The following is a 144179-nucleotide window of genomic DNA, read 5'->3' as shown; positions in this document are numbered from 1 at the left end:
TTCCAGTCTCTTTATCCATGGGTCAGACCCACACCAGGAGTACCGTGCACAGTTCCAGTCTCCGTGTCCCTGGGTCAGACCACACCCGGAGCACCGTGCACTTTTCCAGTCTCTGTATACCTGTGTCAGTCCCACACCGGAACACCGTGCACAGTTCCAGTCTACTTTTCTCTGGGTCAGACCACACTGGGAGCACCGTGCACATTTCCAGTCTCTGTATACCTGTGTCAGTCCCACACCGGGAGCACCGTGCACAGTTCCAGTCTCCGTGTCGCTGGGTCAGACCACACAGGGAGCACCGTGCACAGTTCCAGTCTCCGTGTCCCTGGGTCAGACCACACAGGGAGCACCGTGCACATTTCCAGTCTCTTTATCCATGGGTCAGACCCACACCAGGAGTACCGTGCACAGTTCCAGTCTCTGTCTCTCTGGGTCAGACCGACACCAGGAGTACCGTGCACAGTTCCAGTCTCTGTATACCTGGGTCAGACCCACACCGGGAGCACCGTGCACAGTTCCGGTCACTGTATCCCTGGGTCAGACCTACACTGGGAGCACCGTGCACAGTTCCAGTCTCCATATTCCTGGGTCAGACCGACACCAGGAGCACCGTGCACAGTTCCGGTCACCGTGTCCCTGGGTCATAGTCACACCGGGAGCACCGTGCACAGTTCCAGTCTCCGTGTCCCTGGGTCAGACCACACCCGGAGCACCGTGCACATTTCCAGTCTCCTTATCCATGGGTCAGACCCACACCAGGAGCACCGTGCACAGTTCCGGTCACCGTATCCCTGGGTCAGACCTACACTGGGAGCACCGTGCACAGTTCCAGTCTCCATATCCCTGGGTCAGACCACACCGGAAGCACCGTGCACAGTTCCAGTCTCCATATTCCTGGGTCAGACCACACCGGGAGCACCGTACACAGTTACAGTCTCTGTCTCCCTGGGTCAGACCCACACCAGGAGTACCGTGCACAGTTCCAGTCTCATTATCCCTGTGTCAGACCCACACCAGGAGCACCGTGCACAGTTCCAGTCTCCTTATCCCTGGGTCAGACCCACACCGGGAGCACCGTGCACAGTTCCAGTCTCCGTGTCCCTGGGTCAGACCCACACCGGGAGCACCGTGCACAGTTCCAGTCTCCGTATCCCTGGGTCAGACCCACAGCGGGAGCACCGTGCACAGTTCCAGTCTCTGTCTCCCTGGGTCAGACCCACACCAGGATCACTGTGCACAGTTCCAGTCTCCGTGTCCCTGGGTCAGACCCACACCAGGAGTACCATGCACAGTTCCGGTCACCGTATCCCTGGGTCAGACCCACACCGGGAGCACCGTGCACAGTTCCAGTCTCCGTGTCCCTGGGTCAGACCCACACTGGGAGCACCGTGCACAGTTCCAGTCTACTTTTCTCTGGGTCAGACCACACTGGGAGCACCGTGCACATTTCCAGTCTCTGTATACCTGTGTCAGTCCCACACCGGGAGCACCGTGCACAGTTCCAGTCTCCGTGTCCCTGGGTCAGACCACACAGGGAGCACCGTGCACAGTTCCAGTCTCCGTGTCCCTGGGTCAGACCACACAGGGAGCACCGTGCACAGTTCCGGTCACCGTATCCCTGGGTCAGTCCCACAACGGGAGCACCGTACACAGTTCCAGTCTCTGTCTCCCTGGGTCAGACCCACACCGGGAGCACCGTGCACAGTTCCAGTCTCCGTATCCCTGGGTCAGACCCACAGCGGGAGCACCGTGCACAGTTCCAGTCTCTGTCTCCCTGGGTCAGACCCACACCGGGAGCACCGTGCACAGTTCCAGTCTCCGTATCCCTGGGTCAGACCCACACCAGGAGTACCATGCACAGTTCCGGTCACCGTATCCCTGGGTCAGACCCACACCGGAAGCACCGTGCACAGTTCCGGTCACCGTATCCCTGGGTCAGACCTACACTGGGAGCACCGTGCACAGTTCCAGTCTCCATATCCCTGGGTCAGACCACACCGGGAGCACCGTGCACAGTTCCAGTCTCCATATTCCTGGGTCAGACCACACCGGGAGCACCGTGCACATTTCCAGTCTCCTTATCCATGGGTCAGACCCACACCAGGAGCACCGTGCACAGTTCCGGTCACCGTATCCCTGGGTGAGACCCACACCGGGAGCACCGTACACAGTTCCAGTCTCCTTATCCCTGTGTCAGACCCACACCAGGAGCACCGTGCACAGTTCCAGTCTCCTTATCCCTGGGTCAGACCCACACCAGGAGCACCGTGCACAGTTCCAGTCTCCTTATCCCTGGGTCAGACCCACACCAGGATCACTGTGCACTGTTCCAGTCCCCTTATCCCTGGGTCAGACCCACTCCGGGAGCACCGTGCACAGTTCCAGTCTCCGTGTCCCTGGGTCATAGACACACCGGGAGCACCGTGCACTTTTCCAGTCTCTGTATACCTGTGTCAGACCCACACCGGGAGCTCCGTGCACAGTTCCAGTCTCCGTGTCCCTGGGTCAGACCACACCAGGAGCACCGTGCACATTTCCAGTCTCCTTATCCATGGGTCAGACCCACACCAGGAGTACCGTACACAGTTCCAGTCTCTGTCTCTCTGGGTCAGACCCACACCAGGAGTACCGTGCACAGTTCCAGTCTCCTTATCCCTGGGTCAGACCCACACCGGGAGCACCGTGCACTGTTCCGGTCACCGTATCCCTGGGTCAGACCTACACTGGGAGCACCGTGCACAGTTCCAGTCTCCATATTCCTGGGTCAGACCGACACCAGGAGCACCGTGCACAGTTCCAGTCTCCATATCCCTGGGTCAGACCCACACCGGGAGCACCGTGCACAGTTCCAGTCTCCGTGTCCCTGGGTCATAGTCACACCGGGAGCACCGTGCACAGTTCCAGTCTACTTTTCCCTGGGTCAGACCACACTGGGAGCACCGTGCACATTTCCAGTCTCCGTGTCCCTGGGTCAGACCCACACCGGGAGCACCGTGCACAGTTCCAGTCTCCGTGTCCCTGGGTCAGACCCACACCGGGAGCACCGTGCACATTTCCAGTCTCCTTATCCATGGGTCAGACCCACACCAGGAGCACCGTGCACAGTTCCGGTCACCGTATCCCTGGGTCAGACCCACACCGGGAGCACCGTGCACAGTTCCAGTCTCCATATTCCTGGGTCAGACCACACCGGGAGCACCGTACACAGTTACAGTCTCTGTCTCCCTGGGTCAGACCCACACCAGGAGTACCGTGCACAGTTCCAGTCTCATTATCCCTGTGTCAGACCCACACCAGGAGCACCGTGCACAGTTCCAGTCTCCTTATCCCTGGGTCAGACCCACACCGGGAGCACCGTGCACAGTTCCAGTCTCCGTGTCCCTGGGTCAGACCCACACCGGGAGCACCGTGCACAGTTCCAGTCTCCGTATCCCTGGGTCAGACCCACAGCGGGAGCACCGTGCACAGTTCCAGTCTCTGTCTCCCTGGGTCAGACCCACACCAGGATCACTGTGCACAGTTCCAGTCTCCGTGTCCCTGGGTCAGACCCACACCAGGAGTACCATGCACAGTTCCGGTCACCGTATCCCTGGGTCAGACCCACACCGGGAGCACCGTGCACAGTTCCAGTCTCCGTGTCCCTGGGTCAGACCCACACTGGGAGCACCGTGCACAGTTCCAGTCTACTTTTCTCTGGGTCAGACCACACTGGGAGCACCGTGCACATTTCCAGTCTCTGTATACCTGTGTCAGTCCCACACCGGGAGCACCGTGCACAGTTCCAGTCTCCGTGTCCCTGGGTCAGACCACACAGGGAGCACCGTGCACAGTTCCAGTCTCCGTGTCCCTGGGTCAGACCACACAGGGAGCACCGTGCACAGTTCCGGTCACCGTATCCCTGGGTCAGTCCCACAACGGGAGCACCGTACACAGTTCCAGTCTCTGTCTCCCTGGGTCAGACCCACACCGGGAGCACCGTGCACAGTTCCAGTCTCCGTATCCCTGGGTCAGACCCACAGCGGGAGCACCGTGCACAGTTCCAGTCTCTGTCTCCCTGGGTCAGACCCACACCAGGATCACTGTGCACAGTTCCAGTCTCCGTGTCCCTGGGTCAGACCCACACCAGGAGTACCATGCACAGTTCCGGTCACCGTATCCCTGGGTCAGACCCACACCGGAAGCACCGTGCACAGTTCCGGTCACCGTATCCCTGGGTCAGACCTACACTGGGAGCACCGTGCACAGTTCCAGTCTCCATATCCCTGGGTCAGACCACACCGGGAGCACCGTGCACAGTTCCAGTCTCCATATTCCTGGGTCAGACCACACCGGGAGCACCGTGCACATTTCCAGTCTCCTTATCCATGGGTCAGACCCACACCAGGAGCACCGTGCACAGTTCCGGTCACCGTATCCCTGGGTGAGACCCACACCGGGAGCACCGTACACAGTTCCAGTCTCCTTATCCCTGGGTCAGACCCACACCAGGATCACTGTGCACTGTTCCAGTCCCCTTATCCCTGGGTCAGACCCACTCCGGGAGCACCGTGCACAGTTCCAGTCTCCGTGTCCCTGGGTCATAGACACACCGGGAGCACCGTGCACTTTTCCAGTCTCTGTATACCTGTGTCAGACCCACACCGGGAGCTCCGTGCACAGTTCCAGTCTCCGTGTCCCTGGGTCAGACCACACCAGGAGCACCGTGCACATTTCCAGTCTCCTTATCCATGGGTCAGACCCACACCAGGAGTACCGTACACAGTTCCAGTCTCTGTCTCTCTGGGTCAGACCCACACCAGGAGTACCGTGCACAGTTCCAGTCTCCTTATCCCTGGGTCAGACCCACACCGGGAGCACCGTGCACAGTTCCGGTCACCGTATCCCTGGGTCAGACCTACACTGGGAGCACCGTGCACAGTTGCAATCTCCGTGTCCCTGGGTCAGACCCACACTGGGAGCACCGTGCACAGTTCCAGTCTCCATATCCCTGGGTCAGACCCACACCGGGAGCACCGTGCACAGTTCCAGTCTCCGTGTCCCTTGGTCATAGTCACACCGGGAGCACCGTGCACAGTTCCAGTCTACTTTTCCCTGGGTCAGACCACACTGGGAGCACCGTGCACATTTCCAGTCTCCGTGTCCCTGGGTCAGACCCACACCGGGAGCACCGTGCACAGTTCCAGTCTCCGTGTCCCTGGGTCAGACCCACACCGGGAGCACCGTGCACATTTCCAGTCTCCATTTTCCTGGGTCAGACCACACCGGGAGCACCGTACACAGTTACAGTCTCTGTCTCCCTGGGTCAGACCCACACCAGGAGTACCGTGCACAGTTCCAGTCTCATTATCCCTGTGTCAGACCCACACCAGGAGCACCGTGCACAGTTCCAGTCTCCTTATCCCTGGGTCAGACCCACACCGGGAGCACCGTGCACAGTTCCAGTCTCCGTGTCCCTGGGTCAGACCCACACCGGGAGCACCGTGCACAGTTCCAGTCTCCGTATCCCTGGGTCAGACCCACAGCGGGAGCACCGTGCACAGTTCCAGTCTCTGTCTCCCTGGGTCAGACCCACACCAGGATCACTGTGCACAGTTCCAGTCTCCGTGTCCCTGGGTCAGACCCACACCAGGAGTACCATGCACAGTTCCGGTCACCGTATCCCTGGATCAGACCCACACCGGGAGCACCGTGCACAGTTCCAGTCTCCGTGTCCCTGGGTCAGACCCACACTGGGAGCACCGTGCACAGTTCCAGTCTACTTTTCTCTGGGTCAGACCACACTGGGAGCACCGTGCACATTTCCAGTCTCTGTATACCTGTGTCAGTCCCACACCGGGAGCACCGTGCACAGTTCCAGTCTCCGTGTCCCTGGGTCAGACCACACAGGGAGCACCGTGCAGAGTTCCAGTCTCCGTGTCCCTGGGTCAGACCACACAGGGAGCACCGTGCACAATTCCGGTCACCGTATCCCTGGGTCAGTCCCACAACGGGAGCACCGTACACAGTTCCAGTCTCTGTCTCCCTGGGTCAGACCCACACCGGGAGCACCGTGCACAGTTCCAGTCTCCGTATCCCTGGGTCAGACCCACAGCGGGAGCACCGTGCACAGTTCCAGTCTCTGTCTCCCTGGGTCAGACCCACACCAGGATCACTGTGCACAGTTCCAGTCTCCGTGTCCCTGGGTCAGACCCACACCAGGAGTACCATGCACAGTTCCGGTCACCGTATCCCTGGGTCAGACCCACACCGGAAGCACCGTGCACAGTTCCGGTCACCGTATCCCTGGGTCAGACCTACACTGGGAGCACCGTGCACAGTTCCAGTCTCCATATCCCTGGGTCAGACCACACCGGGAGCACCGTGCACAGTTCCAGTCTCCATATTCCTGGGTCAGACCACACCGGGAGCACCGTGCACATTTCCAGTCTCCTTATCCATGGGTCAGACCCACACCAGGAGCACCGTGCACAGTTCCGGTCACCGTATCCCTGGGTGAGACCCACACCGGGAGCACCGTACACAGTTCCAGTCTCCTTATCCCTGGGTCAGACCCACACCAGGATCACTGTGCACTGTTCCAGTCCCCTTATCCCTGGGTCAGACCCACTCCGGGAGCACCGTGCACAGTTCCAGTCTCCGTGTCCCTGGGTCATAGACACACCGGGAGCACCGTGCACTTTTCCAGTCTCTGTATACCTGTGTCAGACCCACACCGGGAGCTCCGTGCACAGTTCCAGTCTCCGTGTCCCTGGGTCAGACCACACCAGGAGCACCGTGCACATTTCCAGTCTCCTTATCCATGGGTCAGACCCACACCAGGAGTACCGTACACAGTTCCAGTCTCTGTCTCTCTGGGTCAGACCCACACCAGGAGTACCGTGCACAGTTCCAGTCTCCTTATCCCTGGGTCAGACCCACACCGGGAGCACCGTGCACAGTTCCGGTCACCGTATCCCTGGGTCAGACCTACACTGGGAGCACCGTGCACAGTTCCAGTCTCCATATTCCTGGGTCAGACCGACACCAGGAGCACCGTGCACAGTTCCAGTCTCCATATCCCTGGGTCAGACCCACACCGGGAGCACCGTGCACACTTCCAGTCTCCGTGTCCCTGGGTCATAGTAACACCGGGAGCACCGTGCACAGTTCCAGTCTACTTTTCCCTGGGTCAGACCACACTGGGAGCACCGTGCACATTTCCAGTCTCCGTGTCCCTGGGTCAGACCCACACCGGGAGCACCGTGCACAGTTCCAGTCTCCGTGTCCCTGGGTCAGACCCACACCGGGAGCACCGTGCACATTTCCAGTCTCCTTATCCATGGGTCAGACCCACACCAGGAGCACCGTGCACAGTTCCGGTCACCGTATCCCTGGGTCAGACCCACACCGGGAGCACCGTACACAGTTCCAGTCTCTGTCTCCCTGGGTCAGACCCACACCAGGAGTACAGTGCACAGTTCCAGTCTCCGTGTCCCTGGGTCAGACCCACACCGGAACACCGTGCACAGTTCCAGTCTCCGTGTCCCTGGGTCAGACCCACACCGGGAGCACCGTGCACAGTTCCAGTCTACTTTTCTCTGGGTCAGACCACACTGGGAGCACCGTGCACATTTCCAGTCTCTGTATACCTGTGTCAGACCCACACCAGGAGTACCGTGCACAGTTCCAGTCTCCGTGTCCCTGGGTCAGACCACACCCGGAGCACCGTACACAGTTCCAGTCTCCGTGTCCCTGGGTCAGACCACACAGGGAGCACCGTGCACAGTTCCGGTCACCGCATCCCTGGGTCAGTCCCACAACGGGAGCACCGTACACAGTTCCAGTCTCTGTCTCCCTGGGTCAGACCCACACCAGGAGTACCGTGCACAGTTCCAGTCTCCTTATCCCTGGGTCAGACCCACACCGGGAGCACCGTGCACAGTTCCGGTCACCGTATCCCTGGGTCAGACCTACACTGGGAGCACCGTGCACAGTTCGAGTCTCCATATCCCTGGGTCAGACCACACCGGGAGCACCGTGCGCAGTTCCAGTCTCCATATTCCTGGGTCAGACCACACCAGGAGCACCGTGCACATTTCCAGTCTCCTTATCCATGGGTCAGACCCACACCAGGAGCACCGTGCACAGTTCCGGTCACCGTATCCCTGGGTGAGACCCACACCGGGAGCACCGTACACAGTTACAGTCTCTGTCTCACTGGGTCAGACCCACACCAGGAGTACCGTGCACAGTTCCAGTCTCATTATCCCTGTGTCAGACCCACACCAGGAGCACCGTGCACAGTTCCAGTCTCCTTATCCCTGGGTCAGACCCACACCAGGATCACTGTGCACTGTTCCAGTCTCCTTATCCCTGGGTCAGACCCACACCGGGAGCACCGTGCTCAGTTCCAGTCTCCGTGTCCCTGGGTCATAGACACACCGGGAGCACCGTGAATACTTCCAGTCTCTGTCTCCCTGGGTCAGACCCACACCGGAACACCGTGCACAGTTCCAGTCTCCATATCCCTGGGTCAGACCACACCGGGAGCACCGTGCACTTTTCCAGTCTCTGTATACCTGTGTCAGACCCACACCGGGAGCACCGTGCACAGTTCCAGTCTCCGTGTCCCTGGGTCAGACCACACCAGGAGCACCGTGCACATTTCCAGTCTCTTTATCCATGGGTCAGACCCACACCAGGAGTACCGTACACAGTTCCAGTCTCTGTCTCTCTGGGTCAGACCCACACCAGGAGTACCGTGCACAGTTCCAGTCTCTGTATACCTGGGTCAGACCCACACCGGGAGCACCGTGCACAGTTCCGGTCACTGTATCCCTGGGTCAGACCTACACTGGGAGCACCGTGCACAGTTCCAGTCTCCATATTCCTGGGTCAGACCGACACCAGGAGCACCGTGCACAGTTCCGGTCACCGTGTCCCTGGGTCATAGTCACACCGGGAGCACCGTGCACAGTTCCAGTCTCCGTGTCCCTGGGTCAGACCCACACCAGGAGCACCGTGCACAGTTCCGGTCACCGTATCCCTGTGTCAGACCTACACTGGGAGCACCGTGCACAGTTCCAGTCTCCATATCCCTGGGTCAGACCACACCGGAAGCACCGTGCACAGTTCCAGTCTCCATATTCCTGGGTCAGACCACACCGGGAGCACCGTACACAGTTACAGTCTCTGTCTCCCTGGGTCAGACCCACACCAGGAGTACCGTGCACAGTTCCAGTCTCATTATCCCTGTGTCAGACCCACACCAGGAGCACCGTGCACAGTTCCAGTCTCCTTATCCCTGGGTCAGACCCACACCGGGAGCACCGTGCGCAGTTCCAGTCTCCGTGTCCCTGGGTCAGACCCACACCGGGAGCACCGTGCACAGTTCCAGTCTCCGTATCCCTGGGTCAGACCCACAGCGGGAGCACCGTGCACAGTTCCAGTCTCTGTCTCCCTGGGTCAGACCCACACCAGGATCACTGTGCACAGTTCCAGTCTCCGTGTCCCTGGGTCAGACCCACTCCAGGAGTACCGTGCACAGTTCCGGTCACCGTATCCCTGGGTCAGACCCACACCGGGAGCACCGTGCACAGTTCCAGTCTCCGTGTCCCTGGGTCAGACCCACACTGGGAGCACCGTGCACAGTTCCAGTCTACTTTTCTCTGGGTCAGACCACACTGGGAGCACCGTGCACATTTCCAGTCTCTGTATACCTGTGTCAGTCCCACACCGGGAGCACCGTGCACAGTTCCAGTCTCCGTGTCCCTGGGTCAGACCACACAGGGAGCACTGTGCACAGTTCCGGTCACCGTATCCCTGGGTCAGTCCCACAACGGGAGCACCGTACACAGTTCCAGTCTCTGTCTCCCTGGGTCAGACCCACACCAGGAGTACCGTGCACAGTTCCAGTCTCCTTATCCCTGGGTCAGACCCACACCGGGAGCACCGTGCACAGTTCCGGTCACCGTATCCCTGGGTCAGACCTACACTGGGAGCACCGTGCACAGTTCCAGTCTCCATATCCCTGGGTCAGACCACACCGGGAGCACCGTGCACAGTTCCAGTCTCCATATTCCTGGGTCAGACCACACCGGGAGCACCGTGCACATTTCCAGTCTCCTTATCCATGGGTCAGACCCACACCAGGAGCACCGTGCACAGTTCCGGTCGCCTTATCCCTGGGTGAGACCCACACCGGGAGCACCGTACACAGTTCCAGTCCCCTTATCCCTGGGTCAGACCCACACCAGGATCACTGTGCACTGTTCCAGTCCCCTTATCCCTGGGTCAGACCCACACCGGGAGCACCGTGCACAGTTCCAGTCTCCGTGTCCCTGGGTCATAGACACACCGGGAGCACCGTGCACTTTTCCAGTCTCTGTATACCTGTGTCAGACCCACACCGGGAGCTCCGTGCACAGTTCCAGTCTCCGTGTCCCTGGGTCAGACCACACCAGGAGCACCGTGCACATTTCCAGTCTCCTTATCCATGGGTCAGACCCACACCAGGAGTACCGTACACAGTTCCAGTCTCTGTCTCTCTGGGTCAGACCCACACCAGGAGTACCGTGCACAGTTCCAGTCTCCTTATCCCTGGGTCAGACCCACACCGGGAGCACCGTGCACAGTTCCGGTCACCGTATCCCTGGGTCAGACCTACACTGGGAGCACCGTGCACAGTTCCAGTCTCCATATTCCTGGGTCAGACCGACACCAGGAGCACCGTGCACAGTTCCAGTCTCCATATCCCTGGGTCAGACCCACACCGGGAGCACCGTGCACAGTTCCAGTCTCCGTGTCCCTGGGTCATAGTCACACCGGGAGCACCGTGCACAGTTCCAGTCTACTTTTCCCTGGGTCAGACCACACTGGGAGCACCGTGCACATTTCCAGTCTCCGTGTCCCTGGGTCAGACCCACACCGGGAGCACCGTGCACAGTTCCAGTCTCCGTGTCCCTGGGTCAGACCCACACCGGGAGCACCGTGCACATTTCCAGTCTCCTTATCCATGGGTCAGACCCACACCAGGAGCACCGTGCACAGTTCCGGTCACCGTATCCCTGGGTCAGACCCACACCGGGAGCACCGTACACAGTTCCAGTCTCTGTCTCCCTGGGTCAGACCCACACCAGGAGTACAGTGCACAGTTCCAGTCTCCTTATCCCTGGGTCAGACCCACACCAGGAGTACCGTACACAGTTCCAGTCTCCTTATCCCTGGGTCAGACCCACACCGGGAGCACCGTGCACAGTTCCAGTCTCCGTGTCCGGGGGTCAGACCCACACCGGGAGCACCGTGTACAGTTCCAGTCTCCGTATCCCTGGGTCAGACCCACACCAGGAGCACCGTGCACAGTTCCAGTCACCGTGTCCCTGGTTCAGACCCACACCGGGAGCACCGTGCACAGTTCCAGTCTCCGTGTCCCTGGGTCAGACCCACACCGGGAGCACCGTGCACAGTTCCAGTCTCGGTGTCCCTGGGTCAGACCCACACCGGGAGCACCGTGCACAGTTCCAGTCTCCGTGTCCCTGGGTCAGACCCACACCGGGAGCACCGTGCACAGTTCCAGTCCCCTTATCCCTGGGTCAGACCCACACCGGGATCACTGTGCACTGTTCCAGTCCCCTTATCCCTGGGTCAGACCCACACCGGGAGCACCGTGCACAGTTCCAGTCTCCGTGTCCCTGGGTCATAGACACACCGGGAGCACCGTGCACTTTTCCAGTCTCTGTATACCTGTGTCAGACCCACACCGGGAGCTCCGTGCACAGTTCCAGTCTCCGTGTCCCTGGGTCAGACCACACCAGGAGCACCGTGCACATTTCCAGTCTCCTTATCCATGGGTCAGACCCACACCAGGAGTACCGTACACAGTTCCAGTCTCTGTCTCTCTGGGTCAGACCCACACCAGGAGTACCGTGCACAGTTCCAGTCTCCTTATCCCTGGGTCAGACCCACACCGGGAGCACCGTGCACAGTTCCGGTCACCGTATCCCTGGGTCAGACCTACACTGGGAGCACCGTGCACAGTTCCAGTCTCCATATTCCTGGGTCAGACCGACACCAGGAGCACCGTGCACAGTTCCAGTCTCCGTGTCCCTGGGTCATAGTCACACTGGGAGCACCGTACACAGTTCCAGTCTCTGTCTCCCTGGGTCAGACCCACACCAGGAGTACAGTGCACAGTTCCAGTCTCCTTATCCCTGGGTCAGACCCACACCAGGAGCACCGTACACAGTTCCAGTCTCCTTATCCCTGGGTCAGACCCACACCGGGAGCACCGTGCGCAGTTCCAGTCTCCGTGTCCCTGGGTCAGACCCACACCGGGAGCACCGTGCACAGTTCCAGTCTCCGTATCCCTGGGTCAGACCCACAGCGGGAGCACCGTGCACAGTTCCAGTCTCTGTCTCCCTGGGTCAGACCCACACCAGGATCACTGTGCACAGTTCCAGTCTCCGTGTCCCTGGGTCAGACCCACTCCAGGAGTACCGTGCACAGTTCCGGTCACCGTATCCCTGGGTCAGACCCACACCGGGAGCACCGTGCACAGTTCCAGTCTCCGTGTCCCTGGGTCAGACCCACACTGGGAGCACCGTGCACAGTTCCAGTCTACTTTTCTCTGGGTCAGACCACACCGGGAGCACCGTGCACATTTCCAGTATCCTTATCCATGGGTCAGACCCACACCAGGAGCACCGTGCACAGTTCCGGTCACCGTATCCCTGGGTCAGACCCACACCGGGAGCACCGTACACAGTTCCAGTCTCTGTCTCCCTGGGTCAGACCCACACCAGGAGTACAGTGCACAGTTCCAGTCTCCTTATCCCTGGGTCAGACCCACACCAGGAGCACCGTACACAGTTCCAGTCACCGTGTCCCTGGTTCAGACCCACACCGGGAGCACCGTGCACAGTTCCAGTCTCCGTGTCCCTGGGTCAGACCCACACCGGGAGCACCGTGCACAGTTCCAGTCTCGGTGTCCCTGGGTCAGACCCACACCGGGAGCACCGTGCACAGTTCCAGTCTCCGTGTCCCTGGGTCAGACCCACACCGGGAGCACCGTGCACAGTTCCAGTCTCCGTATCCCTGGGTCAGACCCACACCGGGAGCACCGTGCACAGTTCCAGTCTCCGTGTCCCTGGGTCAGACCCACACCGGGAGCACCGTGCACAGTTCCAGTCTCCGTGTCCGGGGGTCAGACCCACACCGGGAGCACCGTGTACAGTTCCAGTCTCCGTATCCCTGGGTCAGACCCACACCAGGAGCACCGTGCACAGTTCCAGTCACCGTGTCCCTGGTTCAGACCCACACCGGGAGCACCGTGCACAGTTCCAGTCTCCGTGTCCCTGGGTCAGACCCACACCGGGAGCACCGTGCACAGTTCCAGTCTCGGTGTCCCTGGGTCAGACCCACACCGGGAGCACCGTGCACAGTTCCAGTCTCCGTGTCCCTGGGTCAGACCCACACCGGGAGCACCGTGCACAGTTCCAGTCCCCTTATCCCTGGGTCAGACCCACACCGGGATCACTGTGCACTGTTCCAGTCCCCTTATCCCTGGGTCAGACCCACACCGGGAGCACCGTGCACAGTTCCAGTCTCCGTGTCCCTGGGTCATAGACACACCGGGAGCACCGTGCACTTTTCCAGTCTCTGTATACCTGTGTCAGACCCACACCGGGAGCTCCGTGCACAGTTCCAGTCTCCGTGTCCCTGGGTCAGACCACACCAGGAGCACCGTGCACATTTCCAGTCTCCTTATCCATGGGTCAGACCCACACCAGGAGTACCGTACACAGTTCCAGTCTCTGTCTCTCTGGGTCAGACCCACACCAGGAGTACCGTGCACAGTTCCAGTCTCCTTATCCCTGGGTCAGACCCACACCGGGAGCACCGTGCACAGTTCCGGTCACCGTATCCCTGGGTCAGACCTACACTGGGAGCACCGTGCACAGTTCCAGTCTCCATATTCCTGGGTCAGACCGACACCAGGAGCACCGTGCACAGTTCCAGTCTCCATATCCCTGGGTCAGACCCACACCGGGAGCACCGTGCACAGTTCCAGTCTCCGTGTCCCTGGGTCATAGTCACACCGGGAGCACCGTGCACAGTTCCAGTCTACTTTTCCCTGGGTCAGACCACACTGGGAGCACCGTGCACATTTCCAGTCTCCGTGTCCCTGGGTCAGACCCACACCGGGAGCACCGTGCACAGTTCCAGTCTCCGTGTCCCTGGGTCAGACCCACACCGGGAGCACCGTGCACATTTCCAGTCTCCTTATCCATGGGTCAGACCCACACCAGGAGCACCGTGCACAGTTCCGGTCACCGTATCCCTGGGTCAGACCCACACCGGGAGCACCGTACACAGTTCCAGTCTCTGTCTCCCTGGGTCAGACCCACACCAGGAGTACAGTGCACAGTTCCAGTCTCCTTATCCCTGGGTCAGACCCACACCAGGAGCACCGTACACAGTTCCAGTCACCGTGTCCCTGGTTCAGACCCACACCGGGAGCACCGTGCACAGTTCCAGTCTCCGTGTCCCTGGGTCAGACCCACACCGGGAGCACCGTGCACAGTTCCAGTCTCGGTGTCCCTGGGTCAGACCCACACCGGGAGCACCGTGCACAGTTCCAGTCTCCGTGTCCCTGGGTCAGACCCACACCGGGAGCACCGTGCACAGTTCCAGTCTCCGTATCCCTGGGTCAGACCCACACCGGGAGCACCGTGCACAGTTCCAGTCTCCGTGTCCCTGGGTCAGACCCACACCGGGAGCACCGTGCACAGTTCCAGTCTCTGTATCCCTGGGTCAGACCCACACCGGGAGCACCGTGCACAGTTCCAGTCTCTGTATCCCTGGGTCAGACCCACACCAGGAGCACCGTACACAGTTCCGGTCTCTGTATACCTGGGTCCGACCCACACCGGGAGCACCGTGCACAGTTCTGGTCACCGTATCCCTGGGTCAGACCTACACTGGGAGCACCGTGCACAGTTCCAGTCTCCATATCCCTGGGTCAGACAACACCGGAAGCACCGTGCACAGTTCCAGTCTCCATATTCCTGGGTCAGACCACACCGGGAGCACCGTGCACACTTCCAGTCTCCTTATCCATGGGTCAGTCCCACACCAGGAGCACCGTGCACAGTTCCAGTCTCCTTATCTCTGGGTCAGACCCACACCAGGATCACTGTGCACAGTTCCAGTCTCCGTGTCCCTGGGTCAGACCCACTCCAGGAGCACCGTGTACAGTTCCAGTCTCCGTGTCCCTGGGTCAGACCCACACCAGGAGCACCGTGCACAGTTCCAGTCTCCGTATCCCTGGGTCAGACCCACACCGGGAGCACCGTACTCAGTTCCAGTCTCTGTCTCCCTGGGTCAGACCCACACCAGGAGCACCGTGCACAGTTCCAGTCTCTGACTCCCTGGGTCAGACCCGCACCGGAACACCGTGCACAGTTCCAGTCTCCATATCCCTGGGTCAGACCACACCGGGAGCACCGTGCACATTTCCAGTCTCTGTATACCTGTGTCAGACCCACACCAGGAGCACCGTGCACAGTTCCGGTCACCGTATCCCTGGGTCAGACCCACACCGGGAGCACCGTACACAGTTCCAGTCTCTGTCTCCCTGGGTCAGACCCACACCAGGAGTACCGTACACAGTTCCAGTCTCTGTCTCCCTGGGTCAGACCCACACCAGGAGTACCGTGCACAGTTCCAGTCTCCATATCCCTGGGTCACAGTCACACCGGGAGCACCGTGCACAGTTCCAGTCTCTGTCTCCCTGGGTCAGACCCACACCGGGAGCACCGTACACAGTTCCAGTCTCCGTACCCCTGGGTCAGACCCACACCGGGAGCACCGTGCACAGTTCCAGTCTACTTTTCCATGGGTCAGACCACACTGGGAGCACCGTGCACAGTTCCATTCTCCATATCCCTGGGTCAGACCACACCGGGAGCACCGTGCACAGTTCCAGTCTCCATATCCCTGGGTCAGACCACACCGGGAGCACCGTGCACAGTTCCAGTCTCCATATCCCTGGGTCAGACCACACCCGGAGCACCTTACACAGTTACAGTCTCTGTCTCCCTGGGTCAGACCCACACCAGGAGTACCGTGCACAGTTACAGTCTCATTATCCCTGTGTCAGACCCACACCAGGAGCACCGTGCACAGTTCCAGTCTCCTTATCCCTGGGTCAGACCCGCACCAGGATCACTGTGCACTGTTCCAGTCTCCTTATCCCTGGGTCAGACCCACACCAGGAGCACCGTGCACAGTTCCAGTCTCCGTGTCCCTTGGTCAGACCCACACCAGGAGTACCGTGCACATTTCCAGTCTCCTTATCCCTGGGTCAGACCCACACCGGGAGCACCGTGCACAGTTCCATTCTCTGTCTCCCTGTGTCAGACCCACACCAGGAGTACCGTGCACATTTCCAGTCTCCTTATCCCTGGGTCAGACCCACACCGGGAGCACCGTGCACAGTTCCAGTCACCGTATCCCTGGGTCAGACCTACACCGGGAGCACCGTGCACAGTTCCGGTCACCGTATCCCTGGGTCAGACCTACACTGGGAGCACCGTGCACAGTTCCAGTCTCCATATCCCTGGGTCAGACCACACCGGGAGCACCGTGCACAGTTCCAGTCTCCATATCCCTGGGTCAGACCACACAGGGAGCACCGTGCACCTTTCCAGTCTCCTTATCCATGGGTCAGACCCACACCAGGAGCACCGTGCACAGTTCCGGTCACCGTATCCCTGGGTCAGACCCACACCGGGAGCACCGTACACAGTTCCAGTCTCTGTCTCCCTGTGTCAGACCCACACCAGGAGTACCGTGCACATTTCCAGTCTCCTTATCCCTGGGTCAGACCCACACCGGGAGCACCGTGCACAGTTCCAGTCACCGTATCCCTGGGTCAGACCTACACCGGGAGCACCGTGCACAGTTACGGTCACCGTATCCCTGGGTCAGACCTACACTGGGAGCACCGTGCACAGTTCCAGTCTCCATTTCCCTGGGTCAGACCACACCGGGAGCACCGTGCACAGTTCCAGTCTCCATATCCCTGGGTCAGACCACACAGGGAGCACCGTGCACATTTCCAGTCTCCTTATCCATGGGTCAGACCACACAGGGAGCACCGTGCACATTTCCAGTCTCCTTATCCATGGGTCAGACCCACACCAGGAGCACCGTGCACAGTTCCGGTCACCGTTTCCCTGGGTCAGACCCACACCGGGAGCACCGTACACAGTTACAGTCTCTGTCTCCCTGGGTCGGACCCACACCAGGAGTACCGTGCACAGTACCAGTCTCATTATCCCTGTGTCAGACCCACACCAGGAGCACCGTGCACAGTTCCAGTCTCCTTATCCCTGGGTCAGACCCACACCAGGATCACTGTGCACTGTTCCAGTCTCCTTATCCCTGGGTCAGACCCACACCGGGAGCACCGTGCACAGTTCCAGTCTACTTTTCCCTGGGTCAGACCACACTGGGAGCACCGTGCACATTTCCAGTTTCTGTATACCTGTGTCAGACCCACACCGGGAGCACCGTGCACAGTTCCAGTCTCCGTGTCCCTGGGTCAGACCCACACCGGGAGCACCGTGCACATTTCCAGTCTCCTTATCCATGGGTCAGACCCACACCAGGAGCACCGTGCACAGTTCCAGTCTCCGTATCCCTGGGTCAGACCCACACCGGGAGCACCGTGCACAGTTCCAGTCTCCGTGTCCCTGGGTCAGACCACACCCGGAGCACCGTGCACATTTCCAGTCTCCTTATCCATGGGTCAGACCCACACCAGGAGCACCGTGCACAGTTCCGGTCACCGTATCCCTGGGTCAGACCCACACCGGGAGCACCGTACACAGTTCCAGTCTCTGTCTCCCTGGGTCAGACCCACACCAGGAGCACCGTGCACAGTTCCAGTCTCCTTATCCCTGGGTCAGACCCACACCGGGAGCACCGTGCACAGTTCCGGTCACCGTATCCCGGGGTCAGACCTACACTGGGAGCACCGTGCACAGTTCCAGTCTCCATATCCCTGGGTCAGACCACACCGGGAGCACCGTGCACAGTTCCAGTCTCCATATCCCTGGGTCAGACCACACCAGGAGCACCGTGCACAGTTCCAGTCTCCTTATCCCTGGGTCAGACCCACACTGGGAGCACCATGAACAGTTCCAGTCTCCGTTTCCCTGGGTCAGACCCAGACCGGGAGCAGCGTGCACAGTTCCAGTCTCGGTGTCCCTGTGTCAGATGCACACCGGGAGCACCTTGCACAGTTCCAGTCTCCGTATCCCTTGGTCAGACCCACACTGGGAGCACCGTGCACAGTTCCAGTCTCCACGTCTCTGGGTCAGACCCACACCGGGAGCACCGTGCACATTTCCAGTCTCCGTGTCCCTGGTCAAACCCACACCGTGAGCACCGTGCACAGTTCCAGCCTCCGTGTCCGGGTGTCAGTCCCACACCAGGAGCACCGTGCACAGTTCCAGTCTCCTTATACCTGGGTAAGACACACACCGGGAGCACCGTGCACAGTTCCAGTCTCCGTGTCCCTGGGTCAGACCCACACCGGGAGCACAGTGCGCAGTTCCAGTCTCCATGACCCTGGGACAGACCCACACAGGGAGCACTATGCACAGTTCTCGTCTCCGTATCCCTGGGTCAGACCCACACCGGGAGCACCAAGCTCCTTTCCAGTCTCCGTGTCCCTGGGACAGGCCCACACCTGGAGCACCGTGCACAGTTGCAATCTCCGTGTCCCTGGGTCAGACCCACACTGGGAGCACCGTGCACAGTTCCAGTCTCTGTTTCCCTGGGTCAGACCCAGACCGGGAGCAGCGTGCACAGTTCCAGTCTCTGTTTCCCTGGGTCAGACCCACACTGGGAGCACCGTGCACAGTTCCAGTCTCCGTGTCCCTGGGTCAGACCCAGACCGGGAGCACCGTGCACAGTTCCAGTCTCCGTGTCCCTGGTCAGACCCACACCGGGAGCACCATGCACAGTTCCAGTCTACTTATCCCTGGGACAGACCACACCGGGAGCACCGTGCACAGTTCAAGTCTCCGTTTCCCTGGGTCAGACCCACACCGGGAGCACCGTGCACAGTTCCAGTCTACTTATCCCTGGGTCAGACCACACCGGGAGCACCGTGCTCTGTTCCAGTCTCCGGGTCCCTGGGTCAGACCCACACCGGGAGCACAGTGCGCAGTTCCAGTCTCCATATCCCTGGGTCAGACCACACCGGGAGCACCGTGCACTTTTCCAGTCTCTGTATACCTGTGTCAGACCCACACCGGGAGCACCGTGCACAGTTCCAGTCTCCGTGTCCCTGGGTCAGACCCACACCGGGAGCACCGTGCACAGTTCCAGTCTCCGTGTCCCTGGGTCAGACCCACACCGGGAGCACCGTGCACAGTTCCAGTCTCCGTGTCCCTGGGTCAGACCACACCAGGAGCACCGTGCACATTTCCAGTCTCCTTATCCATGGGTCAGACCCACACCAGGAGTACCGTACACAGTTCCAGTCTCTGTCTCTCTGGGTCAGACCCACACCAGGAGCACCGTGCACAGTTCCAGTCTCCTTATCCCTGGGTCAGACCCACACCAGGAGTACCGTACACAGTTCCAGTCTCCTTATCCCTGGGTCAGACCGACACCAGGAGCACCGTGCACAGTTCCAGTCTACTTTTCCCTGGGTCAGACCACACCGGGAGCACCGTGCACAGTTCCAGTCTCCGTGTCCCTGGGTCAGACCACACCCGGAGCACCGTGCACATTTCCAGTCTCCTTATCCATGGGTCAGACCCAAACCAGGAACACCGTGCACAGTTCCGGTCACCGTATCCCTGGGTCAGACCCACACCGGGAGCACCGTGCACAGTTCCAGTCTCCTTATCCCTGGGTCAGACCCGCATCAGGATCACTGTGCACTGTTCCAGTCTCCTTATCCCTGGGTCAGACCCACACCGGGAGCACCGTGCACAGTTCCAGTCTCCGTGTCCCTTGGTCATAGTCACACCGGGAGCACCGTGCACAGTTCCGGTCACCGTATCCCTGGGTCAGACCTACACCGGGAGCACCGTGCACAGTTACGGTCACCGTATCCCTGGGTCAGACCTACACTGGGAGCACCGTGCACAGTTCCAGTCTCCATATCCCTGGGTCAGACCACACCGGGAGCACCGTGCACAGTTCCAGTCTCCATATCCCTGGGTCAGACCACACAGGGAGCACCGTGCACATTTCCAGTCTCCTTATCCATGGGTCAGACCACACAGGGAGCACCGTGCACATTTCCAGTCTCCTTATCCATGGGTCAGACCCACACCAGGAGCACCGTGCACAGTTCCGGTCACCGTTTCCCTGGGTCAGACCCACACCGGGAGCACCGTACACAGTTACAGTCTCTGTCTCCCTGGGTCGGACCCACACCAGGAGTACCGTGCACAGTACCAGTCTCATTATCCCTGTGTCAGACCCACACCAGGAGCACCGTGCACAGTTCCAGTCTCCTTATCCCTGGGTCAGACCCACACCAGGATCACTGTGCACTGTTCCAGTCTCCTTATCCCTGGGTCAGACCCACACCGGGAGCACCGTGCACAGTTCCAGTCTACTTTTCCCTGGGTCAGACCACACTGGGAGCACCGTGCACATTTCCAGTTTCTGTATACCTGTGTCAGACCCACACCGGGAGCACCGTGCACAGTTCCAGTCTCCGTGTCCCTGGGTCAGACCCACACCGGGAGCACCGTGCACATTTCCAGTCTCCTTATCCATGGGTCAGACCCACACCAGGAGCACCGTGCACAGTTCCAGTCTCCGTATCCCTGGGTCAGACCCACAACGGGAGCACCGTACACAGTTCCAGTCTCCGTGTCCCTGGGTCAGACCACACCCGGAGCACCGTGCACATTTCCAGTCTCCTTATCCATGGGTCAGACCCACACCAGGAGCACCGTGCACAGTTCCGGTCACCGTATCCCTGGGTCAGACCCACACCGGGAGCACCGTACACAGTTCCAGTCTCTGTCTCCCTGGGTCAGACCCACACCAGGAGCACCGTGCACAGTTCCAGTCTCCTTATCCCTGGGTCAGACCCACACCGGGAGCACCGTGCACAGTTCCGGTCACCGTATCCCGGGGTCAGACCTACACTGGGATCACCGTGCACAGTTCCAGTCTCCATATCCCTGGGTCAGACCACACCAGGAGCACCGTGCACAGTTCCGGTCACCGTATCCCTGCGTCAGACCCACACCGGGAGCACCGTGCACAGTTCCAGTCTCCTTATCCCTGGGTCAGACCCGCATCAGGATCACTGTGCACTGTTCCAGTCTCCTTATCCCTGGGTCAGACCCACACCGGGAGCACCGTGCACAGTTCCAGTCTCCGTGTCCCTTGGTCATAGTCACACCGGGAGCACCGTGCACAGTTCCGGTCACCGTATCCCTGGGTCAGACCTACACCGGGTGCACCGTGCACAGTTACGGTCACCGTATCCCTGGGTCAGACCTACACTGGGAGCACCGTGCACAGTTCCAGTCTCCATATCCCTGGGTCAGACCACACCGGGAGCACCGTGCACAGTTCCAGTCTCCATATCCCTGGGTCAGACCACACAGGGAGCACCGTGCACATTTCCAGTCTCCTTATCCATGGGTCAGACCACACAGGGAGCACCGTGCACATTTCCAGTCTCCTTATCCATGGGTCAGACCCACACCAGGAGCACCGTGCACAGTTCCGGTCACCGTTTCCCTGGGTCAGACCCACACCGGGAGCACCGTACACAGTTACAGTCTCTGTCTCCCTGGGTCGGACCCACACCAGGAGTACCGTGCACAGTACCAGTCTCATTATCCCTGTGTCAGACCCACACCAGGAGCACCGTGCACAGTTCCAGTCTCCTTATCCCTGGGTCAGACCCACACCAGGATCACTGTGCACTGTTCCAGTCTCCTTATCCCTGGGTCAGACCCACACCGGGAGCACCGTGCACAGTTCCAGTCTACTTTTCCCTGGGTCAGACCACACTGGGAGCACCGTGCACAGTTCCAGTCTCTGTATACCTGTGTCAGACCCACACCGGGAGCACCGTGCACAGTTCCAGTCTCCGTGTCCCTGGGTCAGACCCACACCGGGAGCACCGTGCACATTTCCAGTCTCCTTATCCATGGGTCAGACCCACACCAGGAGCACCGTGCACAGTTCCAGTCTCCGTATCCCTGGGTCAGACCCACACCGGGAGCACCGTGCACAGTTCCAGTCTCCGTGTCCCTGGGTCAGACCACACCCGGAGCACCGTGCACATTTCCAGTCTCCTTATCCATGGGTCAGACCCACACCAGGAGCACCGTGCACAGTTCCGGTCACCGTATCCCTGGGTCAGACCCACACCGGGAGCACCGTACACAGTTCCAGTCTCTGTCTCCCTGGGTCAGACCCACACCAGGAGCACCGTGCACAGTTCCAGTCTCCTTATCCCTGGGTCAGACCCACACCGGGAGCACCGTGCACAGTTCCGGTCACCGTATCCCGGGGTCAGACCTACACTGGGATCACCGTGCACAGTTCCAGTCTCCATATCCCTGGGTCAGACCACACCGGGAGCACCGTGCACAGTTCCAGTCTCCATATCCCTGGGTCAGACCACACCAGGAGCACCGTGCACAGTTCCAGTCTCCTTATCCCTGGGTCAGACCCACACTGGGAGCACCATGAACAGTTCCAGTCTCCGTTTCCCTGGGTCAGACCCAGACCGGGAGCAGCGTGCACAGTTCCAGTCTCGGTGTCCCTGTGTCAGATGCACACCGGGAGCACCTTGCACAGTTCCAGTCTCCGTATCCCTTGGTCAGACCCACACTGGGAGCACCGTGCACAGTTCCAGTCTCCACGTCTCTGGGTCAGACCCACACCGGGAGCACCGTGCACATTTCCAGTCTCCGTGTCCCTGGTCAAACCCACACCGTGAGCACCGTGCACAGTTCCAGCCTCCGTGTCCGGGTGTCAGTCCCACACCAGGAGCACCGTGCACAGTTCCAGTCTCCTTATACCTGGGTAAGACACACACCGGGAGCACCGTGCACAGTTCCAGTCTCCGTGTCCCTGGGTCAGACCCACACCGGGAGCACAGTGCGCAGTTCCAGTCTCCATGACCCTGGGACAGACCCACACAGGGAGCACTATGCACAGTTCTCGTCTCCGTATCCCTGGGTCAGACCCACACCGGGAGCACCAAGCTCCTTTCCAGTCTCCGTGTCCCTGGGACAGGCCCACACCTGTAGCACCGTGCACAGTTGCAATCTCCGTGTCCCTGGGTCAGACCCACACTGGGAGCACCGTGCACAGTTCCAGTCTCTGTTTCCCTGGGTCAGACCCAGACCGGGAGCAGCGTGCACAGTTCCAGTCTCCGTGTCCCTGGTCAGACCCACACCGGGAGCACCATGCACAGTTCCAGTCTACTTATCCCTGGGACCAACCACACCGGGAGCACCGTGCACAGTTCAAGTCTCCGTTTCCCTGGGTCAGACCCACACCGGGAGCACCGTGCACAGTTCCAGTCTACTTATCCCTGGGTCAGACCACACCGGGAGCACCGTGCTCTGTTCCAGTCTCCGGGTCCCTGGGTCAGACCCACACCGGGAGCACAGTGCGCAGTTCCAGTCTCCATATCCCTGGGTCAGACCACACCGGGAGCACCGTGCACTTTTCCAGTCTCTGTATACCTGTGTCAGACCCACACCGGGAGCACCGTGCACAGTTCCAGTCTCCGTGTCCCTGGGTCAGACCACACCAGGAGCACCGTGCACATTTCCAGTCTCCTTATCCATGGGTCAGACCCACACCAGGAGTACCGTACACAGTTCCAGTCTCTGTCTCTCTGGGTCAGACCCACACCAGGAGCACCGTGCACAGTTCCAGTCTCCTTATCCCTGGGTCAGACCCACACCAGGAGTACCGTACACAGTTCCAGTCTCCTTATCCCTGGGTCAGACCGACACCAGGAGCACCGTGCACAGTTCCAGTCTACTTTTCCCTGGGTCAGACCACACCGGGAGCACCGTGCACAGTTCCGGTCACCGTATCCCTGGGTCAGACCTACACTGGGAGCACCGTGCACAGTTCCAGTCTCCATATCCCTGGGTCAGACCACACCGGGAGCACCGTGCACAGTTCCAGTCTACATATCCCTGGGTCAGACCACACAGGGAACACCGTGCACATTTCCAGTCTCCTTATCCATGGGTCAGACCCACACCAGGAGCACCGTGCACAGTTCCGGTCACCGTTTCCCTGGGTCAGACCCACACCGGGAGCACCGTACACAGTTACAGTCTCTGTCTCCCTGCGTCGGACCCACACCAGGAGTACCGTGCACAGTTCCAGTCTCCTTATCCCTGGGTCAGACCCACACCAGGATCACTGTGCACTGTTCCAGTCTCCTTATCCCTGGGTCAGACACACACCGGGAGCACCGTGCACATTTCCAGTCTCCTTATCCATGGGTCAGACCCACACCAGGAGTACCGTGCACAGTTCCAGTCTTCTTATCCCTGGGTCAGACCCACACCGGGAGCACCATGCACAGTTCCGGTCACCGTATCCCTGGGTCAGACCTACACTGGGAGCACCGTGCACAGTTCCAGTCTCCATATTCCTGGGTCAGACCGACACCAGGAGCACCGTGCACAGTTCCAGTCTACTTTTCCCTGGGTCAGACCACACTGGGAGCACCGTGCACATTTCCAGTCTCTGTATACCTGTGTCAGACCCACACCGGGAGCACCGTGCACAGTTCCAGTCTCCGTGTCCCTGGGTCAGACCACACCCGTAGCACCGTGCACATTTCCAGTCTCCTTATCCATGGGTCAGACCCACACCAGGAGCACCGTGCACAGTTCCGGTCACCGAATCCCTGGGTCAGACCCACACCGGGAGCACCGTACACAGTTCCAGTCTCTGTCTCCCTGGGTCAGACCCACACCAGGAGTACCGTGCACAGTTCCAGTCTCTGTATACCTGGGTCAGACCCACACCGGGAGCACGGTGCACAGTTCTGGTCACCGTATCCCTGGGTCAGACCTACACTGGGAGCACCGTACACAGTTCCAGTCTCCATATTCCTGGGTCAGACCACACCGGAAGCACCGTGCACAGTTCCAGTCTCCATATTCCTGGGTCAGACCACACCGGGAGCACCGTGCACACTTCCAGTCTCCTTATCCATGGGTCAGACTCACACCAGGAGCACCGTGCACAGTTCCAGTCACCGTGTCCCTGGGTCAGACCCACACTGGGAGCACCGTGCACTGTTTCAGTCTCCTTATCCCTGGGTCAGACCCACACTGGGAGCACCGTGCACTGTTTCAGTCTCCTTATCCCTGGGTCAGACCCACACTGGGAGCACCGTGCACAGTTCCAGTCTCCGTGTCCCTGGGTCAGACCCACACCGGGAGCACAGTGCGCAGTTCCAGTCTCCATGACCCTGGGACAGACCCACACAGGGAGCACTATGCACAGTTCTCGTCTCCGTATCCCTGGGTCAGACCCACACCGGGAGCACCAAGCTCCTTTCCAGTCTCCGTGTCCCTGGGACAGGCCCACACCTGGAGCACCGTGCACAGTTGCAATCTCCGTGTCCCTGGGTCAGACCCACACTGGGAGCACCGTGCACAGTTCCAGTCTCCGTTTCCCTGGGTCAGACCCAGACCGGGAGCAGAGTGCACAGTTCCAGTCTCCGTGTCCCTGGTCAGACCCACACCGGGAGCACCATGCACAGTTCCAGTCTCCGTGTCCCTGGTCAGACCCACACCTGGAGCACCGTGCACAGTTGCAATCTCCGTGTCCCTGGGTCAGACCCACACCGGGAGCACCGTGCACAGTTCAAGTCTCCGTTTCCCTGGGTCAGACCCACACCGGGAGCACCGTGCACAGTTCCAGTCTACTTATCCCTGGGTCAGACCACACCGGGAGCACCGTGCTCTGTTCCAGTCTCCGGGTCCCTGGGTCAGACCCACACCGGGAGCACAGTGCGCAGTTCCAGTCTCCATATCCCTGGGTCAGACCACACCGGGAGCACCGTGCACTTTTCCAGTCTCTGTATACCTGTGTCAGACCCACACCGGGAGCACCGTGCACAGTTCCAGTCTCCGTGTCCCTGGGTCAGACCACACCAGGAGCACCGTGCACATTTCCAGTCTCCTTATCCATGGGTCAGACCCACACCAGGAGTACCGTACACAGTTCCAGTCTCTGTCTCTCTGGGTCAGACCCACACCAGGAGCACCGTGCACAGTTCCAGTCTCCTTATCCCTGGGTCAGACCCACACCAGGAGTACCGTACACAGTTCCAGTCTCCTTATCCCTGGGTCAGACCGACACCAGGAGCACCGTGCACAGTTCCAGTCTACTTTTCCCTGGGTCAGACCACACCGGGAGCACCGTGCACAGTTCCAGTCTCCGTGTCCCTGGGTCAGACCACACCCGGAGCACCGTGCACATTTCCAGTCTCCTTATCCATGGGTCAGACCCACACCAGGAACACCGTGCACAGTTCCGGTCACCGTATCCCTGGGTCAGACCCACACCGGGAGCACCGTGCACAGTTCCAGTCTCCTTATCCCTGGGTCAGACCCGCACCAGGATCACTGTGCACTGTTCCAGTCTCCTTATCCCTGGGTCAGACCCACACCGGGAGCACCGTGCACAGTTCCAGTCTCCGTGTCCCTTGGTCATAGTCACACCGGGAGCACCGTGCACAGTTCCGGTCACCGTATCCCTGGGTCAGACCCACACCGGGAGCACCGTACACAGTTCCAGTCTCTGTCTCCCTGGGTCAGACCCACACCAGGAGTACCGTGCACAGTTCCAGTCTCCTTATCCCTGAGTCAGACACACACCGGGAGCACCGTGCACAGTTCCAGTCTCCATATTCCTGGGTCAGACCGACACCAGGAGCACCGTGCACAGTTCCAGTCTCTGTATACCTGGGTCAGACCCACACCGGGAGCACCGTGCACAGTTCCGGTCACCGTATCCCTGGGTCAGACCTACACTGGGAGCACCGTGCACAGTTCCAGTCTCCATATCCCTGGGTCAGACCACACCGGGAGCACCGTGCACAGTTCCAGTCTACATATCCCTGGGTCAGACCACACAGGGAGCACCGTGCACATTTCCAGTCTCCTTATCCATGGGTCAGACCCACACCAGGAGCACCGTGCACAGTTACAGTCTCTGTCTCCCTGGGTCAGACCCACACCGGGAGTACCGTGCACAGTTCCGGTCACCGTTTCCCTGGGTCAGACCCACACCGGGAGCACCGTACACAGTTACAGTCTCTGTCTCCCTGCGTCGGACCCACACCAGGAGTACCGTGCACAGTTCCAGTCTCATTATCCCTGTGTCAGACCCACACCGGGAGCACCGTGCACAGTTCCAGTCTCCGTGTCCCTGGGTCAGACCACACCAGGAGCACCGTGCACATTTCCAGTCTCCTTATCCATGGGTCAGACCCACACCAGGAGTACCGTACACAGTTCCAGTCTCTGTCTCTCTGGGTCAGACCCACACCAGGAGCACCGTGCACAGTTCCAGTCTCCTTATCCCTGGGTCAGACCCACACCAGGAGTACCGTACACAGTTCCAGTCTCCTTATCCCTGGGTCAGACCGACACCAGGAGCACCGTGCACAGTTCCAGTCTACTTTTCCCTGGGTCAGACCACACCGGGAGCACCGTGCACAGTTCCAGTCTCCGTGTCCCTGGGTCAGACCACACCCGGAGCACCGTGCACATTTCCAGTCTCCTTATCCATGGGTCAGACCCACACCAGGAGCAACGTGCACAGTTCCGGTCACCGTATCCCTGGGTCAGACCCACACCGGGAGCACCGTGCACAGTTCCAGTCTCCTTATCCCTGGGTCAGACCCGCACCAGGATCACTGTGCACTGTTCCAGTCTCCTTATCCCTGGGTCAGACCCACACCGGGAGCACCGTGCACAGTTCCAGTCTCCGTGTCCCTTGGTCATAGTCACACCGGGAGCACCGTGCACAGTTCCGGTCACCGTATCCCTGGGTCAGACCCACACCGGGAGCACCGTACACAGTTCCAGTCTCTGTCTCCCTGGGTCAGACCCACACCAGGAGTACCGTGCACAGTTCCAGTCTCCTTATCCCTGAGTCAGACCCACACCGGGAGCACCGTGCACAGTTCCAGTCTCCATATTCCTGGGTCAGACCGACACCAGGAGCACCGTGCACAGTTCCAGTCTCTGTATACCTGGGTCAGACCCACACCGGGAGCACCGTGCACAGTTCCGGTCACCGTATCCCTGGGTCAGACCTACACTGGGAGCACCGTGCACAGTTCCAGTCTCCATATCCCTGGGTCAGACCACACCGGGAGCACCGTGCACAGTTCCAGTCTACATATCCCTGGGTCAGACCACACAGGGAGCACCGTGCACATTTCCAGTCTCCTTATCCATGGGTCAGACCCACACCAGGAGCACCGTGCACAGTTCCGGTCACCGTTTCCCTGGGTCAGACCCACACCGGGAGCACCGTACACAGTTACAGTCTCTGTCTCCCTGCGTCGGACCCACACCAGGAGTACCGTGCACAGTTCCAGTCTCCTTATCCCTGGGTCAGACCCACACCAGGAGCACCGTGCACAGTTCCAGTCTCCTTATCCCTGGGTCAGACCCACACCAGGATCACTGTGCACTGTTCCAGTCTCCTTATCCCTGGGTCAGACACACACCGGGAGCACCGTGCACATTTCCAGTCTCCTTATCCATGGGTCAGACCCACACCAGGAGTACCGTACACAGTTCCAGTCTCTGTCTCTCTGGGTCAGACCCACACCAGGAGTACCGTGCACAGTTCCAGTCTCCTTATCCCTGGGTCAGACCCACACCGGGAGCACCATGCACAGTTCCGGTCACCGTATCCCTGGGTCAGACCTACACTGGGAGCACCGTGCACAGTTCCAGTCTCCATATTCCTGGGTCAGACCGACACCAGGAGCACCGTGCACAGTTCCAGTCTACTTTTCCCTGGGTCAGACCACACTGGGAGCACCGTGCACATTTCCAGTCTCTGTATACCTGTGTCAGACCCACACCGGGAGCACCGTGCACAGTTCCAGTCTCCGTGTCCCTGGGTCAGACCACACCCGTAGCACCGTGCACATTTCCAGTCTCCTTATCCATGGGTCAGACCCACACCAGGAGCACCGTGCACAGTTCCGGTCACCGAATCCCTGGGTCAGACCCACACCGGGAGCACCGTACACAGTTCCAGTCTCTGTCTCCCTGGGTCAGACCCACACCAGGAGTACCGTGCACAGTTCCAGTCTCTGTATACCTGGGTCAGACCCACACCGGGAGCACCGTGCACAGTTCTGGTCACCGTATCCCTGGGTCAGACCTACACTGGGAGCACCGTACACAGTTCCAGTCTCCATATTCCTGGGTCAGACCACACCGGAAGCACCGTGCACAGTTCCAGTCTCCATATTCCTGGGTCAGACCACACCGGGAGCACCGTGCACAGTTCCAGTCTCCTTATCCCTGGGTCAGACCCACACTGGGAGCACCGTGCACAGTTCCAGTCTCCGTGTCCCTGGGTCAGACCCACACCGGGAGCACAGTGCGCAGTTGCAGTCTCCATGACCCTGGGACAGACCCACACAGGGAGCACTATGCACAGTTCTCGTCTCCGTATCCCTGGGTCAGACCCACACCGGGAGCACCAAGCTCCTTTCCAGTCTCCGTGTCCCTGGGACAGGCCCACACCTGGAGCACCGTGCACAGTTGCAATCTCCGTGTCCCTGGGTCAGACCCACACTGGGAGCACCGTGCACAGTTCCAGTCTCCGTTTCCCTGGGTCAGACCCAGACCGGGAGCAGCGTGCACAGTTCCAGTCTCCGTGTCCCTGGTCAGACCCACACCGGGAGCACCATGCACAGTTCCAGTCTACTTATCCCTGGGACAGACCACACCGGGAGCACCGTGCACAGTTCAAGTCTCCGTTTCCCTTTGTCAGACCCACACCGGGAGCACCGTGCACAGTTCCAGTCTACTTATCCCTGGGTCAGACCACACCGGGAGCAACGTGCTCTGTTCCAGTCTCCGGGTCCCTGGGTCAGACCCACACCGGGAGCACAGTGCGCAGTTCCAGTCTCCATATCCCTGGGTCAGACCACACCGGGAGCACCGTGCACTTTTCCAGTCTCTGTATACCTGTGTCAGACCCACACCGGGAGCACCGTGCACAGTTCCAGTCTCCGTGTCCCTGGGTCAGACCACACCAGGAGCACCGTGCACATTTCCAGTCTCCTTATCCATGGGTCAGACCCACACCAGGAGTACCGTACACAGTTCCAGTCTCTGTCTCTCTGGGTCAGACCCACACCAGGAGCACCGTGCACAGTTCCAGTCTCCTTATCCCTGGGTCAGACCCACACCAGGAGTACCGTACACAGTTCCAGTCTCCTTATCCCTGGGTCAGACCGACACCAGGAGCACCGTGCACAGTTCCAGTCTACTTTTCCCTGGGTCAGACCACACCGGGAGCACCGTGCACAGTTCCAGTCTCCGTGTCCCTGGGTCAGACCCACACCAGGAGCACCGTGCACAGTTCCGGTCACCGTATCCCTGGGTCAGACCCACACCGGGAGCACCGTGCACAGTTCCAGTCTCCTTATCCCTGGGTCAGACCCGCACCAGGATCACTGTGCACTGTTCCAGTCTCCTTATCCCTGGGTCAGACCCACACCGGGAGCACCGTGCACAGTTCCGGTCACCGTGTCCCTTGGTCATAGTCACACCGGGAGCACCGTGCACAGTTCCGGTCACCGTATCCCTGGGTCAGACCCACACCGGGAGCACCGTACACAGTTCCAGTCTCTGTCTCCCTGGGTCAGACCCACACCAGGAGTACCGTGCACAGTTCCAGTCTCCTTATCCCTGAGTCAGACACACACCGGGAGCACCGTGCACAGTTCCAGTCTCCATATTCCTGGTTCAGACCGACACCAGGAGCACCGTGCACAGTTCCAGTCTCTGTATACCTGGGTCAGACCCACACCGGGAGCACCGTGCACAGTTCCGGTCACCGTATCCCTGGGTCAGACCTACACTGGGAGCACCGTGCACAGTTCCAGTCTCCATATCCCTGGGTCAGACCACACCGGGAGCACCGTGCACAGTTCCAGTCTACATATCCCTGGGTCAGACCACACAGGGAGCACCGTGCACATTTCCAGTCTCCTTATCCATGGGTCAGACCCACACCAGGAGCACCGTGCACAGTTCCGGTCACCGTTTCCCTGGGTCAGACCCACACCGGGAGCACCGTACACAGTTACAGTCTCTGTCTCCCTGCGTCGGACCCACACCAGGAGTACCGTGCACAGTTCCAGTCTCATTATCCCTGTGTCAGACCCACACCAGGAGCACCGTGCACAGTTCCAGTCTCCTTATCCCTGGGTCAGACCCACACCAGGATCACTGTGCACTGTTCCAGTCTCCTTATCCCTGGGTCAGACACACACCGGGAGCACCGTGCACATTTCCAGTCTCCTTATCCATGGGTCAGACCCACACCAGGAGTACCGTACACAGTTCCAGTCTCTGTCTCTCTGGGTCAGACCCACACCAGGAGTACCGTGCACAGTTCCAGTCTCCTTATCCCTGGGTCAGACCCACACCGGGAGCACCATGCACAGTTCCGGTCACCGTATCCCTGGGTCAGACCTACACTGGGAGCACCGTGCACAGTTCCAGTCTCCATATTCCTGGGTCAGACCGACACCAGGAGCACCGTGCACAGTTCCAGTCTACTTTTCCCTGGGTCAGACCACACTGGGAGCACCGTGCACATTTCCAGTCTCTGTATACCTGTGTCAGACCCACACCGGGAGCACCGTGCACAGTTCCAGTCACCGTGTCCCTGGGTCAGACCACACCCGTAGCACCGTGCACATTTCCAGTCTCCTTATCCATGGGTCAGACCCACACCAGGAGCACCGTGCACAGTTCCGGTCACCGAATCCCTGGGTCAGACCCACACTGGGAGCACCGTACACAGTTCCAGTCTCTGTCTCCCTGGGTCAGACCCACACCAGGAGTACCGTGCACAGTTCCAGTCTCTGTATACCTGGGTCAGACCCACACCGGGAGCACGGTGCACAGTTCTGGTCACCGTATCCCTGGGTCAGACCTACACTGGGAGCACCGTACACAGTTCCAGTCTCCATATTCCTGGGTCAGACCACACCGGAAGCACCGTGCACAGTTCCAGTCTCCATATTCCTGGGTCAGACCACACCGTGAGCACCGTGCACACTTCCAGTCTCCTTATCCATGGGTCAGACTCACACCAGGAGCACCGTGCACAGTTCCGGTCACCGTATCCCTGGGTGAGACCCACACCGGGAGCACCGTGCACAGTTCCAGTCTCCGTATCCCTGGGTCAGACCCACACTGGGAGCACCGTGCACAGTTCCAGTCTCCACGTCTCTGGGTCAGACCCACACCGGGAGCACCGTGCACAGTTCCAGTCTCCGTGTCCCTGGTCAAACCCACACCGTGAGCACCGTGCACAGTTCCAGCCTCCGTGTCCGGGTGTCAGTCCCACACCAGGAGCACCGTGCACAGTTCCAGTCTCCTTATACCTGGGTAAGACACACACCGGGAGCACCGTGCACAGTTCCAGTCTCCGTGTCCCTGGGTCAGACCCACACCGGGAGCACAGTGCGCAGTTCCAGTCTCCATGACCATGGGACAGACCCACACAGGGAGCACTATGCACAGTTCTCGTCTCCGTATCCCTGGGTCAGACCCACACCGGGAGCACCAAGCTCCTTTCCAGTCTCCGTGTCCCTGGGACAGGCCCACACCTGGAGCACCGTGCACAGTTGCAATCTCCGTATCCCTGGGTCAGACCCACACCGGGAGCACCGTGCACATTTCCAGTCTCTGACTCCCTGGGTCAGACCCGCACCGGAACACCGTGCACAGTTCCAGTCTCCATATCCCTGGGTCAGACCACACCAGGAGCACCGTGCACAGTTCCGGTCACCGTATCCCTGGGTCAGACCCACACCGGGAGCACCGTACACAGTTCCAGTCTCTGTCTCCCTGGGTCGGACCCACACCGGGAGCACCGTGCACAGTTCCAGTCTCTGACTCCCTGGGTCAGACCCGCACCGGAACACCGTGCACAGTTCCAGTCTCCATATCCCTGGGTCAGACCACACCGGGAGCACCGTGCACATTTCCAGTCTCTGTATACCTGTGTCAGACCCACACTAGGAGCACCGTGCACAGTTCCGGTCACCGTATCCCTGGGTCAGACCCACACCGGGAGCACCGTACACAGTTCCAGACTCTGTCTCCCTGGGTCAGACCCACACCGGGAGCACCGTGCACAGTTCCGGTCACCGTATCCCTGGGTCATAGTCACACCGGGAGCACCGTGCACAGTTCCAGTCTACTTTTCCATGGGTCAGACCACACTGGGAGCACCGTGCACATTTCCAGTCTCCATATCCCTGGGTCAGACCACACCGGGAGCACCGTGCACAGTTCCAGTCTCCATATCCCTGGGTCAGACCACACCGGGAGCACCGTGCACATTTCCAGTCTCCTTATCCATGGGTCAGACCCACACCAGGAGCACCGTGCACAGTTCCGGTCACCGTATCCCTGGGTCAGACCCACACCGGGAGCACCGTACACAGTTACAGTCTCTGTCTCCCTGGGTCAGACCCACACCAGGAGTACCGTGCACAGTTCCAGTCTCATTATCCCTGTGTCAGACCCACACCAGGAGCACCGTGCACAGTTCCAGTCTCCTTATCCCTGGGTCAGACCCGAACCAGGATCACTGTGCACTGTTCCAGTCTCCTTATCCCTGGGTCAGACCCACACCGGGAGCACCGTGCACAGTTCCAGTCTCCGTGTCCCTTGGTCATAGTCACACCGGGAGCACCGTGCACAGTTCCGGTCACCGTATCCCTGGGTCAGACCCACACCGGGAGCACCGTGCACAGTTCCAGTCTCTGTCTCCCTGGGTCAGACCCACACCAGGAGTACCGTGCACAGTTCCAGTCTCCTTATCCCTGAGTGAGACCCACACCGGGAGCACCGTACACAGTTCCAGTCTCTGTCTCCCTGGGTCAGACCCACACCAGGAGTACCGTGCACAGTTCCAGTCTCCTTATCCCTGAGTCAGACCCACACCAGGAGTACCGTGCACAGTTCCAGTCTCCTTATCCCTGAGTCAGACCCACACCAGGAGCACCGTGCACAGTTCCAGTCTCTGTATACCTGGGTCAGACCTACACTGGGAGCACCGTGCACAGTTCCAGTCTACATATCCCTGGGTCAGACCACACCGGGAGCACCGTGCACAGTTCCAGTCTACATATCCCTGGGTCAGACCACACAGGGAGCACCGTGCACATTTCCAGTCTCCTTATCCATGGGTCAGACCCACACCGGGAGCACCGTACACAGTTACAGTCTCTGTCTCCCTGGGTCGGACCCACACCAGGAGTACCGTGCACAGTTGCAGTCTCATTATCCCTGTGTCAGACCCACACCAGGAGCTCCGTGCACAGTTCCAGTCCCCTTATCCCTGGGTCAGACCCACACCAGGATCACTGTGCACTGTTCCAGTCTCCTTATCCCTGGGTCAGACACACACCGGGAGCACCGTGCACAGTTCCAGTCTACTTATCCCTGGGTCAGACACACACCGGGAGCACCGTGCACAGTTCCAGTCTCCGTGTCCCTGGGTCAAACCACACTGGGAGCACCGTGCACAGTTCCAGTCTACTTTTCCCTGGGTCAGACCCACACCGGGAGCACCGTGCACAGTTCCAGTCTCCGTGTCCCTGGGTCAGACGCACACCAGGAGCACCGTGCACAGTTCCGGTCACCGTATCCCTGGGTCAGACCCACACCGGGAGCACCGTACACAGTTCCAGTCTCTGTCTCCCAGGGTCAGACCCACACCAGGAGCACCGTGCACAGTTCCAGTCTCCTTATCCCTGGGTCAGACCCACACCGGGAGCACCGTGCACAGTTCCGGTCACCGTATCCCGGGGTCAGACCTACACTGTGAGCACCGTGCACAGTTCCAGTCTCCATATCCCTGGGTCAGACCACACCGGGAGCACCGTGCACAGTTCCAGTCTCTGTCTCCCTGGGTCAGACCCACACCAGGAGCACCATGCACATTTCCAGTCTCCTTATCCATGGGTCAGACCCACACCAGGAGCACCGTGCACATTTCCAGTCTCCTTATCCATGGGACAGACCACACCAGGAGCACCGTGCACAGTTCCAGTCTCTGTATACCTGGGTCAGACCCACACCGGGAGCACCGTGCACAGTTCCAGTCTCCGTATCCCTGGGTCAGACCCACACTGGGAGTACCGTGCACAGTTCCAGTCTCATTATCCCTGTGTCAGCCCCACAGCAGGAGCACCGTGCTCAGTTCCAGTCTCCTTATCCCTGGGTCAGACCCACACCAGGATCACTGTGCACAGTTCCAGTCTCCGTGTCCCTGGGTCATAGTCACACCGGGAGCACCGTGGACAGTTCCAGTCTCTGTCTCCCTGGGTCAGACCCACACCGGAACACCGTGCACAGTTCCAGTCTCCATATCCCTGGGTCAGACCCACACTGGGAGCACCGTGCACATTTCCAGTCTCTGTATACCTGTGTCAGACCCACACCGGAAGCACCGTGCACAGTTCCAGTCTCCGTGTCCCTGGGTCAGACCCACACCGGGAGCACCATACACAGTTCCAGTCTCTGTCTCCCTGGGTCAGACCCACACCAGGAGTACCGTGCACAGTTCCAGTCTCATTATCCCTGTGTCAGACCCACACCAGGAGCACCGTGCACAGTTCCAGTCTCCTTATCCCTGGGTCAGACCCACACCGGGAGCACCGTGCACAGTTCCGGTCACCGTATCCCTGGGTCAGACCTACACTGGGAGCACCGTGCACAGTTCCAGTCTCTGTCTCCCTGTGTCAGACCCACACCAGGAGCACCGTGGACAGTCCCACTCTCTGTATCCCTGGTTCAGACCCACACCGGGAGCACCATGCACAGTTCAGTTTACCGTGTCCCTGGGTCAGACCCACACTGGGAGGACGGTGCACAGTTCCAGTCTCCGTATCCCTGGGTCTGACCCACACCGGGAGCACCGTGCTCAGTTCCAGTCTCCGTGTCCCTGGGTCAGACCCACACCGGGAGCACCGTACACAGTTCCAGTCTCCGTATCCCGGGCTCAGACCCACACCAGGAGCACCGTGCACAGTTCCAGTCTCCGTATCCCGGGCTCATACCCACACCAGGAGCACCGTGCACAGTTCCAGTCTCCGTATCCCGGGCTCAGACCCACACCAGGAGCACCGTGCACAGTTCCAGTCTCCGTATCCCGGGCTCAGACCCACACCAGGAGCACCGTGCACAGTTCCAGTCTCCGTATCCCGGGCTCATACCCACACCGGGAGCACAGTGCACAGTTCCAGTCTCCCTGTCCCTGGGTTAGACCCACACCGGGAGCACCGTGCACAGTTCCAGTCTCCGTGTCCCTGGGTCAGACACACACCGGGAGCACAGTGCGCAGTTCCTGTCTCCGTGACCCTGGGACAGACCCACACCGGGAGCACCGTGCACAGTTCCAGTCTCCTTATCCATGGGCCAGACCCACACCGGGAGCACCGTGCACAGTTCCAGTCTCTGCACCCTGGGTCAGACCCACACCGGGAGCACCGTGCACAGTTCCGGTCACCGTATCCCTGGGTCAGACCTACGCCGGGAGCACCGTGCACAATTCCAGTCTCCTTATCCATGGGCCAGACCCACACCGGGAGCACCGTGCACAGTTCCGGTCACCGTATCCCTGGGTCAGACCTACGCCGGGAGCACCGTGCACAATTCCAGTCTCCGTATCCCTGGGTCAGACCCACACCGGGAGCACCGTGCACAATTCCAGTCTCCTTATCCATGGGCCAGACCCACACCGGGTGCACCGTGCACAGTTCTGGTCACCGTATCCCTGGGTCAGACCCACACCGGGAGTACCGTGCACAGTTCCAGTCTCATTATCCCTGTGTCAGCCCCACACCAGGAGCACCGTGCACAGTTCCAGTCTCTGTCTCCCTGGGTCAGACCCACTCCGGGAGCACCGTGCACAGTTCCAGTCTCCTTATCCCTGGGTCAGACCCACACAGGGAGCACCGTGCACAGTTCCAGTCTCTGTATACCTGGGTCAGACCCACACCGGGAGCACCGTGCACAGTTCCAGTCTCCGTATCCCTGGGTCAGACCCACACTGGGAGTACCGTGCACAGTTCCAGTCTCATTATCCCTGTGTCAGCCCCACAGCAGGAGCACCGTGCTCAGTTCCAGTCTCCTTATCCCTGGGTCAGACCCACACCAGGATCACTGTGCACAGTTCCAGTCTCCGTGTCCCTGGGTCATAGTCACACCGGGAGCACCGTGGACAGTTCCAGTCTCTGTCTCCCTGGGTCAGACCCACACCGGAACACCGTGCACAGTTCCAGTCTCCATATCCCTGGGTCAGACCACACCGGGAGCACCGTGCACATTTCCAGTCTCTGTATACCTGTGTCAGACCCACACCGGAAGCACCGTGCACAGTTCCAGTCTCCGTGTCCCTGGGTCAGACCCACACCGGGAGCACCATACACAGTTCCAGTCTCTGTCTCCCTGGGTCAGACCCACACCAGGAGTACCGAGCACAGTTCCAGTCTCATTATCCCTGTGTCAGACCCACACCAGGAGCACCGTGCACAGTTCCAGTCTCCTTATCCCTGGGTCAGACCCACACCGGGAGCACCGTGCACAGTTCCAGTCTCTGTATAGCTGGGTCAGACCCACACCGGGAGTACCGTGCACAGTTCCGGTCACCGTATCCCTGGGTCAGACCTACACTGGGAGCACCGTGCACAGTTCCAGTCTCCGTATCCCTGGGTCAGACCCACACCGGGAGCACCGTGCACAGTTCCGGTCACCGTATCCCTGGGTCAGACCTACACTGGGAGCACCGTGCACAGTTCCAGTCTCCGTATCCCTGGGTCAGACCCACACCGGGAGCACCGTGCACAGTTCCAGTCTCTGTCTCCCTGTGTCAGACCCACACCAGGAGCACCGTGGACAGTCCCACTCTCTGTATCCCTGGTTCAGACCCACACCGGGAGCACCATGCACAGTTCAGTTTACCGTGTCCCTGGGTCAGACCCACACTGGGAGGACGGTGCACAGTTCCAGTCTCCGTATCCCTGGGTCTGACCCACACCGGGAGCACCGTGCTCAGTTCCAGTCTCCGTGTCCCTGGGTCAGACCCACACCGGGAGCACCGTGCACAGTTCCAGTCTCCGTGTCCCTGGGACAGACCCACACCAGGAGCACCGTGCACAGTTCCAGTCTCCATCTCCCTGGGTCAGACCCACACCGGGAGCACCGTGCTCAGTTCCAGTCTCCGTATCCCGGGCTCAGACCCACACCAGGAGCACCGTGCACAGTTCCAGTCTCCGTATCCCGGGCTCATACCCACACCGGGAGCACAGTGCACAGTTCCAGTCTCCCTGTCCCTGGGTTAGACCCACACCGGGAGCACCGTGCACAGTTCCAGTCTCCGTGTCCCTGGGTCAGACACACACCGGGAGCACAGTGCGCAGTTCCTGTCTCCGTGACCCTGGGACAGACCCACACCGGGAGCACCGTGCACAGTTCCAGTCTCCTTATCCATGGGCCAGACCCACACCGGGAGCACCGTGCACAGTTCCAGTCTCTGCACCCTGGGTCAGACCCACACCGGGAGCACCGTGCACAGTTCCGGTCACCGTATCCCTGGGTCAGACCTACGCCGGGAGCACCGTGCACAATTCCAGTCTCCTTATCCATGGGCCAGACCCACACCGGGAGCACCGTGCACAGTTCTGGTCACCGTATCCCTGGGTCAGACCTACGCCGGGAGCACCGTGCACAATTCCAGTCTCCGTATCCCTGGGTCAGACCCACACCGGGAGCACCGTGCACAATTCCAGTCTCCTTATCCATGGGCCAGACCCACACCGGGTGCACCGTGCACAGTTCTGGTCACCGTATCCCTGGGTCAGACCTACACTGGGAGCACCGTGCACAGTTCCAGTCTCCATATCCCTGGGTCAGACCCACACCAGGAGCACCGTGCACAGTTCCAGTCTCCATATTCCTGGGTCAGACCACACCGGAAGCACCGTGCACAGTTCCAGTCTCCATATTCCTGGGTCAGACCACACCGGGAGCACCGTGCACACTTCCAGTCTCCTTATCCATGGGTCAGACCCACACCAGGAGCACCGTACACAGTTCCAGTCTCTGTATACCTGGGTCAGACCCACACCAGGAGCACCGTGCACAGTTCCGGTCACCGTATCCCTGGGTCAGACCCACACCAGGAGTACCGTGCACAGTTCCAGTCTCATTATCCCTGTGTCAGACCCACACCAGGAGCACCGTGCACAGTTCCAGTCTCCTTATCCCTGGGTCAGACCCACACCGGGAGCACCGTGCACAGTTCCAGTCTCCATGTCCCTGTGTCAGACACACACCGGGAACACCGTGCACAGTTCCAGTCTCTGTATACCTGGGTCAGACCACACCGGGAGCACCGTGCACACTTCCAGTCTCCTTATCCATGGGTCAGACCCACACCAGGAGCACCGTGCACATTTCCAGTCTCTGTATACCTGGGTCAGACCCACACCGGGAGCACCGTACACAGTTACAGTCTCTGTCTCCCTGGGTCAGACCCACACCAGGAGTACCGTGCACAGTTCCAGTCTCATTATCCCTGTGTCAGCCCCACACCAGGAGCACCGTGCACAGTTCCAGTCTCATTATCCCTGTGTCAGACCCACACCAGGAGCACCGTGCACAGTTCCAGTCTCCTTATCCCTGGGTCAGACCCACACCGGGAGCACCGTGCACAGTTCCGGTCACCGTATCCCTGGGTGAGACCCACACCAGGAGCACCGTGCACAGTTCCAGTCTCTGTCTCCCTGGGTCAGACCCACTCCGGGAGCACCGTGCACAGTTCCAGTCTCCTTATCCCTGGGTCAGACCCACACAGGGAGCACCGTGCACAGTTCCAGTCTCTGTATACCTGGGTCAGACCCACACCGGGAGCACCATGCACAGTTCCGGTCACCGTATCCCGGGGTCAGACCTACACTGGGAGCACCGTGCACAGTTCCAGTCTCCATATCCCTGGGTCAGACCACACCGGGAGCACCGTGCACAGTTCCAGTCTCCATATCCCTGGGTCAGACCACACCAGGAGCACCGTGCACATTTCCAGTCTCCTTATCCATGGGTCAGACCCACACCAGGAGCACCGTACACAGTTACAGTCTCTGTCTCCCTGGGTCAGACCCACACCAGGAGTACCGTGCACAGTTCCAGTCTCATTATCCCTGTGTCAGACCCACACCAGGAGCACCGTGCACAGTTCCAGTCTCCTTATCCCTGGGTCAGACCCACACCGGGAGCACCGTGCACAGTTCCAGTCTCCGTGTCCCTGGGTCATAGACACACCGGGAGCACCGTGCACTTTTCCAGTCTCTGTATACCTGTGTCAGACCCACACCGGGAGCACCGTGCACAGTTCCAGTCTCCTTATCCCTGAGTCAGACCCACACCAGGAGTACCGTGCACAGTTCCAGTCTCCTTATCCCTGAGTCAGACCCACACCAGGAGCACCGTGCACAGTTCCAGTCTCTGTATACCTGGGTCAGACCCACACCGGGAGCACCGTGCACAGTTCCGGTCACGTTATCCCTGGGTCAGACCTACACTGGGAGCACCGTGCACAGTTCCAGTCTACATATCCCGGGGTCAGACCACACCGGGAGCACCGTGCACAGTTCCAGTCTACATATCCCTGGGTCAGACCACACAGGGAGCACCGTGCACATTTCCAGTCTCCTTATCCATGGGTCAGACCCACACCAGGAGCACCGTGCACAGTTCCGGTCACCGTTTCCCTGGGTCAGACCCACACCGGGAGCACCGTACACAGTTACAGTCTCTGTCTCCCTGGGTCGGACCCACACCAGGAGTACCGTGCACAGTTGCAGTCTCATTATCCCTGTGACAGACCCACACCAGGAGCTCCGTGCACAGTTCCAGTCCCCTTATCCCTGGGTCAGACCCACACCAGGATCACTGTGCACTGTTCCAGTCTCCTTATCCCTGGGTCAGACACACACCGGGAGCACCGTGCACAGTTCCAGTCTCCGTGTCCCTGGGTCATAGTCACACCGGGAGCACCTTGCACAGTTCCAGTCTCCATATCCCTGGGTCAAACCACACTGGGAGCACTGTGCACAGTTCCAGTCTACTTTTCCCTGGGTCAGACCACACCGGGAGCACCGTGCACAGTTCCAGTCTACTTTTCCCTGGGTCAGACCACACTGGGAGCACTGTGCACATTTCCAGTTTCTGTATACCTGTGTCAGACCCACACCGGGAGCACCGTGCACAGTTCCAGTCTCCGTGTCCCTGGGTCAGACGCACACCAGGAGCACCGTGCACAGTTCCGGTCACCGTATCCCTGGGTCAGACCCACACCGGGAGCACCGTACACAGTTCCAGTCTCTGTCTCCCAGGGTCAGACCCACACCAGGAGCACCGTGCACAGTTCCAGTCTCCTTATCCCTGGGTCAGACCCACACCGGGAGCACCGTGCACAGTTCCGGTCACCGTATCCCGGGGTCAGACCTACACTGTGAGCACCGTGCACAGTTCCAGTCTCCATATCCCTGGGTCAGACCACACCGGGAGCACCGTGCACAGTTCCAGTCTCTGTCTCCCTGGGTCAGACCCACACCAGGAGCACCATGCACATTTCCAGTCTCCTTATCCATGGGTCAGACCCACACCAGGAGCACCGTGCACAGTTCCAGTCTCTGTATACCTGGGTCAGACCCACACCGGGAGCACCGTGCACAGTTCCAGTCTCCGTATCCCTGGGTCAGACCCACACCGGGAGCACCGTACACAGTTCCAGTCTCCATATCCCTGGGTCAGACCCACACCGGGAGCACCGTGCACAGTTCCGGTCACCGTATCCCTGGGTCAGACCTACACTGGGAGCACCGTGCACAGTTCCAGTCTCTGTCTCCCTGTGTCAGACCCACACCAGGAGCACCGTGGACAGTCCCACTCTCTGTATCCCTGGTTCAGACCCACACCGGGAGCACCATGCACAGTTCCGTTTACCGTGTCCCTGGGTCAGACCCACACCGGGAGCACCGTGCACAGTTCCAGTCTCCGTATCCCTGGGTCAGACCCACACCGGGAGCACCGTGCACAGTTCCAGTCTCCGTATCCCGGGCTCATACCCACACCGGGAGCACCGTGCACAGTTCCAGTCTCCCTGTCCCTGGGTTAGACCCACACCGGGAGCACCGTGCACAGTTCCAGTCTCCGTGTCCCTGGGTCAGACACACACCGGGAGCACAGTGCGCAGTTCCTGTCTCCGTGACCCTGGGACAGACCCACACCGGGAGCACCGTGCACAGTTCCAGTCTCCTTATCCATGGGCCAGACCCACACCGGGAGCACCGTGCACAGTTCCAGTCTCTGCACCCTGGGTCAGACCCACACCGGGAGCACCGTGCACAGTTCCGGTCACCGTATCCCTGGGTCAGACCTACGCCGGGAGCACCGTGCACAATTCCAGTCTCCTTATCCATGGGCCAGACCCACACCGGGAGCACCGTGCACAATTCCAGTCTCCGTATCCCTGGGTCAGACCCACACCGGGAGCACCGTGCACAATTCCAGTCTCCTTATCCATGGGCCAGACCCACACCGGGTGCACCGTGCACAGTTCTGGTCACCGTATCCCTGGGTCAGACCTACACTGGGAGCACCGTGCACAGTTCCAGTCTCCATATCCCTGGGTCAGACCCACACCAGGAGCACCGTGCACAGTTCCAGTCTCCATATTCCTGGGTCAGACCACACCGGAAGCACCGTGCACAGTTCCAGTCTCCATATTCCTGGGTCAGACCACACCGGGAGCACCGTGCACACTTCCAGTCTCCTTATCCATGGGTCAGACCCACACCAGGAGCACTGTGCACAGTTCCGGTCACCGTATCCCTGGGTCAGACCCACACCAGGAGTACCGTGCACAGTTCCAGTCTCATTATCCCTGTGTCAGACCCACACCAGGAGCACCGTGCACAGTTCCAGTCTCCATGTCCCTGTGTCAGACACACACCGGGAACACCGTGCACAGTTCCAGTCTCTGTATACCTGGGTCAGACCACACCGGGAGCACCGTGCACACTTCCAGTCTCCTTATCCATGGGTCAGACCCACACCAGGAGCACCGTGCACATTTCCAGTCTCTGTATACCTGGGTCAGACCCACACCGGGAGCACCGTACACAGTTACAGTCTCTGTCTCCCTGGGTCAGACCCACACCAGGAGTACCGTGCACAGTTCCAGTCTCATTATCCCTGTGTCAGCCCCACACCAGGAGCACCGTGCACAGTTCCAGTCTCTGTCTCCCTGGGTCAGACCTACTCCGGGAGCACCGTGCACAGTTCCAGTCTCTGTATACCTGGGTCAGACCCACACCGGGAGCACCATGCACAGTTCCGGTCACCGTATCCCGGGGTCAGACCTACACTGGGAGCACCGTGCACAGTTCCAGTCTCCATATCCCTGGGTCAGACCACACCGGGAGCACCGTGCACAGTTCCAGTCTCCATATCCCTGGGTCAGACCACACCAGGAGCACCGTGCACATTTCCAGTCTCCTTATCCATGGGTCAGACCCACACCAGGAGCACCGTGCACAGTTCCAGTCTCATTATCCCTGTGTCAGACCCACACCAGGAGCACCGTGCACAGTTCCAGTCTCCTTATCCCTGGGTCAGACCCACACCGGGAGCACCGTGCACAGTTCCAGTCTCCGTGTCCCTGGGTCATAGACACACCGGGAGCACCGTGCACTTTTCCAGTCTCTGTATACCTGTGTCAGACCCACACCGGGAGCACCGTGCACAGTTCCAGTCTCCGTGTCCCTGGGTCAGACCACACCAGGAGCACCGTGCACAGTTCCAGTCTCTGTATACCTGGGTCAGACCCACACCGGGAGCACCGTACACAGTTACAGTCTCTGTCTCCCTGGGTCAGACCCACACCAGGAGTACCGTGCACAGTTCCAGTCTCATTATCCCTGTGTCAGCCCCACACCAGGAGCACCGTGCACATTTCCAGTCTCCGTGTCCCTGGGTCACAGTCACACCGGGAGCACCGTGCACAGTTCCAGTCTCTGTCTCCCTGGGTCAGACCCACACCAGAACACCGTGCACAGTTCCAGTCTCCATATCCCTGGGTCAGACCACACCGGGAGCACCGTGCACATTTCCAGTCTCTGTATACCTGTGTCAGACCCACACCGGAAGCACCGTGCACAGTTCCAGTCTCCGTGTCCCTGGGTCAGAACACACCCGGAGCACCGTGCACATTTCCAGTCTCCTTATCCATGGGTCAGACCCACACCAGGAGCACCGTGCACAGTTCCGGTCACCGTATCCCTGGGTCAGACCCACACCGGGAGCACCGTACACAGTTCCAGTCTCTGTCTCCCTGGGTCAGACCCACACCAGGAGTACCGTGCACAGTTCCAGTCTCATTATCCCTGTGTCAGACCCACACCAGGAGCACCGTGCACAGTTCCAGTTTCCTTATCCCTGGGTCAGACCCACACCAGGAGCACCGTGCACAGTTCCAGTCTCCTTATCCCTGGGTCAGACCCACACCAGGAGCACCGTGCACAGTTCCAGTCTCCTTATCCCTGGGTCAGACCCACACCAGGAGCACCGTGCACAGTTCCAGTCTCCTTATCCCTGGGTCAGACCCACACCAGGAGCACCGTGCACAGTTCCAGTCTCCTTATCCCTGATTCAGACCCACACCGGGAGCACCGTGCACAGTTCCGGTCACCGTATCCCTGGGTCAGACCCACACCGGGAGCACCGTGCACAGTTCCGGTCACCGTATCCCTGGGTCAGACCCACACCGGGAGCACCGTGCACATTTCCAGTCTCCTTATCCATGGGTCAGACCCACACCAAGAGCACCGTGCACAGTTCCGGTCACCGTATCCCTGGGTCAGAACTACACTGGGAGCACCGTGCACAGTTCCAGTCTCTGTCTCCCTGTGTCAGACCCACACCAGGAGCATCGTGAACAGTCCCGCTCTCTGTATCCCTGGTTCAGACCGACACCGGGAGCACCATGCACAGTTCCGTTTACCGTGTCCCTGGGCCAGACCCACACCGGGAGCACCGTGCACAGTTCCAGTCTCCGGGTCCCTGGGTCAGACCCACACCGGGAGCACCGTGCACAGTTCTGGTCACCGTATCCCTGGGTCAGACCCACACCGGGAGCACCGTGCACAGTTCTGGTCACCGTATCCCTGGGTCAGACCCACACCGGGAGCACCGTGCACAGTTCCAGTCTCCATATCCCTGGGTCAGACCCACACCAGGAGCACCGTGCACAGTTCCAGTCTCCATATTCCTGGGTCAGACCACACCGGAAGCACCGTGCACAGTTCCAGTCTCCATATTCCTGGGTCAGACCACACCGGGAGCACCGTGCACACTTCCAGTCTTCTTATCCATGGGTCAGACCCACACCAGGAGCACTGTGCACAGTTCCGGTCACCGTATCCCTGGGTCAGACCCACACCAGGAGTACCGTGCACAGTTCCAGTCTCATTATCCCTGTGTCAGACCCACACCAGGAGCACCGTGCACAGTTCCAGTCTCCTTATCCCTGGGTCAGACCCACACCGGGAGCACCGTGCACAGTTCCAGTCTCCATGTCCCTGTGTCAGACACACACCGGGAACACCGTGCGCAGTTCCAGTCTCTGTATACCTGGGTCAGACCACACCGGGAGCACCGTGCACACTTCCAGTCTCCTTATCCATGGGTCAGACCCACACCAGGAGCACCGTGCACATTTCCAGTCTCTGTATACCTGGGTCAGACCCACACCGGGAGCACCGTACACAGTTACAGTCTCTGTCTCCCTGGGTCAGACCCACACCAGGAGTACCGTGCACAGTTCCAGTCTCATTATCCCTGTGTCAGCCCCACACCAGGAGCACCGTGCACAGTTCCAGTCTCTGTCTCCCTGGGTCAGACCTACACCGGGAGCACCGTGCACAGTTCCAGTCTCCGTGTCCCTGGGTCAGACCCACAGCGGGAGCACCGTGCACAGTTCCAGTCTCTGTATTCCTGGGTCAGACCCACAGCGGGAGCACCGTTCACAGTTCCAGTCTCTGTATACCTGGGTCAGACCCACACCGGAACACCGTGCACAGTTCCAGTCTCCATATCCCTGGGTCAGACCACACCGGGAGCACCGTGCACATTTCCAGTCTCTGTATACCTGTGTCAGACCCACACCGGAAGCACCGTGCACAGTTCCAGTCTCCGTGTCCCTGGGTCAGACCACACCCGGAGCACCGTGCACATTTCCAGTCTCCTTATCCATGGGTCAGACCCACACCAGGAGCACCGTGCACAGTTCCGGTCACCGTATCCCTGGGTCAGACCCACACCGGGAGCACCGTACACAGTTCCAGTCTCTGTCTCCCTGGGTCAGACCCACACCAGGAGTACCGTGCACAGTTCCAGTCTCATTATCCCTTTGTCAGACCCACACCAGGAGCACCGTGCACAGTTCCAGTCTCCTTATCCCTGGGTCAGACCCACACCAGGAGCACCGTGCACAGTTCCAGTCTCCTTATCCCTGGGTCAGACCCACACCAGGAGCACCGTGCACAGTTCCAGTCTCCTTATCCCTGATTCAGACCCACACCGGGAGCACCGTGCACAGTTCCGGTCACCGTATCCCTGGGTCAGACCCACACCGGGAGCACCGTGCACAGTTCCGGTCACCGTATCCCTGGGTCAGACCCACACCGGGAGCACCGTGCACATTTCCAGTCTCCTTATCCATGGGTCAGACCCAAACCAAGAGCACCGTGCACAGTTCCGGTCACCGTATCCCTGGGTCAGAACTACACTGGGAGAACCGTGCACAGTTCCAGTCTCTGTCTCCCTGGTTCAGACCCACACCGGGAGCACCGTGCACAGTTCCGTTTACCGTGTCCCTGGGCCAGACCCACACCGGGAGCACCGTGCACAATTCCAGTCTCCGTATCCCTGGGTCAGACCCACACCGGGAGTACCGTGCACAATTGCAGTCTCCTTATCCATGGGCCAGACCCACACCGGGAGCACCGTGCACAGTTCTGGTCACCGTATCCCTGGGTCAGACCTACACTGGGAGCACCGTGCACAGTTCCACTCTCCATATCCCTGGGTCAGACCCACACCAGGAGCACCGTGCACTGTTCCAGTCTCCATATTCCTGGGTCAGACCACACCGGAAGCACCGTGCACAGTTCCAGTCTCCATATTCCTGGGTCAGACCACACCGGGAGCACCGTGCACACTTCCAGTCTCCTTATCCATGGGTCAGACCCACACCAGGAGTACCGTGCACAGTTCCAGTCTCCTTATCCCTGGGTCAGACCCACACCGGGAGCACCGTGCACAGTTCCAGTCTCCATGTCCCTGTGTCAGACACACACCGGGAACACCGTGCGCAGTTCCAGTCTCTGTATACCTGGGTCAGACCACACCGGGAGCACCGTGCACACTTCCAGTCTCCTTATCCATGGGTCAGACCCACACCAGGAGCACCGTGCACATTTCCAGTCTCTGTATACCTGGGTCAGACCCACACCGGGAGCACCGTACACAGTTACAGTCTCTGTCTCCCTGGGTCAGACCCACACCAGGAGTACCGTGCACAGTTCCAGTCTCATTATCCCTGTGTCAGCCCCACACCAGGAGCACCGTGCACAGTTCCAGTCTCTGTCTCCCTGGGTCAGACCTACACCGGGAGCACCGTGCACAGTTCCAGTCTCCTTATCCCTGGGTCAGACCCACACAGGGAGCACCGTGCACAGTTCCAGTCTCCGTGTCCCTGGGTCAGACCCACAGCGGGAGCACCGTGCACAGTTCCAGTCTCTGTATTCCTGGGTCAGACCCACAGCGGGAGCACCGTTCACAGTTCCAGTCTCTGTATACCTGGGTCAGACCCACACCGGAACACCGTGCACAGTTCCAGTCTCCATATCCCTGGGTCAGACCACACCGGGAGCACCGTGCACATTTCCAGTCTCTGTATACCTGTGTCAGACCCACACCGGAAGCACCGTGCACAGTTCCAGTCTCCGTGTCCCTGGGTCAGACCACACCCGGAGCACCGTGCACATTTCCAGTCTCCTTATCGATGGGTCAGACCCACACCAGGAGCACCGTGCACAGTTCCGGTCACCGTATCCCTGGGTCAGACCCACACCGGGAGCACCGTACACAGTTCCAGTCTCTGTCTCCCTGGGTCAGACCCACACCAGGAGTACCGTGCACAGTTCCAGTCTCATTATCCCTGTGTCAGACCCACACCAGGAGCACCGTGCACAGTTCCAGTCTCCTTATCCCTGGGTCAGACCCACACCAGGAGCACCGTGCACAGTTCCAGTCTCCTTATCCCTGGGTCAGACCCACACCAGGAGCACCGTGCACAGTTCCAGTCTCCTTATCCCTGGGTCAGACCCACACCAGGAGCACCGTGCACAGTTCCAGTCTCCTTATCCCTGATTCAGACCCACACCGGGAGCACCGTGCACAGTTCCGGTCACCGTATCCCTGGGTCAGACCCACACCGGGAGCACCGTGCACAGTTCCGGTCACCGTATCCCTGGGTCAGACCCACACCGGGAGCACCGTGCACATTTCCAGTCTCCTTATCCATGGGTCAGACCCACACCAAGAGCACCGTGCACAGTTCCGGTCACCGTATCCCTGGGTCAGAACTACACTGGGAGCACCGTGCACAGTTCCAGTCTCTGTCTCCATGGGTCAGACCCACACCGGGAGCACCGTACACAGTTCCAGTCTCTGTCTCCCTGTGTCAGACCCACACCAGGAGCACCGTGGACAGTCCCGCTCTCTGTATCCCTGGTTCAGACCCACACCGGGAGCACCGTGCACAGTTCCGTTTACCGTGTCCCTGGGCCAGACCCACACCGGGAGCACCGTGCACAATTCCAGTCTCCGTATCCCTGGGTCAGACCCACACCGGGAGTACCGTGCACAATTGCAGTCTCCGTATCCCTGGGTCAGACCCACACCGGGAGCACCGTGCACAGTTCCAGTCTCCATATCCCTGGGTCAGACCACACCGGGAGCACCGTGCACAGTTCCAGTCTCCTTATCCATGGGCCAGACCCACACCGGGAGCACCGTGCACAGTTCTGGTCACCGTATCCCTGGGTCAGACCTACACTGGGAGCACCGTGCACAGTTCCAGTCTCCATATCCCTGGGTCAGACCCACACCAGGAGCACCGTGCACAGTTCCAGTCTCCATATTCCTGGGTCAGACCACACCGGAAGCACCGTGCACAGTTCCAGTCTCCATATCCATGGGTCAGACCCACACCAGGAGCACTGTGCACAGTTCCGGTCACCGTATCCCTGGGTCAGACCCACACCAGGAGTACCGTGCACAGTTCCAGTCTCATTATCCCTGTGTCAGACCCACACCAGGAGCACCGTGCACAGTTCCAGTCTCCTTATCCCTGGGTCAGACCCACACCGGGAGCACCGTGCACAGTTCCAGTCTCCATGTCCCTGTGTCAGACACACACCGGGAACACCGTGCGCAGTTCCAGTCTCCTTATCCATGGGTCAGACCCACACCAGGAGCACCGTGCACATTTCCAGTCTCTGTATACCTGGGTCAGACCCACACCGGGAGCACCGTACACAGTTACAGTCTCTGTCTCCCTGGGTCAGACCCACACCAGGAGTACCGTGCACAGTTCCAGTCTCATTATCCCTGTGTCAGCCCCACACCAGGAGTACCGTGCACAGTTCCAGTCTCCTTATCCCTGGGTCAGACCCACACAGGGAGCACCGTGCACAGTTCCAGTCTCCGTGTCCCTGGGTCAGACCCACAGCGGGAGCACCGTGCACAGTTCCAGTCTCTGTATTCCTGGGTCAGACCCACAGCGGGAGCACCGTTCACAGTTCCAGTCTCTGTATACCTGGGTCAGACCCACACCGGGAGCACCGTGCACAGTTCCGGTCACCATATCCCGGGGTCAGACCTACACTGGGAGCACCGTGCACAGTTCCAGTCTCCATATCCCTGGGTCAGACCACACCGGGAGCACCGTGCACAGTTCCAGTCTCCATATCCCTGGGTCAGACCACACCAGGAGCACCGTGCACATTTCCAGTCTCCTTATCCATGGGTCAGACCCACACCAGGAGCACCGTACACAGTTACAGTCTCTGTCTCCCTGGGTCAGACCCACACAGGGAGCACCGTGCACAGTTCCAGTCTCTGTATTCCTGGGTCAGACCCACAGCGGGAGCACCGTTCACAGTTCCAGTCTCTGTATACCTGGGTCAGACCCACACCGGGAGCACCGTGCACAGTTCCAGTCTCCGTGTCCCTGGGTCAGACCCACACCGGGAGCACCGTGCACAGTTCCAGTCTCCGTATCCCGGGGTCAGACCTACACTGGGAGCACCGTGCACAGTTCCAGTCTCCATATCCCTGGGTCAGACCACACCGGGAGCACCGTGCACAGTTCCAGTCTCCATATCCCTGGGTCAGACCACACCGGGAGCACCGTGCACAGTTCCAGTCTCCATATCCCTGGGTCAGACCACACCAGGAGCACCGTGCACATTTCCAGTCTCCTTATCCATGGGTCAGACCCACACCAGGAGCACCGTGCACAGTTCCAGTCTCTGTATACCTGGGTCAGACCCACACCGGGAGCACCGTACACAGTTACAGTCTCTGTCTCCCTGGGTCAGACCCACACCAGGAGTACCGTGCACAGTTCCAGTCTCATTATCCCTGTGTCAGCCCCACACCAGGAGCACCGTGCACATTTCCAGTCTCCGTGTCCCTGGGTCACAGTCACACCGGGAGCACCGTGCACAGTTCCAGTCTCTGTCTCCCTGGGTCAGACCCACACCGGAACACCGTGCACAGTTCCAGTCTCCATATCCCTGGGTCAGACCACACCGGGAGCACCGTGCACATTTCCAGTCTCTGTATACCTGTGTCAGACCCACACCGGAAGCACCGTGCACAGTTCCAGTCTCCGTGTCCCTGGGTCAGACCACACCCGGAGCACCGTGCACATTTCCAGTCTCCTTATCCATGGGTCAGACCCACACCAGGAGCACCGTGCACAGTTCCGGTCACCGTATCCCTGGGTCAGACCCACACCGGGAGCACCGTACACAGTTCCAGTCTCTGTCTCCCTGGGTCAGACCCACACCAGGAGTACCGTGCACAGTTCCAGTCTCATTATCCCTGTGTCAGACCCACACCAGGAGCACCGTGCACAGTTCCAGTCTCCTTATCCCTGGGTCAGACCCACACCGGGAGCACAGTGCAAGTTCCAGTCTCCGTGACCCTGGGTCAGACCCACACCAGGAGCACCGTGCACAGTTCCAGTCTCCTTATCCCTGGGTCAGACCCACACCAGGAGCACCGTGCACCGTTCCAGTCTCCTTATCCCTGGGTCAGACCCACACCAGGAGCACCGTGCACAGTTCCAGTCTCCTTATCCCTGGGTCAGACCCACACCGGGAGCACCGTGCACAGTTCCGGTCACCGTATCCCTGGGTCAGACCCACACCGGGAGCACCGTGCACAGTTCCGGTCACCGTATCCCTGGGTCAGACCCACACCGGGAGCACCGTGCACATTTCCAGTCTCCTTATCCATGGGTCAGACCCACACCAAGAGCACCGTGCACAGTTCCGGTCACCGTATCCCTGGGTCAGAACTACACTGGGAGCACCGTGCACAGTTCCAGTCTCCGTGTCCCTGGGTCAGACCCACACCGGGAGCACCGTGGACAGTTCCAGTCTCTGTCTCCCTGTGTCAGACCCACACCAGGAGCACCATGCACAGTTCCGTTTACCGTGTCCCTGGGTCAGACCCACACTGGGAGGACCGTGCACAGTTCCAGTCTCCGTATCCCTGGGTCAGACCCACACCGGGAGCACCGTGCTTCGTTCCAGTCTCCGTGTCCCTGGCTCAGACCCACACCAGGAGCACCGTGCACAGTTCCAGTCTCCGTATCCCGGGCTCAGACCCACACCGGGAGCACCGTGCTCCGTTACAGTCTCCGTGTCCCTGGCTCAGACCCACACCAGGAGCACCGTGCACAGTTCCAGTCTCCGTATCCCGGGCTCAGACCCACACCAGGAGTACCGTGCACAGTTCCAGTCTCCATATCCCTGGGTCAGTCCACACCGGGAGCACCGTGCACATTTCCAGTCTCTGTATACCTGTGTCAGACCCACACCGGAAGCACCGTGCACAGTTCCAGTCTCCGTGTCCCTGGGTCAGACCACACCCGGAGCACCGTGCACATTTCCAGTCTCCTTATCCATGGGTCAGACCCACACCAGGAGCACCGTGCACAGTTCCGGTCACCGTATCCCTGGGTCAGACCCACACCAGGAGCACCGTGCACAGTTCCAGTCTCCTTATCCCTGGGTCAGACCCACACCGGGAGCACAGTGCAAGTTCCAGTCTCCGTGACCCTGGGTCAGACCCACACCAGGAGCACCGTGCTCAGTTCCAGTCTCCTTATCCCTGGGTCAGACCCACACCAGGAGCACCGTGCACAGTTCCAGTCTCCTTATCCCTGGGTCAGACCCACACCAGGAGCACCGTGCACAGTTCCAGTCTCCTTATCCCTGGGTCAGACCCACACCGGGAGCACCGTGCACAGTTCCGGTCACCGTATCCCTGGGTCAGACCCACACCGGGAGCACCGTGCACAGTTCCGGTCACCGTATCCCTGGGTCAGACCCACACCGGGAGCACCGTGCACATTTCCAGTCTCCTTATCCATGGGTCAGACCCACACCAAGAGCACCGTGCACAGTTCCAGTCTCTGTCTCCCTGTGTCAGACCCACACCAGGAGCACCGTGGACAGTTCCAGTCTCCGTGTCCCTGGGTCAGACCCACACCAGGAGCACCGTGCACAGTTCCAGTCTCCTTATCCCTGGGTCAGACCCACACCGGGAGCACCGTGCACAGTTCCGGTCACCGTATCCCTGGGTCAGACCCACACCGGGAGCACCGTGCACAGTTCCGGTCACCGTATCCCTGGGTCAGACCCACACCGGGAGCACCGTGCACATTTCCAGTCTCCTTATCCATGGGTCAGACCCACACCGGGAGCACCGTGCACAGTTCCAGTCTCTGTATCCCTGGTTTAGACCCACACCGGGAGCACCATGCACAGTTCCGTTTACCGTGTCCCTGGGTCAGACCCACACTGGGAGGACCGTGCACAGTTCCAGTCTCCGTATCCCGGGCTCAGACCCACACCGGGAGCACAGTGCACAGTTCCAGTCTCTGTATCCCTGGTTTAGACCCACACCGGGAGCACCATGCACAGTTCCGTTTACCGTGTCCCTGGGTCAGACCCACACTGGGAGGACCGTGCACAGTTCCAGTCTCCGTATCCCGGGCTCAGACCCACACCGGGAGCACAGTGCACAGTTCCAGTCTCCCTGTCCCTGGGTTAGACCACACCGGGAGCACCGTGCACAGTTCCGGTCTCCGTGTCCCTGGCTCAGACCCACACCAGGAGCACCGTGCACAGTTCCAGTCTCCGTATCCCGGGCTCAGACCCACACCAGGAGCACCGTGCACAGTTCCGGTCACCGTATCCCTGGGTTAGACCACACCGGGAGCACCGTGCACAGTTCCAGACTCCTTATCCCTGGGTCAGACACACACCGGGAGCACAGTGCACAATTCCAGTCTCCTTATCCATGGGCCAGACCCACACCGGGAGCACCGTGCACAATTCCAGTCTCCTTATCCATGGGCCAGACCCACACCGGGAGCACCGTGCACAGTTCCAGTCTCTGTATCCCTGGGTCAGATCCACACAAGGAGCACCATGCACAGTTCCGGTCTCCATGTCCCGGGCTCAGATCCACTCTGCGACCACAATATATTTAGATGCCGCGTGCTATCATTTGTAAAATGTAATGACTGTGTTGCTTTCTCTCACCTTCAGCAATGCCTTGTAACCAAACCTGTGGTGAGTATTTGAATTCCCGGCACCTCTCACAGCCGGGGACTGGTTCTGAATGTTATTGGTGCCATGGTGGAGAGAATCGGCAGCTGTTCCTGGCAATGAAGGCCTCGTGTGCACAAAGGCCCCTCAGAGTCGGCAGGGTTGTGGGGGCTGTTGGGCATCACCGAAATCGGGGTGGCCAGTGGGCGTCACAAAGACAGGGAGCAGTGTTGTGGTGGAAGGTTTCACTGACGGCGAAGCTTGTTGGGGCTGGAGAGTATCACGGAGATGGGAGGGATGGAGGGGCCTGATGGGGATCGCAGGGATGGTGAGGGGTGTAGGGGCTGGAGAGGGCCACAGAAGTGGAGTGGCATAGTAGCCCGATGGGTCATGGAGACAGGGAGGGGTGTAGGGCCAGAAGCTTCATGGGGACATGAGGATGAAGTTACAAGCACTGACTCCCAGTCTCTGTTCCCCAGGTATTAATCCAGCATCTACGTACTTTGACTGTGCTCGCTGCAGGATGCAGGGCTGCAGAATGATCCCCTACACTTGCCCAAGTAGGTCGGGTTTTGTGAGTAACCCAGGCTGGAGGGGGACATCCCCATGTCCCCAGATGGGCTCTCCCTTACACAGGGCCTCCAGGTGTCAGCCCTGAGCTGCTGGTTTCTCTGTCCTGTGAACGGCATTGGGATACAGGTTCCCGGGATCAGTGCTGATTTCCTGGCACTCAGCAGGCACACCTGAAACATGTTCGCCAACTTTTTCCCTCTGTCCAACTGGGAATCTCTTCCTGGACCCCCTGTAAATACTGACACTTTTCCCAGGACCCCCACTAGATAAAGAACTGGTTTCTGGGGCCCCCTGTAAATAAAGACACGCTTCCCGGGAGATCCTGCAAATACCAAACTCTCCTCGGGGCTTCTAACTCCCGGCGTGCACCCCAATGTCCGTCTGGGGTCACGCTGCAAATACCAAAATGCTCCCCCCTTTAAATACGTAGGACCCTTGTAAATACTAACATGCTCGATGGAAATTCTGTGAATTGGGCCGTGTTCCTGGATACTCTGCAAAAAGATACACAGCTGCTGTGGCCCCCAGCAAATACCCACAGCCGACCCAGGACCCAGCGTAAATACCGACATGCACCCTGGTCCCACCTTTGCACACCGACATTCTCTCTGGGACTCACTGTTCACACCGACATGCACCCTGGTCCCACCTTTGCACACTGACACACTCTCTGGGACCCACTGTTCCACCGACACACACTCTGGGACCCACTGTTCCACCGTCACACACTCTGGGACCCACCGTTCACACCGACACTCTCTCTGGGACCCACCGTTCACACCGACACTCTCTCTGGGACCCACCGTTCACACCGACACACACTCTGGGACCCACCGTTCACACCGACACTCTCTCTCTGGGACCCACCGTTCACACCGACACTCTCTCTCTGGGACCCACCGTTCACACCGACACTCTCTCTCTGGGACCCACCGTTCACACCGACACTCTCTCTCTGGGACCCACCGTTCCCACCGACACTCTCTCTGGGACCCACCGTTCACACCGACACACTCTCTCTGGGACCCACCGTTCACACCGACACACACTCTGGGACCCACCGTTCACACCGACACACTCTCTCTGGGACCCTCCGTTCCCACCGACACTCTCTCTGGGACCCTCCGTTCACACCGACACTCTCTCTCTGGGACCCTCCGTTCCCACCGACACTCTCTCTGGGACCCTCCGTTCACACCGACACTCTCTCTCTGGGACCCACCGTTCCCACCGACACTCTCTCTGGGACCCACCGTTCACACCGACACACACTCTGGGACCCACCGTTCACACCGACACTCTCTCTCTGGGACCCACCGTTCACACCGACACACACTCTGGGACCCACCGTTCACACCGACACTCTCTCTGGGACCCACCATTCACACCGACACTCACACTCTGGGACCCACCGTTCACACCGACACTCTCTCTCTGGGACCCACCGTTCACACCGACACTCTCTCTCTCTGGGACCCACCGTTCACACCGACACTCTCTCTGTGACCCACCGTTCACACCGACACTCTCTCTCTGGGACCCTCCGTTCACACCGACACTCTCTCTGGGACCCACCGTTCACACCGACACTCTCTCTCTGGGACCCACCGTTCACACCGACACTCTCTCTCTGGGACCCTCCGTTCACACCGACACTCTCTCTGGGACCCACCGTTCACACCGACACTCTCTCTGTGACCCACCGTTCACACCGACACTCTCTCTCTGGGACCCTCCGTTCACACCGACACTCTCTCTGGGACCCTCCGTTCACACCGACACACACTCTCTCTGGGACCCACCGTTCACACCGACACTCTCTCTCTGGGACCCACCGTTCACACCGACACTCTCTCTGGGACCCACCGTTCACACCGACACTCTCTCTGGGACCCACCGTTCACACCGACACTCTCTCTCTGGGACCCACCGTTCACACCGACACTCTCTCTGGGACCCACCGTTCACACCGACACTCTCTCTCTGGGACCCACCGTTCACACCGACACATTCTCTCTGGGACCCACCGTTCACACCGACACTCTCTCTCTGGGACCCTCCGTTCACACCGACACTCTCTCTCTGGGACCCTCCGTTCACACCGACACACTCTCTCTGGGACCCACCGTTCACACCGACACTCTCTCTCTGGGACCCACCGTTCACACCGACACACTCTCTCTGGGACCCACCGTTCACACCGACACACTCTCTGGGACCCACCGTTCACACCGACACTCTCTCTGGGACCCACTGTTCACACCGACACTCTCTCTGGGACCCTCCGTTCACACCGACACTCTCTCTGGGACCCTCTGTTCACACCGACACTCTCTCTCTGGGACCCACAGTTCACACCGACACTCTCTCTGGGACCCACCGTTCACACCGACACTCTCTCTCTGGGACCCACCGTTCACACCGACACACTCTCTCTCTGGGACCCACCGTTCACACCGACACACTCTCTCTGGGACCCACCGTTCACACCGACACTCTCTCTCTGGGACCCACCGTTCACACCGACACACTCTCTCTGGGACCCACCGTTCACACCGACACTCTCTCTGGGACCCACCGTTCACACCGACACACACTCTGGGACCCACCGTTCACACCGACACTCTCTCTCTGGGACCCACCGTTCACACCGACACTCTCTCTGGGACCCACCGTTCACACCGACACTCTCTCGCTGGGACCCACCGTTCACACCGACACTCTCTCTCTGGGACCCTCCGTTCACACCGACACTCTCTCTCTGGGACCCTCCGTTCACACCGACACACTCTCTCTGGGACCCTCCGTTCACACCGACACTCTCTCTCTGGGACCCACCGTTCACACCGACACTCTCTCTGGGACCCACCGTTCACACCGACACTCTCTCTGGGACCCACCGTTCACACCAACACTCTCTCTGGGACCCACCGTTCACACCGACACACTCTCTCTCTGGGACCCACCGTTCACACCGACACTCTCTCTGGGACCCACCGTTCACACCGACACACTCTCTCTGGGACCCACCGTTCACACCGACACACTCTCTCTGGGACCCACCGTTCACACCGACACTCTCTCTCTGGGACCCTCCCTTCACACCGACACTCTCTCTGGGACCCACCGTTCACACCGACACTCTCTCTCTCTGGGACCCACCGTTCACACCGACACTCTCTCTGGGACCCACCGTTCACACCGACACTCTCTCTGGGACCCACCGTTCACACCGACACTCTCTCTCTGGGACCCACCGTTCACACCGACACTCTCTCTCTGGGACCCACCGTTCACACCGACACTCTCTCTGGGACCCACCGTTCACACCGACACTCTCTCTCTCTGGGACCCACCGTTCACACCGACACTCTCTCTGGGACCCACCGTTCACACCGACACTCTCTCTGGGACCCACCGTTCACACCGACACTCTCTCTGGGACCCACCGTTCACACCGACACTCTCTCTGGGACCCACCGTTCACACCGACACTCTCTCTCTGGGACCCACCGTTCACACCGACACACTCTCTCTGGGACCCACCGTTCACACCGACACTCTCTCTCTGGGACCCACCGTTCACACCGACACTCTCTCTCTGGGACCCTCCGTTCACACCGACACTCTCTCTCTGGGACCCACAGTTCACACCGACACTCTCTCTGGGACCCACCGTTCACACCGACACTCTCTCTGGGACCCACCGTTCACACCGACACTCTCTCTGGGACCCACCGTTCACACCGACACTCTCTCTGGGACCCACCGTTCACACCGTCACTCTCTCTGGGACCCACCGTTCACACCGACACTCTCTCTGGGACCCACCGTTCACACCGACACTCTCTCTCTGGGACCCACCGTTCACACCGACACTCTCTCTGGGACCCACCGTTCACACCGACACACTCTCTGGGACCCACCGTTCACACCGACACTCTCTCTCTGGGACCCACCGTTCACACCGACACTCTCTCTGGGACCCTCCGTTCACACCGACACTCTCTCTCTGGGACCCACCGTTCACACCGACACTCTCTCTGGGACCCACCGTTCACACCGACACTCTCTCTGGGACCCACCGTTCACACCGACACACTCTCTGGGACCCTCCGTTCACACCGACACACTCTCTCTCTGGGACCCACCGTTCACACCGACACTCTCTCTGGGACCCAACGTTCACACCGACACTCTCTCTCTGGGACCCACCGTTCACACCGACACTCTCTCTGGGACCCTCCGTTCACACCGACACTCTCTCTCTGGGACCCTCCGTTCACACCGACACTCTCTCTGGGACCCACCGTTCACACCGACACTCTCTCTGGGACCCACCGTTCACACCGACACACTCTCTGGGACCCACCGTTCACACCGACACTCTCTCTGGGACCCACCGTTCACACCGACACACTCTCTCTGTGACCTTCTGTTCACACCGACACTCTCTCTCTGGGACCCACCGTTCACACCGACACTCTCTCTCTGGGACCCAACGTTCACACCGACACTCTCTCTGGGACCCACCGTTCACACCGACACTCTCTCTGGGACCCACCGTTCACACCGACACACACTCTGGGACCCACCGTTCACACCGACACTCTCTCTGGGACCCACCGTTCACACCGACACACACTCTGGGACCCACCGTTCACACCGACACTCTCTCTGGGACCCACCGTTCACACCGACACTCTCTCTGGGACCCACCGTTCACACCGACACTCTCTCTGGGACCCACCGTTCACACCGACACTCTCTCTGGGACCCACCGTTCACACCGACACACACTCTGGGACCCACCGTTCACACCGACACTCTCTCTGGGACCCACTGTTCACACCGACACACACTCTGGGACCCACCGTTCACACCGACACTCTCTCTCTGGGACCCACCGTTCACACCGACACTCTCTCTGGGACCCACCGTTCACACCGACACTCTCTCTCTGGGACCCACCGTTCACACCGACACTCTCTCTGGGACCCACCGTTCACACCGACACACACTCTGGGACCCACCGTTCACACCGACACTCTCTCTGGGACCCACCGTTCACACCGACACTCTCTCTCTGGGACCCACCGTTCACACCGACACTCTCTCTGGGACCCACCGTTCACACCGACACTCTCTCTGGGACCCACCGTTCCCACCGACACTCTCTCTGGGACCCACTGTTCACACCGACACTCTCTCTCTGGGACCCACCGTTCACACCGACACTCTCTCTGGGACCCTCCGTTCACACCGACACTCTCTCTCTGGGACCCACCGTTCACACCGACACACTCTCTCTCTGGGACCCACCGTTCACACCGACACTCTCTCTGGGACCCACCGTTCACACCGACACTCTCTCTGGGACCCACCGTTCACACCGACACTCTCTCTCTGGGACCCACCGTTCACACCGACACTCTCTCTGGGACCCACCGTTCACACCGACACACACTCTGGGACCCACCGTTCACACCGACACTCTCTCTGGGACCCACCGTTCACACCGACACACTCTCTGGGACCCACCGTTCACACCGACACTCTCTCTGGGACCCACCGTTCACACCGACACACACTCTGGGACCCACCGTTCACACCGACACTCTCTCTGGGACCCACCGTTCACACCGACACACACACTCTGGGACCCACCGTTCACACCGACACTCTCTCTGGGACCCACCGTTCACACCGACACACACTCTGGGACCCACCGTTCACTCCGACACTCTCTCTCTGGGACCCACCGTTCACACCGACACTCTCTCTGGGACCCACCGTTCACACCGACACACACTCTGGGACCCACCGTTCACACCGACACTCTCTCTCTGGGACCCACCGTTCACACCGACACACACTCTGGGACCCACCGTTCACACCGACACTCTCTCTGGGACCCACCGTTCACACCGACACACACTCTCTGGGACCCTCCGTTCACACCGACACACACTCTGGGACCCACCGTTCACACCGACACTCTCTCTGGGACCCACCGTTCACACCGACACTCTCTCTCTGGGACCCACCGTTCACACCGACACTCTCTCTGGGACCCACCGTTCACACCGACACTCTCTCTGGGACCCACCGTTCACACCGACACACACTCTCTGGGACCCACCGTTCACACCGACACACACTCTCTGGGACCCACCGTTCACACCGACACACACTCTCTGGGACCCACCGTTCACACCGACACTCTCTCTGGGACCCACCGTTCACACCGACACTCTCTCTCTGGGACCCACCGTTCACACCGACACTCTCTCTCTGGGACCCACCGTTCACACCGACACACACTCTGGGACCCACCGTTCACACCGACACTCTCTCTGGGACCCACCTTTCACACCGACACTCTCTCTCTGGGACCCACCGTTCACACCGACACTCTCTCTGGGACCCACCGTTCACACCGACACACACTCTGGGACCCACCGTTCACACCGACACACTCTCTCTGGGACCCTCCGTTCACACCGACACTCTCTCTCTGGGACCCTCCGTTCACACCGACACTCTCTCTCTGGGACCCACCGTTCACACCGACACTCTCTCTGGGAACCACCGTTCACACCGACATTCTCTCTGGGACCCACCGTTCACACCGACACTCTCTCTGGGACCCACCGTTCACACGGACACTCTCTCTGGGACGCACCGTTCACACCGACACACACTCTGGGACCCACCGTTCACACCGACACACACTCTGGGACCCACCGTTCACACCGACACACACTCTCTCTGGGACCCACCGTTCACACCGACACTCTCTCTGGGACCCACCGTTCACACCGACACTCTCTCTCTCTGGGACCCACCGTTCACACCGACACTCTCTCTCTGGGACCCACCGTTCACACCGACACACACTCTCTCTGGGACCCACCGTTCACACCGACACTCTCTCTGGGACCCACCGTTCACACCGACACTCTCTCTCTCTGGGACCCACCGTTCACACCGACACTCTCTCTCTGGGACCCACCGTTCACACCGACACTCTCTCTGGGACCCACCGTTCACACCGACACTCTCTCTGGGACCCACCGTTCACACCGACACTCTCTCTGGGACCCACCGTTCACACGGACACTCTCTCTGGGACCCACCGTTCACACCGACACACACTCTGGGACCCACCGTTCACACCGACACACACTCTCTCTGGGACCCACCGTTCACACCGACACTCTCTCTGGGACCCACCGTTCACACCGACACTCTCTCTCTCTGGGACCCACCGTTCACACCGACACTCTCTCTCTGGGACCCACCGTTCACACCGACACACACTCTCTCTGGGACCCACCGTTCACACCGACACTCTCTCTGGGACCCACCGTTCACACCGACACTCTCTCTCTCTGGGACCCACCGTTCACACCGACACTCTCTCTCTGGGACCCACCGTTCACACCGACACTCTCTCTGGGACCCACCGTTCACACCGACACTCTCTCTGGGACCCACCGTTCACACCGACACTCTCTCTCTGGGACCCACCGTTCACACCGACACTCTCTCTGGGACCCACCGTTCACACCGACACTCTCTCTCTGGGACCCTCCGTTCACACCGACACACTCTCTGGGACCCACCGTTCACACCGACACTCTCTCTCTGGGACCCTCCGTTCACACCGACACTCTCTCTGGGACCCACCGTTCACACCGACACACTCTCTCTGGGACCCTCCGTTCACACCGACACACTCTCTCTGGGACCCTCCGTTCACACCGACACACACTCTGGGACCCACCGTTCACACCGACACACTCTCTCTGGGACCCACCGTTCACACCGACACTCTCTCTGGGACCCACCGTTCACACCGACACTCTCTCTGGGACCCACAGATCACACCGACACTCTCTCTCTGGGACCCACCGTTCACACCGACACTCTCTCTCTGGGACCCACCGTTCACACCGACACTCTCTCTCTGGGACCCTCCGTTCACACCGACACTCTCTCTCTGGGACCCTCCGTTCACACCGACACTCTCTCTCTGGGACCCACCGTTCACACCGACACTCTCTCTCTGGGACCCTCCGTTCACACCGACACACTCTCTCTGGGACCCTCTGTTCACACCGACACTCTCTCTCTGGGACCCACCGTTCACACCGACACTCTCTCTGGGACCCTCCGTTCACACCGACACTCTCTCTCTGGGACCCACTGTTCACACCGACACTCTCTCTGGTACCCACCGTTCACACCGACACTCTCTCTCTGGGACCCTCCGTTCACACCGACACTCTCTCTCTGGGACCCTCTGTTCACACCGACACACACTCTGGGACCCACCGTTCACACCGACACTCTCTCTCAGGGACCCTCCGTTCACACCGACACTCTCTCTCTGGGACCCTCCGTTCACACCGACACTCTCTCTCTGGGACCCACCGTTCACACCGACACACACTCTGGGACCCACCGTTCACACCGACACTCTCTCTGGGACCCTCCGTTCACACCGACACTCTCTCTGGGACCCACCGTTCACACCGACACTCTCTCTCTGGGACCAACCGTTCACACCGACACTCTCTCTCTGGGACCCACCGTTCACACCGACACACTCTCTCTGGGACCCACCGTTCACACCAACACACTCTCGCTGGGACCCTCCGTTCACACCGACACACTCTCTCTGGGACCCTCTGTTCACACCGACACTCTCTCTCTGGGACCCTCCGTTCACACCGACACTCTCTCTGGGACCCTCCGTTCACACCGACACTCTCTCTCTGGGACCCACCGTTCACACCGACACTCTCTCTCTGGGACCCTCCGTTCACACCGACACTCTCTCTGGGACCCACCGTTCACACCGACACTCTCTCTCTGGGACCCACCGTTCACACCGACACTCTCTCTCTGGTACCCACCGTTCACACCGACACTCTCTCTCTGGGACCCACCGTTCCCACCGACACACACTCTGGGACCCACCGTTCACACCGACACACACTCTGGGACCCACCGTTCACACCGACACACACTCTCTCTGGGACCCACAGTTCACACCGACACTCTCTCTGGGACCCACCGTTCACACCGACACTCTCTCTCTCTGGGACCCACCGTTCACACCGACACTCTCTCTCTGGGACCCACCGTTCACACCGACACACACTCTCTCTGGGACCCACCGTTCACACCGACACTCTCTCTGGGACCCACCGTTCACACCGACACTCTCTCTCTCTGGGACCCACCGTTCACACCGACACTCTCTCTCTGGGACCCACCGTTCACACCGACACTCTCTCTGGGACCCACCGTTCACACCGACACTCTCTCTGGGACCCACCGTTCACACCGACACTCTCTCTCTGGGACACACCGTTCACACCGACACTCTCTCTGGGACCCACCGTTCACACCGACACTCTCTCTCTGGGACCCTCCGTTCACACCGACACACTCTCTGGGACCCACCGTTCACACCGACACTCTCTCTCTGGGACCCTCCGTTCACACCGACACTCTCTCTGGGACCCACCGTTCACACCGACACACTCTCTCTGGGACCCTCCGTTCACACCGACACACTCTCTCTGGGATCCTCCGTTCACACCGACACACTCTCTCTGGGACCCACCGTTCACACCGACACTCTCTCTCTGGGACCCTCCGTTCACACCGACACACACTCTCTCTGGGACCCACCGTTCACACCGACACACACTCTGGGACCCACCGTTCACACCGACACACTCTCTCTGGGACCCACCGTTCACACCGACACTCTCTCTGGGACCCACCGTTCACACCGACACTCTCTCTGGGACCCACCGATCACACTGACACTCTCTCTCTGGGACCCACCGTTCACACCGACACTCTCTCTGGGACCCACCGTTCACACCGACACTCTCTCTCTGGGACCCTCCGTTCACACCGACACTCTCTATCTGGGACCCTCCGTTCACACCGAAACTCTCTCTCTCTGACACCCACCGTTCACACCGACACTCTCTCTCTGGGACCCTCCGTTCACACCGACACACTCTCTCTGGGACCCTCTGTTCACACCGACACTCTCTCTCTGGGACCCACCGTTCACACCGACACTCTCTCTGGGACCCTCCGTTCACACCGACACTCTCTCTCTGGGACCCACCGTTCACACCGACACTCTCTCTGGGACCCACCGTTCACACCGACACTCTCTCTGGTACCCACCGTTCACACCGACACTCTCTCTCTGGGACCCTCCGTTCACACCGACACTCTCTCTCTGGGACCCTCTGTTCACACCGACACACACTCTGGGACCCACCGTTCACACCGACACTCTCTCTCTGGGACCCTCCGTTCACACCGACACTCTCTCTCTGGGACCCACCGTTCACACCGACACACTCTCTCTGGGACCCACCGTTCACACCAACACACTCTCGCTGGGACCCTCCGTTCACACCGACACACTCTCTCTGGGACCCTCTGTTCACACCGACACTCTCTCTCTGGGACCCTCCGTTCACACCGACACTCTCTCTGGGACCCTCCGTTCACACCGACACTCTCTCTCTGGGACCCACCGTTCACACCGACACTCTCTCTCTGGGACCCTCCGTTCACACCGACACTCTCTCTGGGACCCACCGTTCACACCGACACTCTCTCTCTGGGACCCACCGTTCACACCGACACTCTCTCTCTGGTACCCACCGTTCACACCGACACTCTCTCTCTGGGACCCACCGTTCCCACCGACACACACTCTGGGACCCACCGTTCACACCGACACACACTCTGGGACCCACCGTTCACACCGACACACACTCTCTCTGGGACCCACAGTTCACACCGACACTCTCTCTGGGACCCACCGTTCACACCGACACTCTCTCTCTCTGGGACCCACCGTTCACACCGACACTCTCTCTCTGGGACCCACCGTTCACACCGACACACACTCTCTCTGGGACCCACCGTTCACACCGACACTCTCTCTGGGACCCACCGTTCACACCGACACTCTCTCTCTCTGGGACCCACCGTTCACACCGACACTCTCTCTCTGGGACCCACCGTTCACACCGACACTCTCTCTGGGACCCACCGTTCACACCGACACTCTCTCTGGGACCCACCGTTCACACCGACACTCTCTCTCTGGGACCCACCGTTCACACCGACACTCTCTCTGGGACCCACCGTTCACACCGACACTCTCTCTCTGGGACCCTCCGTTCACACCGACACACTCTCTGGGACCCACCGTTCACACCGACACTCTCTCTCTGGGACCCTCCGTTCACACCGACACTCTCTCTGGGACCCACCGTTCACACCGACACACTCTCTCTGGGACCCTCCGTTCACACCGACACACTCTCTCTGGGACCCTCCGTTCACACCGACACACACTCTGGGACCCACCGTTCACACCGACACACTCTCTCTGGGACCCACCGTTCACACCGACACTCTCTCTGGGACCCACCGTTCACACCGACACTCTCTCTGGGACCCACAGATCACACCGACACTCTCTCTCTGGGACCCACCGTTCACACCGACACTCTCTCTCTGGGACCCACCGTTCACACCGACACTCTCTCTCTGGGACCCTCCGTTCACACCGACACTCTCTCTCTGGGACCCTCCGTTCACACCGACACTCTCTCTCTGGGACCCACCGTTCACACCGACACTCTCTCTCTGGGACCCTCCGTTCACACCGACACACTCTCTCTGGGACCCTCTGTTCACACCGACACTCTCTCTCTGGGACCCACCATTCACACCGACACTCTCTCTGGGACCCTCCGTTCACACCGACACTCTCTCTCTGGGACCCACTGTTCACACCGACACTCTCTCTGGTACCCACCGTTCACACCGACACTCTCTCTGGGACCCTCCGTTCACACCGACACTCTCTCTCTGGGACCCTCTGTTCACACCGACACACACTCTGGGACCCACCGTTCACACCGACACTCTCTCTCAGGGACCCTCCGTTCACACCGACACTCTCTCTCTGGGACCCTCCGTTCACACCGACACTCTCTCTCTGGGACCCACCGTTCACACCGACACACACTCTGGGACCCACCGTTCACACCGACACTCTCTCTGGGACCCTCCGTTCACACCGACACTCTCTCTGGGACCCACCGTTCACACCGACACTCTCTCTCTGGGACCAACCGTTCACACCGACACTCTCTCTCTGGGACCCACCGTTCACACCGACACACTCTCTCTGGGACCCACCGTTCACACCAACACACTCTCGCTGGGACCCTCCGTTCACACCGACACACTCTCTCTGGGACCCTCTGTTCACACCGACACTCTCTCTCTGGGACCCTCCGTTCACACCGACACTCTCTCTGGGACCCTCCGTTCACACCGACACTCTCTCTCTGGGACCCACCGTTCACACCGACACTCTCTCTCTGGGACCCTCCGTTCACACCGACACTCTCTCTGGGACCCACCGTTCACACCGACACTCTCTCTCTGGGACCCACCGTTCACACCGACACTCTCTCTCTGGTACCCACCGTTCACACCGACACTCTCTCTCTGGGACCCACCGTTCCCACCGACACACACTCTGGGACCCACCGTTCACACCGACACACACTCTGGGACCCACCGTTCACACCGACACACACTCTCTCTGGGACCCACAGTTCACACCGACACTCTCTCTGGGACCCACCGTTCACACCGACACTCTCTCTCTCTGGGACCCACCGTTCACACCGACACTCTCTCTCTGGGACCCACCGTTCACACCGACACACACTCTCTCTGGGACCCACCGTTCACACCGACACTCTCTCTGGGACCCACCGTTCACACCGACACTCTCTCTCTCTGGGACCCACCGTTCACACCGACACTCTCTCTCTGGGACCCACCGTTCACACCGACACTCTCTCTGGGACCCACCGTTCACACCGACACTCTCTCTGGGACCCACCGTTCACACCGACACTCTCTCTCTGGGACCCACCGTTCACACCGACACTCTCTCTGGGACCCACCGTTCACACCGACACTCTCTCTCTGGGACCCTCCGTTCACACCGACACACTCTCTGGGACCCACCGTTCACACCGACACTCTCTCTCTGGGACCCTCCGTTCACACCGACACTCTCTCTGGGACCCACCGTTCACACCGACACACTCTCTCTGGGACCCTCCGTTCACACCGACACACTCTCTCTGGGATCCTCCGTTCACACCGACACACTCTCTCTGGGACCCACCGTTCACACCGACACTCTCTCTCTGGGACCCTCCGTTCACACCGACACACACTCTCTCTGGGACCCACCGTTCACACCGACACACACTCTGGGACCCACCGTTCACACCGACACACTCTCTCTGGGACCCACCGTTCACACCGACACTCTCTCTGGGACCCACCGTTCACACCGACACTCTCTCTGGGACCCACCGATCACACCGACACTCTCTCTCTGGGACCCACCGTTCACACCGACACTCTCTCTGGGACCCACCGTTCACACCGACACTCTCTCTCTGGGACCCTCCGTTCACACCGACACTCTCTATCTGGGACCCTCCGTTCACACCGAAACTCTCTCTCTCTGACACCCACCGTTCACACCGACACTCTCTCTCTGGGACCCTCCGTTCACACCGACACACTCTCTCTGGGACCCTCTGTTCACACCGACACTCTCTCTCTGGGACCCACCGTTCACACCGACACTCTCTCTGGGACCCTCCGTTCACACCGACACTCTCTCTCTGGGACCCACCGTTCACACCGACACTCTCTCTGGGACCCACCGTTCACACCGACACTCTCTCTGGTACCCACCGTTCACACCGACACTCTCTCTCTGGGACCCTCCGTTCACACCGACACTCTCTCTCTGGGACCCTCTGTTCACACCGACACACACTCTGGGACCCACCGTTCACACCGACACTCTCTCTCTGGGACCCTCCGTTCACACCGACACTCTCTCTCTGGGACCCACCGTTCACACCGACACACTCTCTCTGGGACCCACCGTTCACACCAACACACTCTCGCTGGGACCCTCCGTTCACACCGACACACTCTCTCTGGGACCCTCTGTTCACACCGACACTCTCTCTCTGGGACCCTCCGTTCACACCGACACTCTCTCTGGGACCCTCCGTTCACACCGACACTCTCTCTCTGGGACCCACCGTTCACACCGACACTCTCTCTCTGGGACCCTCCGTTCACACCGACACTCTCTCTGGGACCCACCGTTCACACCGACACTCTCTCTCTGGGACCCACCGTTCACACCGACACTCTCTCTCTGGTACCCACCGTTCACACCGACACTCTCTCTCTGGGACCCACCGTTCCCACCGACACACACTCTGGGACCCACCGTTCACACCGACACACACTCTGGGACCCACCGTTCACACCGACACACACTCTCTCTGGGACCCACAGTTCACACCGACACTCTCTCTGGGACCCACCGTTCACACCGACACTCTCTCTCTCTGGGACCCACCGTTCACACCGACACTCTCTCTCTGGGACCCACCGTTCACACCGACACACACTCTCTCTGGGACCCACCGTTCACACCGACACTCTCTCTGGGACCCACCGTTCACACCGACACTCTCTCTCTCTGGGACCCACCGTTCACACCGACACTCTCTCTCTGGGACCCACCGTTCACACCGACACTCTCTCTGGGACCCACCGTTCACACCGACACTCTCTCTGGGACCCACCGTTCACACCGACACTCTCTCTCTGGGACCCACCGTTCACACCGACACTCTCTCTGGGACCCACCGTTCACACCGACACTCTCTCTCTGGGACCCTCCGTTCACACCGACACACTCTCTGGGACCCACCGTTCACACCGACACTCTCTCTCTGGGACCCTCCGTTCACACCGACACTCTCTCTGGGACCCACCGTTCACACCGACACACTCTCTCTGGGACCCTCCGTTCACACCGACACACTCTCTCTGGGATCCTCCGTTCACACCGACACACTCTCTCTGGGACCCACCGTTCACACCGACACTCTCTCTCTGGGACCCTCCGTTCACACCGACACACACTCTCTCTGGGACCCACCGTTCACACCGACACACACTCTGGGACCCACCGTTCACACCGACACACTCTCTCTGGGACCCACCGTTCACACCGACACTCTCTCTGGGACCCACCGTTCACACCGACACTCTCTCTGGGACCCACCGATCACACCGACACTCTCTCTCTGGGACCCACCGTTCACACCGACACTCTCTCTGGGACCCACCGTTCACACCGACACTCTCTCTCTGGGACCCTCCGTTCACACCGACACTCTCTATCTGGGACCCTCCGTTCACACCGAAACTCTCTCTCTCTGACACCCACCGTTCACACCGACACTCTCTCTCTGGGACCCTCCGTTCACACCGACACACTCTCTCTGGGACCCTCTGTTCACACCGACACTCTCTCTCTGGGACCCACCGTTCACACCGACACTCTCTCTGGGACCCTCCGTTCACACCGACACTCTCTCTCTGGGACCCACCGTTCACACCGACACTCTCTCTGGGACCCACCGTTCACACCGACACTCTCTCTGGTACCCACCGTTCACACCGACACTCTCTCTCTGGGACCCTCCGTTCACACCGACACTCTCTCTCTGGGACCCTCTGTTCACACCGACACACACTCTGGGACCCACCGTTCACACCGACACTCTCTCTCTGGGACCCTCCGTTCACACCGACACTCTCTCTCTGGGACCCTCCGTTCACACCGACACTCTCTCTCTGGGACCCACCGTTCACACCGACACTCTCTCTCTGGGACCCTCTGTTCACACCGACACACATTCTGGGACCCACCGTTCACACCGACACTCTCTCTCTGGGACCCTCCGTTAACACCGACACTCTCTCTCTGGGACCCTCCGTTCACACCGACACTCTCTCTCTGGGACCCACCGTTCACACCGACACACACTCTGGGACCCACCGTTCACACCGACACTCTCTCTGGGACCCTCCGTTCACACCGACACTCTCTCTGGGACCCACCGTTCACACCGACACTCTCTCTCTGGGACCCACCGTTCACACCGACACTCTCTCTCTGGGACCCACCGTTCACACCGACCCACTCTCTCTGGGACCCACCGTTCACACCGACACACTCTCGCTGGGACCCTCCGTTCACACCGACACACTCTCTCTGGGACTCTCTGTTCACACCGACACTCTCTCTCTGGGACCCTCCGTTCACACCGACACTCTCTCTGGGACCCTCCGTTCACACCGACACTCTCTCTCTGGGACCCACCGTTCACACCGACACTCTCTCTCTGGGACCCTCCGTTCACACCGACACTCTCTCTGGGACCCACCGTTCACACCGACACACTCTCTCTGGGACCCACCGTTCACACCGACACACTCTCTCTGGGACCCACCGTTCACACCGACACTCTCTCTCTGGGACCCACCGTTCACACCGACACTCTCTCTGGGACCCACCGTTCACACCGACACACACTCTCTCTGGGACCCACCGTTCACACCGACACTCTCTCTCTGGGACCCACCGTTCACACCGACACTCTCTCTCTGGGACCCACCGTTCACACCGACACTCTCTCTCTGGGACCCACCGTTCACACCGACACTCTCTCTCTGGGACCCACCGTTCACACCGACACTCTCTCTCTGGTACCCACCGTTCACACCGACACTCTCTCTCTGGGACCCACCATTCCCACCGACACACACTCTGGGACCCACCGTTCACACCGACACTCTCTCTCTGGGACCCTCTGTTCACACCGACACTCTCTCTCTGGGACCCACCGTTCACACCGACACACACTCTGGGACCCACCGTTCACACCGACACTCTCTCTCTGGGACCCTCCGTTCACACCGACACTCTCTCTGGGACCCACCGTTCACACCGACACTCTCTCTGGGACCCTCCGTTCACACCGACACACTCTCTCTGGGACCCTCCGTTCACACCGACACTCTCTCTGGGACCCACCGTTCACACCGACACTCTCTCTCTGGGACCCACCGTTCACACCGACACTCTCTCTCTCTGGGACCCACCGTTCACACCGACACACTCTCTCTGGGACCCACCGTTCACACCGACACTCTCTCTCTCTGGGACCCACCGTTCACACCGACACTCTCTCTCTCTGGGACCCTCCGTTCACACCGACACACTCTCTCTGGGACCCACCGTTCACACCGACACTCTCTCTCTGGGACCCTCCGTTCACACCGACACTCTCTCTCTTGGACCCACCGTACACACCGACACACTCTCTCTGGGACCCACCGTTCACACCGACACTCTCTCTGGGACCCACCGTGCACACCGACACTCTCTCTGGGACCCACCGTTCACACCGACACTCTCTCTCTGGGACCCACCGTTCACACCGACACTCTCTCTCTGGGACCCACCGTTCACACCGACACAGACTCTGGGACCCACCGTTCACACAGACACACACTCTGGGACCCACCGTTCACACCGACACTCTCTCTCTGGGACCCACCGTTCACACCGACACACACTCTGGGACCCACCGTTCACACCGACACTCTCTCTGGGACCCACCGTTCACACAGACACACACTCTGGGACCCACCGTTCACACCGACACTCTCTCTCTGGGACCCACCGTTCACACCGACACACACTCTGGGACCCACCGTTCACACCGACACAGACTCTGGGACCCACCGTTCACACAGACACACACTCTGGGACCCACCGTTCACACCGACACTCTCTCTCTGGGACCCACCGTTCACACCGACACTCTCTCTGGGACCCTCCGTTCACACCGACACTCTCTCTCTGGGACCCACCGTTCACACCGACACTCTCTCTGGGACCGACCGTTCACACCGACACTCTCTCTCTGGGACCCACCGTTCACACCGACACTCTCTCTGGGACCCACCGTTCACACCGACACTCTCTCTGGGACCCTCCGTTCACACCGACACTCTCTCTGGGACCCACCGTTCACACCGACACTCTCTCTGGGACCCTCCGTTCACACCGACACTCTCTCTCTGGGACCCTCCGTTCACACCGACACTCTCTCTCTGGGACCCTCCATTCACACCGACACTCTCTCTCTGGGACCCTCCGTTCACACCGACACTCTCTCTCTGGGACCCACCGTTCACACCGACACACTCTCTCTGGGACCCTCCGTTCACACCGACACTCTCTCTGGGACCCTCCGTTCACACCGACACTCTCTCTCTGGGACCCTCCGTTCACACCGACACTCTCTCTCTGGGACCCTCCGTTCACACCGACACTCTCTCTCTGGGACCCTCCGTTCACACCGACACACTCTCTCTGGGACCCTCCGTTCACACCGACACTCTCTCTGGGACCCACCGTTCACACCGACACACTCTCTCTGGGACCCACCGTTCACACCGACACACTCTCTCTGGGACCCACCGTTCACACCGACACACACTCTGGGACCCACCGTTCACACCGACACTCTCTCTCTGGGACCCACCGTTCACACGGACACTCTCTCTGGGACCCACCGTTCACACCGACACACACTCTGGGACCCACCGTTCACACCGACACTCTCTCTCTGGGACCCACCGTTCACACCGACACTCTCTCTGGGACCCACCGTTCACACCGACACTCTCTCTGGGACCCACCGTTCACACCGACACTCTCTCTGGGACCCACCGTTCACACGGACACTCTCTCTGGGACCCACCGTTCACACCGACACACACTCTGGGACCACCGTTCACACCGACACACACTCTCTCTGGGACCCACCGTTCACACCGACACTCTCTCTGGGACCCACCGTTCACACCGACACTCTCTCTCTCTGGGACCCACCGTTCACACCGACACTCTCTCTCTGGGACCCACCGTTCACACCGACACACACTCTCTCTGGGACCCACCGTTCACACCGACACTCTCTCTGGGACCCACCGTTCACACCGACACTCTCTCTCTCTGGGACCCACCGTTCACACCGACACTCTCTCTCTGGGACCCACCGTTCACACCGACACTCTCTCTGGGACCGACCGTTCACACCGACACTCTCTCTGGGACCCACCGTTCACACCGACACTCTCTCTCTGGGACCCACCGTTCACACCGACACTCTCTCTGGGACCCACCGTTCACACCGACACTCTCTCTCTGGGACCCTCCGTTCACACCGACACACTCTCTGGGACCCACCGTTCACACCGACACTCTCTCTCTGGGACCCTCCGTTCACACCGACACTCTCTCTGGGACCCACCGTTCACACCGACACACTCTCTCTGGGACCCTCCGTTCACACCGACACACTCTCTCTGGGACCCTCCGTTCACACCGACACACACTCTGGGACCCACCGTTCACACCGACACACTCTCTCTGGGACCCACCGTTCACACCGACACTCTCTCTGGGACCCACCGTTCACACCGACACTCTCTCTGGGACCCACCGATCACACCGACACTCTCTCTCTGGGACCCACCGTTCACACCGACACTCTCTCTCTGGGACCCACCGTTCACACCGACACTCTCTCTCTGGGACCCTCCGTTCACACCGACACTCTCTCTCTGGGACCCTCCGTTCACACCGACACTCTCTCTCTTGGACCCACCGTTCACACCGACACTCTCTCTATGGGACCCACCGTTCACACCGACACACTCTCTCTGGGACCCTCTGTTCACACCGACACTCTCTCTCTGGGACCCACCGTTCACACCGACACTCTCTCTGGGACCCTCCGTTCACACCGACACTCTCTCTGGGACCCTCCGTTCACACCGACACTCTCTCTCTGGGACCCACCGTTCACACCGACACTCTCTCTGGTACCCACCGTTCACACCGACACTCTCTCTCTGGGACCCTCCGTTCACACCGACACACTCTCTCTGGGACCCACCGTTCACACCGACACACACTCTGGGACCCACCGTTCACACTGACACTCTCTCTCTGGGACCCTCCGTTCACACCGACACTCTCTCTCTGGGACCCTCCGTTCACACCGACACTCTCTCTCTGGGACCCACCGTTCACACCGACACACACTCTGGGACCCACCGTTCACACCGACACTCTCACTGGGACCCTCCGTTCACACCGACACTCTCTCTGGGACCCACCGTTCACACCGACACTCTCTCTCTGGGACCCACCGTTCACACCGACACTCTCTCTCTGGGACCCACCGTTCACACCGACACACTCTCTCTGGGACCCACCGTTCACACCGACACACTCTCGCTGGGACCCTCCTTTCACACCGACACACTCTCTCTGGGACCCTCCGTTCACACCGACACTCTCTCAGGGACCCTCTGTTCACACCGACACTCTCTCTGGGACCCACCGTTCCCACCGACACTCTCTCTGGGATCCACCGTTCACACCGACACTCTCTCTCTGGGACCCACCGTTCACACCGACACTCTCTCTGGGACCCACTGTTCACACCGACACTCTCTCTCTGGGACCCACCGTTCACACCGACACTCTCTCTGGGACCCTCCGTTCACACCGACACTCTCTCTCTGGGACCCACCGTTCACACCGACACACTCTCTCTCTGGGACCCACCGTTCACACCGACACTCTCTCTGGGACCCACCGTTCACACCGACACTCTCTCTGGGACCCACCGTTCACACCGACACTCTCTCTCTGGGACCCACCGTTCACACCGACACTCTCTCTGGGACCCACCGTTCACACCGACACACACTCTGGGACCCACCGTTCACACCGACACTCTCTCTGGGACCCACCGTTCACACCGACACACTCTCTGGGACCCACCGTTCACACCGACACTCTCTCTGGGACCCACCGTTCACACCGACACTCTCTCTCTGTGACCCTCTGTTCACACCGACACTCTCTCTCTGGGACCCACCGTTCACACCGACACTCTGTCTCTGGGACCCACCGTTCACACCGACACTCTCTCTGGGACCCACCGTTCACACCGACACTCTCTCTGGGACCCACCGTTCATACCGACACACACTCTGGGACCCACCGTTCACACCGACACTCTCTCTGGGACCCACCGTTCACACCGACACACACTCTGGGACCCACCGTTCACACCGACTCTCTCTCTGGGACCCACCGTTCACACCGACACTCTCTCTGGGACCCACCGTTCACACCGACACTCTCTCTGGGACCCACCGTTCACACCGACACTCTCTCTGGGACCCACCGTTCACACCGACACACACTCTGGGACCCACCGTTCACACCGACACTCTCTCTGGGACCCACCGTTCACACCGACACACACACTCTGGGACCCACCGTTCACACCGACACTCTCTCTCTCTGGGACCCACCGTTCACACCGACACTCTCTCTCTGGGACCCACCGTTCACACCGACACACACTCTCTCTGGGACCCACCGTTCACACCGACACTCTCTCTGGGACTCACCGTTCACACCGACACTCTCTCTCTCTGGGACCCACCGTTCACACCGACACTCTCTCTCTGGGACCCACCGTTCACACCGACACTCTCTCTGGGACCCACCGTTCACACCGACACTCTCTCTGGGACCCACCGTTCACACCGACACTCTCTCTCTGGGACCCACCGTTCACACCGACACTCTCTCTGGGACCCACCGTTCACACCGACACTCTCTCTCTGGGACCCTCCGTTCACACCGACACACTCTCTGGGACCCACCGTTCACACCGACACTCTCTCTCTGGGACCCTCCGTTCACACCGACACTCTCTCTGGGACCCACCGTTCACACTGACACACTCTCTCTGGGACCCTCCGTTCACACCGACACACTCTCTCTGGGACCCTCCGTTCACACCGACACACACTCTGGGACCCACCGTTCACACCGACACACTCTCTCTGGGACCCACCGTTCACACCGACACTCTCTCTGGGACCCACCGTTCACACCGACACTCTCTCTGGGACCCACCGTTCACACCGACACTCTCTCTGGGACCCACCGATCACACCGACACTCTCTCTCTGGGACCCACCGTTCACACCGACACTCTCTCTCTGTGACCCACCGTTCACACCGACACTCTCTCTCTGGGACCCTCCGTTCACACCGACACTCTCTCTCTGGGACCCTCCGTTCACACCGACACTCTCTCTCTGGGACCCACCGTTCACACCGACACTCTCTCTCTGGGACCCTCCGTTCACACCGACACACTCTCTCTGGGACCCTCTGTTCACACCGACACTCTCTCTCTGGGACCCACCGTTCACACCGACACTCTCTCTGGGACCCTCCGTTCACACCGACACTCTCTCTCTGGGACCCACTGTTCACACCGACACTCTCTCTGGTACCCACCGTTCACACCGACACTCTCTCTCTGGGACCCTCCGTTCACACCTACACTCTCTCTCTGGGACCCTCTGTTCACACCGACACACACTCTGGGACCCACCGTTCACACCGACACTCTCTCTCTGGGACCCTCCGTTCACACCGACACTCTCTCTCTGGGACCCTCCGTTCACACCGACACTCTCTCTCTGGGACCCACCGTTCACACCGACACACACTCTGGGACCCACCGTTCACACCGACACTCTCTCTGGGACCCTCCGTTCACACCGACACTCTCTCTGGGACCCACCGTTCACACCGACACTCTCTCTCTGGGACCAACCGTTCACACCGACACTCTCTCTCTGGGACCCACCGTTCACACCGACACACTCTCTCTGGGACCCACCGTTCACACCGACACACTCTCGCTGGGACCCTCCGTTCACACCGACACTCTCTCTGGGACCCTCCGTTCACACCGACACTCTCTCTGGGACCCTCTGTTCACACCGACACTCTCTCTCTGGGACCCTCCGTTCACACCGACACTCTCTCTGGGACCCTCCGTTCACACCGACACTCTCTCTCTGGGACCCACCGTTCACACCGACACTCTCTCTCTGGGACCCTCCGTTCACACCGACACTCTCTCTGGGATCCACCGTTCACACCGACACTCTCTCTCTGGGACCCACCGTTCACACCGACACTCTCTCTCTGGTACCCACCGTTCACACCGACACTCTCTCTCTGGGACCCACCGTTCCCACCGACACACACTCTGGGACCCACCGTTCACACCGACACACACTCTGGGACCCACCGTTCACACCGACACACACTCTCTCTGGGACCCACAGTTCACACCGACACTCTCTCTGGGACCCACCGTTCACACCGACACTCTCTCTCTCTGGGACCCACCGTTCACACCGACACTCTCTCTCTGGGACCCACCGTTCACACCGACACACACTCTCTCTGGGACCCACCGTTCACACCGACACTCTCTCTGGGACCCACCGTTCACACCGACACTCTCTCTCTCTGGGACCCACCGTTCACACCGACACTCTCTCTCTGGGACCCACCGTTCACACCGACACTCTCTCTGGGACCCACCGTTCACACCGACACTCTCTCTGGGACCCACCGTTCACACCGACACTCTCTGTCTGGGACCCACCGTTCACACCGACACTCTCTCTGGGACCCACCGTTCACACCGACACTCTCTCTCTGGGACCCTCCGTTCACACCGACACACTCTCTGGGACCCACCGTTCACACCGACACTCTCTCTCTGGGACCCTCCGTTCACACCGACACTCTCTCTGGGACCCACCGTTCACACCGACACACTCTCTCTGGGACCCTCCGTTCACACCGACACACTCTCTCTGGGACCCTCCGTTCACACCGACACACACTCTGGGACCCACCGTTCACACCGCCACACTCTCTCTGGGACCCACCGTTCACACCGACACTCTCTCTGGGACCCACCGTTCACACCGACACTCTCTCTGGGACCCACCGATCACACCGACACTCTCTCTCTGGGACCCACCGTTCACACCGACACTCTCTCTCTGGGACCCACCGTTCACACCGACACTCTCTCTCTGGGACCCTCCGTTCACACCGACACTCTCTATCTGGGACCCTCCGTTCACACCGACACTCTCTCTCTGGGACCCACCGTTCACACCGACACTCTCTCTCTGGGACCCTCCGTTCACACCGACACACTCTCTCTGGGACCCTCTGTTCACACCGACACTCTCTCTCTGGGACCCAACGTTCACACCGACACTCTCTCTGGGACCCTCCGTTCACACCGACACTCTCTCTCTGGGACCCACCGTTCACACCGACACTCTCTCTGGTACCCACCGTTCACACCGACACTCTCTCTCTGGGACCCTCCGTTCACACCGACACTCTCTCTCTGGGACCCTCTGTTCACACCGACACACACTCTGGGACCCACCGTTCACACCGACACTCTCTCTCTGGGACCCTCCGTTCACACCGACACTCTCTCTCTGGGACCCTCCGTTCACACCGACACTCTCTCTCTGGGACCCACCGTTCACACCGACACTCTCTCTCTGGGACCCTCTGTTCACACCGACACACACTCTGGGACCCACCGTTCACACCGACACTCTCTCTCTGGGACCCTCCGTTCACACCGACACTCTCTCTCTGGGACCCTCCGTTCACACCGACACTCTCTCTCTGGGACCCACCGTTCACACCGACACTCTCTCTCTGGGACCCACCGTTCACACCGACACTCTCTCTGGGACCCTCCGTTCACACCGACACTCTCTCTGGGACCCACCGTTCACACCGACACTCTATCTCTGGGACCCACCGTTCACACCGACACTCTCTCTCTGGGACCCACCGTTCACACCGACACACTCTCTTTGGGACCCACCGTTCACACCGACACACTCTCGCTGGGACCCTCCGTTCACACCGACACACTCTCTCTGGGACCCTCTGTTCACACCGACACTCTCTCTCTGGGACCCTCCGTTCACACCGACACTCTCTCTGGGACCCTCCGTTCACACCGACACTCTCTCTCTGGGACCCACCGTTCACACCGACACTCTCTCTCTGGGACCCTCCGTTCACACCGACACTCTCTCTGGGACCCACCGTTCACACCGACACTCTCTCTCTGGGACCCACCGTTCACACCGACACTCTCTCTCTGGTACCCACCGTTCACACCGACACTCTCTCTCTGGGACCCACCGTTCCCACCGACACACACTCTGGGACCCACCGTTCACACCGACACACTCTCTGGGACCCACCGTTCACACCGACACTCTCTCTCTGGGACCCTCTGTTCACACCGACACTCTCTCTCTGGGACCCACCGTTCACACCGACACACACTCTGGGACCCACCGTTCACACCGACACTCTCTCTCTGGGACCCTCCGTTCACACCGACACTCTCTCTGGGACCCACCGTTCACACCGACACTCTCTCTGGGACCCTCCGTTCACACCGACACTCTCTCTGGGACCCACCGTTCACACCGACACTCTCTCTCTGGGACCCACCGTTCACACCGACACTCTCTCTCTGGGACCCACCGTTCACACCGACACACTCTCTCTGGGACCCACCGTTCACACCGACACACTCTCGCTGGGACCCTCCGTTCACACCGACACACTCTCTCTGGGACCCTCTGTTCACACCGACACTCTCTCTCTGGGACCCTCCGTTCACACCGACACTCTCTCTGGGACCCTCCGTTCACACCGACACTCTCTCTCTGGGACCCACCGTTCACACCGACACTCTCTCTCTGGGACCCTCCGTTCACACCGACACTCTCTCTGGGACCCACCGTTCACACCGACACTCTCTCTCTGGGACCCACCGTTCACACCGACACTCTCTCTGGGACCCACCGTTCACACCGACACTCTCTCTGGGACCCTCCGTTCACACCGACACACTCTCTCTGGGACCCTCCGTTCACACCGACACTCTCTCTGGGACCCACCGTTCACACCGACACTCTCTCTCTGAGACCCACCGTTCACACCGACACTCTCTCTCTCTGGGACCCACCGTTCACACCGACACACTCTCTCTGGGACCCACCGTTCACACCGACACTCTCTCTCTCTGGGACCCACCGTTCACACCGACACTCTCTCTCTCTGGGACCCTCCGTTCACACCGACACACTCTCTCTGGGACCCACCGTTCACACCGACACTCTCTCTCTGGGACCCTCCGTTCATACCGACACTCTCTCTCTGGGACCCACCGTTCACACCGACACTCTCTCTCTGGGACCCACCGTTCACACCGACACTCTCTCTGGGACCCACCGTTCACACCGACACTCTCTCTGGGACCCACCGTTCACACCGACACTCTCTCTCTGGGACCCACCGTTCACACCGACACTCTCTCTGGGACCCACCGTTCACACCGACACTCTCTCTGGGACCCTCCGTTCACACCGACACTCTCTCTGGGACCCACCGTTCACACCGACACTCTCTCTGGGACCCTCCGTTCACACCGACACTCTCTCTCTGCGACCCTCCGTTCACACCGACACTCTCTCTCTGGGACCCTCCGTTCACACCGACACTCTCTCTCTGGGACCCTCCGTTCACACCGACACTCTCTCTCTGGGACCCACCGTTCACACCGACACACTCTCTCTGGGACCCTCCGTTCACACCGACACTCTCTCTGGGACCCTCCGTTCACACCGACACTCTCTCTCTGGGACCCTCCGTTCACACCGACACTCTCTCTCTGGGACCCTCCGTTCACACCGACACTCTCTCTCTGGGACCCTCCGTTCACACCGACACACTCTCTCTGGGACCCTCCGTTCACACCGACACTCTCTCTGGGACCCTCCGTTCACACCGACACACTCTCTCTGGGACCCACCGTTCACACCGACACACTCTCTCTGGGACCCACCGTTCACACCGACACACACTCTGGGACCCACCGTTCACACCGACACTCTCTCTCTGGGACCCACCGTTCACACGGACACTCTCTCTGGGACCCACCGTTCACACCGACACACACTCTGGGACCCACCGTTCACACCGACACTCTCTCTCTGGGACCCACCGTTCACACCGACACTCTCTCTGGGACCCACCGTTCACACCGACACTCTCTCTGGGACCCACCGTTCACACCGACACTCTCTCTGGGACCCACCGTTCACAAGGACACTCTCTCTGGGACCCACCGTTCACACCGACACACACTCTGGGACCCACCGTTCACACCGACACACACTCTCTCTGGGACCCACCGTTCACACCGACACTCTCTCTGGGACCCACCGTTCACACCGACACTCTCTCTCTCTGGGACCCACCGTTCACACCGACACTCTCTCTCTGGGACCCACCGTTCACACCGACACACACTCTCTCTGGGACCCACCGTTCACACCGACACTCTCTCTGGGACCCACCGTTCACACCGACACTCTCTCTCTCTGGGACCCACCGTTCACACCGACACTCTCTCTCTGGGACCCACCGTTCACACCGACACTCTCTCTGGGACCCACCGTTCACACCGACACTCTCTCTGGGACCCACCGTTCACACCGACACTCTCTCTCTGGGACCCACCGTTCACACCGACACTCTCTCTGGGACCCACCGTTCACACCGACACTCTCTCTCTGGGACCCTCCGTTCACACCGACACACTCTCTGGGACCCACCGTTCACACCGACACTCTCTCTCTGGGACCCTCCGTTCACACCGACACTCTCTCTGGGACCCACCGTTCACACCGACACACTCTCTCTGGGACCCTCCGTTCACACCGACACACTCTCTCTGGGACCCTCCGTTCACACCGACACACACTCTGGGACCCACCGTTCACACCGACACACTCTCTCTGGGACCCACCGTTCACACCGACACTCTCTCTGGGACCCACCGTTCACACCGACACTCTCTCTGGGACCCACCGATCACACCGACACTCTCTCTCTGGGACCCACCGTTCACACCGACCCTGTCTCTCTGGGACCCACCGTTCACACCGACACTCTCTCTCTGGGACCCTCCGTTCACACCGACACTCTCTCTCTGGGACCCTCCGTTCGCACCGACACTCTCTCTCTGGGACCCACCGTTCACACCGACACTCTCTCTCTGGGACCCTCCGTTCACACCGACACACTCTCTCTGGGACCCTCTGTTCACACCGACACTCTCTCTCTGGGACCCACCGTTCACACCGACACTCTCTCTGGGACCCTCCGTTCACACCGACACTCTCTCTCTGGGACCCACCGTTCACACCGACACTCTCTCTGGTACCCACCGTTCACACCGACACTCTCTCTCTGGGACCCTCCGTTCACACCGACACTCTCTCTCTGGGACCCTCTGTTCACACCGACACACACTCTGGGACCCACCGTTCACACTGACACTCTCTCTCTGGGACCCTCCGTTCACACCGACACTCTCTCTCTGGGACCCTCCGTTCACACCGACACTCTCTCTCTGGGACCCACCGTTCACACCGACACACACTCTGGGACCCACCGTTCACACCGACACTCTCTCTGGGACCCTCCGTTCACACCGACACTCTCTCTGGGACCCACCGTTCACACCGACACTCTCTCTCTGGGACCCACCGTTCACACCGACACTCTCTCTCTGGGACCCACCGTTCACACCGACACACTCTCTCTGGGACCCACCGTTCACACCGACACACTCTCGCTGGGACCCTCCTTTCACACCGACACACTCTCTCTGGGACCCTCTGTTCACACCGACACTCTCTCTCTGGGACCCTCCGTTCACACCGACACTCTCTCAGGGACCCTCCGTTCACACCGACACTCTCTCTCTGGGACCCACCGTTCACACCGACACTCTCTCTCTGGGACCCTCCGTTCACACCGACACTCTCTCTGGGACCCACCGTTCACACCGACACTCTCTCTCTGGGACCCACCGTTCACACCGACACTCTCTCTCTGGTACCCACCGTTCACACCGACACTCTCTCTCTGGGACCCACCGTTCCCACCGACACACACTCTGGGACCCACCGTTCACACCGACACACTCTCTGGGACCCACCGTTCACACCGACACTCTCTCTCTGGGAACCTCTGTTCACACCGACACTCTCTCTCTGGGACCCACCGTTCACACCGACACACACTCTGGGACCCACCGTTCACACCGACACTCTCTCTGGGACCCACCGTTCACACTGACACTCTCTCTGGGACCCACCGTTCACACCGACACTCTCTCTCTGGGACCCACCGTTCACACCGACACTCTCTCTCTGGGACCCACCGTTCACACCGACACTCTCTCTGGGACCCACCGTTCACACCGACACTCTCTCTCTGGGACCCACCGTTCACACCGACACTCTCTCTGGGACCCACCGTTCACACCGACACTCTCTCTGGGACCCACCGTTCACACCGACACTCTCTCTGGGACCCACCGTTCACACCGACACACACTCTGGGACCCACCGTTCACACCGACACTCTCTCTCTGGGACCCACCGTTCACACCGACACTCTCTCTGGGACCCACCGTTCACACCGACACTCTCTCTCTGGGACCCTCCGTTCACACCGACACTCTCTCTGGGACCCACCGTTCACACCGACACTCTCTCTGGGACCCTCCGTTCACACCGACACACTCTCTCTGGGACCCTCCGTTCACACCGACACTCTCTCTGGGACCCACCGTTCACACCCACACTCTCTCTCTGGGACCCACCGTTCACACCGACACTCTCTCTCTGGGACCCACCGTTCACACCGACACTCTCTCTCTCTGGGACCCACCGTTCACACCGACACTCTCTCTCTCTGGGACCCTCCGTTCACACCGACACACTCTCTCTGGGACCCACCGTTCACACCGACACTCTCTCTCTGGGACCCTCCGTTCACACCGACACTCTCTCTGGGACCCACCGTTCACACCGACACTCTCTCTGGGACCCACCGTTCACACCGACACTCTCTCTCTGGGACCCACCGTTCACACCGACACTCTCTCTCTGGGACCCACCGTTCACACCGACACTCTCTCTCTCTGGGACCCACCGTTCACACCGACACTCTCTCTCTCTGGGACCCTCCGTTCACACCGACACACTCTCTCTGGGACCCACCGTTCACACCGACACTCTCTCTCTGGGACCCTCCGTTCACACCGACACTCTCTCTCTGGGACCCACCGTTCACACCGACACTCTCTCTCTGGGACCCACCGTTCACACCGACACTCTCTCTCTCTGGGACCCACCGTTCACACCGACACTCTCTCTCTGGGACCCTCCGTTCACACCGACACTCTCTCTGGGACCCACCGTTCACACCGACACTCTCTCTCTCTGGGACCCACCGTTCACACCGACACTCTCTCTGGGACCCACCGTTCACACCGACACTCTCTCTGGGACCCACCGTTCACACCGACACACACTCTGGGACCTACCGTTCACACCGACACTCTCTCTCTCTGGGACCCACCGTTCACACCGACACACACTCTGGGACCCACCGTTCACACCGACACTCTCTCTCTGGGACCCACCGTTCACACCGACACACTCTCTCTGGGACCCTCCCTTCACACCGACACTCTCTCTGGGACCCACCGTTCACACCGACACTCTCTCTCTGGGACCCACCGTACACACCGACACACTCTCTGGGACCCACCGTTCACACCGACACTCTCTCTGGGACCCACCGTTCACACCGACACTCTCTCTCTGGGACCCACCGTTCACACCGACACTCTCTCTGGGACCCACCGTTCACACCGACACTCTCTCTGGGACCCTCCGTTCACACCGACACTCTCTCTGGGACACACCGTTCACACCGACACTCTCTCTCGGACCCTCCGTTCACACCGACACTCTCTCTCTGGGACCCTCCGTTCACACCGACACTCTCTCTCTGGGACCCTCCGTTCACACCGACACTCTCTCTCTGGGACCCTCCGTTCACACCGACACTCTCTCTCTGGGACCCACCGTTCACACCGACACACTCTCTCTGGGACCCTCCGTTCACACCGACACTCTCTCTGGGACCCTCCGTTCACACCGACACTCTCTCTCTGGGACCCTCCGTTCACACCGACACTCTCTCTCTGGGACCCTCCGTTCACACCGACACTCTCTCTCTGGGACCCTCCGTTCACACCGACACTCTCTCTCTGGGACCCACCGTTCACACCGACACACTCTCTCTGGGACCCTCCGTTCACACCGACACTCTCTCTGGGACCCACCGTTCACACCGACACACTCTCTCTGGGACCCACCGTTCACACCGACACACTCTCTCTGGGACCCACCGTTCACACCGACACACTCTCTCTGGGACCCACCGTTCACACCGACACACACTCTGGGACCCACCGTTCACACCGACACTCTCTCTCTGGGACCCACCGTTCACACGGACACTCTCTCTGGGACCCACCGTTCACACCGACACATACTCTGGGACCCACCGTTCACACCGACACTCTCTCTGGGACCCACCGTTCACACCGACACACTCTCTCTCTGGGACCCACCGTTCACACCGACACTCTCTCTGGGACCCACCGTTCACACTGACACTCTCTCTGGGACCCACCGTTCACACCGACTATCTCTCTGGGACCCACCGTTCACACCGACACTCTCTCTGGGAACAACCGTTCACACGGACACTCTCTCTCTGGGACCCACCGTTCACACCGACACTCTCTCTCTGGGACCCACCGTTCACACCGACACACACTCTCTGGGACCCACCGTTCACACCGACACTCTCTCTCTGGGACCCACCGTTCACACCGACACTCTCTCTCTGGGACCCACCGTTCACACCGACACTCTCTCTCTCTGGGACCCACCGTTCACACCGACACTCTCTCTGGGACCCACCGTTCATACCGACACTCTCTCTGGGACCCACCGTTCACACCGACACTCTCTCTGGGACCCACCGTTCACACCGACACTCTCTCCCTGGGACCCACCGTTCACACCGACACTCTCTCTCTGGGACCCTCCGTTCACACCGACACTCTCTCTCTGGGACCCACCGTTCACACCGACACTCTCTCTCTGGGACCCACCGTTCACACCGACACTCTCTCTCTGGGACCCACCGTTCACACCGACACTCTCTCTGGGACCCTCCGTTCACACCGACACACACTCTCTCTGGGACCCTCCGTTCACACCGACACACACTCTCTCTGGGACCCACCGTTCACACCGACACTCTCTCTCTGGGACCCACCGTTCACACCGACACTCTCTCTCTGGGACCCACCGTTCATACCGACACTCTCTCTCTGGGACCCACCGTTCACACCGACACTCTCTCTCTGGGACACTCCGTTCACACCGACACTCTCTCTCTGGGACCCACCGTTCACACCGACACTCTCTCTCTGGGACCCACCGTTCACACCGACACACTCTCTCTCTGGGACCCACCGTTCACACCGACACTCTCTCTGGGACCCACCGTTCACACCGACACTCTCTCTGGGACCCACCGTTCACACCGACACTCTCTCTGGGACCCACCGTTCACACCGACACTCTCTCTCTGGGACCCACCGTTCACACCGACTCTCTGTCTGGGACCCACAGTTCACACCGACACTCTCTCTCTGGGACCCACCGTTCACACCGACACTCTCTCTCTGGGACCCTCCGTTCACACCGACACTCTCTCTGGGACCCACCGTTCACACCGACACTCTCTCTCTGGGACCCACCGTTCACACCAACACTCTCTCTCTCTGGGACCCACCGTTCACACCGACACTCTCTCTCTGGGACCCACCGTTCACACCGACACTCTCTCTGGGACCCACCGTTCACACCGACACTCTCTCTGGGACCCACCGTTCACACCGACACTCTCTCTGGGACCCTCCGTTCACACCGACACTCTCTCTCTGGGACCCACCGTTCACACCGACACACTCTCTCTGGGACCCACCGTTCACACCGACACTCTCTCTGGGACCCACCGTTCACACCGACACACACTCTGGGACCCACCGTTCACACCGACACTCTCTCTGGGACCCACCGTTCACACCGACACACACTCTGGGACCCACCGTTCACACCGACACTCTCTCTGGGACCCACCGTTCACACCGACACTCTCTCTGGGACCCACCGTTCACACCGACACTCTCTCTCTGGGACCCACCGTTCACACCGACACACACTCTCTCTGGGACCCACCGTTCACACCAACACTCTCTCTCTCTGGGACCCACCGTTCACACCGACACTCTCTCTCTGGGACCCACCGTTCACACCAACACTCTCTCTCTCTGGGACCCACCGTTCACACCGACACTCTCTCTCTGGGACCCACCGTTCACACCGACACTCTCTCTGGGACCCACCGTTCACACCGACACTCTCTCTGGGACCCTCCGTTCACACCGACACTCTCTCTGGGACCCACCGTTCACACCGACACTCTCTCTGGGACCCACCGTTCACACCGACACTCTCTCTCTGGGACCCACCGTTCACACCAACACTCTCTCTGGGACCCACCGTTCACACCGACACTCTCTCTCTGGGACCCACCGTTCACACCGACACACTCTCTCTGGGACCCACCGTTCACACCGACACTCTCTCTGGGACCCACCGTTCACACCGACACACACTCTGGGACCCACCGTTCACACCGACACTCTCTCTGGGACCCACCGTTCACACCGACACACACTCTGGGACCCACCGTTCACACCGACACTCTCTCTGGGACCCACCGTTCACACCGACACTCTCTCTGGGACCCTCCGTTCACACCGACACACACTCTCTCTGGGACCCACCGTTCACACCGACACACTCTCTCTGGGACCCACCGTTCACACCGACACTCTCTCTCTGGGACCCTCTGTTCACACCGACACTCTCTCTGGGACCCACCGTTCACACCGACACTCTCTCTGGGACCCACCGTTCACACCGACACTCTCTCTCTGGGACCCACCGTTCACACCGACACACTATCTCTGGGACCCACCGTTCACACCGACACTCTCTCTCTGGGACCCTCCGTTCACACCGACACTCTCTCTGGGACCCACCGTTCACACCGACACTCTCTCTCTGGGACCCACCGTTCACACCGACACTCTCTCTGGGACCCACCGTTCACACCGACACACACTCTCTGGGACCCACCGTTCACACTGACACACACTCTCTGGGACCCACCGTTCACACCGACACTCTCTCTGGGACCCACCGTTCACACCGACACTCTCTCTCTGGGACCCACCGTTCACACCGACACTCTCTCTGGGACCCACCGTTCACACCGACACTCTCTCTCTGGGACCCACCGTTCACACCGACACACTCTCTCTGGGACCCACCGTTCACACCGACACTCTCTCTCTGGGACCCTCCGTTCACACCGACACTCTCTCTCTGGGACCCTCCGTTCACACCGACACTCTCTCTCTGGGACCCACCGTTCACACCGACACACTCTCTCTGGGACCCTCCGTTCACACCGACACTCTCTCTCTGGGACCCACCGTTCACACCGACACTCTCTCTGGGACCCACCGTTCACACCGACACACACTCTGGGACCCACCGTTCACACCGACACTCTCTCTCTGGGACCCTCCGTTCACACCGACACTCTCTCTCTGGGACCCACCGTTCACACCGACACACTCTCTCTGGGACCCTCCGTTCACACCGACACTCTCTCTCTGGGACCCACCGTTCACACCGACACTCTCTCTGGGACCCACCGTTCACACCGACACACACTCTGGGACCCACCGTTCACACCGACACTCTCTCTCTGGGACCCTCCGTTCACACCGACACTCTCTCTCTGGGACCCACCGTTCACACCGACACACTCTCTCTGGGACCCTCCGTTCACACCGACACTCTCTCTCTGGGACCCACCGTTCACACCGACACTCTCTCTCTGGGACCCACCGTTCACACCGACACACACTCTGGGACCCACCGTTCACACCGACACTCTCTCTGGGACCCACCGTTCACACCGACACTCTCTCTGGGACCCACCGTTCACACCGACACACTCTCTCTGGGACCCTCCGTTCACACCGACACTCTCTCTGGGACCCACCGTTCACACCGACACTCTCTCTGGGACCCACCGTTCACACCGACACACACTCTGGGACCCACCGTTCACACCGACACTCTCTCTCTGGGACCCACCGTTCACACCGACACACTCTCTCTGGGACCCTCCGTTCACACCGACACTCTCTCTCTGGGACCCACCGTTCACACCGACACTCTCTCTGGGACCCACCGTTCACACCGACACACACTCTGGGACCCACCGTTCACACCGACACTCTCTCTCTGGGACCCTCCGTTCACACCGACACTCTCTCTCTGGGACCCACCGTTCACACCGACACACTCTCTCTGGGACCCTCCGTTCACACCGACACTCTCTCTCTGGGACCCACCGTTCACACCGACACTCTCTCTCTGGGACCCACCGTTCACACCGACACACACTCTGGGACCCACCGTTCACACCGACACTCTCTCTGGGACCCACCGTTCACACCGACATTCTCTCTGGGACCCACCGTTCACACCGACACACTCTCTCTGGGACCCTCCGTTCACACCGACACTCTCTCTGGGACCCACCGTTCACACCGACACTCTCTCTGGGACCCACCGTTCACACCGACACACACTCTGGGACCCACCGTTCACACCGACACTCTCTCTCTGGGACCCACCGTTCACACCGACACACACTCTGGGACCCACCGTTCACACCGACACTCTCTCTCTGGGACCCTCCGTTCACACCGACACACTCTCTCTGGGACCCTCCGTTCACACCGACACTCTCTCTGGGACCCACCGTTCACACCGACACACTCTCTCTCTGGGACCCACCGTTCACACCGACACTCTCTCTGGGACCCACCGTTCACACCGACACTCTCTCTCTGGGACCCTCCGTTCACACCGACACTCTCTCTCTGGGACCCTCCGTTCACACCGACACTCTCTCTCTGGGACCCTCCGTTCACACCGACACTCTCTCTCTGGGACCCTCCGTTCACACCGACACTCTCTCTGGGACCCACCGTTCACACCGACTCTCTCTCTCTGGGACCCACCGTTCACACCGACACTCTCTCTCTGGGACCCTCCGTTCACACCGACACACTCTCTGGGACCCACCGTTCACACCGACACACTCTCTCTGGGACCCACCGTTCACACCGACACTCTCTCTCTGGGACCCACCGTTCACACCGACACTCTCTCTGGGACCCACCGTTCACACCGACACACTCTCTGGGACCCACCGTTCACACCGACACACTCTCTCTGGGACCCACCGTTCACACCGACACTCTCTCTCTGGGACCCACCGTTCACACCGACACTCTCTCTGGGACCCACCGTTCACACCGACACTCTCTCTGGGACCCACCGTTCACACCGACACTCTCTCTCTGGGACCCACCGTTCACACCGACACTCTCTCTGGGACCCACCGTTCACACCGACACTCTCTCTGGGACCCACCGTTCACACCGACACTCTCTCTCTGGGACCCACCGTTCACACCGACACACACTCTCTCTGGGACCCACCGTTCACACCGACACTCTCTCTCTGGGACCCACCGTTCACACCGACACACACTCTCTCTGGGACCCTCCGTTCACACCGACACACACTCTCTCTGGGACCCTCCGTTCACACCGACACACACTCTCTCTGGGACCCTCCGTTCACACCGACACACACTCTCTCTGGGACCCTCCGTTCACACCGACACACACTCTCTCTGGGACCCTCCGTTCACACCGACACACACTCTCTCTGGGACCCTCCGTTCACACCGACACACACTCTCTCTGGGACCCTCCGTTCACACCGACACACACTCTCTCTGGGACCCTCCGTTCACACCGACACACACTCTCTCTGGGACCCTCCGTTCACACCGACACACACTCTCTCTGGGACCCTCCGTTCACACCGACACACACTCTCTCTGGGACCCTCCGTTCACACCGACACACACTCTCTCTGGGACCCTCCGTTCACACCGACACACACTCTCTCTGGGACCCTCCGTTCACACCGACACACACTCTCTCTGGGACCCTCCGTTCACACCGACACACACTCTCTCTGGGACCCTCCGTTCACACCGACACACACTCTCTCTGGGACCCTCCGTTCACACCGACACACACTCTCTCTGGGACCCTCCGTTCACACCGACACACACTCTCTCTGGGACCCTCCGTTCACACCGACACACACTCTCTCTGGGACCCTCCGTTCACACCGACACACACTCTCTCTGGGACCCTCCGTTCACACCGACACACACTCTCTCTGGGACCCTCCGTTCACACCGACACACACTCTCTCTGGGACCCTCCGTTCACACCGACACACACTCTCTCTGGGACCCTCCGTTCACACCGACACACACTCTCTCTGGGACCCTCCGTTCACACCGACACACACTCTCTCTGGGACCCTCCGTTCACACCGACACACACTCTCTCTGGGACCCTCCGTTCACACCGACACACACTCTCTCTGGGACCCTCCGTTCACACCGACACACACTCTCTCTGGGACCCTCCGTTCACACCGACACACACTCTCTCTGGGACCCTCCGTTCACACCGACACACACTCTCTCTGGGACCCTCCGTTCACACCGACACACACTCTCTCTGGGACCCTCCGTTCACACCGACACACACTCTCTCTGGGACCCTCCGTTCACACCGACACACACTCTCTCTGGGACCCTCCGTTCACACCGACACACACTCTCTCTGGGACCCTCCGTTCACACCGACACACACTCTCTCTGGGACCCTCCGTTCACACCGACACACACTCTCTCTGGGACCCTCCGTTCACACCGACACACACTCTCTCTGGGACCCTCCGTTCACACCGACACACACTCTCTCTGGGACCCTCCGTTCACACCGACACACACTCTCTCTGGGACCCTCCGTTCACACCGACACACACTCTCTCTGGGACCCTCCGTTCACACCGACACACACTCTCTCTGGGACCCTCCGTTCACACCGACACACACTCTCTCTGGGACCCTCCGTTCACACCGACACACACTCTCTCTGGGACCCTCTGTTCACACCGACACACACTCTCTCTGGGACCCTCTGTTCACACCGACACACACTCTCTCTGGGACCCTCTGTTCACACCGACACACACACTCTCTCTGGGACCCTCTGTTCACACCGACACACACTCTCTCTGGGACCCACCGTTCACACCGACACTCTCTCTGGGACCCTCTGTTCACACCGTCACACACTCTGGGACCCTCTGTTCACACCGACACTCTCTCTCTGGTACCCTATTCTGAGTGCAGTGGGTGGGGAGAAACTAGTTGACCAAATTTTTGATATTTTTTATTATCCTTGCAGTCGAAGATGTCCAGGTCAATGAGACAGGGCATGTGTCAATGAAATGTCAAGCATCCTTCAACCTTCCTGAGATTGACTCTGTGATCTGGTGGATTGTTCCAAATGTAAGCCTTTCTGCTCCAGTTCCTCTCTGTTCCTCCACTATGTCAGTGTTGATTACAAGTGGACCAGAACCTTAAGCTCAGTCGCGGCCGCCCAGGGTCAGGTCACATTTGATCTCCCAAAGTGCAGCATCTCAACCTTGCTGGGATGAAGCGATATCTGCTGGGGACCCCCCCCCCCCCCCCACCGTCGATGACCCATCTCCCCCCCCCGCCGATGACCCATCTCCCCCCTCTGATGACCCATCTCCCCATCGATGACCCATCTCCCCCCTGATGACCCATCTCACCCCGCCGATGACCCATCTCCCCATTGATGACCCATCTCCCCCCCGCCGATGTCCCATCTCCCCCCCCATCGATGACCCATCTCCCCTCCCATCGATGACCCATCTCCCCCGCCGATGACCCATCTCCCCCCCGTCGATGGCCCATCTCCCCCCCGTCGATGGCCCATCTCCCCCCCGTCGATGACCCATCTCCCCCCCGCCCGCCGATGACCCATCTCCCGCCCGCCGATGACCCATCTCCCCCCCGTCGATGACCCATCTCCCCCCCCGATGACCCATCTCCCCCCCCGTTGATGACCCATCTCCCCCCCCGTCGATGACCCATCTCCCCCCTCCGATGACCCATCTCCCCCCACCCACCAGTGACCCATCTCCCCCCTCCGATGACCCATCTCCCCCCACCCACCAGTGACCCACCTGCCCACCAGCCAGTGACCCACATGCCCCCACCCACCAGTGACCGCCTGCTCCCCGCTCTGGGCTGGTAACCCGTCTCTCCCTTTCTGTGCCTCACAATGACTCATCCCCTGCCAACAACTCTGCAAAAAAGTGGCTGATTGAAGCCAAGGTAGGGAACGTTAAGGTCAAGCACTCTGGCGGAAGGACTGCCTTCTGGACAGAAACCCGAGGATGGAGTCACTTTGGACGCTGAGTCGGTGGTGAGGAAGGCAAATACATGTTAGCATTTGTTTCCGGAGGGCAGGCTGCACAAGGCATTGGTGGGGCCATGCGTGGAGTTTGAGAGCAGTTTCGGGCCCCTCATCTAAGAAAGGGCGTGGCAGCATTGGAAAGGGTTCGTGGGAATGGGTACGAGCAGAAGAATGTTGGGGAGAGTTTGGATCATGTTGAAATCTCCCAGATACTGCGAGGCTCATGAACAGCGTTGAGGCCGCGGAAGAGGTTCGCCAGCTTGCTGCCTGGATTAGAGGGTGTGAGCTGCGGGATGAGGTTGGACGAACTTGGTTTGCTTTCTCTGGAGTGGGAGAAGACTGAGGGGAGACTTGGTAGAGCTTTATAAGAGTTTGAGATCTTTTCCCTCCAGGGTTGAAATGAGAGGAAGTGGAAGTTGAAAGGTGAGTTTTCTTTTACAGAAAGACTGGTGCTGGAGGCATTTCAGACTCTATTAGATAAACACATAAACGTACAGAGAACCCTGTGTCGGCATAAAGGTGTTTGACTGTGCACAGCCAGGGCCTGTTCCTGTGCTGTACACAGTGAACAGTCAGGTCCCGAGGAACACCGTGGACCCTGGGATTCAGATGCATAAATACCTGAAAGTGGCGTGGCAGGTGGATAGGGTCATAAAGAAAGATTTGCGTGCAGGAGTTAGGGTGCTGCAGGACGTGAGTATGTCGAGAGCTCGGAGCAGTCTGGTGCCCTACCTGCAGGAAAGATTGGAAGGCTGAAGAGAAATTTCCCAGGGCTTGAGGACCTAAGTTATAAGGGAAGGTTGAGTAGGCAAGGACATTACTCCCTGGAGCACAAGAAGCTGAGAGGAGATTTGATAGCGGTAGACAAAAATATGAGGGCTACAGATAGAATAAAAGCAGTGAGGTTGGGTGAGCCTAGAACAAGAGGTCATTGGTTAAGGGTGAAAGGTGAAATATTTAAGGAGAGCCTGGGGGGGGGGAGCTGCTTTACTGAGGGGGTTGGTCCAGGTGCAGGTTGACGGGCCTGGGCCGGAACTGATCAGATGGGCCTAAGGGCCTCTCTCTGCTGTACTGCTCCATGAGTCTACTCATCCACGTTTCCCTCTCAACCGTACGGTGGGGGGTAAGCGTGACCCTGACCCCAGAGTGTGACCGTTAACCCCTTGGCTCACAGATTCGCAGTGACGTCATCCAACAGTTCAAGGTCCTGCACGTGGGCACTGACGACACCCTTAGCATCAACAATGTGAAGCTCAAGAACAGCGGCAGCTACGCCTGCGACGTCATGGACAAAGACACCATCCTGCTACGCCGGTTCTTCCACCTCATCGGTCAGTCAGATGTCGGGTCATGGGGAGAGTGAAAAACGTTGTTTTGCATGTCACCCAACAGGGACTTTTAGCTCAACAGAACATCGAGAAGGTGGAGGGGAAACCAGTAGCAGAATGAAGTGCTACAGTTACGGGGGAAGTGAGGTGTGGGCAGGCAGTACGGTGATGGGCCACGGCCAGGTAGGCAGTGAGGTTGGGTCCCTTCATCCCTTAGCACGGGGAGACAGGCCTAGCCCCTAAGGAAGAAGTGAAAAGCACATCTTTTCGTTCCGGGGTCTGATCACTGCGGCGTACAAGCTGTCCTTGAGCTGGTGGTACAGTCTCTCAGACTTTTGTACCTTGCACCCGATGGGAGGGGGAATGGGGGTATGTCTGGGGTGAGTGAGGTTTTTGACGATGCTGCCTGCTTTAACGAGGTAGTGTGGACAGAATCCGCGGAGGGAGCTGGATTACTGTGATATGCTGAACTGCGTCGCTGACTCTCTGCAGTTTCCGGCATTCTTTGGCTCATGTACATCCACGGTACATCCAGATAGGATGTTTTCAGTAGTGCATTGATTAAAAATTGGTAATCGGACTGGCTAAATCTGGCAGAGGGTTGACGAGTTCCCTGGACTGTAGCATCGCTGTGGTTGGACCAGGACCGACTGTGGGTGATGCTCACTGGTAGGAGCTTCCATCTCTCAGCCTCAGCGCTGCTGATGTCGGAGGAGGATGTGCACCATCTCCCCGGTCCCAGTCAATACCAGCTCCTTTGATTCGTTGTCATTGTTGTCATGGCACCACGTGTCTCCTTCCTGCACTCTGACTCGTTATTTGAGATACCGCCCCCCACGGTGCTGTCACTTGCAAATGACGGACCAGGATCTGGCCACATGGTCATGAATGGTCAGTGACAACCCATTGCTACCTCTGATCGGGGTATAACCACAGGGAGGGTGTGGTACAAGATTATCACATGTCAGGCAGACCAGCACTTGGAGCAGCATATAAACCATATAACAATTACAGCACGGAAACAGGCCATCTCGGCCTTTCTAGTCCATGCCAAACGCTTACTCTCACCTAGTCCCACAGACCTGCACTCAGCCCATAACCCAACATTCCATTCCTGACATATATCTATTCAATTTTACTTTAAATGACAATACCGAACCTGCCTCTACCACTTCTACTGGAAGCTCGTTCCACACAGCTACCACTCTCTGAGTAAAGAAATTCCCCCCTCATGTTACCCCTAAACTTTTGCCCCTTAACTCTCAACTCATGTCCTCTTGTTTGAATCTCCCCTACTCTTAATGGAAAAAGCCTGTCCACGTCAACTCTATCTAATCCCCTCATAATTTTAAATACCTCTATCAAGTCCCCCCTCAACCTTCTAAGTTCCAAAGAATAAAGACCTAACTTGTTCAACCTTTCCCTGTAACTTAGGTGCTGAAACCCAGGTAACATTCTAGTAAATCTTCTCTGTACTGTCTATTTTGTTGACATCTTTCCTATAATTCGGTGACCTGAACTGTACATAATACTCCAAATCAGCCCTTACCAATGCCTTGTACAATTTTAACATTACATCCCAATTCCAATACTCAATGCTCTGATTTATAAAGGCCAGCATACCAAAAGTTTTCTTCACCACCCTATCCACATGAGATTCCACCTTCAGGGAACTATGCACCATTATTCCTAGATCACTCTGTTCTACTGCATTCTTCAATGCCCTACCATTTACCATGTATGTCCTATTTGGATTATTCCTACCAAAATGTAGCACCTCACACTTATCAGCATTAAACTCCATCTGCCATCGCTCAGCCCACTCTTCTAACTGGTCTAAATCTCTCTGCAAGCTTTGAAAACCTACTTCATTATCCACAATGCCACCTACCTTAGTATCATCTGCATACGTACTAATCCAATTTGCCACGCCATCATCCAGATCATTAATGTACATGACAAACAACATTGGACCCAGTACAGATCCCTGAGGCACACCACTAGTCACCGGCCTCCAACCTGACAAACAGTTATCCACCACTACTCTCTGGCATCTCCCATCCAGCCACTGCTGTTGAAAACAGAACAATACAGCAGAGAACACCAAACCAATTAAACTCAGAAGTGACGACCTGAAACACCGACAATCCCAGAACTTCACCTACTCTTCCTCCAGAGGCTCGTAGATATTGCAGCTTCCAGCATCGGGAGTCTCCCATAAACTAAAACCCTCCTGCTGACACAGTGAGGGGTATAGGTAGAGCAGACATCGTTCCTGCACGTGGTGAGGGGGATAATTTCAAAGGTGGGTGCTTGGAATGAGCTGTCAAGCCTGAGTCATCAGGGATTTTAAGTGACGCTTACATAGGCAGGTGAATGTGAGGAGAACGGGACGGTGTGAACACTTCATGGGCAGTAGGGGTTAGTGCGGTTGGTCATTCGGTTACTCATTTAATTGGTGTGGCACAACATAGTGGGCCAAAGGGTTAGTTTGAAGGCCGTGTATCCGTATCATTCCATCCTCTGCACATTCAGAGCCTTTTAAACACCTCCACCATCTCTGCCTCCACTACCACCCCAGGCAGCACATCCTCACCCTTTGAACTTTACCACTCTGACCTATGGATGGTTGACCCTGTCTGCGCCTTCCCTGAACGTATGGACATCTACCAGGTCCCCCTCAGCCTCCGCTGCCCCGGACAGCGCCCTGCCAAAGCCCCACCCCTCTCCAATGTACACTAACGAGAGGGGCTCTCACCAGGTGAAGTGGAGATGTGTGAGGGGACTTCCCCCTATTGGGGGGACGAGGAGCAGGGGTTCTGCTCTCCGAACGAGAGGTCAGCCATGGAGGAAAGAGATTCACCCACAGAGTCAGCTCTGTGGGAGGGGGTGAGGAGGGAACACTGTGGGAGGGGTGGTGAGGAGAGAGCAATGTGGGAGTGTTGGTGAGGAGGGAGCACTGTGGGAGGGAGTGAGGAAGGAGCGCTGTGGGAGGGGGTGAGGAGGGTGCGCTGTGGGAGGGAGTGAGGAGGGTGCACTGTGGGAGGGGGAGTGAGGAGGGAACACTGTGGGAGGGGCAGTGAGGAGGGAACACTGTGGGAGGGGGTGAGGAGGGAACACTGTGGGAGGGGGTGAGGAGGGAACACTGTGGGAGGGGGTGAGGAGGGTGCACTGTGGGAGGGGCAGTGAGGAGGGAACACTGTGTGAGGGGGTGAGGATGGAACACTGTGGGAGGGGGTGAGGAGGGAACACTGTGGGAGGGGGTGAGGAGGGAACACTGTGGGAGGGGGTGAGGAGGGTGCACTGTGGGAGGGTTGGTGAGGAGGGTGCACTGTGGGAGGGGGTGAGGAGGGAACGCTGTGGGAGGGTTGGTGAGGAGGGAACACTGTGGGAGGGGGTGAGGAGGGAACACTGTGGGAGGGGCAGTGAGGAGAGAGCACTGTGGGAGGGGGTGAGCAGAGAGCACTGTGGGAGGGGGGTGAGGAGGGAGCACTGTGGGAGGGGGGTGAGGAGGGAGCACTGTGGGAGGGGGTGAGGAGGGAGCACTGTGGGAGGGGGTGAGGAAGGTACACTGTGGGAGGGGGTGAGGAGGGAACACTGTGGGAGGGGGTGAGGAGGGAACGCTGTGGGAGGGGATGAGGAGGGAGCGCTGTGGGAGGGAGGTGAGGAGGGAGCACTGTGGGAGGGGGGTGAGGAGGGAGCACTGTGGGAGGGCGTGAGGAGGGAGAACCGTGGGAGGGGGTGAGGAGGGAGCACTGTGGGAGGGGGTGAGGAGGGAGCACTGTGGGAGGGGGTGAGGAGGGAACGCTGTGGGAGGGGGTGAGGAGGGAGCGCTGTGGGAGGGGGTGAGGAGGGAGCGCTGTGGGAGGGGGTGAGGAGGGAGCACTGTGGGAGGGGGTGAGGAGGGAACACTGTGGGAGGGGGTGAGGAGGGAACACTGTGGGAGGGGGGTGAGGAGGGAACACTGTGGGAGGGGGGTGAGGAGAGAGCACTGTGGGAGGGGGGTGAGGAGGGAACGCTGTGGGAGGGGGTGAGGGGAGAGCACTGTGGGAGGGGGTGAGGAGGGAACACTGTGGGAGGGGGTGAGGAGGGAGCACTGTGGGAGGGGGTGAGGAGAGAGCACTGTGGGAGGGGGTGAGGAGGGAGCACTGTGGGAGGGGGTGAGGAGGGAGCACTGTGGGAGGGGGTGAGGAGAGAGCACTGTGGGAGGGGGTGAGGAGGGAGCACTGTGGGAGGGGGTGAGGAGAGAGCACTGTGGGAGGGGGTGAGGAGAGAGCTGTGGGAGGGGACGGTGAGGAGGGAGCACTGTGGGAGGGGGTGAGGAGAGAGCACTGTGGGAGGGGGTGAGGAGAGAGCTGTGGGAGGGGGTGAGGAGGGAGCACTGTGGGAGGGGGTGAGGAGGGAGCACTGTGGGAGGGGGTGAGGAGAGAGCACTGTGGGAGGGGGTGAGGAGAGAGCACTGTGGGAGGGGGTGAGGAGGGAGCTGTGGGAGGGGGTGAGGAGGGAGCACTGTGGGAGGGGGTGAGGAGTGAGCACTGTGGGAGGGGGTGAGGAGAGAGCACTGTGGGAGGGGGTGAGGAGGGAGCTGTGGGAGGGGGTGAGGAGGGAGCTGTGGGAGGGGGTGAGGAGGGAGCACTGTGGGAGGGGGTGAGGAGGGAGCTGTGGGAGGGCGTGAGGAGGGAGCACTGTGGGAGGGGGTGAGGAGGGAGCTGTGGGAGGGGGTGAGGAGGGAGCACTGTGGGAGGGGGTGAGGAGTGAGCACTGTGGGAGGGGGTGAGGAGAGAGCACTGTGGGAGGGGGTGAGGAGGGAGCTGTGGGAGGGCGTGAGGAGGGAGCTGTGGGAGGGGGTGAGGAGGGAACACTGTGGGAGGGGGTGAGAAGGGAGCTGTGGGAGGGCGTGAGGAGGGAGCTGTGGGAGGGGGTGAGGAGGGAGCTGTGGGAGGGCGTGAGGAGGGAGCTGTGGGAGGGCGTGAGGAGGGAGCTGTGGGAGGGGGTGAGGAGAGAGCTGTGGGAGGGCGTGAGGAGGGAGCACTGTGGGAGGGGGTGAGGAGGGAGCACTGTGGGAGGGGGTGAGGAGGGAGCTGTGGGAGGGCGTGAGGAGGGAGCTGTGGGAGGGCGTGAGGAGGGAGCTGTGGGAGGGGGTGAGGAGGGAGCACTGTGGGAGGGGGTGAGGAGAGAGCTGTGGGAGGGCGTGAGGAGGGAGCACTGTGGGAGGGGGTGAGGAGAGAGCACTGTGGGAGGGGGTGAGGAGGGAGCACTGTGGGAGGGGGTGAGGAGTGAGCACTGTGGGAGGGGGTGAGGAGAGAACACTGTGGGAGGGGGTGAGGAGGGAGCTGTGGGAGGGGGTGAGGAGGGAGCTGTGGGAGGGGGTGAGGAGGGAGCTGTGGGAGGGGTGAGGAGGGAGCTGTGGGAGGGGGTGAGGGAGCTGTGGGAGGGGGTGAGGAGGGAGCACTGTGGGAGGGGGTGAGGAGGGAGCACTGTGGGAGGGGGTGAGGAGGGAACACTGTGGGAGGGGGTGAGGAGGGAGCACTGTGGGAGGGGGTGAGGAGGGAGCTGTGGGAGGGGGTGAGGAGGGAGCACTGTGGGAGGGGGTGAGGAGGGAGCACTGTGGGAGGGGGTGAGGAGGGAACACTGTGGGAGGGGGTGAGGAGGGAGCTGTGGGAGGGGGTGAGGAGGGAGCTGTGGGAGGGGGTGAGGAGGGAGCTGTGGGAGGGGGTGAGGAGGGAACACTGTGGGAGGGGGTGAGGAGATAGGGTGAAGCCAAACTTCCTATCTCTCACTCCCCCACCAGTGACCCGCACTACCCTGCAGAGTAGCAAGGACCTGCAGGAGATGTTCCAGAAAGTTCTCGGGGAGGAGCGAGGGACCCTGAAGACCCCGGTTGCCAAGCGATTGCTGAAGAAGGACGAGCTTCTGCGGAAACAGACGGAGGCCCAGCTGACAGGTGCCATCGCTCTGGCCAGCTTGCTCTTCTTTCTTGGCCTGGGGTAAGTGCAGTCATGGCTGTGAGGGGTGGGGGGCAACCAAACACAGATCAGCACGCTGCAGCCTGTGTACCAAACACCTGGGACGGTACACTCTCTGCTCGCGTACCATGCCCATGGCTGTCCCGGATACGGGCCGCCGCCATTTTCCCTCGAAGGTGTTGGAGGCCACACTGCTCACGCACAACTGGTCACCCTCTGCCTCGTTGGCATGTTAAGTGGACGTGTTGACAACCTGGAGTTTGTGAGGATTTGTCTGCAGATATTAGCACTCGTTTTATTGAAGTGTGTGTCTGCAGTTGACACTGGTCATTACAAACTAGAGGGAACATCGGGTGAAACCCTCAGCGTTGGTATCTAAGGAGACCTCCCCCCTCGTATACCAAACGCAGAGGTCTCCCTTTGGGCAGGGGCAATCCCTGGACAATATACCCTCCTCTCGGGCTCGCTTGTGCCAAATGAAAGCTGATGTGCCTTGTGCTGGCTTATTAAATGCAGCCTTCGTTTGTGTACCAAACCCAAGATGATGCATCCTCCCCTTGAGTACAAAACGAAAAACTGTATCCTCAGGCCCCTCTTCACTCCACCCCACCTCCCGCCATTCGGCCCACTGTGTCTGTACTGTCCTCGTGCCCGGTAAAGTTTGGAGGGTGGTGATGGGGTCAGGAGATGCCCCTCCTCTCTGAGGCTGGAGGCAGACGATCGGGGTGATTGGCCAGTGTTGTTCCCGGCCCTCAGTGGACTTAGGTACACTGACCTTTCTCTCCCCTCCCACAGGGGATTGTACCGATGGGTGTCGTGACGACAGGTGACAATGGGCAGATGTCCACAGAGGAGGCCGGCCGGCCGGGGCAGAAAAGTGAATAAAACTCATTCCAGTTATCAAAACCACCACAGTGTTCACTCGAGGGAGGGGTGGGGGCAGTGGGACAGGAGGGAGTGACGTGGGAGGGGGTGTGGAGGGAGTGACGTGGGGACAGGAGGGAGTGACGTGGGAGGGGGTGTGGAGGGAGTGACGTGGGGACAGGAGTGAGTGACGTGGGAGGGGGTGTGGAGGGGCTGAGGAGGGAGTGACATGGGGACAGGAGGGAGTGAGGAGGGAGTGACGTGCGGGGTGAGGAGGGAGTGACGTGGGGACAGGAGGGAGTGACATGGGGACAGGAGGGAGTGACATGGCGACAGGAGGGAGTGAGGAGGGAGTGACATGGGAGGGGGTTGGGAGGGGCTGAGGAGGGAGTGACGTGGGGGTGAGGAGGGAGTGACATGGGGACAGGAGGGAGTGAGGAGGGAGTGACATGGGGACAGGAGGGAGTGACATGGGAGGGGGTTGGGAGGGGCTGAGGAGGGAGTGACGTGGGGGGGACAGGAGGGAGTAACGTGGGGACAGGAGGGAGTGAGGAGTGACATGGGAGGGGGTTGGGAGGGGCTGAGGAGGGAGTGACATGGGGACAGGAGGGAGTGAGGAGTGACATGGGAGGGGGTTGGGAGGGGCTGAGGAGGGAGTGACATGGCGACAGGAGGGAGTGACATGGGAGGGGGTTGGGAGGGGCTGAGGAGGGAGTGACGTGGGGGGTGAGGAGGGAGTGACATGGGGACAGGAGGGAGAGAGGAGGGAGTGACATGGGGACAGGAGGGAGTGACATGGGAGGGGGTTGGGAGGGGCTGAGGAGGGAGTGACATGGGGACAGGAGGGAGTGAGGAGTGACATGGGAGGGGGTTGGGAGGGGCTGAGGAGGGAGTGACATGGGGACAGGAGGGAGTGAGGAGTGACATGGGAGGGGGTTGGGAGGGGCTGAGGAGGGAGCGACGTGGGAGGGGGTGAGGAGGGAGCGACGTGGGAGGGGGTGAGGAGGGAGCGACGTGGAGGGACAGGAGGGAGCGACGTGGGGGGGTGAGGAGGGAGCGACGTGAGGGGGTGAGGAGGGAGCGACGGGAGGGGGTGAGGAGGGAGCGACGGGAGGGGGTGAGGAGGGAGCGACGTGGGAGGGGGTGAGGAGGGAGCGACGTGGGAGGGGGTGAGGTGGGAGCGACGTGGAGGGACAGGAGGGAGCGACGTGGGGACAGGAGGGAGCGACGTGGGGGGGTGAGGAGGGAGCGACGTGGGAGGGGGTGAGGAGGGAGTGACGTGGGAGGGGGTGAGGAGGGAGTGACGTGGGGGTTGAGGAGGGAGTGACGTGGGGACAGGAGTGACATGGGAGGGGATTGGGAGGGGCTGAGGAAGGAGTGATGTGGGGGGTGAGGAGGGAGCGACGTGGGGGGGTGAGGAGGGAGCGACGTGGGGACAGGAGGGAGTGACGTGGGAGGGGGTGAGGAGGGAGTGACGTGGGAGGGGGTGAGGAGGGAGCGACGTGGGAGGGGGTGAGGAGGGAGCGATGTGGGGACAGGAGGGAGTGACGTGGGAGGGGGTGAGGAGGGAGTGACGTGGGAGGGGGTGAGGAGGGAGTGACGTGGGAGGGGGTGAGGAGGGAGTGACGTGTGGGGGTGTGGAGGGAGTGACGTGGGAGGGGGTGAGGAGGGAGTGACGTGGGAGGGGGTGAGGAGGGAGTGACGTGGGAGGGGGTGAGGAGGGAGTGACGTGGGGGGGTGTGGAGGGAGTGACGTGGGAGGGGGTGTGGAGGGAGTGACGTGGGAGGGGGTGTGGAGGGAGTGACGTGGGAGGGGGTGTGGAGGGAGTGACATGGGGGGCTGAGGAGGGAGTGACATGGGGGACAGGAGTGACGTGGGAGGGGGTGTGGAGGGAGTGAGGAGGGAGTGACATGGGGGGACAGGAGTGACGTGGGAGGGGGCGAGGAGGGAATGTTGTGAGGGCGGTGAGGAGGAAGTGATGTGGGGGGACAGGAGGGAGTGACGTGGGAGAGGACGATGTGGGAGGCATGAGGAAGGAACACTGTGGGAGGGGGTAAGCAGTGAGTTGTGAGGGAGAGGGTGAAGAGGGGTCAGCTGAGGGCTAGATCTAAGGCATTCAAATCTGGGTCGGGCTGTACCAGAAAAGCAGGTATGATTTGCAGAGGACCACTTCAAGGGTGAAGAGTTAATTTTAAATGAGGTTGGAGGCGACATCGACTGCACGACAACTCTGGCAGGACATTACTTCCTACAAAGTGAAACCCAATATCATGAATGGCAGCGATGCTTCACGACCAGATGAACTCAACGCCTTCGATAAACCCGCTTTGAAAGGCAGAATATAACTACAGCTGTGGAGATCCCTCCTGCACCCGGTGACCCTGTGCTCTCTGTCTCAGAGGCCGATGTTAGGCCGTCTTTCAGGAGAGTGAACCCTCGCCAGGTGGAAGGTCCCGATGGAGTTCCTGGTAAGGCTCTGAAAACTTGTGCTAACCAGCTGGCGGGAGTACTGACGGACATTTTCAACCTCTCACTGCTACGGGCGGAAGTTCCCACTTGCTTCAAAATTCTTCTTCTTTGGCATCCGTTAGTCTCATGAGACCATGGATTTGCATCTTGGAAGGTTTTCCCAGCGCGCAGGCCGGGGCAGGGTTGTATGGGAGACAGGCAGTTGCTTCAAAAAGGCAACAATTATACCAGTGCCTAAGAAGATTAATGTGGGTTGCCTTAATGACTATAGTGCAGTTGCACTCACACCGACAGTGATGAAATGCTTTGAGAGGTTGGTCACGACGAGACTGAACTCCTGCCTCAGCAAGGACCTGGACCCACTGCAATTTGCCTGTCACCACAACAGGTCAACGGCAGATGCTCTTCACACGGACTTAGACCACACAAACACCTGTGCAAGGACGCTGTTTGCTGACCAGCTCAGAGATTCGGTTTGTCACCTGAAGTCATTCAAAGCCTCCGTAGGTGTACCGTGGTGACCTTTCTGACTGGCTGCATCCCTGTCTGGTTTGGGGGGGCGGGGGGGGTACTTAGGAACGAAAGAAGCTGCAGACAGTTGTAAAATTAGTCAACTTCATCTTGGGTACTCGCCTCCATAGTATCCAAGACATCTTCAAGGAGCGGTGTCTCAGGAAGGAGCGTCCATTATTAAGGACTCCCAGCACCCAGGACATGCCCTTTTCTCACGGTTACCATCAGGTAGGAGGTACAGAAGCCTGAAGGCACACACTCAGCGATTCAGGAACAGCTTCTTCCCTCTGCCATCTGATTGCTAAATGGACGTTGAACCCTTGGACATTACCTCACTTTTTTAATGTTATTTCTGTATTTTCTCCACTTTTAATCTATTTAATACACATATATAGACAGTGTAATAGATTTACTTGCTTATTTTTGTCTTTCTATATCGCATCGAACGGCTGCTGCTAAGGTAACAATCTTCACAACACACGCCTAATGATAATATACTGGATTCTGATTCTTGGGCAGGGTGAGGAGGGAACGTTGTGAGGGGAGTGAGGAGGGAATTCCGTGAGGGGGGTGAGGAGGGAACGTTGTGAGGGGGTGAGGAGGGAACGTTGTGAGGGGAGTGAGGAGGGAATTCCGTGAGGGGAGTGAGGAGGGAATTCCGTGAGGGGAGTGAGGAGGGAATGCCGTGGGAAGGGGGTGAGGAGGGAACGTTGTGAGGGGGGGTGAGGAGGGAATGCCGTGGGAGGGGGGTGAGGAGGGAACGTTGTGAGGGGGGGTGAGGAGGGAATGCCGTGGGAGGGGGGTGAGGAGGGAACGTTGTGAGGGGAGTGAGGAGGGAATTCCGTGAGGGGGGTGAGGAGGGAATTCCGTGAGGGGGGTGAGGAGGGAATTCCGTGAGGGGGGTGAGGAGGGAATGCCGTGGGAGGGGGGTGAGGAGGGAATGCCGTGGGAGGGGGGTGAGGAGGGAACGCTGTGGGAGGGGGGTGAGGAGGGAACGCTGTGGGAGGGGGTGAGGAGGGAACGCTGTGGGAGGGGTGAGGAGGGGATGCTGTGGGAGGGGTGAGGAGGGAACGCTGTGGGGGGGTGAGGAGGGTACGCTCTGGGAGGGGATGAGGAGGGAATGCCGTGAGGGGGGTGAGGAGGAAACGTTGTGAGGGGGGTGAGGAGGGAACGTTGTGAGGGGAGTGAGGAGGGAACGCCGTGAGGGGGGGTGTGGAGGGAATGCCGTGAGGGGGGGTGTGGAGGGAATGCCGTGAGGGGGGTGAGGAGGAAACGTTGTGAGGGGGTGAGGAGGGAATGCCGTGAGGGGGGGTGAGGAAGAAACGTTGTGAGGGGGGTGAGGAGGGAACGTTGTGGGGGGGGTGACGAGGGAATGTTGTGGGAGGGGGGTGAGGAGGGAATGCCGTGGGAGGGGGGTGAGGAGGGAATGCCGTGGGAGGGGGGTGAGGAGGGAACGTTGTGAGGGGAGTGAGGAGGGAATGCCGTGAGGGGGGTGAGGAGGGAACGTTGTGGGAGGGGGGTGAGGAGGGAACGTTGTGGGAGGGGTGAGGAGGGAGCGCCGTGGGAGGGGGGTGAGGAGGGAACGTTGTGAGGGGAGTGAGGAGGGAATGCCGTGAGGGGGGTGAGGAGGGAACGTTGTGGGAGGGGGTGAGGAGGGAGCGCCGTGGGGGGTGAGGAGGGAACGCTGTGGGAGGGGTGAGGAGGGAATGTTGTGGGAGGGGATGAGGAGGGAACGCTGTGGGAGGGGATGAGGAGGGAACGCTGTGGGAGGGGGTGAGGAGGGAATGTTGTGGGAGGGGGTGAGGAGGGAATCCTGTGGGGGGGGATGAGGAGGGAGCGCTGTGGGAGGGGCTGAGGAGGGAACGCAGTGGGAGGGGCTGAGGAGGGAATGCTGTGGGAGGGGTGAGGAGGGAATGCTGTGGGAGGGGGTGAGGAGGGAATGTTGTGGGAGGGGGTGAGGAGGGAATCCTGTGGGAGGGGGTGAGGAGGGAATCCTGTGGGAGGGGGTGAGGAGGGAACGCTGTGGGAGGGGGTGAGGAGGGAACGTTGTGGGGGGGGTGAGGAGGGAATGCTGTGGGGGGGTGAGGAGGGAATCCTGTGGGAGGGGATGAGGAGGGAGGGCTGTGGGAGGGGGTGAGGAGGGAATCCTGTGGGAGGGGATGAGGAGGGAATGCTGTGGGAGAGGGTGAGGAGGGAGGGCTGTGGGAGAGGGTGAGGAGGGAATGCTGTGGGAGGGGGTGAGGAGGGAACGCTGTGGGAGGGGGTGAGGAGGGAACGCTGTGGGAGGGGGTGAGGAGGGAACGCTGTGGGAGAGGGTGAGGAGGGAATGCTGTGGGAGAGGGTGAGGAGGGAATGTTGTGGGGGGTGAGGAGGGGATGCTGTGGGAGGGGTGAGGAGGGAATGTTGTGGGAGGGGTGAGGAGGGGATGCTGTGGGAGGGGTGAGGAGGGAATGCTGTGGGAGGGGTGAGGAGGGAATGCTGTGGGAGGGGTGAGGAGGGAATGCTGTGGGAGGGGTGAGGAGGGAATGCTGTGGGAGGGGGTGAGGAGGGAGGGCTGTGGGAGGGGATGAGGAGGGAACGCTGTGGGAGAGGGTGAGGAGGGAGGGCTGTGGGAGGGGTGAGGAGGGAATGTTGTGGGAGGGGGGGGTGAGGAGGGAATGCTGTGGGAGGGGTGAGGAGGGAATGCTGTGGGAGGGGTGAGGAGGGAATGCTGTGGGAGGGGGTGAGGAGGGAGGGCTGTGGGAGGGGGTGAGGAGGGAACGCTGTGGGAGAGGGTGAGGAGGGAGGGCTGTGGGAGGGGTGAGGAGGGAATGTTGTGGGAGGGGGGGGTGAGGAGGGAATGTTGTGGGAGGGGGGGGGTGAGGATGACGTATGTCCCTTTCTCGGTGAAGCCTATTGTCGACACTCAAAACGAGAGAGAGAGAGCAAGAGAGAGACACCTTTTGAGACATTCTCCCAAACACGACACACTGCCTGCTTTCCTACTATCTGCCCCACACCCTCTACCCTACGCACACTCCCTCTACTCCCCACACACTCCCTCTACCCCCCACACACTCCCTCCACTCCCCACACACTCCCTCCACTCCCCACACCCTCTACCCTACACACACTCCCTCTACTCCCCACACACTCCACCCTACACACACTCCCTCTACCCCCCACACACTCCCTCCACTCCCCACACCCTCTACCCTACACACACTCCCTCAACTCCCAACTCCCACACCCTCAACCCCCACACCCTCAACTCCAACACACACCCTCTGACCCTCACACTCTCTCTGAATCCACTCACTCCCTCTACCCCCGCACACACCCTCAACCTCCCACGCTCCCTCTACCTCCCCCGGACTTTCACCCATCATACTCCATTTCCCTGCCACACTCCCCAGTCCCCCCCACTCGACACTCTGATGTAAAATGCTGGAGGAACTCAGTCGGCTAGACAGCGTCTACGGGGAAAAATGACCGTACGTTTTCTTTTGTTTGCGATTTATTCGACCATGCCTTTATCGCGGAAGGGGGCGTGGAAATCGGAAATGCTTTCCTAATATGGGCAGTGACGTCAGCCGTGACTCAGCGCTGGGAATCCCCACTCGCCTCCTTGTCGGACACGTGTTTCAGTCGCAGTCTGTGTCCCGGCAGAGCGTGGATCCCTTCTGTAAGTACCGAAGAAAGTTTGTCATTCGAAAGTTTTCAAAAATAAAAATCTGGTTTTCAATCTATTGTAAATGTGAGAAACATCAGCAGCGTATTCTTCACAGTACCATCGTTTGGAAATCAGATCTTTAAGCAGTCCTTGCTTCATAACAACTACCGTAATCAATATATGCAGATCAATGTGGTTTAATTTTAATTGTGGTTTAAGACGGAGTTTGTTAAGAATTTGTGGTGTAGATATTAAACCTTTGAATACTGACAAATTAAAGTTAAGGAAGGTTTTATTGGCCGTGTTAATATTTTCTAGATTAGATTAGGTAAAATCCGAATTTACTTTCTCTTCTGACGGAGTGTGTTTTGAGGGTATTTTGAATTGGGTGTCAAAAACGATATCCTGACGGTGATTGGAGATCCAGGGCTGGTTGCCCCACCGTCTCCGTCTCTGTCTGCGCCAGAGAAGCCGCTGGGACAAGTCCACACGTGAGGCGGCTCTCAGCAGACCCGCGTTCTGTCTGGTCAATTTGTGGTTGTTATCTTCTAGGTACCTTCGCCCTGAAGTTAGGCTGATTGAGGCTTTGGCTGCGAAACTTCCACATTCTAAAACCGGAACGAAATTGAGGGACTGAGGTGCGTAACCCGTAAGGGAGGCAGAAATGCCTTGGCGGGACTGCGATGAACGAAACAAAATAAGGCAGGACCTCAACAGGCTTGGCGGCAGCGGCTGTGAACGGGAATAGACAGGCGGTGCTTCGGGCTGAGGTCCTTTATCAGGACTGGAAAGGTAGCCTGTTTATGCTGGGAGATATAATCCCAGCACTGAGAAGTGGAGAAACTGGAATGTTGGCCTTCTCCCCACAGAAGCTGTCTGACCCTCTGAGCATTGCCCCGTAACCTCTGTTTTTGTTTAAGGTTTCCAGAATCTGCAGGTTGACATTAAGCAAATAAATAGAAACCATTCCGCCCCTCTATTCTAACCCACAGTTCAGTACGATTACAACTGATCTGCTCCATACCATGATGACCCTCCCGTACCAGTTCCCCATTACCCTCTATGACCCCTCCCAACCGCCTGAACATTCTCTTTAATCCCCCTGTGATCTTTTCACACCTCCCTCTGGGCGGAGAATTCCTGACATTGCCAGAAGTCCTCACCCCCCCCCCCACCCCCCAGCCTGTAATTATGAAACTCGGGACCCTTCCCCAGGGTAATATCTCCTTGTCCTGCCCCCTCTGGGTCAGAGATGGCCAGTGAGGTCACCCTTGACCTTCTAACTCTAAGGGGGGGACGCAAGCTGCCCCTACCCGTGCGATGAGCTCGAAGAATCTCTCCGACCATTCCCAGTTCCAAATTGCCTTCCTTCAACGAGGGGGTCTGGAAGTGACCTCCATGCCCCAGGGCGGACACTGTGCAGCTGGAACAGGGCATCCTTGCTGCTGAACTCGTGATAAAGCCCAAACTGTCATTTCCTTCCCCCCTCCCCTTTTATTTTCTTGTTCAAAGACCAACCGTTAGATGTCATGGACTCACACAGTAAATCATCTCGAGTTTCTTGTTAGCAATGCTAAAATCCAACTCGAAATGAGTTCCTGATGAAGGGTCTCATCGTGAAACATCCTCTCTGTGGGTCTGCCTGACCTGCTGGGTTCTTCCAGCGTGTGTGCGTTGCTCTGGATTTCCAGCATCTACAGAATCTCTCGTGTTTAAATCGTGTTGCCTGTTTCCTCCAGTGCCTCAATGGGGAGAGCCAGGTTCAATTCCCACCCCCGGCACTAATCTGGTGATAGGGAACTCCCAGAGGTTCCCATTCCTTCCCACATCCCAACGATGGGTGGGTGGGTGAATCGGCTGCTGTGAATTGCTCCTGGTGTGTGGGTCGTATTGGCGGGGGGGGGGGGGGGGGGGGGGGGGGGGGGGGTCACAGAGACAGTGAGAGGCTTCAGCTGTCTGTCTGTTCGTGGTGGCATCGTACTTTCTGACTCTCTGCCTCTGCTCCGTGCAGGTGATGAAGGAGGAGATCGGAGCTGGGGTGGTCTTCCTGACCAATCTGGTGAAGCGGCGCAGTTGCCTGGGCCGTGAGAAGATCGAGGAGTTTGCTGAGAAGCTTGCTGGGGTCCTCCAGCACTCCTACCAGGGCCACTGGTACCCAGCTAACCCCAGCAAAGGGCAGGCCTACAGGTAAACAACTGGGTATCTCCGGCCAATCCCCAGCGAGGGACAGGTCTACAGGTAAACAACTGGGCATCTCCGGCCAATCCCCAGCGAGGGACAGGCCGACAGGTAAACAACTGGGCATCTCCGGCCAATCCCCAGCGAGGGACAGGCCGACAGGTAAACAACTGGGCATCTCCAGCCAATCCCCAGCGAGGGACAGGCCGACAGGTAAACAACTGGGCATCTCCGGCCAATCCCCAGCGAGGGACAGGCCGACAGGTAAACAACTGGGCATCTCCGGCCAATCCCCAGCGAGGGACAGGCCGACAGGTAAACAACTGGGCATCTCCGGCCAATCCCCAGCGAGGGACAGGCCGACAGGTAAACAACTGGGCATCTCCGGCCAATCCCCAGCGAGGGACAGGCCTACAGGTAAACAACTGGGTATCTCCGGCCAATCCCCAGCGAGGGACAGGCCGACAGGTAAACAACTGGGTATCTCCGGCCAATCCCCAGCGAGGGACAGGCCGACAGGTAAACAACTGGGTATCTCCGGCCAATCCCCAGCGAGGGACAGGCCGACAGTAACCAACCGGGCGTGGCGGCCACCGAGGCGCGATCAGCCTGCTCAGGGGGGAAGGCAAATGCAGTCTGGTGGGGGTTTCGGCACCAGAGAGTAGTGGTGTGAGCTGGAGCATGAGGATCCTCCCCGTGCAGTGGCAGAGGCCCCCCACTTCTCCTGCCTTTGGACTTGTCCATTAACTAATAAACTGGTCAGAGTATCTTGTACAACCGATCTCTTGCAATCACATTTGCGCTACTTGTTGGAACTGTGGGGAGGGGATAGCTGTGACCAAGCATGGTGCCATCTTACCGGCCATTACTGGTGCGGCTACTTTCAGGGAGCCCAGGAACCCTCTGGTCAGCAACGTTGCCCTACTCTCTCACCTTTCATCTGCCAAAGTTCAGCTCCCACCTGGCCAGGTTAAAATCCATCTGCCACTTCTCTGCCAAATGTTCTACGTCCTTGGGCAATCTTCTACTCTGTCCAGAGTACCACCAATCCTTGTGTCATCTACCACACATCCCTGTGGAGCATCAGTGACCACGGGTCTCCAGCCAGAATAATTCCCATCCTGACCACTACCCTTGGCCTTCTGAATCCAAATGGCCAGCTCACCGTCATTGTCATGCATTTTCCTTTTTCATCACGGACGAGGAAGTGGAGGGGTGGGTTAGTAAGTTTGCTGATGACACAAAGATTGGGGGCTTTGTGGATAGTGTGCAGGGCTGTCAGAGGTTACAGCGGGACATTGATAGGATGCAAAACTGGGCTGAGAAATGGCAGATGGAGCTCAACCCAGACAAGTGTGAGGTGGTTCATTTTGGTAGGTCAAATATGATGGCAGAATATCAAATTAATGGCAGTGTGGAGGATCAGAGGGATCTTGGGGTCCGAGTCCATAGGACACTCAAAGCAGCTGCACAGCTTGACTCTGTGGTTAAGAAGGTATACGGTGAATTGGCCTTCATCAATTGTAGGACTGAGTTTAAGAGCCGAGAGGTAATGTTGCAGCTACACAGGACCCTGGTCAGACCCCACTTGGAGTACTGTGCTCAGTTCTGGTTGCCTCACTACAGGAAGGATGTGGAAATCATAGAAAGTGTGCAGAGGAGGTTTACAAGGATGTTGCCTGGATTGGGGAGCATGCATTATGAGAATAGGTTGAGTGAACTCTGCCTTTTCTCCTTGGAGTGATGGAGGATGAGAGGTGACCTGATAGAGGTGTACAAGATAATGAGAGGCATTGATCGTGTGGCTAGTCAGAGGCTTTTTCCCAGGGCTGAAATGGGTAGCCGAGAGGGCACCGTTTCAAGGTGCTGGGGAGTAGGTACAGAGGAGATGTCAGGGGTAAGTTTTTTACTCAGGGAGTGGTGAGTGTGTGGAATGGGCTGTCGGTGATGGTGGTGGAGGCGGATACGATAGGAGACTCCTTGGTAAGTATACGGAGCTTAGAAAAACAGGGCTATGTAATTTCTGAAGTAGGTACATGTTCAGCACAGCTTTGTGGGCCAAAGGGCCTGTATTGTGCTGTAGGTTTTCTACGTTCTGGCTGAGACTTCTGGGAGGAACCTTGTCAAACACCTTAGTAAGATCTATGTTGACAACATCATCAACTCTGCTTTGATATAAAAAATACGAAATATTAATGAGAAACTAGACTGGCACCAGGGGCAGTCCAGGAGAGATGGACAGGGCTCATCCCCGGGGTGGGGTGGAGTGCCCCATCACCAGCAGTTAGGTCCATGTCCCATCACAAACAAGAGCAAACCTGCAGATGCTGGAAATGGAAGTAACGCACACAAACTCAGCAGGCCAGGCAGCGTCTATGGAAAGGAGTCGATAGTTGCTGTTTCAGGTCGAGAGTCTTCATCAGGACTGGGAAAGAAAAGACGAGGAGTCGGAGAGAGAAGGTGGTGAGAGGGGAGGAAGAAATACAGTCTGATAGGTGAAACAGGATGTGGGAGCTGAGAAGTTGATTGGTGAAAGAGAAGCAGCTGGAGAAGGAGGAATCTTAATAGGAGAGGGCAGAAGGCCATGGAAGAAAGAAAAGGGGAAGAGGCAATGAGGTGTGAGAGGGAAATGGGAATGCAACTGGTGAATGAGAGGGGGACATTACTGGAAGTTTGAGAAGTCAATGTCAATGCCATCAGTTTGGAGGCTACCCAAGCGGATAATAAGGTTTAGTTCCTCCGACCTCAGTGTGGCCGCATTGCGACAGTAGAGGAGCTCGTGGACTGACGTGCTGGAATGGGAATGGGAAGCCGATCCCCCTTTTTCTGGCAGACGTGTAGGTGGTCGGCTAAGCGGTCTCCCACTCGACGTCGGGTCTCTCTGATATACCGGGAGCACCTGCAGACTCGCAGGTGAGGTGCCGCCTCACCTGAAAGGACTGTTTGGGGCCCTGAATGGTAGTGAGGGAGGAGGTGTAGCACTTGTTCGCTGGTAAGGGTAAGTGCCAGGAGGGAGATCATTGGGAAGGGACGAATGGATAAGGAAGTCGCGTAGGGGGCATTCCCTGTAGAAAGTGGGGGGGGGGGGGGTGCGAGGGAAAGATGTGCTTGGTGGTGGGATCCCGTTGGAGGTGGCGGATGTTTTGGATAATTACGTGCCGGGTGTGGAGACTGGCAGGGTGGTAGGTGAGGACAAGGGGTGACCATGAGACAAAGGAACAGAATGTGGTCAGTTGTTGAACTGTCTCCAGAGACAGAAAGGGCAGGGAATTGTCAGAAATAGACCAGGTAAATTTGAGGGCAGAGTGGAAGTTGGAGGCAAAATCTGGAGACTGGAACTGTGCACGGTGTTCCCGGTGTTGGTCTGACCCAGGGATACGGAGACTGGAACTGTGCACGGTGCTCCCGGTGTGGGTCTGACCCAGGGATAAGGAGACCAGAACTGTGCACGGTGCTCCCGGTGTGGGTCTGACCCAGGGACACGGAGACTGGAACTGTGCACAGTGCTCCCCGTGTGGTCTGACCCAGGGATACGGAGACTGGAACTGTGCACGGTGCTCCCGGTGTGGGTTTGACCCAGGGATACGGAGACTGGAACTGTGTACGGTGCTCCCAGTGTGGGTCTGACCCAGGGACACGGAGACTGGAACTGTGCACGGTGCTCCCGGTGTGGGTCTGACCCAGGGATAAGGAGACTGGAACTGTGCACGGTGCTCCCAGTGTGGGTCTGACCCAGGGACATGGAGAATGGAACTGTGCACGGTGCTCCCGGTGTGGGTCTGACCCAGGGACATGGAGACTGGAACTGTGCACGGTACTCCTGGTGTGGGTCTGACCCAGGGATACGGAGACTGGAACTGTGCACGGTGCTCCCGGTGTGGGTCTGACCCAGGTATACAGAGAGTGGAACTGTGCACGGTGCTCCCGGTGTGGGTCTGACCCAGGGACACGGAGAATGGAACTGTGCACGGTGCTCCCGGTGTGGGTCTGACCCAGGAATATGGAGACCGGAACTGTGCACGGTGCTCCCGGTGTGGGTCTGACCCCGGGATTGGGTTTCGGGAACTGTGGTTGGTGTTTGGGGGGATTTCCTCACCCTCTGCCCCTTTCATCTGCACCATAGGTGTATCCGTATAAACGGGAGCCAGCGGAGGGACCCGGTATTGTTGCTTGCCTGTCAGGAATGCAATGTGGATTACAGCCAGCTGCAGCTTCCACAGGAGATCACGCTGTGGATCGACCCCCAGGAAGTGTGGTGTCGGTGAGTCCAGGGAACCCAAGGGAGGGATGGGTGCTGTCCACATTCAGGGCAGCCCAGTGTCGACTGCTGCTCAAGTTCAAGTTTAATCGTCATTCAACCATACATGAACATAACTAAATGAAATGGTGTTCTTCCGTGGCCAAGGTGCAAAACACATTGCAAACAGCACAGAGCACAAATACAGTTTCAGGAAAAACGTACAGTCACGAAGAAAAATAATATATACTATAGCACAAGTCCCTGTGTAGCATGAGTACCGATTGTCCCAGTCCAACTTGTTCTTCCACCAAACAAATGGCATCATCCTAACCTCCTCACTGTCCATCTATGTCCTGGACCTTCAGGGTCCCCAGGGCTGGGGAGGAGGGATCCGGAGTTTGAGGGGCTAAGTACTTTCAGAAGGGGGGCATCTCAGTGATCAGCGAGGAGGAGAAGGACACGGGCCTAGCATTTCATAAAATCTGTTTTGTTCAGCAATACACACGTTAGATGACAATGAAACTTACCTTCCGACAGCAAATGGCCCTGATCTTGACTGTCAAAAAGACTCTTGAAACTAAATGTTTACAGCAGAAACCAACTTGAAATTTGCACACTATTATTTTTTTGTCACCTGCGTCATAAGATTGGAGGAGAAAGCAAGATATATAGTGCAACTTCAGTGAGCAGTCAGGATGGGAATTAAACTATTAATCAGTCAAGAAAATCAGAACTTTTCCATGTTTTCTAAATTATTTGAGGGCATGTTCTGTTGGCGGCTGATGATAACGTGGTGAGCGGGATCAGTGAATTCGCAGATGATAACGTGGGGAGCGGGATCAGTGAATTTGCAGATGATAACGTGGGGAGCGGGATCAGTGAATTCGCAGATGGTAACATGGTAAACGGGATCAGTGAATTCGCAGATGATAACGTGGAGAACGGGATCAGTAAATTTTCTGATGATAACGTGGTAAACGGGATCAGTGAATTTGCAGATGATAACGTGGTAAACGGGATCAGTGAATTTGCAGATGGTAACGTGGTAAATGGGAGTGAATTTGCAGATGATGACATGCGGACTGGGATCAGTGAATTTGCAGATGATAACGTGGTAAACAGGATCAGTGAATTTGCAGATGATAACATGGGGAGTAGGATCAGTGAATTTGCAGATGATAACGTGGTGAGCGGGATCAGTGAATTTGCAGATGATAACGTGGTAAACGGGATCAGTGAATTTGCAGATGATAACGTGGTGAGCGGGATCAGTGAATTTGCAGATGATAACGTGGTAAACGGGATCAGTGAATTTGCAGATGATAACGTGGTAAACGGGATCAGTGAATTTGCAGATGATAACGTGGTAAACGGGATCAGTGAATTTGCAGATGATAACGTGGGGAGTGGGATCAGTGAATTTGCAGATGATAACGTGGTAAACGGGATCAGTGAATTTGCAGATAATAACGTGGTAAATGGGATCAGTGAATTTGCAGATGATAACGTGGTGAGTGGGATCAATGAATTTGCAGATGATAACATGGTGAGTGGGATCAGTGAATTTGCAGATGATAACGTGGAGAATGGGATCAGTGAATTTGCAGATGATAACGTGGAGAGCGGGATCAGTGAATTTGCAGATGATAACGTGGTAAACAGGATCAGTGAATTTGCAGATGATAACGTGGTAAACAGGATCAGTGAATTTGCAGATGATAACATGGGGAGTAGGATCAGTGAATTTGCAGATGATAACATGTGGAGAATGGGATCAGTGAATTTGCAGATGATGACGTGGGGAGCGGGATCAGTGAATTTGCAGATGATAACGTGGTAAACGGGATCAGTGAATTTGCAGATGGTAACGTGGTAAATGGGAGTGAATTTGCAGATGATGACATGCGGACTGGGATCAGTGAATTTGCAGATGATAACGTGGTGAGCGGGATCAGTGAATTTGCAGATGATAACATGGTGAGTGGGATCAGTGAATTTGCAGATGATAACGTGGAGAATGGGATCAGTGAATTTGCAGATGATAACGTGGAGAGCGGGATCAGTGAATTTGCAGATGATAACGTGGTAAACAGGATCAGTGAATTCGCAGATGATAATGTGGTAAACGGTATCAGTGAATTCGCAGATGATAATGTGGTAAATGGGATCAGTGAATTTGCAGATGATAACATGGGGAGTGGGATCATTGAATTTGCAGATGATAACGTGGAGAGCGGGATCAGTGAATTTGCAGATGGTAACGTGGTAAACGGGATCAGTGAATTTGCAGATGATAACATGGGGAGTGGGATCAGTGAATTTGCAGATGATAACGTGGAGAGCGGGATCAGTGAATTTGCAGATGATAACGTGGTAAACGGGATCAGTGAATTTGCAGATGATAACGTGGAGAGTGGGATCAGTGAATTTGCAGATGGTAACGTGGTAAACGGGATCAGTGAATTTGCAGATGATAACGTGGAGAGTGGGATCAGTGAATTTGCAGATGGTAACGTGGTAAACGGGATCAGTGAATTTGCAGATGATAACATGGGGAGTGGGATCAGTGAATTTGCAGATGATAACGTGGTAAACGGGATCAGTGAATTTGCAGATGATAACGTGGTAAACGGGATCAGTGAATTTGCAGATGATAACATGGGGAGTGGCATCAGTGAATTTGCAGATGATAACGTGGTAAACGGGATCAGTGAATTTGCAGATGATAACGTGGTAAACGGGATCAGTGAATTTGCAGATGATAACTTGGGGAGTGGGATCAGTGAATTTGCAGATGATAACGTGGTGAGTGGGATCAGTGAATTTGCAGATGGTAACGTGGTAAACGGGATCAGTAAATTTGCAGATGATAACGTGGTGAGTGGGATCAATGAATTTGCAGATGATAACATGGTGAGTGGGATCAGTGAATTTGCAGATGATTACGTGGAGAATGGGATCAGTGAATTTGCAGATGATAACGTGGAGAGCGGGATCAGTGAATTTGCAGATGATAACGTGGTAAACGGGATCAGTGAATTTGCAGATGATAACGTGGTAAACGGGATCAGTGAATTTGCTGATGATAACGTGGTAAACGGGATCAGTGAATTTGCAGATGATTACGTGGAGAATGGGATCAGTGAATTTGCAGATGATAACGTGGAGAGCGGGATCAGTGAATTTGCAGATGATAACGTGGTAAACGGGATCAATGAATTTGCTGATGATAACGTGGTAAACGGGATCAGTGAATTTGCAAATGATAAAGTGGTAAACGGGATCAGTGAATTTGCAGATGATAACGTAGAGAGCGGGATCAGTGAATTTGCAGATGATAACGTGGTAAACGGGATCAGTGAATTTGCAGATGATAACGTGGAGAGCGGGATCAGTGAATTTGCAGGTGATAACGTGGTAAACGGGATCAGTGAATTTGCAGATGATAATGTGGTAAACGGGATCAGTGAATTTGCAGATGATAACGTGGTAAACGGGATCAGTGAATTTGCAAATGATAAAGTGGTAAACGGGATCAGTGAATTTGCAGATGATAACGTGGAGAGCGGGATCAGTGAATTTGCAGATGATAACGTGGTAAACGGGATCAGTGAATTTGCAAATGATAATGTGGTAAATGGGATCAGTGAATTTGCAGATGACACTAAGATTGTTGGCATAGAGAATTGTGACAATTGTGTGCTGTCGCCAACTCAATCCTTGTTGATTTGATTTGGCACAAACATTGCATTTCACTGTGCGTTCCGATGTACATGTCTTTTTTCTTTAAAATTGAGGAAGACAGTTTCTTTCTTTATGTAAATCAAAAAATCCAGGCATTCAGGTTTCTTCAATTCTTAAATAAATCTACCTTGAAAATAAGTTGACAAAGTGAAGAAGTGAATAGAGGCTTTTGCACAGCAGTATTTCCCCTTTACAGTAGTCGTGTACTGTTCAGCTGTAATGTACAGTATATATTCAGAGTGGATCAAATTATAGGTACATTTCTTATTTATCTGTAGTGTAAGCTACCTCCACACATTATCATTAGAGAATAGCTTCAGTCTTAGAGCTCAAACAGACCACTTTTATACTTATTATGGAAACAGTAATTAGGTTGTTCCATTCCATTAAAACATTCCTCCGTTATCTGCAAACGCCTCTGGTTCCTGCCGTTTGTTCTTTAAAAGCTTCTTCACGCAGTCCACTTCTCTTAGGAGTTTATGTCATGTTTCCCCCGTTGTCAAAACATCCTGGCCATAAACATCCTCCATCTTAAATCTTGCAAGCCAGCCGTCCAAACGAGCAAAGCACTCTGGGATCTGACAGGTTCCATCTTGTCACATTGTGCATTCTAAACTCAGAAAGACTTCAGAGTTTCAGGTATACTTCCACACAGTTGTATCTGTATTTTCTTCTAAAGTGATATCAAATAAAATGACAGGCTTACTTCAAATATTTCCATGTTATAATTTTCAATAATAAAAGTCTCATGGTTTAAAAAAAACAAATATACGATTGGGGTGGGAGGGTTCAGTCTGCTAGGAACTTTCCCAATGTGGGAGATCTAGTTCCGAGGACCAATGGGCCAAGTTCACTGCTACCATATGTTTGCCCGGATATCTCTGTCCTCTCAATCCCACCAGGGACACGGGATCCCTCCCTCGCTTTTCCTCCCTCCCCTCTTTGTCTGTCTCCATCCACCTCTCTCTAAATCCTATTAATATCTAGATGATAATGTGGTTAACTGAATCAGCAAATTTACAAATGACATCAAGACTGGGGGAGTAGTGGACTGCAAGGAAGGATATCGGGGTTTGCCCAGGGAGCTACATCAGCTGGTGAGGTGTTTGGGGTCACGGAGACATAGAAGGGTGTAGGGGGTCACAGAGGCAGGGAGGGGAGTAGGGATCGCAGAGACAGGGAGGGGTGTAGGGGTGACAGAGACGGGGAGGGGTGTAGGGACCACAGAGATGGGGAGGGGTGTGGGAGGTCACAGAGACGGGGAGGGGTGTAGAGGCCACAGAGACGGGGAGGGGTGAAGGGGATCACAGAGATGGAGGGGTGAAGGGGATCACAGATGGAGAGGGGTGTAGGGTGTGTCACAGAGAGTGATAGGAGTGGGACCAACAGTTTGTGAGTAGGGTGGTATGGTCTGGGTGCAGAAAGATTGGGTCAGCATCGGCCAGATGGGCTGAAGGACCTGTTTCTGCTGAATAATTCTATGGCCCTACGTCTGTCTGTCTCTCTCTCTCTCTCTCTCTCTGTCACTGCCTGCCTTTCTCCCTCTCTAGAGAACCATATAACAATTACTGCACGGAAACAGGCCATCTCAGCCATTCTAGTCCGTGCTGAACACTCACTCTCATCTAATCCCACTGACTTGCACTCAGCCCATAACCCTCCATTCCTTTCCTGTCCATATACCTATCCAATTTTACTTTAAATGACAACACCAAACCTGCCTCTACCACTTCTACTGGAAGCTCACACTCTCTGAGTAAAGAAATTCCCCCTTGTGTTACCCTTAAACTTTTGCCCCCTAACTCTCAACTCATGTCCTCTTGTTCGAATCTCCCCTACTCTCAATGGAAAAAGCCTGTCCACATCAACTCTGTCTATCCCCCTCATAATTTTAAATACCTCTATCAAGTCCCCCCTCAATCTTCTACGCTCCAAAGAATAAAGACCTAACTTGTTCAACCTTTCCCTGTAACTTAGGTGCTGAAACCCAGGTAACATTCTAGTAAATCTTCTCTGTACTCTCTCTATTTTGTTGACATCTTTCCTTTAATTCGGTGACCTGAACTGTACACAATACTCCAAATCAGGCCTTACCAATGCCTTGTACAATTTTAACGTTACATCCCAACTCCTATTCTCAATGCTCTGATTTATAAAGGCCAGCATACCAAAAGCTTTCTTCACCACCCTATCCACATGAGATTCCACCTTCAGGGAACTATGCACCATTATTCCTAGATCACTCTGTTCTACTGCATTCTTCAATGCCCTAACATTTACCATGTATGTCCTATTTGGATTATTCCTACCAAAATGTAGCACCTCACACTTATCAGCATTAAACTCCATCTGCCATCGTTCAGCCCACTCTTCTAACTGGCCTAAATCTCTCTGCAAGCTTTGAAAACCTACTTCATTATCCACAACACCACCTATCTTAGTATCATCTGCATTCTTACTAATCCAATTTACCACCCCATCATCCAGATCATTAATGTATATGACAAACAACATTGGACCCAGTACAGATCCCTGAGGCACACCACTAGTCACCGGCCTCCAACCTGACAAACAGTTATCCACCACTACTCTCTGGCATCTCCCATCTAGCCACTGTTGAATCCATTTTACAACTTCAATATTAATACCAATGATTGAACCTTCCTAACTAACCTTCCGTGTGGAACCTTGTCAAAGGCCTTACTGAAGTCCACATAGACAACATCCACTGCTTTACCCTCGTCAACTTTCTTCGTAACCTCTTGAAAAAATTCAATAAGATTTGTCAAACATGCAGCACTCTTCCCCTCTCTCGTCGTTCCTCACTCCGCCCCACTCGTCCACTCTCTCGTTGTTCCTCTCTCCGCCCCACTCGTCCCCCCTCTCGTTGTCCCTCTCTCCGCCCCACCCTCTCTCTTGTTGTCCCTCTCTCCGCCCCACCCTCTCTCTCGTTGTCCCGCTCTCCGCCCCACTCGTCCCCCCTCTCGTCGTCCCTCTCTCCGCCCCACCCTCTCTCTCGTTGTCCCGCTCTCCGCCCCACCCTCTCTCTCGTTGTCCCTCTCTCCGCCCCACCCTCTCTCTCGTCGTCCCGCTCTCCGCCCCACTCGTCCCCCCTCTCGTCGTCCCTCTCTCCGCCCCACCCTCTCTCTCGTTGTTCCTCTCTCCGCCCCACCCTCTCTCTCGTTGTCCCTCTCTCCGCCCCACTCGTCCCCCCTCTCGTCGTCCCTCTCTCCGCCCCACCCTCTCTCTCGTTGTCCCTCTCTCCGCCCCACTCGTCCCCTCTCTCGTTGTCCCTCTCTCCACCCCACTCGTTCCCTCTCTCGTCGTCCCTCTCTCCGCCCCACTCGTCCCCTCTCTCGTCGTCCCTCTCTCAGCCCCACTCGTCCCCTCTCTCGTTGTCCCTCTCTCCGCCCCACTCGTTCCCTCTCTCGTCGTCCCTCTCTCCGCCCCACTCGTCCCCTCTCTCGTCGTCCCTCTCTCCGCCCCACTCGTCCCCTCTCTCGTCGTCCCTCTCTCAGCCCCACTCGTCCCCTCTCTCGTCGTCCCTCTCTCCGCCCCACTAGTCCCCTCTCTCGTCGTCCCTCTCTCCCATGAGGATGAATGCCTGACCACACTGTTCTCCGCTTACAGATCGGGAGAACGGAGCCAGCCCTTCACTGTCGCTCGCTTTGACAAGGATACTGAGATGGGAAGAAGAGCTGATGGTGCAGACAGATGCAGAGAGTCCGATCGGAGTCTCCCTGAATCCAGCAGCGAGGGAACATCTGATGAGGAGGACCAGCCAGCCTCCGAGACAGCATCACTCAAACCTCTGGAATGGTTCCAACACAATACCCGTCAGGTGAACAACAGGGTCCCAACGACACACCTGTGCGACCCCCAATAACCCTCCCCATCTCCATAACAACACGACAGCCCACCCCATCTCCGTCACTCCCAATAACCCTCCCCATCTCCATAACAGCACGTCACCCCTCCCTGTCAACTTGACCCCCAATAACCCTCCCCATCTCCAGAACACCACGACACCCCTCCCTGTCTCAGTGACCCCCAATAACCCTCCCCATCTCCATAACAACATGACACCCCTCCCTGTCTCAGTGACCCCCAATAACCCTCCCCAACTCCATAACAACATGACACCCCTCCCTGTCTCAGTGACCCCCAATAACCCTCCCCATCTCCATAACACCATGAACCCCTCCCCATCTCTGATCTCCAATAACCCTCCCCATCTCCATAACACCACGACACCCCTCCCCGTCTATGTGACCAATAACTCTCTGCCATCTCCATAACACCGCGACACCCCTCCCTGTCTCAGTGACCCCCAAAAACCCTCCCCATCTCCATAACAACACGACAACCCTCCCCGTCTCTATGACCCACAATAACCCTCCCCATCTCCATAACACCATGACACCCCTCCCTGTCTATGTGACCTCCAATAACACTCCCCATCTCCATAACACCATGAACCCCTCCCCATCTCTGTGACCCCCAATAGCTCTCCCCATCTCCATAACACCACGACACCCCTCCCCGTCTATGTGACCAATAACTCTCCCCATCTCCATAACACCACGACACCCCTCCCTGTCTCAGTGACCCCCAATAACCCTGCCCATCTCCATAACACCACGAACCCCCTCACCATCTCAGTCACCCGCAATAACTCTCCCCAACTCCATAACACCACGAAACCCCTCCATGTCTCAGTGACCCCCAATAACCCTCCCCATCTCCATAACACCATGAACCCTCCCCATCTCTGTGACCCCCAATAACCCTCCACATCTCCATAACACCACGACACCCATCCCCATCTCTGTGACCCCCAATAACCCTCCCCATCTCCATAACAACACGAACCCCTCCCCATCACTGTGACCACCAATAACCATCCCCATCTCCATAACACCATGAACACCTCCCCATCTCTGTGACCCCCAATAACCCTCCCCATCTCCATAACACCATGAACCCCTCCCCATCTCTGTGACCCCCAATAACCCTCCCCATCTCCATAACACCACGACACCCCTCCCCGTCACTGTGACCCCCAGCAACCCTCCCCATCTCCATAAAACCACGAACCCCTCCCCATCTCTGTGACCTCCAATAATCCTCCCCATCTCCATAACACCACGAACCCCTCCCCATCTCTGTGACCTCCAATAACCCTCCCCATCTCCATAACACCATGAACCCCTCCCCATCTCTGTGACCCCAATAGCCCTCCCCATCTCCATAACGCCACGAACACCTCCCCAACTCTGTGACCCCCAATAGCCCTTCCCATCTCCATACCACGACACCCCTCCCCATCACTGTGACCCCCACTAACCCTCCCCGTCTCCATAACACCATGAACCCCTCCCCATCTCTGTGACCCCCAATAACCCTCCCCATCTCCATAACAACATGACACCCCTCCCCGTCTATGTGACCTCCAATAACTCTCCCCATCTCCATAATACCATGAACCCCTCCCCATCTCTGTGACCCCCAATAGCTCTCCCCATCTCCATAACACCACGACACCCCTCCCTGTCTCAGTGACCCCCAATAACCCTGCCCATCTCCATAACACCACGACACCCCTCCCCGTCACTGTGACCCCCAGCAACAGTCCCCATCTCCATAACACCACGACACCCCTCCCTGTCTATGTGACCCCCAGCAACCCTCCCCATCTCCATAAAACCACGACACCCCTCCCCATCACTGTGACCCCCAATAACCCTCCCCATCTCCATAACACCACGAACCCCTCTCTGTCGCTGTGACCCCCAATAACCCTCCCCATCTCCATAACACCATGAACCCCTCCCCATCTCTGTGACCCCCAATAGCCCTCCCCATCTCCATAACAACATGACACCCCTCACCGTCTCTGTGACCCCCGATAGCCCTCCCCATCTCCATAACGCCATGAACCCCTCCCCATCTCTGACCTCCAATAACCCTCCCCATCTCCATAACACCATGAACCCCTCCCCATCTCTGATCTCCAATAACCCTCCCCATCTCCATAACACCACGACACCCCTCCCCGTCTATGTGACCAATAACTCTCTGCCATCTCCATAACACCGCGACACCCCTCCCTGTCTCAGTGACCCCCAATAACCCTCCCCATCTCCATAACAACACGACACCCCTCCCCATCTCCGTCACTCCCAATAACCCTCCCCATCTCCATAACACAACGACACCCCTCCCCGTCTCTGTGACCCCCAGCAACCCTCCCCATCTCCATAACACCACGAACCCCTCCCCGTCACTGTGACCCCCAGCAACCCTCCCCATCTCCATAACACCACGAACCCCTCCCCATCTCTGTGACCCCCAATAACCCACAACATCTCCATAACAACACGACAACCCTCCCCGTCTCTATGACCCACAATAACCCTCCCCATCTCCATAACACCATGACACCCCTCCCTGTCTATGTGACCTCCAATAACACTCCCCATCTCCATAACACCATGAACCCCTCCCCATCTCTGTGACCCCCAATAGCTCTCCCCATCTCCATAACACCACGACACCCCTCCCCGTCTATGTGACCAATAACTCTCCCCATCTCCATAACACCACGACACCCCTCCCTGTCTCAGTGACCCCCAATAACCCTGCCCATCTCCATAACACCACGAACCCCCTCACCATCTCAGTCACCCGCAATAACTCTCCCCAACTCCATAACACCACGAAACCCCTCCATGTCTCAGTGACCCCCAATAACCCTCCCCATCTCCATAACACCATGAACCCTCCCCATCTCTGTGACCCCCAATAACCCTCCACATCTCCATAACACCACGACACCCATCCCCATCTCTGTGACCCCCAATAACCCTCCCCATCTCCATAACAACACGAACCCCTCCCCATCACTGTGACCACCAATAACCATCCCCATCTCCATAACACCATGAACACCTCCCCATCTCTGTGACCCCCAATAACCCTCCCCATCTCCATAACACCATGAACCCCTCCCCATCTCTGTGACCCCCAATAACCCTCCCCATCTCCATAACACCACGACACCCCTCCCCGTCACTGTGACCCCCAGCAACCCTCCCCATCTCCATAAAACCACGAACCCCTCCCCATCTCTGTGACCTCCAATAATCCTCCCCATCTCCATAACACCACGAACCCCTCCCCATCTCTGTGACCTCCAATAACCCTCCCCATCTCCATAACACCATGAACCCCTCCCCATCTCTGTGACCCCAATAGCCCTCCCCATCTCCATAACGCCACGAACACCTCCCCAACTCTGTGACCCCCAATAGCCCTTCCCATCTCCATACCACGACACCCCTCCCCATCACTGTGACCCCCACTAACCCTCCCCGTCTCCATAACACCATGAACCCCTCCCCATCTCTGTGACCCCCAATAACCCTCCCCATCTCCATAACAACATGACACCCCTCCCCGTCTATGTGACCTCCAATAACTCTCCCCATCTCCATAATACCATGAACCCCTCCCCATCTCTGTGACCCCCAATAGCTCTCCCCATCTCCATAACACCACGACACCCCTCCCTGTCTCAGTGACCCCCAATAACCCTGCCCATCTCCATAACACCACGACACCCCTCCCCGTCACTGTGACCCCCAGCAACCGTCCCCATCTCCATAACACCACGACACCCCTCCCTGTCTATGTGACCCCCAGCAACCCTCCCCATCTCCATAAAACCACGACACCCCTCCCCATCACTGTGACCCCCAATAACCCTCCCCATCTCCATAACACCACGAACCCCTCTCTGTCGCTGTGACCCCCAATAACCCTCCCCATCTCCATAACACCATGAACCCCTCCCCATCTCTGTGACCCCCAATAGCCCTCCCCATCTCCATAACAACATGACACCCCTCACCGTCTCTGTGACCCCCGATAGCCCTCCCCATCTCCATAACGCCATGAACCCCTCCCCATCTCTGACCTCCAATAACCCTCCCCATCTCCATAACACCATGAACCCCTCCCCATCTCTGATCTCCAATAACCCTCCCCATCTCCATAACACCACGACACCCCTCCCCGTCTATGTGACCAATAACTCTCTGCCATCTCCATAACACCGCGACACCCCTCCCTGTCTCAGTGACCCCCAATAACCCTCCCCATCTCCATAACAACACGACACCCCTCCCCATCTCCGTCACTCCCAATAACCCTCCCCATCTCCATAACACAACGACACCCCTCCCCGTCTCTGTGACCCCCAGCAACCCTCCCCATCTCCATAACACCACGAACCCCTCCCCGTCACTGTGACCCCCAGCAACCCTCCCCATCTCCATAACACCACGAACCCCTCCCCATCTCTGTGACCCCCAATAACCCACAACATCTCCATAACACCACGACACCCCTCCCCGTCACTGTGACCCCCAGCAAGCCTCCCCATCTCCATAACACCATGACACCCCTCCCCATCACTGTGACCCCCAATAGCCCTCCCCATCTCCATAACAACATGAGACCCCTCACCGTCTCTGTGACCCCCAATAGCTCTCCCCCTCCATAAAACCACGACACCCCTCCCCATCTATGTGACCTCCAATAACCCTCCCCATCTCCATAACACCACGACACTCCTCCCTGTCTCAGTGACCCCCAATAACCCTCCCCATCTCCATAACAACAGGACACCTCTCCCCATCTCCGTCACTCCCAATAACCCTCCCCATCTGCATAACACCATGAACCCCTCCCCATCTCTGTGACCCCCAATAACCCTCCCCATCTCCATAACATCACGACAACCCTCCCCATCTCTGTGACCCCCAGCAACCCTCCCCATCTCCATAAAACCATGACACCCCTCCCTGTCTCAGTGACCCCCAATAACCCTCCCCATCTCCATAACACCACGAACCCCCTCACCATCTCTGTGACCCCCAATAACCCTCCCCATCTCCATAACACCACGAACCCCCTCACCATCTCTGTGACCCCCAATAACCCTCCCCATCTCCATAACACCACGAACACCCTCACCGTCTCTGTGACCCCCGATAAGCCTCCCCATCTCCATTAAACCGCGACACCCCTCCCCATCTCTGTGACCCCCAATAACCCTCCCCATCTCCATAACACCATGAACCCCTCCCTGTCTATGTGACCTCCAATAACTCTCCCCATCTCCATAACACCATGAACCCCTCCCCATCTCTGTGACCCCCAATAGCTCTCCCCGTCTCCATAACACCACGACACCCCTCCCCGTCTATGTGACCAATAACTCTCCCCATCTCCATAACACCACGACACCCCTCCCTGTCTCAGTGACCCCCAATAACCCTGCCCATCTCCATAACACCACGAACCCCCTCACCATCTCAGTCACCCGCAATAACTCTCCCCAACTCCATAACACCACGAAACCCCTCCATGTCTCAGTGACCCCCAATAACCCTCCCCATCTCCATACCACCATGAACCCTCCCCATCTCTGTGACCCCCAATAACCCTCCACATCTCCATAACACCACGACACCCATCCCCATCTCTGTGACCCCCAATAACCCTCCCCATCTCCATAACAACACGAACCCCTCCCCATCACTGTGACCCCCAATAACCATCCCCATCTCCATAACACCATGAACACCTCCCCATCTCTGTGACCCCCAATAAACCTCCCCATCTCCATAACACCATGAACACCTCCCCATCTCTGTGACCCCCAATAACCCTCCCCATCTCCATAACACCACGACACCCCTCCCCGTCACTGTGACCCCCAGCAACCCTCCCCATCTCCATAAAACCACGAACCCCTCCCCATCTCTGTGACCTCCAATAACCCTCCCCATCTCCATAACACCACGAACCCCTCCCCATCTCTGTGACCTCCAATAACCCTCCCCATCTCCATAACACCATGAACCCCTCCCCATCTCTGTGACCCCAATAGCCCTCCCCATCTCCATAACGCCACGAACACCTCCCCAACTCTGTGACCCCCAATAGCCCTTCCCATCTCCATACCACGACACCCCTCCCCATCACTGTGACCCCCACTAACCCTCCCCGTCTCCATAACACCATGAACCCCTCCCCATCTCTGTGACCCCCAATAACCCTCCCCATCTCCATAACAACATGACACCCCTCCCCGTCTATGTGACCTCCAATAACTCTCCCCATCTCCATAATACCATGAACCCCTCCCCATCTCTGTGACCCCCAATAGCTCTCCCCATCTCCATAACACCACGACACCCCTCCCTGTCTCAGTGACCCCCAATAACCCTGCCCATCTCCATAACACCACGACACCCCTCCCCGTCACTGTGACCCCCAGCAACCGTCCCCATCTCCATAACACCACGACACCCCTCCCTGTCTATGTGACCCCCAGCAACCCTCCCCATCTCCATAAAACCACGACACCCCTCCCCATCACTGTGACCCCCAATAACCCTCCCCATCTCCATAACACCACGAACCCCTCTCTGTCGCTGTGACCCCCAATAACCCTCCCCATCTCCATAACACCATGAACCCCTCCCCATCTCTGTGACCCCCAATAGCCCTCCCCATCTCCATAACAACATGACACCCCTCACCGTCTCTGTGACCCCCGATAGCCTTCCCCATCTCCATAACGCCATGAACCCCTCCCCATCTCTGACCTCCAATAACCCTCCCCATCTCCATAACACCATGAACCCCTCCCCATCTCTGATCTCCAATAACCCTCCCCATCTCCATAACACCACGACACCCCTCCCCGTCTATGTGACCAATAACTCTCTGCCATCTCCATAACACCGCGACACCCCTCCCTGTCTCAGTGACCCCCAATAACCCTCCCCATCTCCATAACAACACGACACCCCTCCCCATCTCCGTCACTCCCAATAACCCTCCCCATCTCCATAACACAACGACACCCCTCCCCGTCTCTGTGACCCCCAGCAACCCTCCCCATCTCCATAACACCACGAACCCCTCCCCGTCACTGTGACCCCCAGCAACCCTCCCCATCTCCATAACACCACGAACCCCTCCCCATCTCTGTGACCCCCAATAACCCACCCCATCTCCATAACACCACGACACCCCTCCCCATCACTGTGACCCCCAATAACCCTCCCCATCTCCATAACACCACGACACCCCTCCCCGTCACTGTGACCCCCAGCAAGCCTCCCCATCTCCATAACACCATGACACCCCTCCCCATCACTGTGACCCCCAATAGCCCTCCCCATCTCCATAACAACATGAGACCCCTCACCGTCTCTGTGACCCCCAATAGCTCTCCCCCTCCATAAAACCACGACACCCCTCCCCATCTATGTGACCTCCAATAACCCTCCCCATCTCCATAACACCACGACACTCCTCCCTGTCTCAGTGACCCCCAATAACCCTCCCCATCTCCATAACAACAGGACACCTCTCCCCATCTCCGTCACTCCCAATAACCCTCCCCATCTGCATAACACCATGAACCCCTCCCCATCTCTGTGACCCCCAATAACCCTCCCCATCTCCATAACATCACGACAACCCTCCCCATCTCTGTGACCCCCAGCAACCCTCCCCATCTCCATAAAACCATGACACCCCTCCCTGTCTCAGTGACCCCCAATAACCCTCCCCATCTCCATAACACCACGAACCCCCTCACCATCTCTGTGACCCCCAATAACCCTCCCCATATCCATAACACCACGAACCCCCTCACCATCTCTGTGACCCCCAATAACCCTCCCCATCTCCATAACACCACGAACACCCTCACCGTCTCTGTGACCCCCGATAAGCCTCCCCATCTCCATTAAACCGCGACACCCCTCCCCATCTCTGTGACCCCCAATAACCCTCCCCATCTCCATAACACCACAACACCCCTCCCCATCTCTGTGATCCCCAATAACCCTCCACATCTGCATAACACCACGACACAACTCCCTGTCTCAGTGCCCCCAATAACCCTCCCCATCTCCATAACACCACGAACCCCCTCACCGTCTCTGTGACCCCCAATAACCCTCCCCATCTACATAACAACACGACACCTCTCCCCATCTCGGTCACTCCCAATAACCCTCCCCATCTCCATAACACCATGAACCCCTTCCCATCTCTGTGACCCCCAGCAACCCTCCCCATCTCCATAACACCACGACACCCCTCACCATCTCTGTGACCCCCAATAACCCTCCCCATCTCCAAAACACCATGAAACCCTCCCCATCTCTGTGACCCCCAGCAACCCTCCCCATCTCCATAACATCGACACCCCTCCCCATCACTGTGACCCCCAATAACCCTCCCCATCTCCAAAACACCACAAACCCCTCCCCATCTCTGTGACCCCCAATAACCCTCCCCATCTCCATAACACCACGAACCCCTCCCCATCTCTGTGACCCCCAATAGCCCTCCCCATCTCCATAACACCACGACACCCCTTCCCGTCTCTGTGACCCCGAATAACCCTCCCGATCTCCATAACACCACGACACCCCTCCCTGTCTCAGTGACCCCCAATAACCCTCCCCATCTCCAAAACACCACGAACCCCCCATCTCTGTGACCCCCAATAACCCTCCCCATCTCCATAACAACATGACACCCCTCCCTGTCTCCTTGACCCCGAATAACCCTCCCCATCTCCATAACACCACGACACCCCTCCCTGTCTCCTTGACCCCGAATAACCCTCCCCATCTCCATAACACCACGACACCCCTCCCCATCTCTGTGACCTCCAATAACCCTCCCCATCTCCATAACACCACGACACCCCTTCCCGTCTCTGTGACCCCGAATAACCCTCCCGATCTCCATAACACCACGACACCCCTCCCTGTCTCAGTGACCCCCAATAACCCTCCCCATCTCCAAAACACCACGAACCCCTCCCCATCTCTGTGGCCCCCAATATCCCTCCCCATCTCTGTGACCCCCAATAGCTCTCAACCATCTCCATAAAACCACGACACCCCTCCCCGTCTATGTGACCTCCAATAACCCTCCCCATCTCCATAACACCACGACACCCCTCCCCATCTCTGTGACCACCAATAACCCTCCCGATCTCCATAACACCACGACACCCCTCCCCATCTCTGTGACCTCCAATAACCCTCCCCATCTCCATAACACCACGACACCCCTCCCCATCACTGTGACCCCCAATAACCCTCCCCATCGCCATAACACCACGACACCCCTCCCTGTCTATGTGACCCCCAGCGACCCTCCCCATCTCCATAGAACCACGACACCCCTCCCTGTCACTGTGACCCCCAGCAACCCTCCCCATCTCCATAACACCACGAACACCTCTCTGTCGCTGTGACCCCCAATAACCCTCCCCATCTCCATAACACCATGAACACCTCCCCTTCTCTGTGACCCCCAATAGCCCTCCCCACCTCCATAACAATATGACACCCCTCACCGTCTCTGTGACCCCCGATAGCCCTCCCCATCTCCATAACACCACGACACCCCTCCCCATCTCTGCGACCCCCAATAACCCTCCCCATCTCCATAACACCACGAACCCCTCCCCATCTCTGACCTCCAATAACCCTCCCCATCTCCATAACACCATGAACCCCTCCCCATCTCTGTGACCCCCAATAGCTCTCAACCATCTCCATAAAACCACGACACCCCTCCCGGTCTATGTGACCTCCAATAACCCTCCCCATCTCCATAACACCACGACACCCCTCCCCATCTCTGTGACCACCAATAACCCTCCCCATTTCCATAACACCACGACACCCCTCCCCATCTCTGTGACCTCCAATAACCCTCCCCATCTCCATAACACCACGACACCCCTCCCCATCTCTGCGACCCCCAATAACCCTCCCCATCTCCATAACACCATGAACCCCTCCCCATCTGTGACCCCCAATAACCCTCCCCATCTCCATAACAACATGACACCCCTCCCCGTCTATGTGACCTCGAATAACTCTCCCCATCTCCATAACACCATGAACCCCTCCCCATCACTGTGACCCCCAATAGCTCTCCCCATCTCCATAACACCACGACACCCCTCCCTGTCTCAGTGACCCCCAATAACCCTGCCCATCTCCATAACACCACGACACCCCTCCCTGTCTCAGTGACCCCCAATAACCCTCCCCATCTCCATAACACCATGAACCCCTCCCCATCTCTGTGACCCCCAATAACCCTCCCCATCTCCATAACAACATGACACCCCTCCCCGTCTCTGTGACCTCCAATAACTCTCCCCATCTCCATAACACCATGAACCCCTCCCCATCTCTATGACCCCCAATAACTCTCCCCAACTCCATAACACCACGACACCCCTCCCTGTCTCAGTGACCCCCAATAACCCTCCCCATCTCCATAACAACACGACACCTCTCCCCATCTCCGTCACACCCAATAACCCTCCCCATCTCCATAACACCACGAACCCCTCCCCGTCACTGTGACCCCCAGCAACCCTCCCCATCTCCATAACACCACGAACCCCTCCCCATCTCTGTGACCCCCAATAACCATCCCCATCTCCATAACACCATGAAACCCTCCCCATCTCTGTGACCCCCAATAACCCTCCCCATCTCCATAACAACATGACAACCCTCCCCGTCTATGTGACCTCCAATAACTCTCCCCATCTCCATAACACCATGAACCCCTCCCCATCTCTGTGACCCCCAATAGCTCTCCCCATCTCCATAACACCATGAACCCCTCCCCATCTCTGTGACCCCCAATAACCCTCCCCATCTACATAACACCATGAACCCCTCCCCATCTCTGTGACCCCCAATAGCCCTCCCCATCTCCATAACAACATGACACCCCTCACCGTCTCTGTGACCCCCAGCAACCCTCCCCATCTCCATAAAACCACGACACCCCTCCCTGTCACTGTGACCCCCAGCAACCCTCCCCATCTCCATAACACCACGAACACCTCTCTGTCGCTGTGACCCCCAATAACCCTCCCCATCTCCATAACACCATGAACACCTCCCCTTCTCTGTGACCCCCAATAGCCCTCCCCACCTCCATAACAATATGACACCCCTCACCGTCTCTGTGACCCCCGATAGCCCTCCCCATCTCCATAACACCACGACACCCCTCCCCATCTCTGCGACCCCCAATAACCCTCCCCATCTCCATAACACCACGAACCCCTCCCCATCTCTGACCTCCAATAACCCTCCCCATCTCCATAACACCATGAACCCCTCCCCATCTCTGTGACCCCCAATAGCTCTCAACCATCTCCATAAAACCACGACACCCCTCCCCGTCTATGTGACCTCCAATAACCCTCCCCATCTCCATAACACCACGACACCCCTCCCCATCTCTGTGACCACCAATAACCCTCCCCATCTCCATAACACCACGACACCCCTCCCCATCTCTGTGACCTCCAATAACCCTCCCCATCTCCATAACACCACGACACCCCTCCCCATCTCTGCGACCCCCAATAACCCTCCCCATCTCCATAACACCATGAACCCCTCCCCATCTGTGACCCCCAATAACCCTCCCCATCTCCATAACAACATGACACCCCTCCCCGTCTATGTGACCTCGAATAACTCTCCCCATCTCCATAACACCATGAACCCCTCCCCATCACTGTGACCCCCAATAGCTCTCCCCATCTCCATAACACCACGACACCCCTCCCTGTCTCAGTGACCCCCAATAACCCTGCCCATCTCCATAACACCACGACACCCCTCCCTGTCTCAGTGACCCCCAATAACCCTCCCCATCTCCATAACACCATGAACCCCTCCCCATCTCTGTGACCCCCAATAACCCTCCCCATCTCCATAACAACATGACACCCCTCCCCGTCTCTGTGACCTCCAATAACTCTCCCCATCTCCATAACACCATGAACCCCTCCCCATCTCTATGACCCACAATAACTCTCCCCAACTCCATAACACCACGACACCCCTCCCTGTCTCAGTGACCCCCAATAACCCTCCCCATCTCCATAACAACACGACACCTCTCCCCATCTCCGTCACACCCAATAACCCTCCCCATCTCCATAACACCACGAACCCCTCCCCGTCACTGTGACCCCCAGCAACCCTCCCCATCTCCATAACACCACGAACCCCTCCCCATCTCTGTGACCCCCAATAACCATCCCCATCTCCATAACACCATGAAACCCTCCCCATCTCTGTGACCCCCAATAACCCTCCCCATCTCCATAACAACATGACAACCCTCCCCGTCTATGTGACCTCCAATAACTCTCCCCATCTCCATAACACCATGAACCCCTCTCCATCTCTGTGACCCCCAATAGCTCTCCCCATCTCCATAACACCATGAACCCCTCCCCATCTCTGTGACCCCCAATAACCCTCCCCATCTACATAACACCATGAACCCCTCCCCATCTCTGTGACCCCCAATAGCCCTCCCCATCTCCATAACAACATGACACCCCTCACCGTCTCTGTGACCCCCAGCAACCCTCCCCATCTCCATAAAACCACGACACCCCTCCCTGTCTCCTTGACCCCGAATAACCCTCCCCATCTCCATAACACCACGACACCCCTCCCCATCTCTGTGACCCCCAATAACCCTCCCCATCTCCATAACACCATGAACCCCTCCCCATCTCTGTGACCCCCAATAGCTCTCCCCATCTCCATAACACCACGAACCCCTCTCTGTCGCTGTGACCCCCAATAACCCTCCCCATCTCCATAACACCATGAACCCCTCCCCATCTCTGTGACCCCCAATAGCTCTCCCCATCTCCATAAAACCATGACACCCCTCCCCATCTATGTGACCTCCAATAACCCTCCCCATCTGCATAACATCACGACACTCCTCCCCGTCTCTGCGACCCCCAGCAACCCTCCCCATCTCCATAAAACCACGACACCCCTCCCCATCTCTGTGACCTCCAATAACCCTCCCCATCTCCATAACATCACGACACCCCTCCCCGTCTATGTGACCTCCAATAACCCTCCCCATCTCCATAACATCACAACACCCCTCCCCATCTCTGTGACCCCCAGCAACCCTCCCCATCTCCATAACACCACGACACCCCTCCCTGTCTCAGTGACCCAAAATAACCCTCCCCATCTCCATTACAACAGGACACCTCTCCCCATCTCCGTCACTCCCAGTAACCCTCCCCATCTGCATAACACCATGAACCCCTCCCCATCTCTGTGACCCCCAATAACCCTCCCCATCTACATAACATCACGACAACCCTCCCCATCTCTGTGACCCCCAGCAACTCTCCCCATCTCCATAAAACCATGACACACCTCCCTGTCTCAGTGACCCCCAATAAGCCTCCCCATCTCCATAACACCACGAACCCCCTCACCATCTCTGTGACCCGCAATAGCTCTCCCCATCTCCATAACACCATGAACCCCTCCCCATCTCTGTGACCCCCAATAACCCTCCCCATCTACATAACACCATGAACCCCTCACCATCTCTGTGACCCCCAATAACCCTCCCCATCTCCATAACACCACGAACCCCCTCACCATCTCTGTGACCCCCAATAACCCTCCCCATCTCCATAACACCACGAACACCCTCACCGTCTCTGTGACCCCCGATAAGCCTCCCCATCTCCATAACAACATGACACCCCTTCCCGTCTCTGTGACCCCCAATAACCCTCCCCATCTCCATAACACCATGAACTCCTCCCCATCTCTGTGACCCCCAATAGCTCTCCCCGTCTCCATAACACCACGAACCCCTCTCTGTCGCTGTGACCCCCAATAACCCTCCCCATCTCCATAACACCATGAACCCCTCCCCACCTCTGTGACCCCCAATAGCCCTCCCCATCTCCATAACAATATGACACCCCTCACCGTCGCTGTGACCCCCGATAGCCCTCCCCATCACCATAACGCCATGAACCCCTCCCCATCTCTGACCTCCAATAACCCTCCCCATCTCCATAACACCATGAACCCCTCCCCATCTCTGTGACCCCCAATAGCTCTCCCCATCTCCATAAAACCACGACACCCCTCCCCGTCTATGTGACCTCCAATAACCCTCCCCATCTCCATAACACCACGACACCCCTCACCGTCTCTGTGACCCCCAGCAACCCTCCCCATCTCCATAAAACCACGACACCCCTCCCCATCTCTGTGACCTCCAAAAACCCTCCCCATCTCCATAACATCACGACACCCCTCCCCGTCTCTGCGACCCCCAGCAACCCTCCCCATCTCCATAAAACTACGACACCCCTCCCCATCTCTGTGACCTCCAATAACCCTCCCCATCTCCATAACATCACGACACCCCTCCCCGTCTATGTGACCTCCAATAACCCTCCCCATCTCCATAACATCACAACACCCCTCCCCATCTCTGTGACCCCCAGCAACCCTCCCCATCTCCATAACACCACGACACTCCTCAGTGACCCCCAATAACCCTCCCCATCTCCATAACAACAGGACACCTCTCCCCATCTCCGTCACTCCCAATAACCCTCCCCATCTGCATAACACCATGAACCCCTCCCCATCTCTGTGACCCCCAATAACCCTCCCCATCTCCATAACATCACGACAACCCTCCCCATCTCTGTGACCCCCAGCAACCCTCCCCATCTCCATAAAACCATGACACCCCTCCCTGTCTCAGTGACCCCCAATAAGCCTCCCCATCTCCATAACACCACGAACCCCCTCACCATCTCTGTGACCCCCAATAACCCTCCCCATCTCCATAACACCACGAACACCCTCACCGTCTCTGTGACCCCCGAAAAGTCTCCCCATCTCCATAACAACATGACACCCCTCCCCATCTCTATGACCCCCAATAACTCTCCCCAACTCCATAACACCATGACACCCCTCCCTGTCTGAGTGACCCCCAATAACCCTCCCCATCTCCATAACAACACGACACCTCTCCCCATCTCCGTCATTCCCAATAAGCCTCCCCATCTCCATAACACCACGACAGCCCTCCCCGTCACTGTGACCCCCAGCAACCCTCCCCATCTCCATAACACCACGAACCCCTCCCCGTCACTGTGACCCCCAGCAACCCTCCCCATCTCCATAACACCACGAAACCCTCCCCATCTCTGTGACCCCCAATAACCATCCCCATCTCCATAACACCATGAAACCCTCCCCATCTCTGTGACCCCCAATAACCCTCCCCATCTCCATAACAACATGGCAACCCTCCCCGTCTATGTGACCTCCAATAACTCTCCCCATCTCCATAACACCATGAACCCCTGCCCATCTCTGTGACCCCCAATAGCTCTCCCCATCTCCATAACACCATGAACCCCTCCCCATCTCTGTGACCCCCAATAACCCTCCCCATCTACATAACACCACGAACCCCCTCACCATCTCTGTGACCCCCAATAACCCTCCCCATCTCCATAACACCATGACACCCCTCCCCATCTCCGTCACTCCCAATAACCCTCCCCATCACCATAACACCACGAACCCCCTCACCGTCTCTGTGACCCCCAATAACCCTCCCCATCTCCATAACACCACAACACCCCTCCCCGTCTCTATGACACCCAATAACACTCTCCATCTCCATAATACCACGACACCCCTCCCCATCTCTGTGACCCCGAATAACCCTCCCCATCTCCATAAAACCACGACACCCCTCCCTGTCTCAGTGACACCCAATAACCCTCCCCATCTCCATAACACCATGAACCCCTTCCCATCTCTGTGACCCCCAGCAACCCTCCCCATCTCCATAACCCCACGACACCCCTCCCCGTCACTGTGACCCACAGCAACCCTCCCCACCTCCATAAAATCGACACCCCTCCCCATCACTGTGACCCCCAGCAACCCTCCCCATCTCCATAATACCGACACCCCTCCCCATCACTGTGACCCCCAATAACCCTCCCCATCTCCATAACACCACAACACCCCTCCCCATCTCTGTGACCCCCAATAGCCCTCCCCATCTCCATAACACCACGACACCCCTCCCTGTCTCAGTGACCCCCAATAACCCTCCCCATCTCCATAACACCACGAACCCCCTCACCATCTCTGTGACCCCCAATAACCCTCCACATCTCCATAACACCATGACACCCCTCCCCATCTCCGTGACCCCGAATAACCATCCCCATCTCCATAACACCACAACACCCCTCACCGTCTCTGTGACCCACAATAGCCCTCTCCATCTCCATACCACGACACCCCTCCCCATCACTGTGACACCCAATAACCCTCCCCATCTCCATAACACATGAACCCCTCCCCATCTCTGTGACCCCCAGCAACCCTCCCCATCTCCATAACACCACGACACCCCTCCCCATCACTGTAACCCCCAATAACTCTCCCCATCTCCATAACACCACGACACCCCTCCCTGTCTCAGTGACACCCAATAACCCTCCCCATCTCCATAACACCATGAACCCCTCCCCATCTCCGTGACCCCCAAAAGCCCTCCCCATCTCCGTACCACGACACCCGTCCCCATCACTGTGACCCCCAATAACCCTCCCCATCTCCATAACAACATGACACCCCTCCCCGTCTCTGTGACCCCGAATAACCCTCCCGATCTCCATAACAACATGACACACCTCCCCGTCTATGTGTCCCCCAATAACCCTCCCCATCTCCATAACAACACGACACCCCTCCCTGTCTCCTTGACCCCGAATAACCCTCCCCATCTCCATAACACCACGACACCCCTCCCTGTCTCCTTGACCCCGAATAACCCTCCCCATCTCCATAACACCACAACACCCCTCACCGTCTCTGTGACCCCCAATAGCCCTCCCCATCTCCATACCACGACACCCCTCCCCATCACTGTGACACCCAATAACCCTCCCCATCTCCATAACACCATGAACCCCTCCCCATCTCTGTGACCCCCAGCAACCCTCCCCATCTCCATAACACCACGACACCCCTCCCCATCACTGTAACCCCCAATAACTCTCCCCATCTCCATAACACCACGACACCCCTCCCTGTCTCAGTGACCCCCAATAACCCTCCCCATCTCCATACCACGACACCCCTCCCCATCACTGTGACCCCCAATAACCATCCACATCTCCATAACACCACGACACCCCCTCTTCGTCACAGTGACCCCCCGCAACCCTCCCCATCTCCATAACATCACGACACCCCTCCCCATCTCTGTGACCCCCAGCAACCCTCTCCATCTCCATAACATCATGACACCCCTCCCCATCTCCGTCACTCCCAATAACCCTCCCCAACTCCAGAACACCACGACACCCCTCCCCATCTCTGTGACCCCCAATAACCCTCCCCATCTCCATAACACCACAACACTCCTCCCCGTCTCTATGACCCCCAATAACCCTCTCCATCTCCATAACACCACGACACCCCTCCCCATCTCTGTGACCCCGAATAACCATCACCATCTCCATAACACCACGACACCCCTCCCCATCTCTGTGATCCCCAATAACCCTCCCCATCTCCATAACACCGCAACACCCCTCCCCATCTGCGTAACACCACGACACCCCTCCCCATCTGCATCACACCGCGACACCCCTCCCCATCTCTATGACCCTCAATAACTCTCCCCATCTCCATAACATCATGACACCCCTCCCCATCACTGTGACCCCCAATAGCCCTCCCCATCTCCATACCAAGACACCCCTCCCTGTCTCAGTGACCCCCAATAACCCTCCCCATCTCCATAACACCACGAACCCCCTCACCATCTATGTGACCCCCAATAACCCTCCCCATCTCCATACACCACAACACCCCTCCCTGTCTCAGTGACCCCCAATAACCCTCCCCATCTACATAACAACAGGACTCCTCACCCCATCTCCGTCACTCCCAATAACCCTCCCCATCTGCATAACACCATGAACCCCTCCCCATCTCTGTGACCCCCAATAACCCTCCATATCTCCATAACATCACGACAACCCTCCCCATCTCTGTGACCCCCAGCAACCCTCCCCATCTCCATAAAACCATGACACCCCTCCCTGTCTCAGTGACCCCCAATAACCCTCCCCATCTCCATAACACCACGAACCCCCTCACCATCTCTGTGACCCCCAATAACCATCCCCATCTCCATAACACCACGACAACCCTCCCCATCTCTGTGACCCCCAATAACCCTCCCCATCTCCATAAAACCATGACACCCCTCCCTGTCTCAGTGACCCCCAATAACCCTCCTCATCTCCATAACACCACGAACCTCCTCACCGTCTCTGTGACCCCCGATAACCCTCCCCATCTCCATTACACCGCGACACCCCTCCCTATCTCTGTGACCCCCAATAACCCTCCCAATCTCCATAACACCACAACACCCCTCCCCGTCTCTGACCCCCAATAACCCTCTCCATCTCCATAACACCACGACACCCCTCCCCATCTCTGTGATCCCGAATAACCCTCACCATCTCCATAACACCACGACACCCCTCCCCATCTCTGTGATCCCCAATAACCCTCCCCATCTCCATAACACCACAACACCCCTCCCCATCTGCATAACACCACGACAACCCTCCCCATCTGCATAACACCACGACACCCCTCCCCATCTCTATGACCCTCAATAACCCTCACCATCTCCATAACACCTCGACACCCCTCCCTATCTCTGTGACCACAAATAACCCTCCCCATCTCCATAACACTATGACACCCCTCCCCGTCTATGTGACCAATAACTCTCCCGATCTCCATAACACCACGACACCTCTCCCCATCTCCGTCACTCCCAATGCCCCTCCCCGTCTCCATAAAACCATGACACCCCTCCCCGTCTCTGTGACCCCCAATAACTCTCCCCATCTCCATAGAACCACGACACCCCTCCCCGTCACTGTGACCCCCAATAACCTTCCCCATCTCCATAGAACCACGACACCCCTCCCCATCACTGTGACCCCCAATAACCTTCCCCATCTCAATAGAACCACGACACCCCTCCCCATCACTGTGACCCCCAATAGACCTCCCCATTTCCATACCAAGACACCCCTCCCTGTCTCAGTGACCCCCAATAACCCTCCCCATCTCCATAACACCACGAACCCCCTCACCATCTCTGTGACCCCCAATAACCCTCCCCATCTCCATACACCACAACACCCCTCCCTGTCTCAGTGACCCCCAATAACCCTCCCCATCTCCATAACAACAGGACACCCCTCCCCATCTCCGTCACTCCCAATAACCCTCCCCAACTCCAGAACACCACGACACCCCTCCCCATCTCTGTGACCCCCAATAACCCTCCCCATCTCCATAACACCACAACACTCCTCCCCGTCTCTATGACCCCCAATAACCCTCTCCATCTCCATAACACCACGACACCCCTCCCCATCTCTGTGACCCCGAATATCCATCACCATCTCCATAACACCACGACACCCCTCCCCATCTCTGTGATCCCCAATAACCCTCCCCATCTCCATAACACCGCAACACCCCTCCCCATCTGCGTAACACCACGACACCCCTCCCCATCTGCATCACACCGCGACACCCCTCCCCATCTCTATGACCCTCAATAACTCTCCCCATCTCCATAACATCATGACACCCCTCCCCATCACTGTGACCCCCAATAGCCCTCCCCATCTCCATACCAAGACACCCCTCCCTGTCTCAGTGACCCCCAATAACCCTCCCCATCTCCATAACACCACGAACCCCCTCACCATCTATGTGACCCCCAATAACCCTCCCCATCTCCATACACCACAACACCCCTCCCTGTCTCAGTGACCCCCAATAACCCTCCCCATCTACATAACAACAGGACTCCTCACCCCATCTCCGTCACTCCCAATAACCCTCCCCATCTGCATAACACCATGAACCCCTCCCCATCTCTGTGACCCCCAATAACCCTCCATATCTCCATAACATCACGACAACCCTCCCCATCTCTGTGACCCCCAGCAACCCTCCCCATCTCCATAAAACCATGACACCCCTCCCTGTCTCAGTGACCCCCAATAACCCTCCCCATCTCCATAACACCACGAACCCCCTCACCATCTCTGTGACCCCCAATAACCATCCCCATCTCCATAACACCACGACAACCCTCCCCATCTCTGTGACCCCCAATAACCCTCCCCATCTCCATAAAACCATGACACCCCTCCCTGTCTCAGTGACCCCCAATAACCCTCCTCATCTCCATAACACCACGAACCTCCTCACCGTCTCTGTGACCCCCGATAACCCTCCCCATCTCCATAACACCGCGACACCCCTCCCTATCTCTGTGACCCCCAATAACCCTCCCAATCTCCATAACACCACAACACCCCTCCCCGTCTCTGACCCCCAATAACCCTCTCCATCTCCATAACACCACGACACCCCTCCCCATCTCTGTGATCCCGAATAACCCTCACCATCTCCATAACACCACGACACCCCTCCCCATCTCTGTGATCCCCAATAACCCTCCCCATCTCCATAACACCACAACACCCCTCCCCATCTGCATAACACCACGACAACCCTCCCCATCTGCATAACACCACGACACCCCTCCCCATCTCTATGACCCTCAATAACCCTCACCATCTCCATAACACCTCGACACCCCTCCCTATCTCTGTGACCACAAATAACCCTCCCCATCTCCATAACACTATGACACCCCTCCCCGTCTATGTGACC

At 58.3% G+C, this 144179-nt stretch overlaps 2 protein-coding genes across 3 annotated transcripts; both read left to right on the top strand.

Annotated features, from left to right (window-relative positions):
• The first annotated feature begins 54553 nt into the window (after window positions 1-54553).
• LOC132390459 (sperm acrosome membrane-associated protein 6-like) lies at window positions 54554-102642 on the top strand. The gene is made up of 5 exons (XM_059963071.1): window positions 54554-54864; window positions 93403-93506; window positions 95618-95774; window positions 101563-101758; window positions 102533-102642. Exons 1-5 carry the CDS (start codon window positions 54738-54740, stop codon window positions 102555-102557), a joined length of 609 nt encoding a protein of 202 aa, XP_059819054.1. The 5' UTR covers window positions 54554-54737; the 3' UTR covers window positions 102558-102642.
• A 3060-nt stretch (window positions 102643-105702) lies between these two features.
• LOC132390460 (protein BTG3-like) lies at window positions 105703-123321 on the top strand. 2 transcript variants are annotated; one of them, XM_059963073.1, is made up of 6 exons: window positions 105703-106043; window positions 109108-109247; window positions 109788-109873; window positions 111247-111422; window positions 115537-115674; window positions 123028-123321. In XM_059963073.1, exons 4-6 carry the CDS (start codon window positions 111250-111252, stop codon window positions 123281-123283), a joined length of 567 nt encoding a protein of 188 aa, XP_059819056.1. In that variant the 5' UTR covers window positions 105703-106043; window positions 109108-109247; window positions 109788-109873; window positions 111247-111249; the 3' UTR covers window positions 123284-123321. The 2 variants fall into 2 exon arrangements, with proteins under 2 accessions (XP_059819056.1, XP_059819055.1); XM_059963072.1 differs by lacking the exon at window positions 105703-106043 and having other exon boundaries at window positions 109001-109247.
• Window positions 123322-144179: the final 20858 nt, after the last annotated feature.

Source organism: Hypanus sabinus, unplaced genomic scaffold (genome assembly GCF_030144855.1).
Source record: "Hypanus sabinus isolate sHypSab1 unplaced genomic scaffold, sHypSab1.hap1 scaffold_907, whole genome shotgun sequence".
Taxonomy (NCBI): Eukaryota; Metazoa; Chordata; class Chondrichthyes; order Myliobatiformes; family Dasyatidae; genus Hypanus; species Hypanus sabinus.
Note: the sequence above shows the minus strand (reverse complement) of the source record. Positions and strands in the feature narration are given on the sequence as shown.

What these genes read in the sequence shown, in the direction of transcription:
- LOC132390459 (XM_059963071.1), top strand. Translation starts at nt 54,738, where the DNA reads ATGAGGATGAAGTTACAAGCACTGACTCCCAGTCTCTGTTCCCCAGGT. An exon ending in GATCCCCTACACTTGCCCAA is followed by an intron (nt 54,865 to 93,402) that starts GTAGGTCGGGTT and finishes TTATCCTTGCAG; the next exon opens with TCGAAGATGTCCAGGTCAAT. An exon ending in CCGGTTCTTCCACCTCATCG is followed by an intron (nt 95,775 to 101,562) that starts GTCAGTCAGATG and finishes CTCCCCCACCAG; the next exon opens with TGACCCGCACTACCCTGCAG.
- LOC132390460 (XM_059963073.1), top strand. Translation starts at nt 111,250, where the DNA reads ATGAAGGAGGAGATCGGAGCTGGGGTGGTCTTCCTGACCAATCTGGTG. An exon ending in AGCAAAGGGCAGGCCTACAG is followed by an intron (nt 111,423 to 115,536) that starts GTAAACAACTGG and finishes TCTGCACCATAG; the next exon opens with GTGTATCCGTATAAACGGGA. An exon ending in CCCCAGGAAGTGTGGTGTCG is followed by an intron (nt 115,675 to 123,027) that starts GTGAGTCCAGGG and finishes CTCCGCTTACAG; the next exon opens with ATCGGGAGAACGGAGCCAGC.